This window comes from Simochromis diagramma, unplaced genomic scaffold (assembly GCF_900408965.1).
Source record: "Simochromis diagramma unplaced genomic scaffold, fSimDia1.1 OVJJ01000483.1, whole genome shotgun sequence".
NCBI lineage: Eukaryota > Metazoa > Chordata > Actinopteri > Cichliformes > Cichlidae > Simochromis > Simochromis diagramma.
In genome coordinates, this window is record NW_024386835.1 from 446797 (window position 1) to 581937 (window position 135141).

The following is a 135141-nucleotide window of genomic DNA, read 5'->3' on the forward strand; positions in this document are numbered from 1 at the left end:
CAAATAAGCCTGACATTCATAACAGCAGCATTATTAAATACACAACATAATGTAAGAAGATACCCAAAATAAAGTTTGAATTAAAACATATCTGGGGGAGATTTTCCTCAAGAGAAAAATAAATATATAAATATATGAAAAGATTAGAGATTAGATTGGATTAGATGAAACTTTATTAATCCCTCGGGTGGGTTCCTCCGGGAAATTCAGTTTCCAGTAGCAAAGCACAAAAGAAGTTGCATGTTACAGATACATTAAGGGGAATGAGAGTAAGGATATAAGCATAAATACACCATATATACACATATATAGATACAGAATATACAATATGGATAAATAGGATTATTCATTTGAGTGAGTATATTGTACAGTGATTATTGCACAGTCGAATATAAGAAAAAAAGACAAAACAAAAAACAAATATTGCACAGTGTAGAAAAGCACCTACAGCTCAGTTGTTCCCGCCCTCCCTTGTCCCCCTGTTTCTCCTCCCTCTCCCCTCCAGTGAGGAGTTAAACAGTTTGATGGCGTGTGGGACAAAGGAGTTTTTAAGTCTGTTGGTTTTTGACTTTGGGAGAAGCAGCCTGTCGCTGAATAGGCTCCTCTGATTGTTTACGACCGTGTGCAGAGGATGCCCGGCATTGTTCATAATGTCCATCAGTTTCTTTAAGGTCCTCTTCTCTGCCACTGTCACCAGAGTGTCCAGCTTCATGCCGACCACAGAGCCCGCCTTCCTGATTAGTTTCTCCAGCCTGGATGAGTCCTTCTTTGCTGTGCTGCTCCCCCAGCACACCACGCCATAGAAAAGTACTCCTGCGACCACTGACTGGTAAAACATCCTCAGGAGCTTCCTGCAGATGTTGAAAGACCTCAGCCTCCTGAGGAAGTACAGTCGGCTTTGGCCATTTTTATACAGGTGCTGCGTGTTGCATGACCAGTCCAGTTTGTTGTCCACCCACAGCCCGAGGTACTTGCATGTGTTGACCACCTCCACCTCCTCTCCCTCTATCTGAACTGGCAGTGGACCTGGTCTGGACCTCCCGAAATCCACAACCAGTTCCTTGGTCTTTGAAGTGTTGAGTTTGAGGTGGTTTGTGTGACTCCATGTGATAAAGTTCCTCACCAGGCTCCTGTACTCCTCTTCCTGGTCATCCCAGATACACCCCATGATGGCCGTGTCGTCTGCAAACTTCTGAATATGGCATAATTTGGAGTTATAGCAAAAGTGCACTTTATTGCCAAATTTTAGTTGTTTAGTTGTTTTCGCAGCTTTCCAGTTGCTGGAGGCTGTAACAGTGTTGAGTTAAGATTTGAATTCTGCTGTAAAAAATTAAATAAAAGTTTCTTTTTGCTGAATTTACATTAATGAAATGTTGCAGCTTGAATGCATACCACGTTTTCCTGAACTTGAGCTTTAATTTTATTTATTTAATTGTTTTTTGCTTTTTTTTTTCCTGCTGGTACTGGCTGGTCTGAAGGTTCAACAGACCCATTTTTCAGTCTAGCTTTCCCCTGTGCATCTTCACACAGGATGACATTTTTCCGTGGGCTCAGGAAAGAACAACTCGTCCCACACATCTGTAAAAAAGAAACCTCTCCCCCAGGGTTTATACTGTTCACTCCAATGCAAGAGTTTGGCAGTCTTCGCAATCTGGGAAGCTTACTGGTTTCCAGCACCTATTGTATCTTGTATTTATTTAAAACAGTGAAAGGATAAAATGTGTCCTGTTGTTGTGATTAGAAAAATACATTTATATCACCAAAATACGAACATTTCCTTATTAGTGATCATCACATGTAACCTGAATACTTTTATCCTTCACAATTCACAATTAAACCTTCTGTATCTAAGGTACAATTAAAGTCACTGAATGACAGTAAAACTAGGAAACTAAAGATCTGTCATAGAAAACAGTTGATACCATTCTCTGTCAGTAGAAGGTGCAGGCATAACTATGCAGCAGTACTTATGCTGTCTTAGGTCAGCATTAGTACTGCTGTCAAGGCAAAGTACTGAATCATCCAATGAATAAAGAAATTGGCCTGTTCTTGTCTCAGGGTGATTTGGGGCATATTTTAAAGATATTAGGTGTAGAAATGTCTGCCTTTTCTTGAATGTAATGGAAATAAATGTTTTATCATGTTATGTTTTCTTCAGAAGATTGAAACAGGAGATGGGTGATGTTTAATAAAAGAGAAAAGAGTTCATATGTTCAAACAAAGAAGCAAACAAAACTTTACCAAAAGCAGTCTGCACTTGGCTGATGAGACTTTGATTGATGTATTTATTGAGACTTTGGATGCCTATAAGGCTGCGAGTCACTGTTATCATAACGTTCTTTTTATTGTTATGTATGTACTTTTCTTCCCAAAATTTTCCCAGAGTACAATATTAATTAATAAAGACTGAAACTAAGACTATAACTAAAAGAAGCTAAACTAAAACTAAACACTTTCAAAAAGATAAAAAAGTAAAACAAGCAAACTAACTGAAATGAAACAGAATTAAAAGCAAAAAAAGTCCAAACGATATAAAAATAAAACTAATTATGAATAACAAAATTATAATAACAGTGGTACAGACGCCTTCATTTGTTAAACCACTCCATTTGGAGGCAGCCTGTGGTTGACGTTACCTGTAGCTTACGTTATGACGTCATTTCCCTTCTTCGATTTGACGGTTAAACTTGAGAGGTGTAGTGAAGCTAAGTATTAAAGCATTGCAGGGACAGCGGTTTATAAAAACATAACGTCCAAGGGTGTTTGTTTTCCGTGTGAGCAGCAGCGGTGACCGGGGTTCATTTACTGAGGATTTTAAACAGCAGACAGCTGGTGGGGTTTGCTCCGAGTGTAGCTTTAAGCTAGCAGGCTAACACGAGGCCGGGGTAAAGGTTTGGGAATTTGTTTATCCAGCTTTTATCTGATCATAAAAAGGGACCCAGTGGCGGAGCTCCCTGTGGTTTGTACTTGAGCGCTTGCCGTCGTCTCATGCCCACTGTGGGGTACATTTAGCCGGTGAAGCGAAGAGAGCCAACCAGCTACCCAGCAGTCCCGTTTAAACATGGAGGATGAAGAGGTTGCAGAAAGCTGGGAAGAGGCGGCGGACAGCGGGGTGAGAGACGCTAACATACTGTGCTAAACAGGGATGTAACAGCACCCCGGCTTTAGTCTGACAGCCACCCAGGCACAGTGCAAGAGCTGTCGATAGAGTAGAGGCTTCCTGCGCCCAAAAACATTAGCGTTTTTTTTTTCCCCAGCCGAACTTCCTGGTTGAGTCTTGCAGGCCGTGCTGACACGGGACTGAGCACACCATCACATCAATTAATTTATACAACTGTGGAATTAATCTGAGTAACGTCATTGTAGAAACAATATCGTAACATGTTCAGCTTTTTCCAGCAGCCCCCCCAATGTGCCCTGAAATGAACCGTGTCAGCACCTTCGCAGCCTAGTGTGTGCCACTGATTGTAGAAAATAGTTTTATAAACAGCCGCTGGTTTGTACACATACATTTTTCTGTGTGTTTCCCAAAAAAATGAACCCTGTTAGATTTGATTGTGCTAAAGTGTAATGTGTCACTTGTGATCTAATTTGAGGTTCTCTGCAATAGCACCTAAGTGTCCTCGAAACACTGAGTTTGTGACTGTAGGGGGGGTTCAATTAGTTTAGTAGCTTTTTTTTAAAGTTTTTTGTTTTTATCAGCTAAACACTACATATGGATCTCAGCTTTATTGGTAAGCCTTTTTATGTGTTGTTTAGAAGAGTTTTCTGCCCTACTTTTGCATATTTGTTACACTCACGTAGAGTGTAATTGAGAAATAAATTTTTAATATTAGACATATTCAGAGCTGGAGTTGTTTGTGTATTTTGGATCATTGTCTTGCTGCATAATCCAAGTGAGTTTGAGCTTTGGGGCATGAACTGATGGCAGGACATTCTCCTTCAGTCTTCCATGTTTGACTGTTGGTGTTATGTTGATTTTCGGAAGCGTTGTTAGTTTTATGGCAGATGTAACGGGACTCAAACCTTCCAAAAACTGAACTTTGGTCTCTACAGTCCACAGAATATTTTCCCAAAAGTCTTGGGTATCGTCAAGATATTTTTAGGCAAATGTGAGATGAGCCTCTTTGCATTCTTTTTGGTCAGCAGTCATTTTTGGGGGCAATTAGGTCACAATCAAAACTGCAAGACAACATATATATGCATATATTAAGACTATCTTTAGGTTCTCCTCTACTGTTAAATACACATCCAAATTTCAGTTATCTCCTGTGCACCAACATGTTTTGGATACTTTCACATTTGTGTACTTTGTCATCTGGTTATGTGTGTATTTAGTTAGTTTATAATAATTATCATACTGCCAACAAAAAGCTAAAACACAGTGCACATTTACTATAGCAACAAAGACTTTCCCAGCATAAGGTATTTGATCAATTGCATGTGAGGCTGTCTTTGGTGATGAAGGTTTAATAAAGTCTGAAACACACAGAAAAGTTTTACCTGCTCTGCTGCGTTTGGTTGTCACTTAAGAGTGATTGTAGTAGGGTAATTGAGCCAGGATTGGAATGATATGTGGTCCAAATACCTGATAGGTGTATCTCTACAATGTGAACATGTTTGGTATACAGGATGATGTGAGGACAAAAGTAGAAATCGAGTTAATTATTGTATATATGTATTATATTTCCTCCTTCAGGAAATTGAGAGAAGACTTGAGGCAAAGCTGAAAATAAATCAGGAAGCAAAGTAAGTAACCAGAAGACAAAGCTACTGCTTTCTGCTTCTTTTTTTCCCAACAATATCTTTGTGAATTTTTTTTTTAAAACTTTATTGGCAAGACTAAAACTAAGGAAATGAAATTAACTTAAAACATGCCCAGACCTCTTCAAACACTAATGATTTTCTCATCTTTGCAGAAAGTCCAATTTGAAATCAGCCAGTTCACCTATACGAACTGCTGTCGTAGTCCAAGATGACTCTCTCCCAGCAGCACCACCACCTCAAATCCGAATTTTAAAGCGCCCTACAAATAACGGCAACACAGGAAACCCCGCTGCCTCGTCTCGTCCCGCTCAGCAGATGAAGTCTCTGGCCCAGAGAGAGGCAGAGTATGCAGAAGCCCGAAGGAGGATTTTGGGTAGTGCTTCTTCAGAAGAGACGCCTCAGGACAATCAGTGCCAGGACAGGTGAGTTGTAATGTCTGCAAAATCAACTGTGACAACAAAATGTTTTGAAGAAGACACCTAAAAGAGAAAAACACTGTTTTGTAATGTATTCTAATTTTTCTCTTACCATTATTAGGCCAGCTTGTATGAGTGTGCAGCAACCACTGGAACCAGTTCGTTCGAACAATCACGTGATCCGTCAACCCAACGGCCCGGATGGCACCTCAGGCTTCCGACTGTGCAGATAGGCAGGAGCTGCCTGATTCAAGACACGGATGTCTTCCTGAGAGGGCACAGAGGGTGCAGTGAGGAGTGTTGTGTGTGGTATGAAGAGCAGAGCGGTGGGACGAAATAAAATTTGACAGACGTTAGACATTTGAAGATGTAGCATGGATTTAGATGAACTTCTCCACCCTCTCTCTTCTCTGCTTACTGGTGTGGTCTTTGCCTTTTGCCTTGTCTTTTCCCTCTGTGGAAGCTTACAAGGGGCTGGCAGAGATCAGCCAAAGATCCGAAATCCTTTGTGTTCCACACTGTGAGCAGGCTTTCGCCTCACATTCCTACACACTGTGTTACTTTGACGTACCATGAGGTGCCCTATGATTTTAGGTCTGATTGGCCGGCCGAGTGCCAGGACATCAGGTGTCTGTCTCTTCAGGGAGAATACGGAGAGCTTGCAGATTTGTGGGACCTCCCCAGAAAAGGCAAGCACACGAGGTGGCCTTTCCACTGATGAAGCGTGGGTCATGGCTGGGTATCCACCGGGGTACTGGCCTTAATTTGTCGGGTTCAGTTGGAATGAAATGCTTGACGGTGCCATAAATTTATTGCGTGTTCAGCAGCTTGAGTGAGCAGCAATAAAAAAAATTAAAAAAAAATTGTACTGATGGAGCCTTTTGGTGCCTAGCAGTGTGCTTTTAATACTGTAGTCGATGGCAGTGGCTCAGGCCACAAGTGTCCACAATTCTCTGTAAGGCACAAGTGGCCCTTAAAGAAATGCCCGGTGGGCACACAGCCTGTGGCCAAAAAGAATAGAGCTGAAGGACAGTATCACTAAATCTAAGCTTATCTAAGCAATAATGATGAAATTACTCCCTTTTTTTCCTTTATCTTTTAAAATGTTGCCCTTTTTCTGTGCTGTTTCTTTTTGTTCACATATGGTTTTAAACACTTCATATTGTTCATGTGTTTCATTTCTGACACATAGTACGTATAAGTCGGGTGATCTGTAGTGTGTAAGAGCCTAGAAGATGTAGTCTGCATAGTCGTGTCATATTCAGTTATATCTAATTGGCAGAAGACATGAACTGAAAGTTTAAAGTGTGTTTAAAAAAAAAAAAAAAAAAAAAATGTTCCTGTGTTGTTCCTTTGCTGTTTCGGAGCAGCTCAGCTCTGGAGTTGATGATGATTTTGGTGGGTTTTCGTACCGGCTGAAGTTTGCTGATTTATTACCTACAGTTAAGAGTTGTATTAATTATTCAGAAATAATTATTTCAAGCTCAGCCTAGATGGGGATATCATCTAAAGTTTTGTGTTGGCAAATATTCTTCCAGGGCCAGGAAACCTTAAAGAAAATGGTGTTCTTTACCTAATATCATCTTACAGTGTGGTCTGCTTGTTTGGGACCAATTTAAAATAAGAGTTTGCCTGCAATAACATGATAGTATAGGCAAATCCTGATGAATAACCAGTACTGACACTTGTAGTAAACAGTACATGAGCCTGCGGCAGGTTTTCAACCTTTCTACGCTGTTATGCCTTAAAAGATAAACAATCCTTGGTCTCCATCACACGCTCTCCAGCAGGTAGTGCTCATACATATTTGGAGCTTTCTGTGAAAGGTTATTTATGTCACAAGTAAACTGCAGCACAGCACAGGAGCACATTTATCAACATGGCTGGAAGTGTTGCATTTGTGCCACTTATTCCTGCTTCAAAAAGTAGAAGTTTTTGTTTTAGGAGATTATCTACAATGAAAAGGAGGACGTTTGGACCTACAACATCTAGATGATGTGCTACTAATACAGCGTTCCCTGGGATCCTATTCAATTATTGTAACAAAATCAGTTTCTAATCAGTTTAAACTGAAAAGGAGAAATAGTCATCCTGTACCTGTGTGACGTACCCATGATGCTTTGCTGAAGTCATTCATAGCCACCTGTCTAGTGTGAAGCTCATTTTATGTCATCATTGTTTTGAAGCTTTAGGGGAAAAAAGCTCATTAAATTTGAACACCCTTTAATAAACACACTCAGCGGTACAACTTGCTTCATGTGTTGTTATTTTAGAAAACACAGTAGTCTTGCATATGCTGCTCAGAATAATGAAGGGGGCACTGGATCAGCACAGTCTAAGATGGACTTCAGGGATATCAGTCTGCGTGTGCGGAGGCACCAACAATCCATGATCAGATCCATGATCTGTTTATAACTATCCACTGCATCCTGTGAACTTTTGGGAAAACATGCAACAAACATGTGACTTTTTCTGCTCTAGCCTTTCACCCTCAATGGAAAAACAACCCACATGAAAATAATTTGCTACTATGACTGTCCCCATGGTGACAAATTAATCTAATCTAATATTAGAGGGAATGCAGGAAAATTTGCTTAACACTTCAAAGATTGGGTCACCAGTTTGTCTTCAAGCAATCACTGAAAAAAGTTTAGTTTGCTGTAATATTTCTCATTTGTACTGGGCATGAAGAGATGAAAATGATTTTTAGGACAAACCTCACATAATGCATATTTTGTGTTATTTAGTACTGTGTAGTAATGTATTATATCAGGAAGGAAATACATGAATTCACTGGCTTCTAATACATTTCGCACAGTAAGAAGGATTGAAATACGATATGTATCATTTTTCTATAAGAGGAGAATAATTTCAGTGTTCTTATGGAAGACTTCCTGTTCTTTCTCTATTTATATACATTATACTGTTCTTTCTAGGCTATTCTAAGTTCTTATTGACAGACTGTGACGTACTCTTTAGGCGCTTATACATCCTGGCCGGAGGTGGCGCTGTTAAGGTCCGGTTAGCGTGGTTCAGCAGGACAGAGCCGAGCAGGCGAAGGGTCCATTGAAAGTCGGAAGTTGGTTTTTGGGTTAGTGAAACTTGACAAGATGGCAGAAGACAACAGCTACGAGTCAATGCTCTGTGTAAAGCCAGAGGTTCATGTTTACCGGATCCCGCCGCGGGCCTCTAACCGCGGATATCGGTACGTGCTAATGTTTTTAACTGACGAGAGCAGCCAGACTTTTGATAGCGGGCTAATTTTGCAGATATGCGCCCATTATCGGACAGCAGTTTGTCAGGATAGTTTGTTAGGTTTTTGTCATTCGATTACTGCTTTTACGGGTAGCCAATATATACTTTTAATATAAAAATATAATTTTAACTGTATCAGCTCACGGAAATGGGACTTCAACATCCTGTCGTCTTACCTGCGACTTGCACCTGTTGGCGTTTAAAAGCTTACTTCACACGTCGATGACACGCAGATGTAACGCTGTAGCTTTGGTCTGATTGGCCGGCCAAAATGTTGATTTTAAGTATCTGTCCAATGATAGATGCAGATGCTCAACTTTAACGCTAGTAGAAAATTATTCTTGTTTTTAGTGTCTTAGTTTGAAATGTGTCGTTTGTTTTAGTGGAGTCACGTCTTTGCTCCTAAACAATTTGTTGAAAACGTCTTCTTACAAAAGGGAAAATCACACATTAAGTTCTTTTCTCAGTTAATTAGTTGTATAAGTACACAGTTTTAATGCCGTAGACACAACAGTTAACAACTACATTTTAATGGCTTTAACATCTGTAAGAGTAGATAGAGCTCATGTCTCATTTTAGTCTGACTTAAAGCTTTCATTTCCCTTCCTCCTCCATCAAAAGTAGCAGCTGGCAGTGACTGGGTCAGCTGTTTTCATAGAGGATTACACCACTTTCACAAGTAGATGTGTTTCCTGTTTTTCTAGTGCTGCAGACTGGAAGCTGGATGAACCTGCGTGGAGTGGAAGGTTGAAAATAACTGCCAAAGGAAAGATGGCCTACATTAAGTTAGAGGATAAAAATACAGGTAGGCAGAAAAAGGACTGCTTTAATTAGTGAAGTAAGAAAGAAGACTAAGAAGAAGGAAAAAAATTGGTAGTAAACCCCAAACTAGACTGTAGTAACTAGTTAACAGTTAGGTTTGTGTCTTCATAGTTGTGTCTTACAATACGTTGACGGTTTAAATATATGGTTCAAAACCAGTATTTAAAGTGGGATTTGGCAAAGGGGATCTGGTAAAGTGTAACAGCATGATTCACCTAGAAAGGAGTCTCATAGTTACTATAGTTTTCTATGCTGAGGTCCTGTAGGTTTGTTTTCATTGCGAACAGGCTGTGATTAGCTGACCTGTCCTGCTTTGGCTCTGACGTCTTCTGCTCTTAGTGGATTTAGCCAACTGCATTTGACGATATACACTTGTGGTCACAAGTTCACGTAAATCATGAGTGTTAATGTCATGGTAATCTGGGGCATTTAATGATTTCTTTGAACTGTTCGTGTTCCAGGGTGGAATGATTACACAGTATACATCCTTAATTACTTTAAAAAACAACCTTAGGATGTTCAAGCTTGAATATAATTAGAATTCTTTTAAATATGTACATGCACCCCTACTAATAGGCTTGACCTCGGGGCTTTGGGAAAATCATTCCAGAAGCTTAATGTTAGCCTGCTTTACCAATTCCAAAACCAGTTTTGATGTGTGTTTGGGAACATTGTCCTTTTGGAACACCCAACTATGTTCAAGTTTCGACCCTCCGGAAAGAAGGGTGGAAACTTGATCTGATCTGAAGTGATCCGAGATAAAGTTGAAGAATTTGGAGGTAGTCCTCTGTCTTCATTGTTCCATCTACTTTGTGCAATGTACTGGTATCACTGGCGGCAGAACAGCTCCAGAGAATGATGCTACCACTACAGTGTTTGACAGCTGGTATAATGTTCTCAGTTTAAAAGTCCCAGCTTTACTCCTCTAAACATAACTCTTGTCATTGTGGCCAAACAGCTCAGTCTTTATCTCATCTGACCCCAAACCTTTTCTCCAGAAGGCATTTTACTTGTCCGTGTGAGGAGCTGCAAATTTCAGTCAAGTTTGAAAGTGCTGATTTTGGAGCAGGGGCTTCTTTCTTGGTCGGCGCCCTCTCTGTGGTGATGTAAAACTGGTTTCACTATGGACAGCAATGCTGTTCCAGCAGATGTCAGTTCATGGCACGCTTGAACATTGGGGCTTTCTGGGTTTTTCCTGAACATCCTCACCAATTTCTTCTCATCTGAGGGTGAAAGTTTGGATCTTCTTCCAGTCCTTGGCAAAGTGGTGACACATCCAAAAAACTATTCAATTGCACTTGCATACAGTTGTTTAGTAGAGACCTTCCCAATGTGTGTAAATTTAGAATCCTCACATCTTTGCTGAGTTCTTTGGACTTTCCCATTATTTTTAGTATTGGTCAATACAATGAGTCTATAAAGGTCTATGTTGTACAATCATTACCCCCTGGAAACGGAACAAGTCAAATAAACATTAAAAGCCATAATTACTGTGACGTTCATGGCCACAATGAGTGTGTGTGCAACCTTCTGACCATAGCTGTGTGAACAAATGTTATTGACTTTCATGGTTGCTTTGCAACCTGTAGCCAATGAGTGTCAAAAATGCAAAGGAGTAGGTCCTGTTATTCAGAACTAGCTTGTGTCTTTGAACAATTTTACTTAGATTACCTTTGTCTTTGTTGCGCACTGAGATATAAAGCTGCACGTATAGAACCACAAATTACATCCAGCAAAAATAGTTTAAAGGGTTTTGGGAATACATTAAAACATTTTGCAGTTTCGGTGATTGTTACCAGGTCAACCTTTTACATTACAGCATGACATATTGTTACAGGGTTATCAAAGCTCCTTTTCAGAAACCTTGCTGTCTTGTTTTGTTTTATTCAGTCATCTCAACTTGACAGCTTGTTGGTAACAGAAAATAACCCTGGGGCTTTGTTTGGTGTAAATTTACTCTTTGCAGGAGAGCTGTTTGCACAAGCTCCAGTCGAACAGTATCCAGGTTGTGTCGTGGAAGCAGTAACAGACTCCAGCAGGTATTTTGTGATCCGGATAGAGGATGGCAACGGTAAGACAAAGTATTTGGAACGGCATCTTTTGTTTCGTTAAGGGCATGCTCCACATTTTGTTGAGCTTGACTTAATCTCAGTATTTGTTTTGTACAACTTAACTTTTGTAATCTCATAGTCCCAGTTTCCTGTAAACTGTGTGCCCTGTAGTATGTGCGTTGTGATTTATAGATGTAAGGTTGAACCCGTGTGAACTAACTGTATAAATATCCTTTTTTTCCCCCCTTAAAGGACGTCATGCTTTTATTGGTCTGGGTTTTGCTGATCGTGGAGACTCATTTGACTTTAATGTCGCTTTACAAGACCATTTTAAGTAAGTCGCCATCTATTACGTTAGCTTTTTATTTTAATTTTATTGTCCAGTTTGGGCCAAGCTTTAGGTTTATTTGAGTCCCACATCATCACTCCTCTACCTCCGTGCTTCACAGTTCAACTGAGGTGTTTGATCTGTTGTGTTTGGGGCTTTTGCCACACAGCTCCACTTGTGTCTCTTATTTCCAGCAGACATTGTTCCAGAGGTATTGGGGTTTGTTTAGATGCAACTTTACAACCCCAAGCTGTGTTACTAAGTTCTTTTTAAAGGGAAGAGGCTTTCTGACATGTCTGACATTTTAACCCTTATTGACTGAAATGGTTCAAATGTAACTAGAAGTTAAGCATCTTAACTTCGAGTCTAATTTTTGTTTATGTGTATCAATAACCAGATTGATTTAGCAATAATAATTATTCTGCTTTCAATTTTTAAAGGTGGGTCAAACAAGAAGGTGAGCTCGCAAAACTGGAAGCTTCTCAGAGCGCAGCCCCTAAACTGGACCTGAGCTTCAAAGAGGGACAGACCATCAAAATCAGCATCGGGGTGAGCACACAGCGGAAGATTGCAGATTGAATGATGACGCGACAGGTTTCCCAGGGATTTAAAAAAGTTACTCGTTTACATTAATGAATGTATCATGCCTCAGCATTCAAACAGGCTTTTAAAGCACTGTAGGGGAAAAGTCACCACTCTGATTGTCAGCCCAGATTAAGATAGCTGGACAAGCGCACACTACTTTTTAGGTTTTCTCTTTTATCAGTAAGTCATGTTTGCATGAGCGGTTCTTGAGAAAGCTGGCTATTCTGCACTGTCACATTTTTGTCTCACACATTCAGTGAATGTCAGATTTCAGATTAGTTTCTGGATTATTTCCAGTCTTTAGGAATCAAAGCTGCTCAAATAAATGAAAAATTATAAACTTGATTATTTAACTCTATCTTTTAAGAAAAATAGTACTTGTTGTACCTCACAGACTCCTGTGTTTCCAAACAGATAAAACGGTTTTACGACTTTTGTTAATCAAAGTTTGAACCTTGCACAACTGAGTGCCTAAGAGGTCAAATACTTAAAAAGACGACTCTCTGTTACAGAACATCAAGAAGAAGGACGCAGGTGGTGCCAAACCACGGCCCATGGCTGGTGGCCTGCTCCCTCCTCCACCTGGAGCAAAGGCTGGAGGTATCCTGCCACCTCCGGCAGGAGCACAGACAGTCCCGCTTGCACAGGCGAACACCGGTGATCACGATGCTTCTCAACCGCAGCCGCTTTTTACACAAATACGTGCTAACCGTAACGATGCTTATACCAACACGGATTTCTTTTTGTCTCCAAATCCAGCTCCTCTTCTAGACTTCGGCTCGCCCGTCCCTGCACCCCAGCCCAGTTCCGACGTGTGGGGAGATTTCACATCCGCGGGTTCCAAGTAAGACATCACCTACACCTCTGTGTGCCTCAGCGTTACATCCATCCATCTTTGTTTGATTTCTTCATTTTATTTCTGTGTGTGTTCATCAATCTCCCATCCTTTACCCCACCCCTCTCATCCACAGCTCCAGTACAGATGCTGTCAAGTCAGGATGGGTGCAGTTTAGTTGAGCTGTAAGAAAACGTGCAGACACTCAGGTTCCAAACATTCCACGGACAGGACGATTGTGGTGAAAGATTTATAATTTTTCAAAAAAGAAAGTAAGAGGGGAACTGTTAGGAGACTCATTTGCTGCACTTACTCTCACTCCCTCTGACAGCACACTCTGGAAGAACAAACGTTAAAATGTGTATATTTTTACAATCTCCTGTTTCCCCACACTCTGCTATGCAGTAGGATCGATATTTTTAAATAGTCGGGTAACCACTGAAGTGTAAATGAAGTGTCCAAAAAGGTCGTCTCTTCACACTAACTTGATCAGCTGTTTCTCTATAGCTTTAAATCAGATGCTCCCATGTTTTCATCTTCAATCTGTCTATAATTATGAGTAGATTTGATTGTGCCTACGTGCTCTTGCGCTGTCCTTTAATGGTCTGATTTCACCAGCACCGTTTAGCTTAAGGTTTTTTGTTTTTTGGTGGACATTTGAGAAAATAGTTGGAATGTCCCTGTTTTGTTTAGCTGTTTACAAAAATGTGTTGTTTTTCTGCTTATAGCTTCTCCCATCTTTCTGATTCTTCTTTTAGTACACCTGTTGAAGCTTTATTGAACATTTATAGTTAGTTTTACATTAACTTTCCTACGCCCTCATTATTTTTTTTTTAATCATATGTCGGGGTAAAAAAAATCATTTCTGTCTGTCGTTCAAAGCGTCGACGTGTCTTGTTGGTGTGTTTGTCCTCCGTGTGTCTTTACCTCACGTTTTAAATTGTGCCTTTTACCCAGCTGAAACTTCCTTACCCCTGTTGGCAATTGCATCGACTGTTTGATTAAGTGCCTTCCTGAAAAAAGTATATTGTATAAAATATAAACCTATGTCTTCTTGTAAATAAACTATATATATTTCAGTGGTGTTGAGTTTTTGATTTTAAATAGGAAGGTTGTTGGTTCAGTCTCTGGCTGCTCCAGTCACAGAGCCTGTGAATGACACATGCTGTATAAAGTGCTTTGGGTAAACAAGTACAGTAGGAAGGTGCTTTATCGATGAAGTCGGGACCACTGTCAGGGTTAGGGATAGTTGTATAATTTTCAAGGTCTACAATCAAGAAGCGCTTTCATGTATGTAAACAGAGGATTTACATTAAGCTCCAAACCACTGTTTACACTCGAGAGCAGGAAGGACAGATAAGACTTTACCAGAAAACGCATAAAAGAGCCCGCACAGTGCTGAAAATGGTTAAATCACTAGATGGATGAAGCCAAGATTAACTTGTGTCAGAATGATGGGAAGGAAAAAAAACATGCACCAAACTTTACAGACACCAAACTGAAACAGATTCAGCTGAAAAACATTTAGACATTTAATGTTTCCTGTGAAGTAAGTGTGATCGGGATTTATTTACTAGACTACAGGTGTCTAATATCAGTTCATTAATACAGTTTGGCACAACACATGTTTTAGAAATGATTTGGCAGCCTGAGCTGCTAATTAAAGTAAACATGAGGTTGCTGTGCAAAGAAGTGGAGACTCAGGACTGATTGGTTTTTCTAACAAAGTCAGAATAATGGTTTGTATGGAAGCTTCTTTCTGCCATTGTAACAAGAATGGGGGGGTCACAATTTCATAACTCGTAATAAAATAAAGATCCTGAAGATTCACCTTGTATGCATTCTAAATTTCTCCCTGAAGGCAAAGTACCTAACAACAACCAACTTTTATTCATCACATACACAATCATACAGAGTAAAACATGCAGTGAAATCCTTGCGTCCGAAAGGACAGGCTGCAGACATGGCCGCGCCATCTCAGGGGTTGGTTTTAGCATGGGGGGCCAGCCAGGACCCTTACTGGATACCACTGGCAGGCAGGAATCGAACTTGCAACTCCTGCTCCTGGTGTGCAGTAGCTACGCTGTCCAGCTGCTTGTTATTTTATATGTATTTATTTTTGTTATTAAATAGTAGATGAATGGATGGATTGGATTTTAGATATTATTTTAATGCTTTTAAAAGATAAATGTCTCTCATTTTGTTTACTGAATTTTTTAAAAAATATTTTATTTAAAAATAATATTGTTTTTATTAAATATATGGGAAAATGGATATGATTGGATGTTAGATATTAAAAATGTGAACTTAAAAAGTAAATGTATTATTATTTTTTAATTTTTTAAATTAAGCATTGGATATGATGATATGACTGGATTTTAGATAGTTAAAAGTGTTATTTTGTTCACTTAAAATTATTATTTATAAGATATTTTGAAATAAAATAATGAAGTGCATCGATTCTTTAATTTAACCTTGGATAAATGTATATGCTCGGATTTTAGATATTATTTGAAAGATAAACATCTGCATCACTAAAACATAAAACACTAAAAAAAACACTAAAAACTAAAACATAAAACACTAAAACATACACACACTTTTTTTAAGATACTCGTTTATTTGAGTGAATAACAGCGTTCATTCAAAATGCCAGCGCGTTATGGAGCTCGGTGTGATCATATGATAGACCCGCCGCTGATCTGTATGAACTGGAAGTCCCTCCCCGGAAAAAGCATGGAGAAAATTTCGAAACAAGGCGACCCTGCGTGCAGGGAGCCGACGGTCCGTTTGTAAGTGCCGGGATGAGCTTCGTGCCTGCTTTTGCTGTGTAAAAAGCCCACGCAGAGGAGAAATGGAGAGACGGCAGGAAAACGGTGAGCAGAACGAGCAGCCGAGGAGAGATGTTTATCAGACAGGGAAGCGGATGTTTTCACTGCTAAAGCTGCAGCAAACACGACATGATGTAGGTGTAGATGGTGTTTATATTCAGCCTCTTGTTTCCACAGCAGTCACGATCTCCTCCTCTGATGGTTGGGGGGGGGGGGGGGCGAAAAAAGTCTCCGTTTAATTTTGGTTGGATGCTGCGCGGCTTAACGTGCAACCATCTCCCTCCTCCAACTCCTCCAAGTCCTCAGACTTTTGAAAACTTGGGCGTGTCTTTGTGGATGTCGGTGGTTTCTGTGCTTAAAGAGGATGTTGGCGATGAATCGTTTGGCCGTGTTCTCCTTTATATGCACATAATAAACGAGAAGCGCAGAGGCATCTGCTCAGGAAATCAGTGATTTAAGGTCGGTGCAGAAGAAGTCCCGTTTGTTTAACGTGTGGGGAAGAGCGGACAGTTTGGGGGTGTGTTCGCATTTGAAGATTCAGGATGAACAATTGGGCAGATCGACAGATTTTTAAGGTTTAATTTCACTGAAGTCAGTACCAGTTATTTCCTGTCACACCAGTAGGGGGCGCCAAAGATATGAATAAGTTTAAACTGAACTTTTCGTTCCTGGGAAATGAAAATCTTTCATTTATTTCAGATTAGAATACTATGGTTTTACGCCAGCCACTTTATTAGTACACCCTGCTTGTGCGGGACCCCCGCCTTTAGAGCTGCTTTAATTCCTGGTGATCTTAGCTGACAGCAGTGTCTCCTGTCTCCTTCTGCATGTCTTGGTTGGAACAAGTAGTTATTGGAGGTACTGTTGCCTTCCTGTCATTCACCTCCGAGCTCTGGCATCTATGAGGCATCGTCTCCCAGAGAACTGCTGCTCATTGGATATTTTCTCTTTTTAAATCCCAGAGATGGTTTTAAGGGAAAATCCCAGGAGATCAAAAGTTTCTGTCGCCACATCCAAAGTCACTTTAATCACCTTTGTTCCCCATTCTGATGCCACGTTTGAACATCAGCAGGTCGTCTTGACCGTGTCTATGTGGCTCAATAAACTGAATTACTTTCATGGGGCTGATTAGACATTTGCCTTAAAAAAGGTGTGCCTAATGAAGTGGTCGGTGAACTGGTGTCAGGCGTGACAGCATGACTGATGATGTCACAACACATCAGTTTTTTGTTGTTTATTCCTGTAAGTTTAAATTTCAGTCATTCAGAAATTTAAGTCAGCATTCACCAAAGTCATTACAGTCCAATGAAACTGTTGTTAAAAAAACAAAATAACTTTTTAATTAAAGGAAATAAAATCAAAGCTAGAGATTTTTTGAGGGGGAAAAACCGCCTGGAACAATGTTATTACCGTGTTATTACAGTCTACTGAGCATTGGGATGTCTAACACACTAAATCAACATCCTTTGGGAAGTGCTGTTTGTATTGCAACATCTATTCAGAACTTCTGAAAATCATGCCCCTATCAAATACTCTTAAAATTATAATAATGAATTTACAAAATTAAAAGTAAGAGTCAAATTACTAAAAACTAAACTAAACAAAAAGACTAACTCTGAAATCTAACTTGATGAAAATAGAAAAACTCAGAAACTTGGGGGAAAAATCCCTGTAATAATAATAAAGCTGTAATAACTTTGAGTTTTGATGTTTATTCCTGTAAGTCCTTTTGTATTGGGGCTTTTTAAGGACATTTAATCTGGTAGTACTCGCTCCCCCAGGGCCCTGTGTGGTTTCAGGGGTTATAGGGTGGAGGGATGGGAATGTGTACTGTAAGAGAAAGTTCTCACAAGCATAGAAATGCAAATGGAGTGTGAGCGGGAGAGCTGGGTTAAGGCAGAGTGGGGGGTCTGGTATTGACACAATGATCCTCTTGTCTGTAACCTTGACAATTCAAACGCCACACAGTGCAGCACACACCCCGTCATCTTCAATGCCTGTGTCACAAAGCAAACAACAAAGCAGATGCTTTGTTTAGCTTTGTGCTAAAGTTGCTAATGTATTAAAATTAAAAACGTTTAAATGCTAAAAGAAGAAGGAGGAGAAGCAGAAAACAAAGTCAAGTGTAAAGATACAAAATATTTGTGATTTTGTGAATTATTCCCATTACAGCTGCTTGAATGTAAAGATATAATAATGGAGAAGATGTCACCTCTTTGCTCCCCCAAAATTCCTGAGCAGGAACAATACCCTTCCCACAGAAAATATTTATCAGAAATGATTAAAGTGAAGAAAACTGTGGATACACCGTAATGTTGTTACAATCCACGTATTCAGTGGGAGAAATGTTTTGTCACTCATCCAAGTGACTACAATAAATAAATAAAAAATAAATAAAATAAAGTAGATCTGTGAAACGGTACTTTAGTAAAGTATTTTAGTAAATGTACTAACTGTGCATGCTCTCATCCAGTGCACGCTGTGGGTTTTACAGTATTGTAGTCTGATTGCATTGGTGGGAGGGGGGTATCAGTAAGATCCAGTCATGCTGCCCCCTCTGGCTGTACCCCTGCCCTTCAGAAATGAAGAAATACCCCAAACCCACTAGTGTAAAGCTATATCAAGATAACATTTTATACCTTCCCTTTTTTGTTTTTGCAAACACGTATTCATAGTTTCATGAAGCAGATCCAAACTGTGATGACAGTCATCACCCTAACACCAAAAATACTGAACAGCACTAAAAGGAAAACTGAAACTGACTGAGGCAGCATATTTGGTTTTGTCTGGACTTGTCCAAACACTTTTTTAAAACTACTGACCTTAAATGTTTTTTATGTCGTGTTTAGACTACTTCACTGCATTTCAGAGGAAAATATGAAACCCTTATTCTCCCATTTAAGTGACAGTCACAACTTTTCAAAGACATAAAAAAAGTCACACACACACATCCATGTGCAGAGCACTTAACATGTAAAAGTATAATACAAGTGTAAATGGATAGATTTGATCCTTTTTGTGTCATTAAAACTAAGAAGTGGCACAAATTATCTGGAATAATAATAATAATAATAATAATATGATTGCAGTGACAAGATGTTGTTTGTTATAACTGCTTCTTTGGCTGGCAATAATTTTGTACTTTTAATTAACCCCTTAAGCTGGAGGATATTTTTAGTTATTTTTTTTTAGTTATTAATTTAAAAAGATCCTTAAAAACACTCAGTAACAGCTGCACTGCAGCACTGCCACTACTTATGCTTAATCGAAACAGGAAATTAGAGAGTAAACTCCAGCGCTTTGGTAGAAGCTTATGCTCTGTTGTTTTTTGTTTGTTTGTTTGCTTTTATTTTTAAACCCTCATATTCAAAAAGTGATTGCTGCTGTTTCTGTGGTTGTTTTTTTATTTTTTATTTTTTTGTAAAGTCCATTCTTTGCTTGTGTTGGTAAATAGACTGTAGTCAACATGATTTATGAAAGGCTCATATCTTGGACAGGTCACTCTGAAATAACCTTTTAGTCTTAATGAGACCTTTGACCTGGATAAATAAAGGCTACATAAAAGTTACCTAAATGAGAGATGTTTCAGAGATTTGGGGTCAACAAGTCAGTTGTAACAGACGGTCTGTGTTTTTGGCAGATGATCACTTTTTGGCACGACGCCGTAAAGGAGTTTAAAGATATCTGCTGCTTCTCTCGGTGGGCTCAGGAGTGCCGTAACTATCTGAATCAATATTAACATACTGACGTCACAAAAATCAGGTTAATTGTTCGGTATCTTCTCTCAACTGCGAGGCTCGAGAGTAGCTGGATATCAGTGACGTGTGGAGGGCTCTGAATGTGAGAAGTGGGAGTGTGGTGGAGGTGGAGGAGGTGGGGGTGTGCATTTTAAAACCTGCTAATCCTGCTGTCCTCAATCTCTGCCTCCCGGAGGAAGAGGAGGAGGAGGCGACGGGACGGACGCGCACTGCTCCTCTGCGACTAAACTTTGTCGGCTCATACCAAATAAGCAGCTAAGGCTCACAACTGTTTCTTTTTCCCGCTCCTGCTGCAAAGCAACAGACCATCGCTGACACCGTGAAGACGTAGCATTTATTCGGAGTTAATCCTGTTACCCGGAGGATTTTAAATACCTGCCGGTGCGATGAGCGCTGCGGAAAACTCCGCAGAAAGCGACTCCAGCAGTAAACTGGAGTCTGTGATCCAGGTGAGGCTCGCCGGGCCCGCTCCAGCTCACTTGATCATTTCATTAAATGACGCAGGTGTGGGGCAAATAATCATCTGGGGCGTGCATGCGCTTGTTTCTGTTTGGGAGCAGTTTTGTGTATCCATTGCGCAGCAGTCGTGGTCCTGTGCCTGTCGTGGCACCGTTGGGTTTGTGGCACTTTTCAGACACATTATTGTGATCACTCGGTTTCTGTCATGTGTTGGGATTTTCTGTGTTTACAGCCTTATTTCATAGTTTCTCAGCTCTGTGTTGCTGATCTTTCTCTAAACGTCACAAACTAAATAAAAACGGCTGCGCCTGTCCTCCTCCACCAGAGGCTGGAGGAGAGCGTTCTGTCTGAGGAGAAGAGGCTGACAGTCCGGGGTCCTTCACCTGATGCCCCCCCTACATGTCTGCCAGCACGAGTGCGAGAGATTGTGACAAAGAACCTCAGCGACAACGGTGAGTTGCCACAGTCCTCTCTCCTTCACATCAAATCAGTGCCGTCTTTGCCTGACTTTGGCTTTTCTTTGAGCAGCAGGGGCCATGTCCTCGGTCATGTCCCTCCAGGAGGAGAACCGAGTACTGCAGGGGGAACTGGCGAGGTTGGAGGACCTGCTGGCACACAGCAGAGCCGACCGAGACGAGCTCGCCATCAAGTACGGTGCAATCAGTGAGAGGGTAAGGCAAGTCTCCAGGATGCCTGCAAACAGCACTTAGTGGTCATTTTGGTAGAATAGGTTGAGAGGTGGATGGAATCATTATAGCCTGTTAATCTCTTGCGACAAGTTCAAACACTCTTCAGGTGCTCTGGCTTTACACACATTTAAAGCTGAGGACCGTGCCACATTCCCTTTTCCTCATTTATGTGTTTTTTTGGGTCCTTCCTTTGTCTGAGATTTGCTCGTCTCCCAGGTGATGGGGGCTGGAATCAACTGAAGTGGAATGTTGCCATGGCGTCTGTCACCCTGGGTGACTGTAAACAGGGGCTTCAGTGGCGAGGGGAGATGCAGTGTTGGGTGGGTGGGTGAGTTGGGTGCTACAGCTCATTTGGGGTGGGTTGAACATTACAAAAGGAATAACTGCAGCCTGCTTCCTAAAGCACGAAGAAACTGTGCCGGAGATTGTCCAAAGGAATCTTTTCTCTTTAAAGAATAAATAAATTTATATATGTATATTTTACTCTTGTAGGCTGTTGAGATGCCTGCTGCTTTAATGTCACACATAAAACAACCAGTTTAAAGGAGAGTGTCCACCTTTTATAACTTAATGGACTCATTTCAAAAGTGTATTTAAAGTAATAACTGGTCTCTGCTTTGGGATACAGACACTCTGTAGTACTGAGCAGCTGGAATATATGTTAGTATGTGAGTCAGCTTTCTCTTAAATATAATGGAACTAAATGGCGCTCACCCTGTGCTGTTCAAAGTGCCAAAAAAAAAGATTTATAAACTCAGCAGATGTGCCTCTGTCCAGATGTCACGATCAGGTTACACAAAATAATCCACAAACCTTCTTGTGAAGAGTTTCATTTAAGAGTGAACATCTATGCAGCATAGAAAGAAAGATGTGGCTGAAAACAAAGTTAGTATTTCTTAAGTACTATGACCTCCATTTATGTAGTTTAAATGTAGTATTTTCCTTCATTTTATGCATTCATGAGAGGTTTCACAGGAAATAATCAGGATGTGTTTTGTACCAGTGCCATCAGTGTACGCACAAGCTGTCCAGAACAGCTGTTAAATGGTGAGATGGTTTGGGGAAATTCTGTTTTAAAGTCTGGAAAATAGTTCCCATCTCAAGTACTTAGCTCATTGAGAACATGTATATAGGTATTTTTGGATGCAGTCCAAACTTGGCAGTGCCATGCAGATCTGTCGTGAAGAAGTGTGAAATTAAACCCGACCCCTTGCCTCTTACCTTTCATTAAAACCACAGCTGGAGCAGGCGCTGCGTTTTGAAACAGGGGATGAAGACCACGATTCACCAGAGTCACGCAGCTTGGCTCAGCAGAATGTGGATTTGCGCAGGCGGCTGGACGAGGAACAGGCGGCCTACAAGCGCAAACTCACCGCATACCAGGAGGGGCAGCAGAGGCAGGCGCAGCTCGTGCAGAAGTTGCAGGCCAAGGTGCGTCGGTTTTATTTCCCTCTTCTGCTAAGTTGTTATTGATGAGGTTTGACTACTGGTGTTATTTCCTGCTCCTTCAGGTGCTTCAGTATAAAAAGAGGTGTGGTGATCTGGATCAGGCGCTGCAGGAGAAGTCATCTGAGTTGGAGAAAAACAGTGTAGGCGACCTCGAGTTTACTGTAAACATAAGGAAGCCGATTTTTATGCACAGGTTAAAAATAATATGTCCATGGTCATCTTTTGATTTTAGGGTCACAGCGAAACATCGAATGGTCGCCATCAAGATGAAGCAAGCAGCAACCTGGAGGATGCTTTAATCCGTCTGGAGGAGGAACAACAAAGGTGATGCATCATGAGAGAAGAGACATAAAATGATTTAACTGTAAACCTGTAACGTCCTCAGACTGTTGAAAAGTATCAGTGCAGACAAACCAGAGATAACTCAGAGAAAATTCAATATTATTTATATAGTGCCAAATCAGAAAAAGGTAAAGATCCTGCAATATTAGAGAGAAAAACCCAACAATCAACCAGAGTAAACATCTGGTTAGACACTATGCTTTTAAAATTATTAGGGTTGAGTACAATAACCTCAGTTTTATCTGAAATTACAAGCAGAAGAGGTCATCCAGATCTTTGCTCCTTTAAGACATTCACACAGTTTAACTAATTGGTGTGTGTTATCTGGCTTCATTGATAGATAAAATTGTGTGTCATCTGCATATCAGTGAAAATGTATGCTATACCTTGCCTAAGGGAAGCATGTATAATGTAAACAGAATTGGTCCTAGCACTGAACCCTGTGGAACTCCATAATTAACCTCAGGGTGTGAAGAGGACCATTTACATGAACAAATTGGAGTCTATGAGATAGATATGATTCAAACCACCTCAGCACAGTACCTGTAATACCTACAGCGTGCTCTAATCTCTGTAGTAAAATGATGTACAATATTAAGCTGTCAAATCAGAATCATTCGTAACCTCCACTAAAGCTGACGAGCTCTGAAACCTGTCAGGAACTCTTCAAATAAGCCATTCCTCTGCAGATGATCAGTTAGCTGTTTTACAACTACTATTTCAAGAGTTTTAAAGATAAAAGTTAGGTTGGAAATTGGCCTTTAATTTGTTAAAACAGCTAGCAGTGGTTTAATAAGTGTCATTGTAAAGAATTGTGGCACGTAGCCCATAAATAGAAACAGAAACATTAAAACCTGCACTAACACCATTTTTTTATGTCAAACTTTTTTAAAAATTTTTTTTTTTTTTTAGCAAAGTCTAAGAGGAAATTATTTAACTGGTATTTAAATAACACTTTTACACTGTGACCCACATTTATGAAAGCTGTGGTTGTGGGGATAGAGTGAGATGTCTGCTAATCAGAGGGTCAGGGTTCAGTCCCAGTGTTGAAATGTGTCTAAATTAGTGTGCTAGCTAGGTAAAGCTACTTTTGTCTGCTCCTTTATTCACAAGGAAGCAGCTTAGCAGGTTTCTACGCATGTCTCATTAGGCAGATTTGTTACACCAGACGCCTGTCCTTAACCCAAAATGACTTGTGACTCCTGCTGGGATCAAACCAGAGACTGTTGCACTATAGAGGCACTGTGTGTGTCTGTGTGATTGTTAAAAAGTGTTTAAGAGAGCGTGACAAAAAGCTTTATTAATGTAAGTGTGGCCTATGATGTAGCAGCACTTTGAATAGTATGAGCAGAAGACGACTGTATAAGTCTGTTTACCACAAGTATTCATACAGTGCTTTATTTTGTGCACTTCAAGCGTGTTGTCTCTATCACACTCACACTTCAGTGGCTGTATCCAGGACAGTTTTCGGTTCATTTCATCATCTTGCCCACATCTTGCCTTCCAATTATTAGTTGAACCTCCTGAGCCACAGCTAGGGTTGCACTGACTCTACAATGCTCTCAGTGCAACTTGAGCACCGGCAGTTTATTTAAAAAACTTAAATTCAGCAAGGTCGTCCTCTGAGATCAAATTCTGCTTTTGGGAACATCACACTATGATAGCTCCCTTTGAAGCTGCAAATAAATGTATATGGATTTATTACTTTAATTTTACATATGCAACAGTCTTTAAAAATGAATTTAATCAACTTATTCTTGTTTTGTTTTGTTATTGTAAGGATCGATGGACAGAATTGATATAGATGGTATTGCACTCATGCAGGAACAGCGTATTTTCATGGCCTATGTATAACAGATATAAATAGTTATCTAACTGCCAACATAAGCTGTTGGCCAGTTAGTCCACTGAGTTATTATTTTTAACTCTTTTTATTTAGGGACTGAAGATTTTTGTGAGACATTTTTGCACTTGCAGCCAAAACTATTTTTACAGGAATGAGTCATGAGCTCATCTGTGATTGTGCTCCGTTGTAATTTCACTTTAACTTTTACACCAAAAACATAGGAAATATGAGAGTGAGCAGCCTTTTTTTAAAACCACGCAGACTCTAGTTAAGGAGGATTTCATGAATTCAGTCATGTATTATACCAAACATCTGCAGGCCTGATCAATCTTCTCCTTTGCGTTTTATTTAACCACTTTCTTTTTTAAACAGCTCCAGCCTGAACTGCGTGTGTTATATTTGAGTGTTTCCATGTTGTGACTTCAGGAGCAGCAGTCTGTCTGCAGTGAATGCAATGCTGAGAGAGCAGTTGGAGCAGGCTGGTTTGGCCAACGAGGCTCTCAGCCAGGACATCCGCAGGCTCACTGCTGATTGGACAAAAGCCAGAGAGGAGCTAGAGCAAAAGGAGTCTGACTGGAGGAGAGAAGAAGAGGTGGGAGAGGGATGCTTCCCAAATATTAAAAGGAAATTCAGGAAAGCATGAATTCAGAATAATTATTACTCGTTTTAATTTCCTCTGGCCTCCTGTTCAGTCTTTCCACAGCTACTTCAGCAGCGAGCACAGCCGACTGCTGACACTGTGGCGACAAGTGGTCGGGTTCAGGAGGCATGTCTGCGAAATGAAGAGCGCCACTGAAAGGTAAACTTTGTTCTCCTCAGTCTTATTTTATCTTTTGACTCGTGTTTTGTCTCTCACTCCTTCTCTCCAATCTCCCGCAGGGACCTGTCAGATATGCGTAATGAGCTGGCTCGGACGTCCCACTCTGCTCAGGTGTCCTGGGCCGGTCTGTGTGCCACGCTGCAAAGTCGGGAGGGAGGAGCAGTTCTGGCTCTGGAGCAGGAGAAAGCTCTGAGGGTTCAGCTGGAGCAGCAGCTGAGAGGTCGAGTGGCAGAGATGATGAGCTTTCAGAGCAGGATGGACGCAGAGAGAAGCGAGCTCAACGTCAGGTCAGGGTGCCGAGCCGTCCTGCAGGCTTACAGTCGTATAAGTTGTTTTTAATCGAGCTGTCCAACAGGAGGAGCTAGTTTAGTAAAAGGCTCCATCGTGTAACAGCAGGAAGACTTCCAGCACTTTTCATTTAAAACAACAGGAACTGACTCAAAGTGAAAACTAAAGGTCCTTTTTACCGTCCGCGAGAGTTTAATTTCATATTGTCTGTTTTCGTTCTCATTTTTAGGTTGTCCGATTTGGTGCGAGAAGGGGAGAGACTAAAGGGACAAATTGAAGAGCGTGACAGAGAAATTGTGACACTAACGAGGAAGCTCGAGGTGAGACACCAGTCACGGAGGCCATAATGGTTTCATACTGGTCCGCTTCATGTGCTTCATGTGAATCATTTCCCTTCAGGAGCAGAGCGGCAGTGATGAGACTGACATGCAGCTGATGAGGACTCACACTGAGACGCTGTTAGACACACTGCGGGACATCGCTCAGGTAAACAACACACACATTTTTACATCAGCTGATTTCTCAGTGGGAACCCAGATGGAAGGGCTTCATTTTAACCTGCGTTTACAGACGGTTTCAGCAGACGGAGAGTCGTCATCGTCAGAAGCAGATCAGGACAATTCTGGGGCTCTGATTCGTGACTCTTTCCCTCGAAGGCCGTCCTCTCCCACTCGACCCTCCTCGCTGTCTCCTCTCCCAGAGGCGGCGCTGTCTGCTCTCCGCTCTGCAGTCACAAACAAGACACTCCAGCTGCAGGTGACATGTTAATCTACAAACACAAAGGACCGCACACAAACATGGAACTCTCTGATAGAGGTCACCGATTTTATTTGCCCCCCTTTTCTGGATGTTTAAGACAAGCTAAACGACTTAAAAATCAATGAAGCTCAGACATTAAGTGCTAAAATCTGTGGTGAGACTTTAAAATCTTTCATGTTGTAGGTGCTGTATCCTTGTAACACCATCATCATCATTCCCTCCACTTGTCCGGTTCTGTTTGCAGGATGTTCGAAGCCGTCTGCTCTCTGCTCAGTCGTCTGTGCAGCAGTTACGAAAACAGCTTTCTGAGTCCGAGTCGGCTAAAAGAGACGCAGAACAGAGAAGCCAAACTCTGCAGCGGGAGAGGGACGCCGCTCAGAGAGAGAGAGAGGCCGCGCTGCGAGAACGGGACCGTGTGAAGCAGGAGAGAGACACGCTGGCCAGGTTTGCCAAACTTCACCTACAAAACCCGCCTCGAGACCCAACAGTGTATTTATCCTCAACTCTGCATTATATTCTCACATGCACACACACACATGTGGTGAATGTTGCAGCGAGAAGGTGAACCTGGAGAAGACGGTGCAGGCAGCGCAGAGCAGCAGCCAGCTCCTGCAGATGGACTGCGAGAAGCTTCAGCTGACCGTGGCGTCCGTGCAGCGAGAGCGAGACCACGAGAGGGAGGAGAAGGAGGCTGCCGTGCAGGAGAGAGACCGGGCGAAGGCAGAGACGCTGAGGGTGTAAGCTGGCTAATTCGTAGAGATTAAGTGAATGTGATGTGGGCACTAATCCACACGCTGCACATGCTCACAGTGTGCCATTCAAAAGATCTGCATCAGCTTCCTCTACATAAGCATCTCAGTCATTAACAAACTCCTCCCTGTACAGCCCCAACATCTCATTTACAGCTTTTGTGTAAAAGTTTGACTCTGTTCACAACTATTGTGCTGTCCAGTCGTCCCTTCCTGCAATAGAACAACAAGCTTCACACACTAACAGATACACACCAAGAGTCCTGCCTGATTTTCAGTGAACAACACGTGTTGCCTCAAACAGACAGAAGCAGTTGGATCAGAGCGAGAGTCGAGCCTCTGCTCAGCGTGGCGAGTTGTCTGCAGTGAGGGAGACTCACCAGCAGGGGGAGGTTCAGAGGCAGCTGCTGGAGCAAGAAAAAACACAGCTGTCTGAGGCGCTGGCTCGGGTAAGAAAATAGTAATAGTCTGTGTATTTGTCAGAGGTGAAGCGCTACTAGAGTACTGCCAGAGTGCAAGGGAGCGACACTCTGCCACTTTTTTGTTTTGGATGTATTTGTTGAGAGGAAATTAAAGTTAGTCCATTAAAATTCAGTTGTCAGTTTCAAGGTTTTTCATGCGAGAAAGTTAATGAAGGCAAAACGAGTGGTGGAAGTGTTCATGATATTAAGGTGCAGATTTAGTAGCAGTGTCCCAAAAACAATAGAGCATGCTTCTTTCAGCGCTAAATGTAATGTTAGACTGTGTGTTGCAAATATCAGTAAATCAAGTATTTTAAATATTTTCCCTCTGATGTTTTGTGAAAAGGAAAATCCTACAAATACATTTGCAATAAGGCCACTAAACAACCTGCAGTGTCTACGGCTTTCAGCTCCAAAGCTGATGCTGCACGTCATCAGACAGCAGCTTTGTAACGAGTTATACGATTATTTTTGCAGCTGACCTCATAAATATATTTTTAGGAGTTTCCCTTTCGAAGCGCTGACTGTACGACTGTACATGTCGTCTGTGACACAGATTTCAGGTTTTTGAATAGTTTGTCTTGAAGCAGCACTCCTCTGGAGCTCCTGCCTCCACCTGAGCTGTCTGATGTAACTAAAACTCAGAAGACTTTATGTTTTTAAGTTTAGTCAGACATTTTATTCAGTTATTCTTGAAAACTTTCAGATAAACTTGTGGTGCAATAGCCCGACTGATGCGCTCGACTGTTTAAACAAATAGCACCTGTTTGACCGTGATTCTTCCCTCCAGGCTGAGAGCAAAAACACGGAGCTCTGTCTGCTGCTTAACAAGCTCCAGTCTGAGGATGCAGCTCTCAGAGACTCTCTGGCAAAGATGGGCAGCATGAACGAGGGTCTGGCACAGGACAAAGCAGCCCTGAACACCTACATCCTCAAGGTAAGGGAGCTGCAGTGCTATTTAAAACCTCCACATATGTAGTTTCAAGCCCATTTGATATGAAATACTCTTGTGTCTCTGTGGACGAGAGTTAATGCCAGTGTAAACAGAGTAATGTAGTTAGATTCAAATTCAGGTGTTGCCAAACTGTGATTGGTGTGCGTCATCACCCATTTTCATCCCAGCCGAGTAAAATAAACAAACCTGTTCTAGATTTTAAGAGGTTTTCAGGCCTTTAATGTGACTTGCTCTCACCTCTGTGTCTAAGCTCGAGGAGGAGAAAGCCGTCCTGCAGGCTCAGAAACGCGACGCTGAGCAGGAAAAGCTGACCATCAGAGATGAGCTGGTCCGGCTGGAGCAGGACAGGCTCGAGCTGGAGTCCGCCCGCATCACACTGCAGCAGTCGCTGCAGGACGCCGAGCTAAGCCGCGTGGGGATCGAGGTTGAGCTCCAGAGTCTCAGGGCTGAGAGACTTAAGCTGCAGGAGAAAGTCACCCAGGTACAACTACACATTACATCATTTCCACTCTGAGAGCACTTTAAACATGCCTTGAATGATGGATGTTGCATTCCTGTGCACATTGTCTTGTAAATAAGAGAACACAGGAAGATATTTCCTGTTTGTAAAACACCGGTCTATTACCAAAGCTTGGTTAAAAAAGTTGTTTGCAACATGGGCCTAAAGCGTTATTTTGAATGACCCAAAAATAAAGGCAGATAATACGACCACATGACTGATTTCTCGCCTCAGTTATTTTAAAAACACATTTAAAAATGGAAAGGAAAGTTTTTAAATCAGACAAACTGTTGGTTAAACTTTGAAACCCAGAAGAACGCAGCAGAGGAGAGACGTGTGTCCGGTGTGTGCAGGTTGGTTTTTGCAAGGTTGATGAGAGACCGCTCACATACGACACTGTGACATGCAGTACCTTTTCTGTTTTTGAATCATCATGTACTTCACACTAATTATAAATAAAAGTGGGCCTTGATATAAACCATGAAGCTGTCTGATATAACAGTATGAAGGTGTTTCAGCTCCTCTCTTTTTAAGGCTTTTGAAAGCCGTTCTCTGATTGGCTGAACTTTGCAAAGAGAGCTGTGGGCCTTAAATGACAGTGACAAGTACATCTCGTATAACTGACATAACAGAAACTGGGTGTTTATAGGACTCTGAAGTCTGAGCTTTTGGCTCACAGAGGTCACTTAACTGACCTCATCATTTTGTACTCGACAGCTTTGTGGCGAGGTGACCTCTTTGGGTTCTGAGTTAAGTCTCGCTAGAGGAGAAGGCCAGAGGAACGAGGTGGCCTTGGAGGAGGTCGGCCGCAGTCAGGCAGAGCTGGCCCGGGACAAAGCGGCCCTCGTGGTTCAGCTGACAGCATCTGAGAGGGAGAACGCCATGCTGTCTGAGGAACTGGCTGCTTTCAGGCATGTTTGGTTTCAGACTTGGTTAATTACTCAAAAGTGCTCAGCGCACGTGTGTGTAAGTTGTGGTTGTAACCTGCAGGTCGGAGCGTGAGTCCCTGGAGACCAGCCTGTTCGAAGTGCAGCAGCAGCTCGTTCAGGTGGAAACTCGCAGAGAGCAGCTGGAGACAGAGAACCAAACCCTCAGAGTCCGCTGTGAGACGGCTGCAGGTGAGAGGAGACGTTGTTTTTTATAATTAAAGATAATAAAAGTCGGTCAATAACAGGAAAGTGTTGTATTTGTTTTCCTGATTGTGATTTCCAGCTGAACTGAGGCGCGTTCGCTCAGACGGGGAGATTGCGTTGGCCCAGGCTGAGCGGGAGAAGCAGATTCTGAGTCAGACTTTAAATGCGGCACAGCTGGAGGCGCAGCAGGCCTTGCGCAAGGCCTCCTCTGAGCATCAGGAGGAGGTGGAGAGACTGGTCTCAGAAAAGGTGAGTGGGTTCAGTGGATCACTGTTAGTTTAAATGCTATTTGTATGAATGTTTTTACACTTGGATGAATGTCATCATGGTGTTTTGCAGGAAGTTGTGCGGCACAGCTTGCTGATGGAGCATGAGGTCACGCTGAGAAAGCTCAGGCAGGAGATGGAGGATCAGCTCAGCAGAGCAAAGAGAGAAAAAGAGGAGCTGCAGGATGAAATGCGGACTCTGCAGCACGATAGAGATCAGTGTCTCCTCCAGGCTGAGACGGAGAAACAACAGGTCTGATCCCAGCCTGTGAAACTATTCAGCGTCTAGAGCTGTATTTATACATCAGATAGCATGTGTCATTTAAATCTTTGGTTTAAAACAGATTTCTTAAAATAATGTCTTTGTTAGAAATGCCAGCATGGCTCAGGCTGTTCCTTCCCCCCTTTTTAAACTTTGTTTTAGTGTTAACCAGACATTTTCTGTCCTCCCAGGCTCTTTCTTTGAAGGAAGCAGAGAAGACGGTTTTGTCTGAGCGGGTTTCCAGTCTGCAGGCTGAACTGTCAGCTGCAGCCCTCGAGACCGAGCGAGTGGCCAGAGAAGCAGCTCATTACAAAGAGCAGGAACAGGTGACGGGAGGAAACGTGGAGGGTTTCACTTCCTCTCCTGATTTGTATTTTGTTGCTGTTGTCGAGGCATGAATGAAAGATTAACTACAGCATCACCCTGTTTGTTTTCCTCAGATCAGAGTCGGCGCTCTGACCAGCGAGGTGCTGGAGCTTCGCTCTCAGCTGGAGGATGCAGCCTCCGCTCGTGAGAGGGAGCTCCACAGTCTACAAGAGACATGTACTGATCTCCGCTCGCGTGCTGACATCGCTCTCAAAGAGGTAGATCATCCTCTACAAGAGCCAAAATGCATAATATCAGATACCAACATCCTAACATATACCTGGTTTCCACTGATGTGCCGAACCATGACTTGATGGCCCACATTTGAACAGATTTGAGAAACAAGAAGTTAGAAAATAAATTGCTATAAGAAGAAGATCAAAGCGAGGAGAATCTGCCACTGACCATCAGTGTTTACAACTTTTTTGCATCTGTGGAAGGTTGTAGATATGGGCAGAGGTCAAATATGAAAACATAAAACAGTTTAATTAATTTGTTTTCATGCTGCAAACAAACAAATGTTCTGTCCAGTGACCTCATTTCATCTGATTTTCACCCACCAGCTGGAGCAGTGCAGAGCCGCCCTCGCAGCCACAGAGGAGAGCCGAGACCAGCTGAGGCGGGACTTGTTGGAGACTGAACGCCGCCTGAACCAAACTCAGGACTCAGCAGAGAGCTACAGGAGAGAGGGCACAGAGCTGCGCCGTGGCTTCAGTGATGTCACCAAGGAGAGAGAGGCTCTCAGCCAATCAAATACTTACCTGAGAGAAACTCTGCGAAGTGCAGAAACTGAAAGGATCAGGTATGCATGAGATTGGCAAAGTAACCAGGGACAGAGACACAGAGTAGATGAGATGTGTAAGCAGTGTGTGTGTGTTTTGTTAGTGTGAAGCGACAATGTGAGGAGAAGGAGCAAAAGCTGTCTGTGCTGGAGGAGAATTTGTCTTCCACTCAGAAGGAGGTGACAGAGCTGCGGAGCTGCCTGAGAGAAGTTGAGAGATCACGACTGGAGGCTCGGCGAGAGCTGCAGGAGCTCCGCAGACAGGTCAGGCATGCAGTCATCTCTCTCACATCTGAGCAGAACCTGGGAAATATGTTGCACACAGTTTTGCCTCTAAATGTAAATTTTCCTTTTGTCTGGCTCCAGCTGAAGGTCCTGGATGGAGAGAAGGAGCAGAAAGAGAGGGAGGTGGCAGAGCTGCAGACTCTCCTGTCGCTGGAGGAGCAAAGAGACGAGGAGAGAGGAAAAGAGGTTTTCACCCTCAAACAGAAGCTGGCTGAAGCCGAAACAGCCAGAGAGTCCCTCAAGAAAGAAGTGAGAATGGAGCAAAGTGAAGAAATTTCCAGCTCTTTGTTAATCTTGCTGTCTTCAGTGTGTCACTGTTGTCTCTTCTGTCTTTTTTATGTTAATGCAGCTTTCCATGACTCAGAAGCGTCTGCTTGAGTCTGAGTCGGGCTGGCGCAGCTGCGAGAGAGAGCTGACCGCTCAGCTGCAGGAGGCTCGAAGCTGCGAGAAGAAGCTTCAGGACGAAGCTAAGAACTTGTCCCTGCGTGCTCAGACGGCCCAGGACTCCGCCGCTCACTGCAGCCTGCAGCTGAGCGAGGCGCAGGGCCGGCTCGCCGCCACTGAGTCGGAGCTGACCCGAGCCGAAGCCACGAGGAGGGACCTGGAGTTTCGTCTGAGCAGCCTGCAGTCGGCGCTGACGCGGACGCTGGGCATTGGAGCGAGTGGCAGAGGACCCAGGGGGAGGAGCCCAGGAGGGAGCTCCACATCACCTGGAAGCATGTCACGCCACCACAGCGTCTCACCTCTGCGCTCCTCGCTGTCGCCTCCTAAAGGTGAGAAGCAAACACGAGGCCTTTGTTTCATTATTGTTGCAAAGTGTATTTAGCTCTGAGACAGGATGTTTCATCACTCTGATAAAAAATGACTCCAAGACTCTTCAAATTTTAGCATAATTAAAGAAAAAAATTACTGCTTACTGACACTCATAACAAATAACATGAGGAATTACTTTTTGCTGGTCTTGTCTCTGTAGCATTATAAGAACCCTCCTTCACTCCTTCAGCTATCTCAGCGTAACATCTTTCCGTTTCTCCTGTACAGAAATTCGAGGAAGCACCCCTGACAATACTTTGGGCTCAGGCGCTGTATCTCCTGAGAGAGGGGATACACCGGTGCCTCTTCTTCAGTCAGAGCTGGACTCCGAGACTGTGCGAAGCGGTCTCAGAGACTTCCTCCAGGAGCTGCGTGATGCACAGAAAGAGAGGGTAACGGGGCTGCGCGGCACGAAAATGACAGTACATAATAACTCGAGGATAATCTCTTTGTTTGTGTAGCTCAAGTCTTTGTTTATTGCTAATTTTGAAGGATGATGTCCATTGTCAGCTGGGGTCCGTGCAGCGGGAGCTGGAGGAGCTGAAGGTGGAGCGGGACTCTGCTATGAGTCGACTCACTCAGCTGCAGTACTCCATGCAGGAGTACCAAGAAGGTTAGAGAGTTTACCCAAGTTGTTTAGAAAGAAGGAGATTTTAGATGAGCTCAGGGAAACTTTTCGCTTTCAACAGTCCGCTTTCAAAACTCTGAAATAACCTTCATCTGCACAATGAAGGCAAGCTGCCCAAAACCCATTTCTGAGTAGAATTAAAATTAAGTCCGATAATCTACTGCAGGCTGTGTTGTTTGGATGTCTCATTATAGGGAAGCGTGGACTGGATGAGCGCCTCACCACCACCCAGATTTTGCTCCAGCAGCAAGAGGAGGCGGTGAGGAGAGGAGACAGAGAGCGGCGAGCTCTCAGCGACCGGGTGAAGGATTTAGAGCGAGCGCTGCAGGCCTCTGAGACGGATAAGAAGCACATACAGGTACTCCATGTTTTGTGTTGTCACTCACACAGCAGTGATCCCAGCTCGGCTACAGTCAACATATGGTAGCGCAACAGAAGGACAATAACTGGAAGCGTGCACTGTCAACAAATGTAATAACAACAGATGCTGGCGCACACTCAGTGTTGCACCACCTGTGGTGTCCCCTGCCAGCTCTCCATATGTTTGTTTTTAATACCAGCACCTTTCAAAATGATTCACCTTCTGGGCTGTGTGTGCTACTGAGTGAATCTTTTATCTGTTGTATTTTTTAGAACAAACGTATTGAGAAGACAAGGAGATTGTTGAGCTGTGGCTCCTCTCTGTTTCTAATTGTCTGTTCAAACATAAGTGAACGTAGACTTAATATGACCCTTCTCCTCCATCCATCTCTGCAGGATCAGTTAAATAAGCAGCGTGCTGCCGAGATCCGCCTGGAGGTGGAGAGGAAGCGCCTGCGGGAGGCGCTAGAGGCAGCTGAAGCTCGCGCCACCAGGGTGGAGCTGGGGAGGCGCAGTCTGGAGGGGGAGCTGCAGAGACTCAAGCTGAGCCTGGGAGACCGAGAGGCTGAGAGTCAGGCCTCCCAGGAGCGCCGCGACTCTCTCGTCAAACAGGTACAGACACAGAGCTGTTTATTTATGACTCATGATCAGCTTAATGCGATTAGTTGGGCCTGAGAATTTCCTTCTAATACAGGAGATTTAATGTCACTGATCAGCTGGTGAACATTTAATTATGATTTAAGGCTATTATTTATTCTTATAGTCTGCCATTTAGCCAGACTGATGTACACTATAGTGTTTACATATACAAATAAAGCAACGACTTAAATACAAAAACATCAGAATTAAAAACTTAAAATCTAAAGAAACAAAGCAATCAGTGTCAGTAAAAGTTACCTTGAATTCATAAAAGTCCCGTTAACTAAATAAAAGAGATATAAGATGGATTTAGATTAACAGATTTTGCAGAAAGCGCACCAAGAAATCTTAGAAACAGTGCTGCTCTGTCTCCTCAACCATAGTCGACATCAGGTGAGATCTGCCGGGGCTGATGTCCTTGAGATAAAAAGCTTTGCTGTGGGGGGCAGCCTCTGCTCTGTCGCACCGTGGATATGTGAAAAATAGTTTCAGTTAATCCACCACTCACTCCTGGTTTCTGTTTCCAAGGAAACATTATTAGTTGTAGTGATTATTCACTAAAATAAAAGCATTATGCAGCAGCTGCACTTTATAGTTGCGGTCCTGGTCGCTGCACTACATTTGACAAAAAGCAGCACTGAAATCTCAATTTGATTAAAAAAACAGTTTTTTTTTTTTGTTTTGGCCTGAAATAAACTGGTTTTGTACTTGGTTTGGTTTCAGGTTACTGAAGGAGAAGCCCGCGTAGCTCTGCTGCAGAGAGAGGTGGAGATGCTGAGCCAGGCTCTGCTCAAATCTCAAGAAGGTGAAACTTTACTCAGAGAAAAAATCACTTCTCTCAACCAGACGATTCAGGAGGCGGCGGCCCTTCAGAGCAGCACGCAGGGTCGTATGGCTGCCCTGCAGAAGACGCTCAGCATGGCTGAACAGGACAGAAGGCTCCTGCAGGTGAGAGAGAGAGAAAACAAAGGGCTTCAAACAGCGTGGCTCAGATGTGAATGTTGACGTGAGAATTATTCTATGCCGTTAAGGAACAAATGGATGCATCCCGAGCGTCATTAGCTGAGGCGAGGAGAAACACGGCCACCCTCACTGAGCGCGTGCAGAGCCTGCAGACCGAGCTGACCGAGAGTGAGCTGCGGCGAGAAGAAGTAGAGTCTGAGCTGAAGAGCGCTCAGGAGGTTAGAGACAAACAGATCGCCAGAGACGCTCGTCCACCTGCAGGGCTGCCGATCTGAAGCTGTAAAAGAGTCGATTCTGCACAATGCTGAACTCAGGCCGGTGTTCTTGATAGATTTCTGTCTTCCTCCGTCAGGCTCTGCGACAGCGCTCAGCCAGTCTTGCGGAGGCTCAGCGCAGCGCCCAGTCGGCTCAGACAGAGCGGGCCGCTGTGGAGGAGCGGCTACGTGCGCTGCAAAGAGCAGTCGCCATGCTGGAGACGGAGAAAAAAGATGCAGAGAGGCAGGCTGTGAGGCTGGAGAAAGACAAGAACGCACTGAGAAACACACTGGACAAGGTCAGCGCTGTGTCAACACGTGTTTGTTTCTTTGTTTGTTTTCTTTGTGACCATCTGACATTAAAGATATTAGATTTATATACCAGTTAAGATTCAAAATGGCCTGCAGAGCCTTATAGCTACACCACACACGCTGATGCATTAAAACTACTTTTAAATAAAATATCAAAACAGCCTGAGAGAAATAAAATGTTAAAAACGTCAGATAAGTACGAGCTCCTCTACAAAATTGCCTCCAAGCAAATTCTAATTGTATGATATCATTTATATAAATCATTATAAAAACATGAGAAGTTGATTCTTTTAGTATTCTAATAAATATTTAATATTTACTTCCCTTCATTTAAATAAATGTTTCCAGAAATTCTGAATAAGATATGACATTTATACACATATAAAGTGTTTCCTTTGTCTCTTAAACTATAGAACTGCACAAAAACACCGCTCACATACTGTGTTCACCATCTTGGATGAGTGTTTTAGTCACCACACCACCACACCAGCTCGCGTCCCTGTTTTGAACGGCTTGCTTCGCTGTTGTTACATGTCCATGGTTACATTTTTCATCAGGTTGAACGTCAGAAGCTGAAGTCTGAGGAGGGCACGATGCGGCTGTCTGCAGAGAAGAGTCGCCTGGATCGCTCTCTAAACACAGCCGAGCAGGAGCTGCAGGAAGCACAGCAGCAGATACTGATGCTGCAGGTAGGGAGGAGGCAAAAGACGACCAAACTGCTGCCGAATCCTGCTGAAAGATTTTGTTTACTTAGCTGTGGCTGGATACGTCTACTGGAAGTGAGGGTTTGTGCAGAAAGAGCAGGCGAGAAGAAAGCCAAGCAGATGTTTCACAGTGACAAAATAAACCTGAGTTCTCGACTTGAGCAAGGAGCTTAAAAAGACTTTAAAATGATTTTTTTAACATGCAAGGTGACATAAATGTGTAATAATCTACATTTTTCCCGTGGATGTAAAAAACAAGATTAGTTTTAATGTTATATTGTAAAGTTTAAGTTCATAAAGTGACATCTGAGTAATTTTCACAGATAACCAAACGATTGGACCAAAGACATGAGATAGTTTTGGGAAAGCTTCATTTTAATGATGCTAAAGTCTTAACTATGTTTTTCTATTTACCACAGACATGCCAAAAACAAGCAAATAAATTAAGCTTTAGTGGGTTTTGGAGGAATTTTGAAACGCTCATTAAAGTTGTTTATTTCAGGTCGGTTTAACATTTCAGACTTCTCCTCTTTTCTCCTCATTCAAGCCAAACTTTTCCCAAGCTGCAGAAATGTGCTTTAACCGTCGCAGTAAATCCCAAAGCTTTAACGTTCGCTGCAGAGTTTTAAAGACTGTGAGGCTAACGGCCGTGTTTGGAGTCTTTTTTTTTTTTGTTGCGTATTCTTCGATTGCTGAAGTCTTAAAAAGAGGAAAACACTTTGTGTTGTGTGACCTGATTCCTGCTGGAGGTTTGTTTGCGTGAACCATCACTGATTTGGTGGAGGACTTTAAAAGTCCCAGGTGTCACTAGATACCAGATAATTTCATTTCTCAGAATTTACTTTTTCTAGTTCACAGATCTGGAATCAGATTTGGACATGACTTTATTAGACTATGTGACGTCTTCTTTCATTAGGATGATTCACTTTTCCCGCATTTTGTCTTGCAGATGACACACAGCTTGTAGTTGACCTTGTTGGACAGCTGTTTTACATGTTCTTAGACAGGCTCACTGCAGCGCTCCAAACGATATGCTTTATTATCTTTTTTTTTTTTTTACTCTGTTGTAACTCCGTCCATAAAACTCCAGTCGTGTTGGCTTTCCTCCAGATGTTCTGTTCCTCTCCTTTTACATTTGGTTGTCTTCCCGCGTGTGTGTGTGTGTGTGTGTGTGTGTGTGTGTGTGTGTGTGTGTGTGTGTGTGTGTGTGTGTGATGAGTAGACTCAGCTGGCTGAGATGGAGCAGTCTCACAGTTTGTGCGAGAGTTTGGTGAGGCAGCGCGAGGAGGCCCAGCGGGAGGCGGAGAGGCTGAGGACGAGCTTTCGGGATATCGAACGGACGCTGGGCACTAGAGAGCGCGCTCACCGGCACAGAGTCAAAGGGCTGGAGGAGCAGGTGCTCACATTGTGCTGTGTTAAAAGCTTTTTTTCTCTTTTTTACCAAGTTCACCTGTAGACACACCTGATGCTTGTGTTTCTGTTGCTTTTAACAAAGTTGTTCAGAATATATATATAATCCATCCATCCGCTTTCGCTTATCAGGGTCGTGGGGGGCGCTGGAGCCTATCCCAGCCGTCATAGGGCGAGAGGCGGGGTACACCCTGGACAGGTCGCCAATCTGTCACAGGGCTAATACACAGAGACAGACAACCATTCACACTCACACCTATGGGCAGTTTAGATTAGTCAATTAACTTATCCCCACAAACTGCATGTCTTTGGACGGTGGGAAGAAGCCGAAGTACCCGGAGGGAACCCACGCAAACATGGGGAGAACATGCAAACTCCAAATGTTACTTAGCTGGATCCAAGTTTCATTGAGTATAATAGATATGATGGATCATATCTGTGGGCACAGACACATCTGTGTTTCTTTCATCATCAATAATGTTGCTTCAGCACAACTGCTTAATCAGTCTCATTGTTTTTTACAGGAAAAAAAACTAATAAAATGATAGTGCTTGGATTTTTTTTCAACAAAACTTCATCTTAAAATGTTGTGCAAACACAGATGGAACAATGCGATCATTAGTATGTTGAGGTGGGAAGTAACAAAAGTACAAATATCTGTAATTTCTGCTTCTTAGTTTTTAAAAACAGGCACGCTATTTTATGTTTAAAGCATCGGAGGGACGTTTTTGTTTCCCAGCACCACACGACTTCAAAACAAGGAGGCAAAAACATATAGTTTATGTGTCATTTTTTGCACTATACTCAGTAAGTTAAGTTAAATTAAATTAAATTAAAAAGTAAGTAAGTAAATACAGAACCCGTATTGGTGATACAGGTGCATCACTTCCTGAGCAGCCTTTCTGGTGTGGAAGTGTTCCTGAGCCCATGGAGTGATTTCAGTGACTGAATCAGTTTTGAAGTTTTGATCAGTTTTGATTCCTCCAGATTCTTCAAATGTTTTGATGATATTATGTGCCACAGATGATATTTGAAGGTTTATGTTGAGGAACATCACATTTGCATTCCATGCATTTGCAGACTGGTGAACCTCTGCCCATCTTCACTTCTGAAACGCTCTTTTTATATCCAGTCACATTAATAATCTGTTACTAATTAACCTAATCAGCTGCAAACAAGTTCCTCCAGCTGTTTGTTTTTAGCATCACTTAATTTTCCAGCCTTTTGTTACTGCCTTCAAAATCCCACTCTTCTGTCCACGTCTGTAACCTGCAGACTGGATTTAAGATTGAATCATGTCATCAGATTTAAAAATTACATGTTTAACTTCTGTTTGTTGTCACCTTTATCATTACTGCAGGTGTCTACTCTAAAGGAGCAGCTTCAGCAGGAGATGAAGAGGCGGCAGCCGTCTCTCCCGTCCTCCGTGGTGTCAGCAGGGAACCGAGACGCAGCTTGAAACCAGAAACACCAGCAGGAAACTCCATCTTGAATGTCTCATAGCAACAACGCTACTCCACGGTTACTGTACTGTTTCAAAGATGTTTTATTTTGTGACACTGAATGAACACTATTGTAATTTTGAAGCCTTGTATTTGTTTGTTGTTTTTTTTTCATTTTGACTCGAGAGAGGAGGTGGAGCATTATGATTCAGCCAGCTGTGCTGAAAACACCAGCGGCCGGCCTGATTACTGGCAGCCATCTGCACTCGATCTTTGTCCAGCATATTCCCAAATTTCTTGTTCTTATTCAAGAATCACCGCAGGACTCTCCTCCAGACAGGCTGGAATGAAAATCTGCAGATTCCCCCACGTTCATGTGAACAGATGAGGACAGAAAGGGAGGACTTGGGTTTGTTAGGAAACAAACAAACTGAGCATAATGAAGGAATTGTACTGTATGTTCTCTCTGAAACAGATTTTACTGATTATCTGATATATATATATTTAGACACTATTTTACCACTGAAGACTGAGTGCTGCAGTGATGGTGCAGTTTTTTTATTAGGTTAGTTTTACTGCTTTTTACTTTATGTATAAATACTGACACTGGTGATTTATAAGGACAGAGTCACTCGTTTGGACGAAGGGAAGCCATGTTTCCTGGAAAATAAACTTGGCTGTGTGTCCTAACTCATGTCTGCTCATTAATACGCTTCAATACGCTGAGCTGCAGCCAGGAATCACACCTGAGTCAATGACACGCTGATCAGCTGTAGTAAAAAAACAAAACAAAGTTTATTTTTTTTCTCAGTCTCTATAGTGACAGTTTTACAAAGCAGTAGTACAGAGGTCATTTGTGAGGTCACTCCTCACTACCTGTTTCATCACATATCTCATGATCTTGGATAGCGAGACAGCTGGCGGCTGGATATCGATTAGTTTTGTCTGATGTCAGTGCACTGCGGCCACCATTGATGAGCTAATCATGACAATGACTGCTTTTCAACACAAATACAGTAACGTACCAGTAAACACGAGAAGATTAATGTGATACGATATGCAAAAAATTAAAAAATTAAAATCGAGGATGTTCTGTGGCTTTATGTGCACCTCTAAAAGTTTTATAGCACCAGTGATTTATACAGTCATCAACGTCCTTTGGATTATACGTATCCTTACACACAGGATCTAGTGAGCAAACACACATGTGGAACATTTTAGACGAAGAGAAACATGCTGAAATGCAGAAGTGCTTTTCGCACAGGGGTAGCGGGGGTGTACAGAGGGAGAGGAGGGAGGGAGGAGGGCAAAGTAAGACAACGTGATGAGGGAGGTGAAAAAGCGGCAGTATCTGGGCGGGTGGTGTCCCTGATCATCAGCAGCTTCCGCAGCTCTTCCCACAGCTTCCTCCTAATGATGCACACTGGCCACTCAGCGCCGCCACTCCACAGCGAGAAAACTGATCGCGACACAGGTCCGCTAAACACACACGGAAAAGCCCGTTAAAATCAATCTCATGATTCTTTCTCATATGAGCTATTGTCCAACACAGACAATTAAAATCATTAGAAAGTTATTTTCTATAAGCAGGCTTGTAGAAATTTTTGGATAACAAGCCAAATTTATACCATCACTTTAGAATTTGTGTATATTTTACATGCGTTTCTCTTTCATTTATATTTATATTTATTTATATGCCTTTGAAGATTTGGTTTTATTCATTAATTTATTAACCTGCAAGATGAAAATTAGCCTGGCAAACCTGGCATATTTACAGGATGGGTTTAAGTGCTTGTGTTAATTAATATGCACTGCCCCTTTTAAATTAGTACATAAAATATCAAGGAGTAAATGCATGAACACAGGTTACGCGAATCCCACCTCTGAGCAGCTCCTCGTGTGCGCACACAGTCCTCACGCAGACCTCCTTGTTGACGACGTACACCCGCCGCAAACTGAACAAAAACACATGCAGAGGTCACACGTGCGGAGCCAGGAGCAGCTCACAGTCATCATGTCGGTCTTATCAGTCACAACTGCATCTACAGGCAACAGTCTATAGCCGATCTATACCGAATCAAATCCACTGTTGCCTATTTAGTGAGACACTGCACTTCATGGTGTTTCCTCATTACTGCTGAAGTTTATTTTGAGTCAGCACCACATACGAACTCATAAGAACTAAATGAGGGTTGATCCACAGCTGGATATTGTTCCCAACAAATACACTATTTAGTCCTGTTTGAATAATGGAGTCTTTGAAATGATTGCTGAGAACAGGCTGTACAATCTTTATCCGGTAAGTTCTTGGAGAGCAGTTTGGCTTCTGGTTGCCTTTTTGTTAGACACCTTGAGACATCTGCATCGTATAAAACCTCATTCCTTTTGTTTTGGATCTGCATAAATGCACTGTAGTTCCAGCACATTGTTAACATCAGAATTAACTGTGCTTCAGTGATATTTACATTAGAATAACAGACCAAAACTAGCACAGCGCACATGAGGTAAATATCCATTCATCAAGACGAAATGAAGCCATGCAGTATTACTCGTAATCACTGCTTTCTGTTGCTATTGTGCTCCTTTAAAAGCACTTACCTGTAGAAACAGAGGCTGTTGAGACACTGCTTGCATGGCTTGTGAACTGAGTAGAGTCGGGTGCAGAGGTACTGCTCCTCTCTGCAATCTGGGAATCAAACAACAGAATCATTTCTCCACTCTACGTAAAACAACAGGCTTTCTGTTCTCGTCTCTCCGAATCACTTACCGAGAGGTCCAGGCTCCGTGGGCTCTGTCAGGAATTCGGGATCTGTTTTTTTCAAATAGTATGAGACATGCGGCAATTTGCATTCATTCATTCAATCGTGACAGCACTGGGAGTAAATCTGTGACCGATGGGAGGAGAGCTAAGCAGACGTACCTGATTTTCCAGGACGGATCACGGGGTTGAGCTGAACCTGCTGCTGATAGCCTCCACGAGGAGGGTCTAAATAAGAGGAGAGAAACATTTTCCCACTTATACACTTGGCATAACATTTAGAAAATGAGGAAACTGAAAAAAAGAAAAGTAAATGTCTCACCTGTAGTGTACTCATACTCTTGGAATTCTTAAAACAAGCAAGAGAGAAAAATGTTTCATGAGATCAACTGTTAGTTTAAAAAAAAAAAACCACAGAAAGCGCTGCACCATATAACGTGAACCACCTGCACGAGTTCACAAGCTTGTGAGTCAGTAATCATGACTTCATATGCAAGATGTTTAAAAATAATAAGATGCAGACTGGTCAAAGTGCTATTTACACTACAGTGCAGTTGCTATGCGAATGACAAACATATGAATCAGGAGAAAGACAGAGAGAGAGGGGGAGGGCGAACTCCTCGAGGGTGGGTGATACAGCAGAGGATAACGAGGAATTGAGAACAGATGTGGAGAGCTCTGATGTAAACCGATGCTGAGCAGGAACAATGTAGGCCAATATTCCCTTAATTAACTTACCGTTAAAGATATATGGATCCTGGTACTGGGGCTGGCTGAACAGCACAACTGTTGACATCGTAGACAAATAGAGGAATCACAAAGACGGAATGATGAGAGAAGTGCAGTCGGTGAAACACAAACAGCTCTATCACTGGTGTTTCCTAAGTCTTTTAAGATCACACTCAACTCCTTTAATAAGGCAGCTATGAAGTATGAAACGTTCGCACCTGATAATTATGTGGTTTTTACATCTTCAAGCTCTAGCTAGCACTACTGCAGGACCATTATTGCAAATGACAAGTCACAATCCCATCAAGCTCGGGAACGTGGGGAGAAAGACCGCACATGGCGTGAGGGGTTTGGGCAGGAAGCCTTTCTGCTTAAGCCTAACCATTAGTGTGTGAACACTGAGAAGAATAACACCATTACATCACTACCAGCAGCCTGAACAAGGATCCATGGATTCTTTGCGTTCATGTTGGTTATGCCAAATTCTGACCCTAACCTGAATAACACAGTAGAAATCGAGACTCATCACACCAGGCAGCGTTTTCCGATCTTCTCTTGGCTAATTTTGGTGAGTCTGTGAGAACTCTAGTCTCAGCTTCAGCCATGGCACGTTCACCTATCTTTCTCATTCTGATGCTCGGTTACAACTTCAGCAGGTCGTCTTGGTCATGACTACACGCCTAGATCCATTTGATTGGATGATTAAGTATTTGGGTTCAAGCAATGGAACAGGTGTACTTAAAAAATGCCAAGTGAGACTTTGTGCTGCTGTATCTCACTATTATTCAGAGCAGCATACATGTGTTATCTTTGCAGCTTTTTCTCAGTTTGACTAAATTTTGTTGCTATTCGAGGAATAGTGAACATAGTGAATAGTGAATAGGAATAGTGATCTTTGTTTTTTACAGTGGGCAGCAATTTTCTGTTAAAATTTGAAAAGTTTCGGGAGGTTTTCGGCATTTTTGGTCGAGAGCAAGGAGTGTGTGGGACTAAACTGGACAACGGTGATAACAGGTGCTGTTGGGGCTGTTTTGTTGTTGAGGTCTGAACATGAAATGAATAAAGGAATAAATAAACGAGTAGTTTGACATTTTTTTTAAATGTTGGCAGGGCTTTGTTGTTACCTTTAGACTGAACTATTTATCTGTCATTTAATCTTATTTAAGTTGTTGATCGAGGAGCTTTTCATGCATGATACAGACATGAGAATGGTATCAGTTTCCTTACCTAACTTGAAGCAAGAAAGCAAATAAATCTATTATACCAAAATGTCCAAACATTTAGTATTGAGCCTTTGGTGTTACAGAGAACTGATTTGTTTTTTGAAGCTGTTTCAGCTGGTAGAGGCCTGTGGTGCAGTTACCTGGCATGCAGAGTAGCAGGAGGACTCTCATGGTCGCTCTGGGAGGTAGACTGACTTTAACACTGGAGGGAAAATGAGAGTATTAATCAAGACAAAACAACATCAGGGGGATAAAGTGCTCAGTGCTGGACACTGCTTTGGTCTCCTGAAAACTCGTCTCTTCTCTTTCCCCTGTCCTCCATCACCTTTCCACCCCCCCATACTTCTGCCCCCCTTAAGCCATCATCCCCACTGTGACCAACACCACCACCTCCTCCACCGGGGAACTGTGGCAGCAAGAATGTGGCACGTCTTCCTCAGAACAAACTTTCTGTTTTACAGCTTTTCCTCGCAGCAGCACACAGTCCGCATTCCAGGAAAAGAAACAGAGGACCCCTCGACCCCACCCCACTCTCTTTCTCTCTGGGTTTTCTTCATCCCTCCCTCTTTATGCCTCCTCATCCTTCATTTCCCTTCTGTCGCTCTCACTGGTCATTTCCTACCAGCCCCCCCCCCCCCCCTTTCCCCCCCCCCCTTTCCCCCCTTTTCTTTCTTCTTTACCCGACCAAGCAACAGAGCTTTTTTAAAAAATAAAAAACCACTCTGAATCCGTCAGTGACATTCATGAAGTCACACTGTTACATACAGTAAAACTCATTACCTTACACTGACTAAAGTACTTTTCCACTTTGTGGAAAGTATGAACGCTCCTCCTCCACAGCTGCTGCTGCACTGTGGGCCACTTCATGCACTAAACCTGATTGTGTAGTACATACACAAAACCCACTCTTTTCTTTTCTCCCTCCCCTTTGTTTGTGTGTGTTTGTGTGTGTGTGTGTGTGTAACTAAATGCAGATTTTCTAGGTCACATTTGGACACAAAATCTGTGAGTAAAACACTTTTTGCATAAGTTGTGCACGCATGCCAAAAAATTTGTGCATCTTTGTGTGACACTAAAACACACACACAGTTCTTGGTGTGCATCACAGTGGCTTTCGGAAACCATATGTTTTCACAGCACACATCTGGGAGCCATTACCCCCCCCCCCCCCCCACACACACACACATACACAAAAAACCCACAATCAGGAGATGCTCTGCTGTCATCCATTTTTGCACCATTTGGTTTTTTATAGTTAAAAAAGGGAACACTAATGAATTTCTGCATATGCCCTCATCGACCCCTATTCTCTGGAAGCAGCTCAATTTCCCCCCACTCATTGACAGAGAGGCTGGAGAGAGGGTTTAGTTTTCACCCTCTCACCAGGGCCATCGCTGCAGTCCCTCCTCCTCCTCCCTCTTCTTCTCTCCAGTGAAAACACAGGACCACATGTCAATTCTCAACAGCCATTAATATACACCCAGAATATCCTCGGCTATTTTTGGTTTGCATTAAGCAGACTGATAAGCGCCAGGAATGCTTTGAAGTCCTTTTAAGACTCACCGCACTGCATGAAGTCTGTGCACAAAAAATGTCTCCTGATTTTTTTTCCCTCCTCCACAACCTTCAGCATAAATGCAGTTTAGATCAGGTAAAGTCTATAACTCATTTCATACGTGCATTTAGTAATAGTAATAATAAAAAAGAAACAAGAAAGTCAAACTAAACCAGTCATGCGACTTTTTTCAGAGATCTTACCCAACTTTGACTCAATTCGCTCCGACTTTCTGCTGCTCTCATGTGTCCTGTGAGTGCAGGAGGACTTCCAGCGCCACATTGTACCACCCCGCATCTGCAGTCTCCTCCCCGTCCAGTCCAGCCCCGGCCTCCAGCAACGACCAGCAACAACCCTGTCAGTGAAGAGCTATGCAGAAGTGGAAGCGATGCTATAAACTCTATAATAATAATAATGGATTGGATTTATATAGCGCTTTAGCCAAGCTTACAATGCCACTATTCATTCACTCTCACATTCACTCACTGGTGGAGGCAGCTACAGTTGTAGCCACAGCTGCCCTGGGGCAGACTGACAGAAGCGAGGCTGCCATATTGCGCCATCGGCCCCTCTGGCCAACACCAGTAGGGTAAAGTGTCTTGCCCAAGGACACAACGACCAGGACAGAGAGCCCGGGGATCGAACCGGCGACCTTCCGGTTACAGATACGCTTCCCAACCCCCTGAGCCACGGTCTATGAAAGTATGAAATAGAAGGGTAAGTTCACATGATCCGTAGTGCTAATTTCCAGCTCCGTGTTTTATTCTTGTGCTTCCAGGATAGTTTAGCATGATTTACATTTCTAAAAATAATCCTCATTTTTCTTAATATGGGCACTGATGCAGCCCTTTCATGTAGTTCATCTACTGCTTGAAACAAGACTTTTAGCTATCTTCCCATATTATTTTTTGATGGCTTTCTTCTGATTGGCTGGCCTGTGCAAACAGAAGGTCTGGACAGTGGGTGGGTGGGGCTTCTGTGCTCACAGTCTGTGATGTCCCCCTTTGTACAAGGGGGACATCACAGACTGTACAAAAATTTTTTTTCACCCAGAGCAACTAATTGTTTATTACCTTGAAACTTTGGCAATCTTTAACGCACATGTGAGCGCACACAAATGTACAGTATAACGCTCCTAACATATCAGGGTTGAGTCACACCAGTTTTTTGGTCCTTTTTTCCTGGCATTGATGTCTTGTATATAATGTCAGCACATATAAATACCAGCCATGTTTTCCTTTATACAATACAACTGCATGTGGGTCCTTGTTAAATTCTGTACACATAGAAAGTTTTTAAATAATCAGGCCTCCTCACATCTTAAAGACCTCGCCGATCGCTCCCAGACTGCAGGCTTAATTGTGGCAGAGCCTTCAGCTTTAAGGTCATTCTTCTGTGAAATCAGCTCCCAGCTTGGTTTTGGGAGACAGACCCCCTCTAAATTTTTAGATTTTAAGCTTTTTGGTAAAGTTTACAGTCAGGGCTCGATCAGGGGACCCTGCTGCTGCGATAGGCTCAGGCTGCTGGCAGACTTCCCATGATGCACTCTACTCCACTTTTTTTCTTCTTCTCTCTCCCACAGTTTGTATCTTCTCTGTCCCATCATCCCACAGCTGGTCTCTTGCAGATGGCTGCCAGAGGCTTGTTGGGGTTTCACTCTAATATCACATTGTATGAATTTGCACTTTATAAAGCTGAACTCCTTTCTTGTGTAAATAAACTCCAGTTTATGCCAAAATTAATTTTAAAATGAGGTTTGTGGGCAGCGATAGCTTTTTCTGTCTCTGTACATACCCACAGCACTGAAAGCAAAGCTCTGCATTGAGTCCTCCAGAGATTAGTCTGCTGTACAGATTACAAACTCCATTTTACAACATAAAGCAGGATTTTAGTGCCCCTTTAATTACAGTCAACATACAATAAGAGTTTTATTGCTGGTTGAAAAAGCTTTAAAATGCTTCAGATGGTTCAACTCATTTGGCTCTGCTCAACAGTGACACCCAGAGGACACCGAGTCAACACAGTAGTAGTAGTAGTAGTAGTAGTAGTAGTAGGATGACAGGAGAAATAATCACAAGTGAAAGACCGCAACCAGAATTTAAACTTATTTATTTCCATCAAAACAAAGACTGATGTCAGTTTGCTGGAAGATCTGAGGGAACGTGACTGTGAACCAGCTGCTAACATGAAAAGCAACGAGCTAAAAGACACACAAAGAAACGCCTGGATTTTACTCTGCAGCATCAAGTACACAAACACACAGTAGAGTTGGAGGTAAACACCTATTTTATGGTACATGTAAGACTCAGACGCGCTCTCTCTCTCTCCTTCATTCATACTGTACATGTGCGTTTATGTCACACCAAGTTCTCCAACCACACACACACGCTTCTGCTACAGCTGACTGCAGGATGTCGTGGTGGTGGTGGTGGTGGTGATACATGGTGCACTGGCCCAACAGACCTGAAGAAGCATTTTTTTGATCATTATATAACTTAGTCATGGAGGGATAAGAAGATCCAGAGGATAAATGAGGTTTCAGACAGCAGCTGCTGTCTTCTCCTTGTATGTGGCCATCATCTTCTTGATCTCAGCGATAGCTTTTCCTGGGTTCAGGCCCTGACAGGAAGAGCACAGAAAACACAAAAGCTTATTCACACATCTCTGTACGAAGCTGCTCAGATGTACCTGAAGTGTCAGCAGTGATGCGTTTGTGTGCAGAGAGCTTACCTTGGGACAGGTCTTGGTGCAGTTCATGATGGTGTGGCAACGGTAGAGCGAGAAAGGATCCTGCAGCTTGGACAACCGTTCTTCTGTGTACTCGTCTCGTGAGTCAATCATCCAGCGGTACGCCTGAGACACGACAAAGGTTTACTACACAGCCTTGCTGATTCGGACTACAACAGACCATCCCGCATATTAAAGTGCTCAAACACACACCTGCATGAGCACAGCAGGCCCGAGGTATTTGTCTCCGTTCCACCAGTAACTTGGGCAGCTGGTGCTGCAACAGGCGCACAGAATACACTCATACAGCCCGTCCTACATGGGAGAGAAGCAAGTAAAGATATGTTTCCTTAATGTGCTGGAAGACTGAATGTTATGGGACAGTGAAAAAACAAACAAAGACAAATGTACCAGCTTCTGCCGGTCCTCCACAGACTGCAGGTACTGCTCCTTCCCTTCCTTGGACTCATCCTTCTTCTTCAGGTAGGGTTCGATGGACTTGTACTGGGCGTAGAAGTTACTCATGTCCTGCAAACACATTGATACACTAATGAATCCACCAAACTGAACCGTCTACTAGGTGCTGCGCTAGGTGGTCGACTACCAATCAAATGGATCAGCTGATCGATCTCAGGCTCCTCCAATCCACGTGTCGAAGTATGTGTGCGAATCACTCACATTTTATTGCAATTATAATTTTGGCTTCCAGTGACTATTATAGCAAGATAAGACCAATAAAACAATTATTATCAACCTAATTTTTATTTTCCTATTTATTTAAACTTTTTCTAAATCTATCATCTTTAATAATCATTGAAGATCTTAAACAATACGAATGTGCAATTATGATTTATTGTTGTAATCAAGCAGCCTTACATTCAAATGCTAAAAATCCCCTAAACTGATCTGCTGTTATTAAACAAAATCTGCCTCAATTTACATTTTGCTGGATTTTAGCTTCCACAGAGAAGCAGTGAGCAGTAGCTTCTTCACACCAAGACCCAATCAGTTCAAAGCAACATTTAACCGTCGGGTCTACTGATCATTAAAAAGGGATGCCCAGAATTAGTCGACCACACAATTAAGCATTGCCGTCCTTGCTAGCTGGCGGCAGAAACACTAGTTGGTTAAACAAATTATTCAGATTTTATTTGTGCATGCTGCTGGTGAACAGCAGGGTTTTACATTCATCCAGCCACCCGACAAACAAGAACCACCCCTCTCCATCCCTCCTCCTCTCTGTGTTGGGAAGGTGTTAACAAGAAAGACGGAAAGTCAGACAATGCAAATTCAGCCCCTTTATTAATCTCTTGAGTGTTTCTGATTTTTAGAACAGTCTGATTGATTTCTCCTTCTCCTGTTTAATCATCTAGAAAATTAAGAATCAGGAACATCCGCATCACATAATCTACAGCACCAACACTCCTAAAAAGACATCCACGCATCTGATTCATTAGATCTGGCTTAAAAAAGGTTGGAAATAAAATGAATAAAGAAAAATGTAACGGTTTTCATGAATGCTAATGTGTTTTTTCACTGTTAAAAACAAAACAGTGTAACATTTGTTATTGCAACACTAGATTTTGCACATGCAAAATAAAAAAAGCAACCAGCTGTTAATGACTTTAAACTCTTAGCACTTGTGTGTGATAATGTGATGGCTGTGCTAGCTTATAAAACAGGACTGTGAAGTAAATGCTTCGTTCCAGATGTTCACAGATGTTCGGTGAAGCTGACTTACAGGTACCAGGTCCTTGACGACGTACATGTGTGGCAGAGGGTAAATCTTAGTCGGCTTGCTGAGGCTGGAGTCGATCTTGTTGAGGCAGGCGAGTGTGTTTCCTCCATTGATGTTCATCGCACAGGACCCACAAATACCTGGTTAAAGCAGAATAAAAATTATAATAACAACATTTATTAAAGACATTTAACTTTTGAGGACAACAACAGATGTGGTACAACCGGTCTGTGTGCAACTCTTGCTTGTGGTGTTGTTGCTCGTCAACCAAACAGTGAAACTGAGTAATAAAAACAATGACAATGCTGTCTGTGCTTTTCATACTGCATTTCTTTTTTACCGTTAGTGTTTTTTGGGGGTTTTTGCACTTCTTACTTTGAGCTGAAAAGATGGGCTTCTTAAAGATGGGCTTTGTCAGTCTTCAAGAGTATAAAAGCTTTGACTCAGGTGCTCTAGACTCTGTAAACCCCTTTTAAAGGTGAAACTCCAGCCCCTGTGTTACTGACCTTCTCTGCAGGAGCGACGAAATGTCAGAGTGGGGTCAATCTCATTCTTGATCTTAATGAGCGCATCGAGAACCATTGGGCCACAGCTGGATGAAAAAAACCAAAACACAGTAAGTAAAAAAAAATTTAAAAAAATCTGTAACATGAAATCGTCAAAGCAGCTTGTCTGATGTGTTTACTCGATCAGCTGAAACCCAGACAGATCATACGGCTGAGCAGCATTACTCAGCATTGAGCAGTGTCACGCTGACAAACATGAGCTGAGAGTTTAATAAAGCTGATTAGAGAACAGGTGAAGGAAGAGGACTGAAAATATGCCCGGCTGTCAGGGCCACCTGTAACTGTTACTGAAGCCACCAGAGAGCATTAGTTAGGCCATTAACAATGTCCTTTGTTTAGACCCGGATATATTCTCAGCAACATCCTAACCAACAAACATCCTAACCTGTGAAAAATGAAGACTCTGCTGGGATAGCTGGGCTAAAATGGAAAGCTGCTGGACTGTTGAGTTTTAATAAAACTTTCTCTAATCAATGACAGGAAATTGCTCTGCCTGGATGCCAGATGTCCAAATCTATGACACTCACGTGTTGAGGTCAATCTCATAGGTCTGCATTCGGGGTTTGTCCCCTGGAGTGTCTGGATCCCATCTGTACACCTGGAACTTCTTTACTCTGGGCTGCCCTGCTGGAGCTGCTGCTGTCTGTGCATACCGTACCGCCTGATCACAGGGAAGACAGGCGAGAAATCAAATATAATAATAATTTAAAACAAACAAACACACACACCAACCCGCTTTGGGACACAAGTATGCAGTACTGATGTCCAGAGTCCATGATACATAAATGGTAAGAGTCCATGATACTTGGAATGGTAAATGGCCTGTATTTGTAGAGCGCTTTACACATCCAGTCATCCACCCATTCACATACTGGTGATGGCAAGCTACGTTGTAGCCAGAGGCGAGGCTGCCGGACACTGGCGCCACCGGTAACCACCGGTAGGCAACGAAGTGTCTTGCCCGGACACAACGACCGAGACTGTCCAAGCCGGGGCTCGAACCGGCAAACTTCCGATTACAAGGCGAACTCCCAAATCTTGAGCCACGATCGCCCGAAGTCCTCTTCAATCATGACCAGGATGAAGTACCTGCTCCAATCACTAAATTTAGCTTTGTCTAAATAACCTTTAATCAATACCAATAAATATCCTGTATTAATAGCTGTCAGACATGGTTTCATAAAACACAAACTTCATTGCAATAGAATAATGCCATCATTTTTTCGGATTATCTTTTTTAATATATTTTTCTGCACAAAACTCTATTATTATTTACTTTTAGTGTTAGACATACATTCCAACACATTTAGCGTTAACCAGCCGAACCATAATTAACTTAAGTTTAGCTAACAACTACACTATGTAACCCGGACTTCAGAACATAGACGGAACCCTCACGTAGAGAGCTGTAACCGGTCTAAACGCTGACACCGGGCCGGCTGATGACAGCAGCGGTTCGCGATGAAACTATTTAATTTTCCCTAATAACCGTCAACATACCAAGAGTCCTGCGGGAGAGCGGAATGCCAAAACACCGCACCGAGTCAAGGACGTAAAACTGGCGACCGACATTTTGGAAGGTCTCTCCTTTGACCTCCGCAGCTCGCTATCCCAGCATTCAACTCAGTGGGTGCGTTTGCTTTGTACACCGACGTGTTGCGCACTGAAGCAAACACGTCCTTTAGAAAGTGTTTATTTTTACGGATCTGTAATCTAATGTTTGACATTTTATTTTCAGGCTTTTGTTTTGTTTTTTGTTTTGTGAACCGTAGCCGTCTGGTGCAATTGATGAAGTTGTCTGTGTTAAATTAGCCCGCGCGCCGCCTCTGACAGAATTTTAAATTGAACGTACCCAGAATACGCCTCGGTTTGTCGACGTACGGCGTGCGGAGTTATTGAGCTCTCATAACACCGAGAGTGCTTGGTTGGAGGTCACTTATTACGTGTTTATTCGTTTGAAAGTGGACACTGCGGTGAGGTGACGGGGGGACTGAAATGGTGTTTTTGACGCTGTCTTGTTGGATCAGAAGCCGAGGACCCGACAGATACTGGAAGGTCCAGGAGGTCCTCAAGCATGCACGGGTACGTCTATTGGCTATTTCCTGGAGTGATAGCTGCTAGAGCTCATTCATTATGTTTGTAGAAGCTGTGGTGTTTTGTTTATTGCATCCTCGTCGTGTTAAAGACTTGTAACAAGTGTTGTTGTCACTTCTCTGTCATTTCTTCCAACAGCACTTCAGAGGCAGGAAGAACCGCTGCTACAGCCTGGCCGTGCTGGCTGTCAGGAGGGCGTTCGTGTACGCCACCAAAGCTCGGAAACTTAAGAAGCGCAACATGAGGACGGTAAGAAGACCCAAATATTACTGCATGGCATTTGGATTTTTTCCTGATAGTAGCAATCGTAGTCTAAGTAATAGACTTTTCAGCAGATTCTGGGTGCAAATATATTTAAAACAAACACTAATGATAGCTTTTTGCTTATCAAATGATTCCTGACTGGCGTCATGACCACCTAAAGGATCCCCAACATAAATCAGGTGCACCACAAGATGTCTAAATTAAAGCATGTTTTTTTAGATAACTGGTTATATTTTCTTTATTTTTTGGTCGGTTTAATCAAATACTTGATATTTTCACTCCATTAGTCCGCTATATAATATTTAAATAGAAAATAAAGCTTTGGGCTAGTTCCGCAGCAGTGTCTACATTACTAACAGGCCACTTCATTAGGGACACCTGTTCAACTGCTTGTTAACGCAAAATATTAGTAAGCCGATCACTTGACAGCAACCCAGTACATTCAGGCGTCTTGACATGGTGAAGATGACCAGCTCAGGTTCACACTGAACATCAGAATGAATGAAGGAGGGTGATTTCAGTGACTTTAAACATGTTGTGGCGTTTTGTGCCAGACGGGCTGGTCTGAATATTTCAGTTGAGCTGCTGGGATTTTCCAACACAACCATCTCTAGGGTTTACAGAAAATGGTCCAAAAAAACCAAGAGGAAACAATGCAGTGAGTGGCAGTTCTCTGTGTGAAAGTCCTTCGCCTGAGGCGATGGGAAGGCGAGATTAACTAAAATAACCTTGCATTACAATCAAGGGTTAGAGGATATCTAAATGAAGACAACCACAGGTCCTGTCCACTAAGAGCAAGAAACTGAGACTATAATTTGCACAGGTTCAGCAAAATTTCACTGCAGAAGATCAAAAACACCTGGTCTGATGCATCTTGAATTCTGCCATGACATTTGGATGGTAGGGTCAGAATTTGGTGTGAACAACTTGGAAGCACTCCTTCCATGTCCACACATGCACTGATAAACACAGTTCCACCCCCCATTTCAAGGATAAACCACCACTGTGCAATAACCCAAACTATATATACATAACACTATTTATTATTATTATTTTTTACCAGATTGTGGTTTTGTACACTTTATATTTTTTTCCTGTAAATACTGCTCATATGTATATAGTGCTGCAGAAACTGTGCAACCCCCCCCCCCCCCCCCCCCCCAACGTATCTCATTGTACATCTGTATAATGACAATAAAGGCATTCTATTCTATTCTATTCTAAAACCTCAGTTCTGCTCCATGCTGCTGACTTATTTTGATTAAATTGGGAGAATTTGAAGTCAGTTCAGCACTTTGGGCTCTTTGTCCTGATCATCGAGCTGTTCCTGAGCAATTTTTGTAGTGTGTTGGGGGGTGTTCTCTGGCTGGGTGAGGCCACTGCTGTGCACTTCCCAGCAGAACTTTGCAGTATAACAGGATGTTGTTCACTTCCTCTCTTTGGATTTAATATTGCAGCTGATTGGTGTGTGTAAGATTAGAAATCAGTTTGCTTCAGTATAATTGATCCTGTGTGTTGTCCCCTTGATTCATCAGCTCTGGATCTCACGGATTGCTGCAGCAACACGAGAGCACGGCATGAAATATCCCGCCCTCATGCACAATCTGACTAAGGTTGGTTTTACTAGATAGTTTTGCAGCTCATGTATTTTTAAAAATTCTGTTGGCTCACTCTTCCTTTTTCTCACCATATAGAGCAGCGTCCAGCTCAACCGTCGCGTCATCAGTGATCTGGCCGTCACAGAGCCTCGGTCGTTCCTCTCACTTGCAAAACTGGCAAGGGCTCGGCAACAAGAAGGCTTCAGGGCAGCACTGGGTGACGGCAAAGAGCCTTCTGGTGTGCTCTCCCGTGTAGTTATGCTGCAGTAAAGGATTTGCCACAGTTATGGATAAATGATTGTTTTTTTTGGGGGGGGGGTTAAAGAACAGCATTTATTTAAAAAAAAAAAAAAAAAAAAAAAAAAAAAATCGAACTGACACAGACACCTCATTTTAGGATTTCATCAAAATGTGTTTCTTGTATGATTCGTTTAAAGAATTGTATTTGTGTGTGGTGATTCATGATCGCTTGATCAGAGATCCGGCTTGAATTCGAGCTGTAACACATGTTGTCTGTTTGGGAAAAACTGAGGAATTTTACAGGCTGATCAAAAAGTAATCGGTTTTGTGACACTTCTGCTGGTCCTGTGCTTCTTGTTGGCTTTATATTTGAACAAGTCATTATAAGGAGTCTCATGTTAACGAGACTGGTCTCTCGTAGAAATTATTTTTGGAGAGATTTTTAAAATGGTACCAACAAAGTGCATCATTCCTGAAGTAAATGTGCCTACAGCAGCACAGATCATTATGTGTGCAGTATTTTGATTCCTGAACTTCCAGATCAGTGTCTCTGATTGTGTTCTTCATACGACGTACATGTTTAAAACCCATAAATCCAACTTTCACTGGTATTTATCAATGGCTGCACAGAATCCCTGGCAGGAGGTAAACTTAAACTTCCTAAAACAGGAATGTGTTTCCAAATCCAGACCTGCTTCAATCCAACATGTGGTGTCACCTCCTGATTACCTCCAGTGTCTTCACACATGGTCTTGTTATCATTTCCATAAACCTGTTTATCATATGCAACCTTGAGTTATGAATGAAAGTTTTTCTTTTTGTTTGGTTTTTAAGGTTGGCCTTTTTTTCTTTTTCTTTTTTTTGTCTCTGTGTAAATATGTGTTTTACCACCTTTTGTGGGTCGGTTGTCCTCTAAATGTTTAGCTCATTAAACATTTTTGATATATATTCTGGTTTGCTGTCTTTCATCAGATTTTTTTATTTTAAGGATTTTATTTACTTTTGTCCTGATCAACAATAAGCTGAACTCAGTTCTGCTCAATGTTTATTTTATCTTCTTACAACTTATTGGTGTGGGCCTGCACAGCAGCTTCTCGTGTAGCCCCTTTGGGACATAAATGGCCCACTCTTGCTCTGGAGCATGAAGTTGTTGGAAAACAGAAGGTTAAAACTGAAGTGAGGAGATTGTTTTCAGTGCAGAGTGTTTGCTTTAAATTTTTAGATTTGAAGTTTAAGTAAATCAAAAATAGATTTGATATAGAAAACCTGGAAACAATCCTCTGACACTTCAATGACTTTCAAAAACGGAAACAGCCTGATGAAACCGGGGGTAAACGTCCTTTCGAGTGAATTGTGTGCTATATGATCCTTCGCGACTACCGTATCGAGTGTGGGCGGGGCTACGTCAATGACCTCTACTGAGGTTTACTACGTTGAGCGCCAATCAGAAGAAGAAGTACTTGTTCTGAGCCAATCCTGGCTGCGGTTATTCAGCTAAACCTTGCGCTGTTTGGTGCACATGCGCAGAAGCTTTCGGCGTGACACGCGTGTGGAGGAAGCGTAGTGACAGACCTGCGGCTGCTATCCTCTGTCCAACAGAACCGGTTTAACGGTGCTTTATTTGTTCTCGGCGAAATGTCGTGGCTGTTCGGCCTGAACAAGGGACAGCCGGAGGTGCCTCCCGGTTTACCGGCACAGCCTCCACCGCCGCCACCTCCGCCGGCCGGGGGCTCCAGCGGCGGTGGAGATAAACCCAAGGACAAATGGAGCAACTTCGATCCCACCGGGCTGGAGCGGGCTGCTCAGGCGGCCAAGGAGCTCGACATGTCCCGTAAGTATTCAAGGGCTTCGGGTGGGTCTCCTTAGAGGAGGTGTGTAGAGATTATACCAACACGGCTGCTGTTGGAGAGCAGAGCTGCACCAGCATCTGCTGCTCTCTGGCTCACGGTGACGGTGGTGGGCTCCTCAGTGTAACTGAAGAGGCCAGCACCGGTATAAATACTAAAGGTTTAACTCACGTGAAGTTAGGCTTACAGAGCTGAGCTGCATCTAGAGAGAGAACAAAGTTCAAAGGTCACGGATGTTGCAGTCCGGCTCAGAACATCCAGACCTCACCCTCTAACACACACACACACACGTGCAACGATGCAACACATACTATTATTTGGTTATTGATAATGATTTCATTCATTCATTCATTCATTCATTCATTCAGGGCTGTTGTGCTGTTGTTTGGTAGTTAAGACTCAAAGGTGGATACAGTCAGTCACAGGGATCAGCAAAGACAGCAGGCCTCACAAACACAACGCTTTGAAGCAACTACATGCATCTTCGTCTGTGTGTGTGTGTGTGTGTGTGTGTGTGTGTAGGACATGCCAAAGAAGCTCTGGAGCTGGCTCGAATGCAGGAGAATACCACTCAGCTGGAACACCAGAGTAAGATGAAGGTACAGTGAATACCTTTACTCACTACGTACTTCAAAAAAATGTGTTCATCACACAAATGTTAAACCAAGAAGCAACACAAACCAGAAGATAAGTCACACAAGTGAAAAATGAAAAAGAAAATCTGTTAATAAAAATAAAAGCAGAGCAGTGGATCACTCTGCATCTGCAGCAGGACACCGGGTACATCACTCCGTTTCTATCAGCTTGATAATTCCTAGGTATTATAGACCTGCATTAGATGAAGCCGCAGTAGCCGTATTTTTCAGAAGTGGTCTTTATCAAAAGTTCTCCGGGCTTTCCAAAGCTCTGTCAGAGGCTGCTTTTTCACTCATTTTAAAATCAGTCCTTGTACTTGGGCACTGTTAGTGGTGTTGACAGGGATGACCTCAAGATGAACCCGTGTTGTTTCTACATATAACAGACGACTTGCCAAATAACTAATTTGAAGTTACTCACAGCTTACATGCATTAAATGGTATTTATTGTTTGCATCGTTGAGTTGATTCCTAAAGAGCTATTAGCTGAAAGCTTGGCATATTACAGCATGAGTCAATAGGTATGGAGAAGGTCAGGAACGATTAACAACGGTGAATATATAACATGATGGAGGCTGTGCCATAGCATGCACACACTCTGTATTTCCATGTATGTTTGCACGTTACAGTGAATTACTGCACTTTTCCTAGCAAAATACAAAGAACTGTGTGGTGTTGGCTTAAGACTTTTACACAGTACTGTATAAGAACTTGACTTAGATATTTACAAAGCTGAGTAAGCACCACTGTAATGACCTTCCTGAGTATGTATAGGTGGAATAAGGCAGGGAGACCAGCACAGAGCAGGCATCAGAGATAGCAGGTGAGACACTGATTAACTGTGGAAAAAAGAGCTGGGGTGGAGATTTGTTGCTAGGGCGGTTGCACCATAAAGATGAGATGTTTCAATGTGATGACTAGAAGAGTAGTCTCGAACTGGAACTGAAGTCATCTGATTGGGCGTTATAACAGCCGTGCTCTGTTTAAGTAGGTATTCTTGTTCCTCTGATACTCGAGGACTTTGGTGGCATCTGTGTTCTGTGCTGCGATGAATTGTCGCTGTTCTCCAATGACCCAGTTGTGCTCTCGCCTCACGCTTTAGGAATATGAAGCAGCAGTCGAACAGCTCAAAGGCGACCAGATACGCATCCAAGCTGAAGAGAGGAGGAAAACTCTCAATGAGGAGAGCAAGCAGCATCAAGCTGTAAGAGGGGAAAACATGAGCTCCTTTTCTTTTTCTTTAGAGGGAAGAGCACTGTGAGTATTACAGCAGTGAATTGTACCAAATTGTGTTTTTGTGGTTGTGTCCCATCAGCGAGCTCAATACCAAGACAAGCTGGCCAGGCAGCGATACGAGGACCAACTGAGGCAACAGGTGAGTTGTTAACCTCCAACTCCAGCTGTAACGTGCTGTGAAGTGGGATACAGTACTAAATGTCTTGTGCTTGTTTAATTAACAGCAAGCCATGAATGAAGAGAGCCTTCGCAAACAGGAGGAGTCTGTACAGAAGCAGGAGGCCATGAGGAAAGGTAAAGAAACGAGTGCGGTTATTGATGGGATGCTTTTAAATGTTTGACACGATGAGCTGAGGTTTATGTTTTTGTTTTTTCCTCTTTGTTGTTTAGCGACCATAGAGCACGAGATGGAGCTGAGACACAAGAATGAGCTGCTTCGTATTGAGGCAGAGTCCAAAGCTCGAGCCAAAGTTGAGAGGGAAAACGCCGATATAATCCGAGAGCAGATCCGCCTGAAGGCTGCAGAACACAGACAGACCGTCCTGGAGTCCATAAAGTAAATCGTTTTGCTCTGAGCTGTTTATAATGGTGTATCGCTGGTTTTTAAGGTCATGAATGATAATAATTGTTTTTTAATGCAGTTTCTTGTAAATCCATTTTCGCACCTGAGCTGCAGCCCTGAGCTTTTATAGAATTTACTCGACTGAGCTGTACGCGAGCACACAACTGTCTGACACGGCTGGATTGGGCATTAAATTGTCTTTAATATGTCAGCTTGTGTGTGTGTAAAGTCCAATTGTACTGATGTGAAAGGAGTTTAAATGAATTCACTGCTAGCGTGCGGCCGCCTGTATCACATCTGCAGACTGTATAAAAGATCGACTTATCTGTTTGACTCAGAAGACCCGGTCGCCATCTTTGTTTTTTGTTTTTAAAACAAGGACATTGTGCGTAACCTTGATAACCTGAGTTCTTGACTTAAAATAAATAAATGTATTTATTTTTATATCGATCGATCGCAAAACTTCAGTACAGCTGGAAATCCCTTTGCAACCTGCTGGCTGTTAAAAGAATGCAGTTTTAATGTCTTTTTCAAAGTTGGAAGCTGCGTCTGTCTTTTATACAGTCTATGTTCCTGCTTCCTGCACGCTCTACTCGAGTAGCACCCTCATCCAAACCAAACAGAGTATTTACAGTAGCGCAAATTTCACTGATGCTGACTTTGTCCTGCTGTGTGCTGAATGTGAGAGAAGCAAATTTTCCTCCATTTTCTGGAGTTCATGCATGAAAACAGCTTAAGTTCAGTAAATGTTTAACACTGTCAACATGGGCACTGTGACAGACTCTTAAAGGCGTGCTCACAGTTAACACGTGTTTGCTTTCAGGACTGCAGGTGCTGTGTTTGGAGAAGGATTCAGGGCCTTTGTGTCAGACTGGGACAAAGTGACTGCCACGGTGAGACACTCTGCTCCCATTCAAGGGAGAATTTGTCACTGAAATTCCAATGAAAACAAACATGAATATGCCTAAGGAGTACACTAAAGCACAGTTAGTTATGCTGTGTTCAAGTAACATAAATCAAACATTAATGTTTCTGTCGAAGTCAGACAAACAGGATTTGTTTTGCTGCTTAGCAAGATGGCAAAACAGAGCAATACCTTTTTGTGTGTGTGTGTGTGTTTTGAAATGCTGCTGCAGCACGTGCATGGATAGAGCCTGGTCTGTGAATTATATGCCATGCCCCGAATACATAACAGTGGCAGTACACGTTACACCTTTTACAGTTTTACTACCGTTTATGTTCACTGCCAACATCTCTGGTGGTAAACTCATTCATGGGGCTGCTCCAACTTTCTGAGTTGGAAATCCAAGTTTGGGGGTTATTCCAGATGAAGATTTTGACTGTAAACTCGTAAATACAGATTTCTAATTTAATCTGGAACGCAGCATTAAAAGGCCCAACATGTATGTATTCACAGATGTGCTAAACATTTCAATTGACTGTGTCCTTTTACTCCGTTGTATATACATCAAAGCAAATACTGCTTTTATGACACCTGTGGGTTTTCAAACACTTCCATTCTCAGGAACTCTATCTTAAAGGTATTTTTTCAAATTGTTTTTGGCTATAACTATGAAGATCTTATATCCCAGATGTTACCTCAACTATAAATATTATCTTCTGGGAAAAAAAAATGCTCTGCCTATCATTGCTCATAATGGAGTGTGAATTTAGTCTCCTGATCTATAATGGTTTCCTCTCTTCCCCAGGTGGCAGGGTTGACCCTCTTGGCTGTGGGAGTGTATTCAGCTCGAAATGCAACAGCAGTGGCCGGACGTTACATCGAGGCCAGGCTCGGAAAGCCATCACTAGTCCGGGAAACTTCCCGATTCACTGTCGCAGAGGCAGTCAAGCATCCAGTCAAGGTAGCTAATGATGAATTCATAATTTTGCTATTTTTAAGCTGCAGAGTTTGTTGTACTTATAACTGCTTTGAAATTATTTAGACGGCCAAGCGGCTGAAGAGTAAACCTCAGGATGCTCTGGAGGGAGTTGTGCTCAGTGTAAGTGGACATGTGGTATAAAAGTGCAAATCATTGCCGTTTTGTCTCAACTTGAAATAACAGCACTTTCCCATCTCTTAGCCTTCCCTGGAGGAGCGTGTGCGTGACATTGCCATAGCAACAAGAAACACAAGGCAGAACAACGGCCTGTACAGGAACATCCTCATGTACGGTCCTCCGGGGACGGGCAAAACGCTGTTCGCTAAGGTACGCCAGAGAGCTAAAGCATGCTCAGGTGTCCAAAAATATAAACCAGTGCTTTGTCTGACTGGAGGATTTCTGTGTATGTGGAGTAGAAGCTGGCAGTGCATTCTGGGATGGATTACGCCATTATGACCGGTGGTGATGTAGCACCAATGGGCCGTGATGGTGTCACCGCCATGCACAAAGTGTTTGATTGGGCGAACACGAGTCGACGCGGGTATGATGCTCAAAATATGTCACCTAACATCTTTATTATTATATTTGCACCAATATCACAAAGTGCACCAGATGTAGCAAAACATGTCCTTTCTGCCATGTTTCCAATCACAGGCTGCTGCTGTTTGTTGATGAAGCCGACGCATTCCTCCGCAAGAGGGCCACCGTAAGTCTGCGTTTATTTCATTACTCAAAAAACCTGCCGGTTACATAAGAAAGAAGCAACTGTTCATTGCCTTATTTTGTTTTTACAATAGGAGAAAATCAGTGAAGACCTCAGAGCCACTCTCAATGCCTTTTTATATCGCACTGGAGAACAGAGCAACAAGTAAGAGTCTATTTCACATGTTTACAAACGAACTTTCTTAACCACTGTGATTTACTTCCTACCTTTATTAAGCTGCTTGACTCTTGTGTTTTTGTGTGTGTGTTTTTATGCAGGTTTATGTTGGTGCTGGCCAGTAACCAGCCGGAGCAGTTTGACTGGGCCATAAATGACCGTATAGATGAAATAGTGAATTTTGCGCTGCCGGGTCTTGAGGAGCGGGAGAGGCTGGTGCGGTTATACTTTGACAAATATGTGCTGGAGCCGGCCACTGGAGGGAGACAGTGAGTACACAAGAATAGAGCTGTTAAAGTGGCAATAGACAAGTCTCCTAGTAGCATGTCGGTGATGAGAGAGAACAGAGCGTGAAAACGAAGCTGTCAGGTTACCTCACCTATTACAAACAGCAGAAATTAGCTTCCTTCAAAGGGTGGCGTGGCTGTCTTTTATAGTTGGGGTTAGGAGCTTGATCATTCCGGAGAGGATCCGAGTAGAGCGGCTTCTCCTCCACATTAAAAAGAGCCAGTTGAGCCATCTGATTCAGAGTAAGATGCCTTATACTGGAGGTGTTTCTAGCATGTCCACCTGGGAGGAGGTCCTGGGGTAGAGCCCAGACAGTGGAGAGATTACACGTCTCAGCCAGTGTAGGAACACTATACTGTGTAACAGTGGAAATTTCCTTCATGGCCTTTTCATGGTCTTATTCTGCTTTGTGTTTACAGGAGACTGAAGCTGGCGCAGTTTGACTACGGGAAAAAGTGCTCTGAGATAGCGAAGCGGACAGAGGGCATGTCTGGACGAGAGATCTCCAAGCTGGGTGTGGCCTGGCAGGTACGAATCATCATATTATCTTTGCCTCCATAGCTGAAACCTTGTCATACCACTGGAGAGTGTATCTTAATTTCAAAATGAAAATGTTGTTGTTTTCCTTCAGGCGGCAGCATATTCCTCTGAAGACGGCGTCCTGACAGAGGCCATGATCGACGCTCGGGTCGACGATGCCGTCAAGCAGCACCTTCAGAAGATGGACTGGCTGCGAGGAGAGGAGGCGGCGAAGAGCCTTACACCCCCACCAGCTGGGGTGACGAGCAGCGGAGGAAAAATGGGTTTTAATCTGCCCCTCAGCGAGACGCCTCAGGCCCAGGAGGTGATCGCTCCTGTCCTTGAGATTAATGAAAAGCAAGCACCTATGAACCTCTCGGCAGAGGGCCAAAGTGCCGACCGAGCTGGACACAACAGCACAGCAGAGAGTTCAGGTCAACCTCCTGCCTCCACTGACGGCAAGATGAGAGAAGACTCTCCTCCTAAAGATGGAACTCCAGTTTGAGTTCATTTTTCCCAGTGGTGCTACCTGGATAGGAAAATTTTAGCTTTCTGCCTCTTTGACTAGAAAGTTTCAATCTAAAAGCCTGTTGGGATTGTCTTTACGACAGAAGATGAGTTTCTAGCGTTAACCAATTAACTACAAAATACAAATGATGCCTGAGACTCTTTCGGTCTTATGCATCATGTACACAATGTAAACGTTTACTTTACATGGAAACCAGTCGCTGTGTCTGTAATTACACTATATAAATGTACTAATTAAAGTGTCTCTGTTGAAACAATGAAACTGATCCATGTTTTCATAAAAAGTAAAGATTGTTACTACAATTGATGATTTGTGGTGTTTCTCTCAGAAGTCTGAAAAGCTAAGAAAGAGTCGTACTGTGACACCTCCAACCTTTAAGGCAGAGACTTTAGAACCACACAATGCATAACGAATAGAAGGGCAATGATAAGACGAGTGGGTAGTTGTGTTCTATAGGAATCCATCTGGGATTTCAGTATTTCACTATAATAACAGAGTTCCCGTAGAAGCTTCATATTCAAAGGAAAGTCGAGGCCAGGAAGCTGTCCATGGTTTGGAAAAGGCTGCATGATTAAATGCCCTGTCACATTTTATGGGACCCTCTTATGTAGCGTGATGTGCAGGTTTGCATGAGTAAGACATCAATCCGGCATTCCTGACAGGGAAAGTGAAGGTTGTTTTAGACAGATGGGGATATGTTTGACTGATTTAAAAAAAAAAAAAAAAAAAAAAAACCCCAACAACATCTGGTTAAATCTTTTGTAGTATCATGCTGGGAGAGCTGTTTGAGCTACTTGCATAAGACCTGGTTGACCAGAAAAGTGGCCCTGAGCTCCTAAGAATGGGCTTAGCTCACACAAGCTGACTCCTTACCTCTGCATATGCTTTATATATATGTAGCATTTTTATTAGTAAGTAGCAAGCACAGAAAAACACTGACAGTTGCAGAGGCAGTGTATGGCAACCAGTGTACAGTACATGTGTGTATAACTAAGGTTTCTTAACCCCTTAAATGTTTCCATATCACAGAAACAGAGAAAACAGGCTGAGAAATGGCAGATCTGCTTCTACAAGATTTCCCTGAGGAAGTGTGTGTGGGTTTTTTTTTTTTTTTTTTTTTTACACGCTGGTGGTTCCACTGGCTGCTAAAATATCATTATTACAACTGTTATTACATTCTGCTTCCATTAACTTGTGGCTCTATCTGCACCATGTTCCCGCTGGATTCCTTCGAGGGTTCAGGATGTGGACGCCTGAACATGTTCCTTATATTTCTGAATTTTGGCATCTATGAATGGAAACGATCACCTGGAGATAAAAAAATAAATAAATAAATAAATAAATTAGGAGTTAACACACACACAGTAAAAATGTAACAGTTTTTTTCAAACTGATAACTTAAAATAAGAAGCCTGTTTATAAAATACATTAACTACATTCTTACACGGTTTTGCACATAGACGCAAATAGAAATTGGCGCCCTCACTGCTTTTGAAGCTCGCATTACCGGACAGGGAGAAAATTACAGAGGGGTAAAAACGAGTTCGCCGTGGCAGCAGGATTACAGCCACAGAGAGCCAACAGTAATAGAAGAAGAGCTGAGGTTCAGTGGGCTGCGTGGATGTTACCTCCCGCAGAAGCACTGGCGGGAACCGGTCATCATGGTTACGGTCAGCATGCAGCTGAATATCAGCTGGACCTTATTTTCTTTCAACTCTGTGGACTGTGGGCAGTCCTAACATTTTTGTAATATTTATATTTTCTTCCAAAACTCACAGAATAGTTGAAATACGACTATCACTATCCGCAGTGGCGGTCCTAGCCTGTTTGGCGCCCTGGGCGAACACTCCCTCTGCCCCCCCCCAAACACACGTAAAACATATTAAGGATTGTACATTAACATAAAACTGTTGTCGGAACCATACTGAATTTCACCAGAGAAACACACACACACATATGAAGAGAGAGAGTATGCATAGTATGCAAACGGCTACCAAACAGCCATCATAATTCGTCATACAATGAAAACAGGACAAATCAACAATTGGCAATGACTAATTAATATTAAAATCTGCAACATATTGTTTGGAGTTTAGTCTGTTACTGTTACTATTTTTACCATTTCTTCTTGGAGCAACTGTAACCCACATAATTTCCTTAGGGATTAATAAAGTATTCTGACCTGCCATTATCCAATGACACATCTGCTTACCTGCATCTTTTGCTCGTTTCTCCTCCTCTTCTTTTCTCTTTTTTCTAAATTGAGCACCTGATGACTTTGAACTTTTCTTGCCCATCTTCCATCGGTTTTAATTTTGCACTCCAGTATGAACATAAGTCCCCCAACTCGAAGATCACACCACAACGTAACCTAACAGACCTACACCTTCCCTCTTTTATATTTTCACTGATGAGCAGGGGCGTGTCTAAAATGTATTTGGCCCCCCAATCTAACTGTTTTTCTCACAGTTTAATTATTTTTTTAAAATCTTCATCCACGATGTATTCATCCATGTATCCATGTCATTATTTTTTATATCTACTGAAATCCTTTATCCTCCTTTTTTTCTAACTGAGCTCTTACCTACCTGAGCCATTTAATTCTGTGATAGTGCATTTCAGTGGACTCGTAACCCTACCCTTAGGGCGAGGGATTAGGGTTAGGCCTCCAGTGTGGGCCGGGGCCCCCTGGAGGGCCACAAAGGTACTGCAGGTGGGTCGCATTAATAACAGAAATCCAGTTTGAAATTACTCACATGTATGTACAGTCACATTTATATATATGCATTTATTTATATGAAAAGTGAATTAAAACAGGTGATTAATCATTACATTGAGCGATTTTTTAAATGCAATTTTCAAGTAAATTTATGAGGCTCTCTGTTTGACTAGAGCGAAAATTTAAGATTAGGTGGGCCCTGTGAGATTTTCTGGTTTCAGTGGGTTGCAGTACTCTTAATTTTGGGAATGTGTGTATTATTTTATTTTATTTACCTACTTTTTTAAAGGTGGAGTTTTGGCTTCTTTAACATGAATTTTCCCAAATATCTCAACTTCTGTATTATCTCATGTTACCACTGGATTAAAGAATAGTAGTTGGATGTACCCAAGTATGTTAACTTCAGTACTTTACTCAGGTACACCTTCATTGTACTTTATATGTTATGCTGCTCTCTACTTCACTATATTTTGGATGCAATGTTTGTACTCCATACCATTCATGTTTGAACTTTATTAGCTTTTGCAGATTTCTAATTATAAATATACCAGTATTTCTACAGATCCACCACTGGGAGTATCCTCACTGCCATGCTGAAGGACCTACACCTTCAGCATGTGGTGAAGACATGCCCACCCTTGCAAATAGTTTACAACCCACTCTACCACCAGAGCCTCTCCATGTTCTGTTCTGATATTTTAATATATTTGCTTTAGTTTTAGTCAAACTGAATCAATAATTCAAATTTAAATAAAGATCAGCCCATATTTTATATCCAATTCTGGTAATTTGTCCTCATCACTCATAAAACAGTCCTAACAGCGCTGTTAGTCTTCTAATACCCATTTTGTAATTAAATAACTCAGTAGGAACTAAATACTGATAAAGTCAAAAAAAGGGTCATGAACTGTTTCTTAGAGAGGCTTTGTTCTTTAGTAGATTCATATGTACATACAGGAAAAAAGAAATATCAGGCACTCTGAGCCGAGCTCGCAGTTTGAAAATAAGTACAATGCTTCAGTTCAAGAAAAAAAAACAAACCTCAAAACAAAATACTGTGGCCAGAAATACAGCATCGAGTTTAAATATCAATCAACACATATCTGAAACACACCCGATGAAAGCCTCAGAGGTCTAGGTTTGGTTATTCATTATTAATTAGCCCACCCACTTAAAACTTAATCCTAACTAAATCTACAAACACATGGTCGCACAGAAACAAGCATACACTTCAAATAATTCTCCTCCAGCATGTAAACACATGTACACCCTCCCAAATATTAAATAAATCTGGCATATTTGCTTGAATTAATCATAGATCTAAGAAAAAAAAACAAACAAAAACATTCTGTGCCAAACAAAAATGAAAGTAACTGGAGGAGCTGTTGAATCTGGCCTGTGGGTGTTGTGGCTCTCCCTGAGGAGACATAGTTGAGTGATTTGACTGGACCTGTGATATTTGGAGGGATTAACCTTGGCCTGACCTTGATCTGGAGGAATGAAAGGCAGAGCAAGAGCAGCGAGTCCATCCTCTGCTTAGAGGAAAAACCCATTATCAACAATATGTCCAACAGCAGCCATTTGTTAGGTCCTGACCCAAAGCTATTTATGTGTGTCTGTGGTTGTGTAGGCACACAACCTGTATGCACTGAGTCATGGATGACTGAGGAGTATGATGCATGTGTGTCCATATACTTCTGTGTGATTGCTTGTGATCTCGGTCTGTGTTTATTGCAAATTGTTGCAGAGTCTTAGTAGAAGCAGACAGTGTGAAGGAAAGGCCTGTTGCTTTTGTCCTCAAACTCTTGTAGGAGCTCGTCGATTTCATTCTCCATGTCGTCGGTGTGCTGGATCTGCAGGGGTGCACAAGGGAAAGCTATCAAAACACCACCTGTGCACGCACACGCCTCATTTCCACCACTCACAAAGATCGATTAACCTTTCTTTAGATGCCAACTGAAACAGTGTTGCACATTATTTACGTGTATATTTATTAGTAATTTGTTTTAAAAAAAAAAAAATTGTAAGAAAACGCCTCGTCAAGAAGTTCTCAGATGCTGTCACTCACACATTGGCACAGCTCACAGATGAGGAAGGCGCCCAGTGTGGCTTCCTCGTGGTTATCCTGAATGTCTACATTGATTACATGCACGGGCTGCAGCGTCTCCTGCTCTCTGGAATTCAAATCTAGGAAACACATTAAAGACCAGGTAAAGTAACAGTTGGAGAAGCAGCAAAGCGGTGGGTTTGTGAATGACTCCAAGTAATGTTACAAAACCTCACCCTCCACCACTTGGTCATAGACTCTCTCTTCACAGGTGATGACCAGGTCAAACTTGTCCTTGCAGTTCTGGAAGCGCTCTGGCTTTGATTTGATCCGCTTGTTGCGGTCCAGCATGTGCAGGATGCCGTTTTGTGTGTATCTGAAGAGCGAGGAGGGTCAAGGAATACACAGCACGAGGCAAGAAGGGGAAACCCCCCAAAACAAAACACTCAAAACAAAATAAAACTGATCAGAGCAACTGAGAGAGGATTTCAGTGTGCACCCAATTAGACTGAACTCACTGGTACAAGCAGCATCTATACAAAGTGCATCTCGATCAAACTACACAAGGGGGCACGATGCACTTTTCAGTGACGTCTAGTTATATGAACTACATCGCCCTCTAGTGGTGCAGACTATTCACCAATGAGGGGTCAGTTAGAAAACAAGCTGAAAGGATGGATTTTCAGGAACATTGTTTACTTTTTTTTTTTTTTTTTTAAACAGCATTAAATCCAGAGTTTTAATATTAACAAGCCACACTGGTACTGCCAGGCTGATGCAGACAATGTCACCATTGTTTGTTTTTTATTCTTTCAAAAAATTTGATTATAAACTATACAACCCACTCACTACAAATGGGAAGAGATTGTCTAAATAAATAAATAAAAGTAGTTGTTGTGCACTACATCAGTGAGATATCCATGCAAAACAGCAGAAAATACAGAAAAAAAATACAAGCACAGTGACTTAAGTTAATCATACAGCACGGCTGTGTCACAGGGTAATTTTCTTATTTAGGATAACAGATTTGTTACTTTACCTTAATGCAGGCTGGGAAAAAACACCTACAATACAGGACCATCAGCAGCAGCACAACAGTAAATGACACCTCAGAGAAAACTTGCCTGACCTTTGAACATGCAGGCCTCTACAACCGGATGAATTAAAGGCAGATTTCTGTTTTTAGCACATTTAAAAAAAAAAAAAAAAAAACAAGAAAAAAGTTGAACTAAAACAAAGGAAGGTTTAAATAGAAGGACCATGATTACTGGTTACTGATAGAAAATATGTGAACTTTATCATTAAAGTAAAAATAAATAAATAAAAGAAAGTCCTATGCATGCACAGTTAAAGTGCAGCCACTGAAGACTAACACACTTGTACTCTTTGTTGAACACCACTAATTATCTAATGTGTCTGAGTGCCTTGCATTAGCATAAACATACCACATGCTAATGAGGAGAAACTGATAATCTTTAACTTACCTTGGGGCACTCAAGCCTACAGCTTAAAACAACCTCTTAGATTCATGGCCCTTATGCACCCCCCCCCCCCCTCTGGGGTTAGTGGGTGTCATCCACTTGGGCAAACTCAGCTTCTTTGCTAATAGTTCATATTCTGTCCTTATCAAGTTTTACAATTTTGATAACTGAGACAATACTTATTCTCTACGACTAACTACAAAAGGCGAGTTTGTGTTACTTCAACAGTACAAATACTCTAAAGTATTGTTAAAATGCAATAATTGCATTAATCATTACACAGCAACGCTAAGCAGCCTCATCAAATTCACAAAAAAAAAAACTGGTGTTTGTGGGGTAAAAACCCCCCAAAAAACAAAACACCCCCAAACTTTTTAGTTAACAGAATTTAAAATAAAACTGAACCAGTTTTATTAACTTAAAAGCTAAAGTAAACTTAAAAAAGAAAAAACAAACAAACAAAAAAAAAAACGTATACACAGGCAGACTGAGTTTTGTCTTTGTCAGTTTGGTAAAAACCTGCCTGACGAGGCTTCGCTGCACATTTATTGAGACTCTGGATGTGAGTTAACCCTCCTCAAAGTGTTGGGTTTGCATTTTCACACCAACTCTAAACTTATTTAAATGTTGCCTAAAACAAATATTACAATAACTAAAAGACTGAAACTACTTGAACTAAACATGTTAAAAAATAAACAGAAACAAGCAAAAACAGGAAACTTCAGTGAGCCAAATTACACCAATTTCAAATAAAAATAAATAAAATCCTAGCTCTTACCAAAGCAAACTTACTGTTGCACCGCTGCTGTATTGCAAGGCGTTTCTCCACACCCTACATGTTAAAGATTTAAAAACAAACCTTTTTACCATCATGTTTTTTTTTTCTTTTTAAATCCCTGCACGTGGTTTCATCTCCTTTCACTGCCCAGTGTCCAAAACAACTATCTAATCAAGACAGATACACGGCCCACGTTTACTTATCTGGCTCCTAGTATATGTGAGTTTAAGGATGTGTGTGATGTTGTGTGTGGGAAGGGGATACAGTTCCTTGTCCTTGCGGACCAAGTCGTTGTACATCTGTTCATATGTCGTTTTGAAGTCATACACATTTGGCTTATCCGGAGCAGGACCGGGTAGCTTCACATGAGACCCTGTCCCAAATGAACGCACATCAAATCCACGTTTGCTGCAGAGAGGAAAGGACAAGAGAGTGAATTATGCAACAACTTTGAGAAAACATTATGAAAGCACAAGGAAATAAGTCTTTCCACAGCAGTCACGTAATCTGTAAACCCAGCCCTGTAAACTGCCTCCTCACATATTTAGAATAAGACTTTATGAAACCCAAGACACCTCAAAATACCAATTTCCACCTCAGCTGACCATTTTAATTTTGAAAAAGGAAATTAAATATAAAAAAAATAAAATAGGTGACAGTTTGTCACCCTGGTCTGCAGATCTTTTTACCCCAGCCTGTTTTTCTAATCCAGTGCAGTTAGTAAGAATATATCTAAAGAGGGCTGAAAGGCTCTTTTTTGTAGTGACATCTTCTGTGTAAGATCTGATCGACACAACACAAAACTCCATAAAATGTGGTGGATGAGGCAGCTGACGGAGCCTGCCGTCGCTGTGAAACCTCCAGACGCTCCCTCTCGGAGGATTCCCTACAGGGGGCGCTCTTGTTAAAATGTGGGGGGAGAATACAACCCAACAACTTGGGCCTTGGTGTGACTTCTCTAAAAATCAGTTTGACAGCAGAATCTTAGTTAAGACCATTCTAGGCAACCCTAAACCTGTGAAACACGGTCAGAAAGCTGAGTTTTAGTCGAGCTGCAGCCTCGGTGTGGCGCTCTGAGCTCGAAGTCCATTGTTAAAAAGCGTCGAGGCCTGACGGGCTGTCACCGCATCGACACGGCTCAGAAAGCCGCACAGATTTCGATCACTTTTTGGCCGCCCTCCTTCTCTCTTCTTCCAGTCGTCTCATCTTTACCTGAGGATATTGTGCGCTTCCATACTGCGGTTCTGGTTGCTCGAGCACACAACCGCTACACGCAGCGGGTGGCTCGGCATCGCGACTCTCCGGCTGAAACTAACCGATATGAACTCAAAACCTAACGGAGGCTGTTACTTTTATCTCTATGAGAGAAATAAAGAATAAAAAACCAGTTGTTTGGATCAACGAAAACGCTTTTCGAGTGTAGATACAGCGCGACAAGCTCGTCTTCTTTAGAAGCAGGAAGTTAAAATGGCGGAGCGGCACCTTGCCCTGGATACGGCTTTAAGTGATGTCATGTTGAGGGCGGAGCTTCGCAGCTCTCTGCGCAGTGAGGCCACGTAACGTCAGTAAGGAAAACATGCCGGAAGAGCTCGGCCTTCTCTTTTCGCCACAGTAGAAGTGGCTAAAATCTCTCGTACCATTAAAATCTTCAGTAAGCAGACACAGTCAACGGGCTTTTAGCAGCAGGGCATACAAACATAGGGACCATTAATTCCACATTTCATGTCTTACAACTTTTACTTTGTATTTAATATGTTCGTACAGTGCTGTGTTTTGGCTGCTGTCTACGACATTGCAAGGCTATTTCCAAACTGTTTTAAGGCCATCACTCTACAGCAGGATAAATCATTCACAAGTGGAAAACATTGGAGACTGCCGCAAGTGTTCAGGGTGGACTTCCCAGCAAAATCAAAGTCCTACATTTCAAACTCAGATATGTCCAGTTAGAAAAAGACTGAACAAGTATGGGCTGCTTGGGAGCATTACCGGGAAAAAATGGTCATGACTTAGGTTTGTAAAATTGTATCTGAACAAGCCACAATAATCCCAAACATAGCAGCAAATCTAAAATAGAATAGCTGAAAAAGAAATCTGTCTGCCTGTCTACACATGAAAGAATGAAACTTAATAGCTAATCTTTTTGTAATATTTAAGTCACCATCTTGTGTTTTTCTGTAGTTTTCATGCATTGTAATGTTTTGTGGGTTAATTTTATTTTTACTTTTTTTAGTTCTTATTTTGTATGTGCACGCACACACACACACACACACACACACACACACACACACACACACACACACACACAAAGAAGAAGAAGAAAAAGGACAGCTTCTCAATATTAAAAATGACCTCATAGTACTTTATTCACTGACAGCAGGACAGAAAGGTGGTTTAACTGAAGATGTTTGGCACAGTATTTGGAGATTGTACACCAGATTGTATTGCCCTTCAGAAAATGACAAACAAAGCAAAAACAGTGCTGTTGTGACTGACTCGAGTGGAGAAATGTGTTAACTGGTAAAGTTTCATTTTTCGGTGTCCCATTAAGGACACTTTTACCGGCTGTCCATTTAGCAAAACTCTTGTTTCTCATTCACTCAGAGCCATTTCATTATTGGTATTGCTGTAGACATGCTGCCCGGTTCAATCCCCAGACAGCCTTGAACGGAAACGTGACACAGTAAACTGCCGTATTTACAAACTGCAGATAACCAGTAGGCTAATTTTGGTTCAGTGCATCCTCGCGAGGTTCAGAAGGCATGTTATTAGCAGAGCCACAGTAGATTGTGCTTCAGTTAGGTCATAACAGGATGAGTGTGTCATACTGGAAAAACGGAAAACAGGACTACTATAGATATTAACTATGACTGCGAGATTTATGGAAACTTGTTTCAGCAGCTGAGAAAACTCTTTTTGCCACTGAAAAAACAAAATTTTGGGTTATTATCGCAAAATTGAGAAAATAACTTGAAATATTGATACATGGATTACAAAAAAACCCTCCGTTCATTTTCCCCCCAGGGGCAGAAACAAGTCTCCACAGAGATAACACATGACCGCGGTGCGCGTTCATGTGGGTCATTTTAGTGCATCAGTGATGTGAGTGAGCGCGGTAGGAGTACGTATGCTGTGCCGCGGGGCTCATGATGTTTTCCGTGATGTACGCCACCAGCAGGCAGATGATGACCAACATCACGCAGATAGCTCCGCCCACCGTTGTCATGGCGATCACAATGTCTTGCATCCCGGACGGCGGCAGCGTGAACTCCACGCAGTCCCGCTGCTCCGGCCTCTCGGCTGGCTCGGAGCGGCCCAGGTTGCGCAGACAGATGCGGTACGGGATGTTCTCGTGCAGCTCGGTGAGCAGAAAGTCCCTGCAGCCCGACCCAAGATGGACACCGGCGCACTCAAACTGAGTGTAGCTGCCATTCCACCAGCAGCTTACCTCGTAGCCCCCGCGTCTGTGGCGTCGACCCCTGAAAACAGAGTCTGATCGCGGAGTTTCCTCCTCTGTCGCATTCGTCCCAGGACTGCTGGCCTCTTTAGTTTTTGTGGATTCGGACTCGTGGGTCCACTGTAACAGTACGCTGCCGTTGGTGAGAATATTTGCCACCAGCCTCCCGAAAGACACCGCACTCCTGCACTCTCCCTTAGAGCACTTGTACCCAAACAGAGTTTGCCGAAAGCACAGCTGCCCCCCAATGCCTCCCTCGATCACTCTGTAGGCGCACACCGGTGATGGCACGTCCTCTGGGCTCCATCTCGGTGCCCTACCAGGGCTGTCAGATATCACAGTATTATTATTATTATTATCATTATTACTATTGCCTCGACTTGTGTTGAACGAGGAGCTCTTCACGTGGCCTGTTACCTCTTCATGCTTTGATGGTGGCCTGCTCTGATCGCTGGGAGTCACGTTAGTCTGTTTCAGCCAATTTTGGGTCACATTATTTCTGTCTCTCACCTCTGATGAGGACGTCGATAATGATGATGATGATGATAATGATGAGCTGTTGAGCTGATGAGAGCCAGCTGTCTGGGGTAGCGTGCAGAGCAGCAGTGCCGATAAGGCGAGCAGGGATGGTCGGTGTGGGTTTGTCATCTCACCGAGCTCTCGTCGAGTTATTTCCTCTCACAGTGGATCAGATGGGCGATGGCCGAAATGTCTGCCATAAGATGCGATCCAATTCAGTGCACGCGAAGAAAATCCGCGTGAAACAGGATCCATGGGCGACAGAAATAACATTGAGTCATGCGCCCCGTGCAGTTGGTGAAAGATCCTAGGGTGACCTTGCAGGATGAAGTTAATGCAGCAGAAACGGCGATAAAAGTGGCCTCAGTGCAGCTCGCCGCTCCCGGACAGTTGGAGTGGACCGGAGGAGCAGGCTCGTGCCATCAGATTGGATTTCTTCTTCCTGTCTGGCTTGACGTAAATGGCTTTGATGCCTGCTGTGTTAGAGTGCACGTGCAGGAGCGCGCCCCGCGGAGTGCTGGGCAGCGTGGGTGCGTGCACAAAATATTTCTTGTCATCAGTGCTCGGTTTGTGAGTCATCAGCCCACACAGCGCTTCAGGTAGCTGTCAAGTCACCTGTGCGGACTCCCGAAAACAGCACTGATGGAGGGATTGAAGTCTGCCCACCTGCGCTGAGTGTATCCTTTATGACTTATGGTCGGGTCGCTGGAAGCAAATGAGCCCAGTTACAACGTTACAACATCGATGCTCTTTTCATGGCTTCAGCCTGGAAAATGGTCAGATTGTCTGAGAGTGTTGTGACCCTGTGTAAAATTAAATAAAAACGGAAAGATTTGCAAACCTCACAAACCCATATTTTTTCCACAACAGAATAAAGAAAGCATATATTTGAAATGAAAGTATGTACACCTTTAAGAAAAAAATATCAGCTCATCTTTTTATTTGATGGTAGTAACACATATCAAAAAAGCAGAACAAAGCCACGTTTATCACTGTTTACATCCGCTCTTCTGTTAACAACAGCCTGGGAACATCTGGGAACTGAGGGGACCAGCTGTTCGAGTTTTGGGAGAGGAATGTTGTCCCATTCTTGTCTGATGCAGAAGTCAAGCTGCTCAGCAGTCCTGGCTGTTCTTTCTCATATATACACACATATATATATACATATATATATATATGTATATATCAGAGTGCCCATCAGCACTCTGACACTTTTACTATGAAGCCATGCTGTTGTAATAGAGGGATGATACAGTTTAGCATTGTCTTGCTGAAATATTTGAGGTCTTCCTTGAAAAAGATGCTGTCTGGATGGGAGCATATGTTGCTCCAAACCTGTATGTACCTTTCAGCACTGATGGTGCTTTTCCTGATGTGCATTAATGCCATTTCCTCTGGCACTAATCCACATCCAGACTATCACTGCAGGATTTTGAACTGACTCTTGATAACAGGCCCAAAGCTCTCACTCCTTTTTTTTTTTTAGGCTAGATGATACAATGATAGAGTTTTAACCCAGATTTGTGGATTTCTCAACATGCTCCTGAGCCCATGCAGTGATTCATGACAGAATCATCACAATGCAGTGCTGCCTGAGGGCCTGAAAATCACGGGCATCCAATATTGATTTTCAGCCTTGTTCCTTGCACACAGAGATTTCTCCCGATTTTCTGAATCCGTCGATGATATTATGCTCTGCACATGACGAGATATTCAAAGTCTTCACAGTTTTACATTAAGGAACATTATTTCTAAATTCTTCCACAAACATTTGGCTTAAACCTCTGCCCATCTTTACTACAAAACTCTGCCTCTCAAAGACTTTTTATGCCGAATGACATTAATGACCTGTTGCTAAGTAACCTAATTAGTTGCAGTGTGGCTCCATAGTGCTTTACGTAGTTGTTAGGCAAGCAAAAGGTTGCTGACCTGGTTCCAGTCAGAGATATAATTCCCTTTTGGCTTGAGTCAGGAAGGACATCCAGTGTAAAACACTTTGTGATAAGGGAGCGGCTCAAGACTAGTTAGATGCAGACTGATCCTCCAGCTGTTTCTTTTTAGTAACACATTTTTTTCCAGTCTTTGTGTTGCCCCGTCCCAATTAGGGCATCAAATTCAAGTAAGCTGAAAATTGTCACACACTAGTAAAATGTCAAAATTTACATATTTATATGTTTTCTGTGTTCGATTATAGATAAAGTGTAGGTTAATGAGATGTGCAAATCATTACATTCTGTTTCTATTTACGTTTTACACAGCGTGCCAACTTAAGCTAACATAAGAGTGCTTTTGATTGCATCCACGTTGGTATTTAAATAGCCTACAGCTAAAATTTGTTTGGTCCTTGGTGTACTCGGGTTATAAAGCCACAGTCCAGCAATCTTATCGTTCAGTATTTGTACTGTAATTATATACTTTGTAGTATATAATTTACTGTTGCTGGTCGCAGTTTTTGTCATATGAAAGAGCAGGAAGGCATACACTTTGCTCAGCATTAGCTGACATAAAGCAGTTAATATTTAAGCACTTTGCATGTCTGTAAACTGACGAGTTTACACCGAGACTGATGACATGACACTCATGACACATGTAGTACTGATGATGTTCGTAACATGAGTATTAATAGGTTCTTCAAAGCAAAGTCACTGCTGCTGATTAAATCTGGTTCAAAATCACATTAATGCACTTTGCATGCGCTCGTAACATGTTGTTATATCCGCTTGTAAGTTTGGACTCTGTTGATGCACGGCTATACTCTGATGCAGTCATTCTTCTGTGAGAGTCTTAATGTTTGCTGTTGTTGAGACTGGTTCTGGGAGTTTGATGAACAACCTTTTGGTTACTGAACATCTGACCTCCACATAATACAAGCCCCCCCCCCCCCCCCCCCAAAAAAAAGAACTTTGTGCAGTCTACAGCAATATGCAGTGTAAATACAAAACAAAACAAATACATTAGTATTTTGGAGTTTCATGGGTTCTCTTATGGAAACTCTCCTGATGATAAAAAACAGAAAACAAAGCGGAAAAAAATTCCACTGCTGATTCATAATGATGATGTTCGGTTCTCAGTGTACATTTAACTAAGCTGTGCTTAGCTAAGAGTAATTGAGTTTTCTCAAGAGATTAACCGGTAAATAATTAACACCAAGGGAGTGAGTGTGAATGGCTGACTAAAAGATTTTAAGTGCTGAATCACTTGAACGTTTTCTTTCTGGTGCATTTGGTCACCTGTTACTTTATTGCCCTTTAGCTAAGCTTATCATGAGACAATAAAAACAAACAAATAATACCCAGGTCAGATTGCTAATCCATTGCAGAGTTATGTGCTGTGGTTAGTATGAGCAGTGACTTGCAGGTGTTCGTGTGTTGATGGGCAGCATGTTGAACTGCTCTGTGACGCACGGATAGCTGGAAAATGCGTACCTTCGTGCTCTCGCAGCTTCTAATGGTCAGATTAAATTGACCTTGAGACTGATCAGCAACATTTGTTTATGTGTGATGAATGTGTTTGTTTATCAGTGTGCGCATATATAAAACACAATGAGAACTGTGAGGAGTAGAGCTCTTCAAGCTCACAAACCAGCCTTTTGTTATAAAGAGAAGGAGAAGTACGTCGCCATGCAGAGGATGATACCATGTCAAAGGTCCTCACTGTAGAAGCGATTTTGTTTGGGGTCTTGGTGTTTTCTGGTATTTTGGGAAACATCCTGGTCATCTATGTGGTGAGAAAGCACACAGTATTTGGAGTGTGAAGTGGACTGAATGTTTTGGTTTGAGTTGTTCTCAGTCTGTCTCGTTTTTGCTATCAGGTGTTTCAGTCAGTCACTAAGACTCCACCTCGGAGACTCCCTCCTTCGGACCTTATTCTGGTGCACCTGTCCCTAGCAAACCTGCTGAGCTCACTTTTCCGCACAGTGCCTATTTTTGTGTCAGACCTGGGCTTGGATCTGTATCTGTCCTCCGGATGGTGCAGAGTCTTCATGCTGCTGTGGGTGTGGTGGCGAGCCGTGGGATGTTGGGTGACCCTGACGCTGAGTGCTTTTCAGTGCACCACACTGAGACGCCAAAATGTGGCCTTTGGACCTCTTACTGTCCAGAGGGAGAGGCGGCGGCTCTGGGTTGTCCTGGGGGTGGTGTGGGGGGCGAACCTGGCTTTCTCTGTCCCTGCACTGGTATACAGCACTCATGTTAAAGGCAATGCCACAGTGGAGCTGATGGTGATCAGTTCCACCACCAGGCCTCTGCTAGGCTGCGTCTGGGAGTTTCCATCAGAAGAACAAGGCACGGTCTTCGCCTCTACTTCGCTGGCAGTGAACGAGGTGTTGCCGCTGGTGCTGATGGTTTGCACCAATGTTGCCACACTGCACGCTTTGGCCAAGCACATCCGAGCTGTTGCCTCAGGAGGGACCCACACCGAACTCGACAAACATCTGTCTAGCGAACGTAAGGCAGCTCAAGTAATCATGTCTCTGGTGTTGCTGTTTGTTGTCTGCTGGGTGCTACAGGTTGCTGCAGTAACGTACTACAACCACAACAGGGGGCACCATGCTGAAGGGCTGCTGACTGTTTCCCATTTTTCTTCTTCACTGTTTGTGGGATTCAGCCCCTTGGTGGTGGCCCTGGGACATGGAAAACTGAGGAGAAAAATCCTGAGTATGATGCTAGGGTGAGCTACAATTCTTAAATGTCACAGTAAAGGTGCCGAAAAGCAGACTAAATCCCCAAAGGCTACAGGAAAGAAAAAAAAGAGTTTTTGTTGTTCAAAGAGAGATGAAGGTCATAAAAGTGCAAGAGAAGATTAAATAAAAATAAATTCTGAACAAGAGCACTCAGAGAAGAGCAAGGACTATACTAAAACTCTCATGTTTTATTATGTTTTTATTACAACACATTGAGGTGTGACCTTTGACTCATGACCTTAAAGCATTACATACTAAAATGGTGTCTTTATTTTATTGTCTTTACTCATATGTTTGGAGCAGAGTCGAATGAAATCTTTGGCTCCTATAAACGGTTAAATTTGTGATTTTCACATATATTCATGCGGTGTGGGATTTTGCAAAACTTTCTGGCGTCTTTGTGACATTAAATAAATAAAAAGAATGTTGTACAGCTCTCTTCAAGACCTTTCTATTTAAACTATTACTCAATATGGTTTTTTAATCATTTTTTAAGGTCATCTTTTATCTCAGGTGCTAACAATGAAGGTTGAGGTCGACTGCCAACCTAGATACTCATCAAGGTCTAGGATATTGTTTTGGGGCAATATTAATTTTCAATTTCACATTTGGTGTCACCTTGACATTGACCAAATTTTCATGAACTGAAGCGCAACATATCACAACATAGAAACATCCTCAATCAAAAATACACCAAAACTGTTCTTTGGAAACCTCTTCTTGGCTACAAACATACGTTTCTGAAGGTTAGCCTTGTGTTTTCCCACTCATTTAAAATTAGGGAGACAAAAAACATCACCAGAAGCCAGAATGGTAATTAATGATGTTATACTGAACCAAAAACAAAATGCTTCAGCCACTGCCGTGGTACTTTTTTTCTTTCCTTTGGACCCTTTTGTCTATAATGAATACAAAAAAATAAATAAAATAAAAAAAACAATAGATCATGATTAGTGATGGTATATTAGGTGCATCTCCAGAGCTTTTGCAGAGTACCATCAGTGCACGAGTGTGGACCTGATACAAGAACGAAGCTGCCGGTGGCCGACCGCCAGAATGACAGGTGACAAGGCAATGAAGATGATGTTGGCAAAACGAGCAATGACCATCAGATAATCGGCTGAGGAGCCACGGTTGTAGTTGAAGTAGTTGACAGAGATAACACTGGTCCCCCATGAGAGGATGAAGAGTAGTATGAGGGTGAGAATCACCTGGGGAAAAAAAGCACACAAATAAAAAGAAAGCACTTTCAGAGTTCAAGACTTTGCTGAATTTGCTGTAGTGATTTACTCTTAAACACATCCAGTCACATAGCTCATATCTGAAAAGACTAATTTACAGCTGAGCTCATCACTCTATGCAAATACAGCAAACTGAAACGAAGAGTGATGTCTCAGAAGAGACTGCAAGTGGTTGCTGGAGCGATTGAAACAGGAGGCAGGGCTGCAGTGGCACTCATATGTCACAGGGAGATATGAGAGAATTTGCACCTGAAACAAACCAGCACATTGGGAGGATGCGTTTGATGACAGTGTGAATGTGCAGCTGTCCCTTCTCAAGCTGATGTCATTTTCTTTGAGGCAATGCATTTACATTTTTTAAAAGCAACTTATTACATTTTACATTCATTTACACAGCTCGCTGACTCCTTCATCTACCTCCAGTGCCCCCTTCTTCCTCACCTTGGCTGCTCGTTTCTCGGCTGGCACCCGCTTTAATACCGGTGCGTCTTTCTGTGGATTCCGACCATGGGTGTAGAGGGTGTAAAGCGAGGTTAGGTTTGTCATGGCCATCAAGATTATAGGAATCATTTCATGTATCACCAAAGATGTGGTGGCGTAGGCCAGGCCAATGGTGGAGGGAAAGTTCCACACACAGCCCAGCAGAGGGCGTGTTGTGCTGCTCACCAGCATCAATGTCTGAGGAAAGAGCAGGGAGAGCAGAGGGTGGGTCATGTGCTCAGCCAGCAAGTCAGAGAGATTATTATTTTTCTAGATCATTGATAGATTTTGGCACTCAAAGCCGATAAGCCAAGAATCTGTGATCTCGTAATACATTCTTAATTTTTTTAAATAGAGTTGAAAGAAACAAAATAGAGAAAAAGTAAATCAAGCAAATGCTTATGGCAAAACCAATGGGACAAAACATATGCAGTACTGCAATACACAGTAATACTAGAATTACTGTAGTAGTTAAAATAATACCAAATGGTCAAGTCTGAGTTTAATGATGATTATGGTTGCTGATAATGTTTTAGATGACCTCATTTTGGTTCTTGTCTCTTTTAAAATATGTAATTATTATTATGGCCCTGATGAAATCAGAGGGGTTGGAAGAACAACACATACACTATACTAGGTACATCTTATTAGAAGTCACTCAGAGACTGTGGTCCACATTGAGATGGTAACATCACACAGTTGCTGCAGATTTGTCAGCTGCACATGTGGCATTTAAAGATGCTCAGCTGATGCTACAATGCCAAGGATGTGCCAAGAAATTATCCCTCACTCAGTTACACCATCATCAGCCTGACCCATGGATACAAAACAGGGTGGATCCATTTTTACATGTTATTTACACTAACTTCTGACCCTGTCATCTGAATTCTGCAGCAGAAGTCAAAATTCATCAGACCAGTCAACATTTTTCCAATCACGTATTGTCCAATTTTGATGAGCCAGTGTTAACTGTACCCTCAGTTTCCAGTTGCTGTTGTCGGTGTTCTGCTGCTGTAGCTCATTGGCTTCAAGGTTTGATGTGTTGCCCAAAATTCTCTTCTGCATATCTCAGGTTTAACAAGTGGTTATCAAAAAAAGTCATTTTTACAGAGAGAACTGCCGCTCACTGGGTATTTTCCTCTGTTAATTCTAGACTTGGTTTTGAAGGAAAGGCCCAGCAGATAAGCAGTTTCTGAAATACTCAGAGGAGCCCACACAACAATCATCCCCATGCTGATACTTAGTTTAAACTTCAGAGGTCATCTGGACCTCATGTCAATGCCAAAATGATTGAAGTTGCCTGTTAGATATTTGCTAATGACAAGTTAAACAGATGTACCTACTAAAATGGCAGATCTGTGTCTATGTAAAGATCTATATGACTGTTAAAATGTGAAATGCATTTATTCATTCTTTTTTTTGTAATTAAATGATAAATACAGTGTCAAAGATTTGATAACCATATGAGTATAATCAGTACATACAAAACTATTGCATTAGTTTTGAATACAAGCGAAGTATTTTTTACTAATTGTGTAATGTAATGTTTCAGACAGTCATTGTTATACGTGTCACTTTATGTGATAGAATAACGACAGGGAAAACATTGATTGATAAAATAATTTGAAAAATTACTATTTATGATGACAAATAAAAAGAAATAGACTACTTGGAAGGTCCTTGGCAGTGCCCCTCTCACCTCTGTAGTGTTCTTGTTCCCATTAGAGGAAAATATATGAGCTGGAATCGAGTAAATAAGGTTACCAATCCAGATGAGGCCCAGGCACATCAGGAGGGTCTTAGGAGCACCCCGGGGCCCATTTGTAGCACCAGGAGCCACACGCTTCAACGTCTGGAGGTGGAACGCACTGAGGAAAAGTGTTGACCACGCATTGACTGACCGCAGCCACACCGACATTCCCATTAGCAACTGACAAAACCCTTTGGCTGTATATATCTGTAACAACATAAGAGGGGCTTAAAGGTGTAAGCGCAAGGGGCTCACAAGTTAAATCTAGATTTAATTTGGTTAATTTGAACTTTCATGCATGTTTTCTGTGTAAAACACATCATTGGGTGAAACACAACCAACATAGAGTATTGAAAAAAAAGACTATGAAATGAGTGAAGAGTGAATTATGGATAATGACAATACCTGCAGTCCAAACTCTGAGATGATAAGGAGTGTGTTCCTCAGTAGTGATACCAGCAAGTTAGACATTGCCATGTTAACGATGATGATGTCCGAGTTACGTCCCCAGTTATGCTCCAAGATTATGCTCTTACCAATGACCAGAATCACAGTGGTATTGCCCAGAATTCCCATTATCACCAGGATAATGTAAAAGGCAGTTTGTGCAGGGGAAACAAAGATATGCATTCTCATCCCTGCAAGATCTTTTCTTTGGTCCGAGAGGCTGCTCATTGTTCCACAAATAAATAGACCAAGCTGTAAAGGAGTTTTAACAGCTCACGAAAAGTTCTGAAAAAATTTTCATCGTTGATTTGAATGAATATCAAGTGAAGATATATTAGTTATTATCCTCGAACAAGCTAGTAAGACGCTGGACTGTAGTTAACTGGCCTTTTGGTTGATTTTTTCAGTTTGAAGATGGAATCACCTGCGTTACTCCTCCATGGACTTACTGGAATAAATTGATCTTGCCTGTATCATTGGAGCTGTGCTCTTGTAACACAACCACTGTTCAGGCCACAGAACATTACAAAGCATCCACGATACTCGAGTCCTCGGAGAGCATGAGGTGTATATTAATGAAACACAGGAGATTAATCTACTTCTTTGCATAAACGTGCTTCCCTTGCAAGTTTGCTACCATCATCCTAAGGGAAGTGAAGGCTGTTTAGTGTGTGGTCATGAAACCTACTAACAGATACTCCTAAAGAAAATCAATACATTGCACCTTTGTTATAATAAGTAAATTAGTGGGAATTCTTCTCTCCTTATTCAGGACAAGTTGCAGTGTTCACCAGTAGAAATTTTACAGTTTCTTGGCGCTCTAGGCAAAAATGCACAGAGGGTTTCTCCATTTATGTTATAAGGTTACGTTATAATGTATTTGATTCAAATCCAGGCCAAAGACTTTCTGCATGGTCTCTCTCCGCATGCACCAGCTTTCTATTAAGGTCCAAGACAAGGCAGACATATTAGGTTAATTGGTGGTTCTAAATTGGGCCTACTTGTGAATATGAGTCGGCCTCTGTGTTAATCATGTAATGAATTGGCGACCTGTCAAGGATGTACCCCGCCTCTCACCCTGTGACAGCTGAGATAGACTCCAGCCCCATAACACTGAATTGGATTAGCAATTAAGGAAAGATAGATGGAGTATTTTTATCACCAACCGAGCGAGGCTTCCTTCTTATTTGTGTCATTAATGCTAGCAGCACCCGGCAGGGGGTATACTCATCTTTTTAAATTAGATGACAGGTTGCACTGAGTTAGAGTAACTGTAAGACAAGAAAAAAGAAAAAGTTTCTGAAATGTGAGATGTGCAACGACAAAATGCATTCTGCATTGCATCGAGGGATCAAATCAGTGCTCCAGTTAACATCTTTATCCCCTTTGTGAACGCATGAGTCACTTATTTATGAAGCAGAACATCACTTCTACTCATCCTAAATGAGTGCATTATGACAAGAGAACAGGAAGTTTCCCCATTTACTTAGTTTTCAGTATCTCAGTATCTGTAGGGCTGCGTCAGGAAGGTCATCTGGCATAAAGACTGAGCAGGTGAAAGTAGCCTCTTGATTACAGCTAATGACCACTAGATGGCGCCTTAAACAAACCAAATACAACACACAGGACAAAACAGCATAGTTTCTATTTATTCAATTCATTTTTTAAACAAATGTTTATTTACTCTGTACAGCATTAGTTAGTAGACAAAACTGTAAGTAAATTTAGTAGCGTTACATACAAAGTCAGCACATTCAAAAAAAAAAAATATTCACAGTACATATGTCTGATCAGCACCTTTGGAGGCTAAAAATACAACTATCATCTTCATAATTTACAAGTATCGAATTTAATCCCATCAGCTTTAAAAACATTTTTATATACAGATCACTTATGATAACGTGGAGACACATTCAACTGTGAGATGAGTGTGTCCATCAGAGAAAGGAAAATATAAAATATTGACTGTATATTGTCTGTTCGGGTAGGTAACACTTTCTGACTCATTCATGATCAGAACATGTTGAACTGGTTTGATATAATAAACCATGTAACTAAAGAAAGATGATGAAAAATGCTCTGACACATCTCCTAATGTGTGTGTGTGTGTGTGTTTTTTAAATGAAATCCTAAAATGAACGGGTGATTTTGCCAAACAAAGCTACAGCCCTGTTAAAGTAACGAAACTAAACAGTTTGATCATCTGCCAGAGAAAGTTTTCACGGATTACAAAATTTCAGCTGAGATCACAATCCTCTACCTTTTATTCAAAATTTCTCAAACTTTATTAGAATGATTTAATATTTGTTTAAAAAAAAAAAAATCCAAGCACATTTGTAAATGTAGCCATAATTAAATGGTAAAATAATGCAGTAAAGTGGTTTCAAGTTTTAGCTGAGCTGTGTAAAGACTTTCACAGAAGCTCCAGTCTTGTTACCGACCTGAATTGATGCCTGCATCTTGAGTAAGGAAGAGAAAACAAAATGCATCTCAGCCTGATTATCAGGGTACTGTAGTTCAGCTGCTCAGGTCACAGATGAATGGGGCACTTAAGTTCTTCATTTCACTGCAAGCATGCTTTCACTGGAGACTTCTCCAGCTGATTGTAAAACAGATCTTGCTCCAGGCACTGTAACCAAATCTCCATTCAGATTCTACTTAAAAATAATCCAAAAAGTAACTAATTTACAAACAGAAGACTAAAATTGTTGAATATACTTTTAAGAAAAACAAGAGCTTATTTCAAATGAACAAAAAAGTGCACTCACTTCACTAACTATCATACTAGCTCTCAATGCTGTCGACAGTTGTGGTCAGAAGTTTACATTCACTCACTGTGGGCATGAATGCCGTGGTGGTTTTGAGCTTTGAATGATTTCTTTTAACTGCTCTTTCTCCAGGGTGGAATGATTGTACAGCATTCATCTTTAATGACTTGACAGAACAAGAACTAGATGCTCAAGTTTGAATTTATTTAGGTTTTTCTCTAATCTGCACAGGGTCAGAAATATACATACAGATGAGTTTCTCTTCATCAGTATAAAAAGGATTGTTTGACAGCAGTCATTGGATTGACCAATACTCAGAACAATGGCAAAGACCAAGGAACTCTAAGGAGAACTGTAGATTTACAAAAGTTAGGAGGGCCTCTTGGAGCCATTTCCAAACAAATGCAGATTCCAAGATCACGAGCTCAAAAAGTTGTGCATAAGTACAAGTTATTCAGATGTGTCTCCACTTTGGGTCATCTTTCAGACGTTGGCAACCTGTCACTCTCAGAAGAAAGTAAACATGTAATGACACTGAATCTGCTGAAACATCAGCATCACTGTCCACAGGGAAACTCGTTTTACATCACCATGGACTGAGCAGTGCCAACGAAGGAAAAAAAATGGAAAATTTGTAGCTTCTGATGGTTAAACGAGACAAAGTTTGAGCTATTTGGCCACAATGACAAGAGGTAAGTTTGAAGAAGTAAAGGTGAAGCTTTCAAGTATGGTGGTGGTAACATCATGCTCTGGGATGTTTTGATAGCAGTGGTACTGCAACATTACACAATGTGGATGGAATAATCAAGAAAGACAACTACCCTAAATTCACCTCCAATCAGTAGTTGGAGAGATGAAACTTGCTGTTTCAAGAGAACAATGATCCCAAACACACATTGAAAGTGGTTGTCGTTGTTTATTTTCAAGTTTCAACTTGGGTAGAAAAACAACAGAATATGGGTGAGGGTGTATGTATACTTTTGACCCTGTGTGGATTAAAGAAAATCCAAAATAATTTCAAGCTTGTGCACTCAGTTCTTGACTTTTTAAAGCCATTAAAAGGTGTATTGTGTTTAATCATTCCACCCTGGAAAAAGAACAGTTCATAGAAATGATTAAAAGTCCTAAATGAACATGACATGTATGTAAACATCTGAGCACAACTGTATGTGAGTGTGTGTACGTGAATGTATCTGTAACTGATACCTCTGACTGATATGGATAAACTCATGTGGCATGTCTGTGTAGGTCAGCATGGTCATAGTAATCTAAGGAGCTTGGAAAGGAAAGCAACTACAACTTAAAGGAGTCCATTTGCTTTCTTTTCAAGCTCCTTGGATTACTCATGTGGAGTGATGGGAATAACGGCGTTACAAGTAACGGCGTTACTTTTTTCAGTAACGAGTAATCTAACTAATTACTATTCCTATCGTTACAACGCCGTTACAGTTACTAACAAGAAAATGCGGTCCGTTACTATTTTTCAACAAACAGACGGTTGAAGCTGTGTTCAGCTTACTGCATCTTATATCAGTTGCACGGAAGTAGCTGTAAGTAATCTGGACGCTACAGCTTTAAGCAGCTGTGCGCGCTCCCACGGACGATAATCACGATCACTGTCTACAACACCTGGAGCTAAGGGGGCAAAACACTCGCATGAGTGCTGCTGTTTGACTGAGGAAGAATAAAGTAGTCGTGGTAAGCCAATCACATGACCACTTAAAGACAAAGCAACAAGGTGATATATACCAGTTTTTAAATTGTGTTGATAGGCCACGTAAAACCAGAGTCATGATAAACAATATATACGCAGCATTTTTCCTCAATAGTTTCGCCACGTTTACTGTCTAAGGACAGCGCTAGCAAGCAAAAAAAACAAAAAACGGGAAGTTTTAGGAGTGATGGCGAGAGAGAGCGAGAGAGAGAGAGAGAGAGAGAGAGAGAGTTTTGAGACGTGAGAGATTTGTGAAGTTTAGCGTGTTTGGAGTGTGTAGTTAATGTGTTGTCTTGTGTAGTTAGTGTGTAGTGTTGTGGATAGTTTTGTGTTGTGTGTCAGAACAATGAGGCGACTGCTGTCTCCAGGTAGAAAAAGGAGTGATACACCTGCTGCTGTCAGGCCTGCAGGTATCAGGCTGTGATGTTCTCCTTTATAGTGGACAGAAATTATTGTTTTGGAGTGGCACAAATAATTTGTGTGGCATCTTATTGAATGCAGAACAGCTGATTGTTCTGTAAATAGTTTGAAATGGTTATTTAAAAAAAAATCAAGGTAAAAGGTAAATGGATGCAAATAACTTTGTTTGCAAAACTTGTGCATAGAATTTTAAAATTGACAATTTATATTTGCATTTAAAGTTATGAAATATGATTCATTAAACATGTTTGTGGTTGTTACAGTAAAAAATATAACTTTTTCTACTCTGATTTTATGTTTTTTGTCTGATTTTAGATCAATTGTGTTAATAGAGTATGTCAAAATGAAAACATGACTGTAAATTTAGACAAGTGAGGTTGTGCTGAAAAGAATGAGACCAAACAAGGCAAAGTAAATAGTTTTTAAAGGTAAAATGTGGAGGGAAAATCAAAAGTAGTTAAAATGGCCAATTATACCCTGGACCCCAGAGGGTTAAACATTTTTTTTTAAAGTAACGCAATAGTTACTTTTCAAGTAATTAATTACTTTTAGAATATTGTAACTCAGTTACTAACTCAGTTACTTTTTTTGAAGTAGTAACTAGTAACTATAATTAATTACTTTTTCAAAGTAACTTGCCCAACACTGCTGATGTGGCATATTGTCTTCCCGCATTGCCAGGAAAAAAGATTTAAGTACGTGGCATGTGCATCTGTTCATCTTTGTTGGTGGTGGAGTTGTTGAAAAAGCCTTTTCCTGACACTAGAATTAATTTCAAGATGAAATATTTGCATCCAACTTATTTAGTGCTTGAGTGGTTTGCTTTGGCTGCCTGATTGGTTTAGACTGGTTGTTAACCCCACTGTCTGGAATCTATCAGAGAAAAGAGGCAGAAAAACATAAATTTGCACTTCCTTTAACCTTCTGCATGACCACAATTGCAGAGGGAAACATGCAAGTGGTGATAATTAGCCCAGCTAACCTCTGTGAGTCGTGGCAGTGCAGCACAGCCCGTCTCCTCGGCCCGAGCTGTAGATGGGGGACACACACACTCGACTGTTTGGTGCAAGATGGGTGAGCTGCGTTGAACGGGAGCTAGGAGGTAGGTACATTGAAGAGGTGGTGCTGTGGGGGTTTTCTGTCTCCCATTTGATCCAGTAGCCTCTTAATCCTCCCTGACTGGCTTGCCACTTTACTTGCATCTCCTCCACCCCCAAGTCCTGTCGTTTTACTGGTTCCAGCTGAAGGTCAATCAGAGCAGGCAGAGCTTCTTCAAGAGGGAACAGAGGCAAAGATTTAAGCAGCCTGGTAATAAGTAAGGCTGATACAGAATCTACAAATAGCAATTATTTAAAAACAACAAAAGAGCCTTTAAGTATCAACTTCTAAATGTCAGCTTCCAGTGCAGAGATGGGACTGAACTGGAAGAAGAAGGAATATCAGTACCTGCCAGTGTGCAGGCTCTCACAGACATAGCTCTTTCTTTTCCATCCACCTGCAGAGCAGTGACTGTAACCAGGTACTGAGTGCCCGGCTCCAGGCCGGTCAGTAAGGTTGAATTTTTCTGCTTGGGTAAGGTCACAGTGCGGACATGTGAACTGGGAATAGCTCCGTACTCCACTGTGTATTGCTGTACCCGAGCCAGCTGCAGAGGACCCCAGCTTACACGGATCTGATGAGGACCATGATCTGACAGGTGGACCACTGCTGGGCTTAAAACATCTGAGGAGTGCACAAGAAGAAGGGACACACACAGCAGCAGGTGAGAAGATGGCTTTCAGGATTAAATTTTAACTTTTGGTGCCAAAACCCTGGTAGTATCAGTTTTAACTTCCTGTAGAAACCCTAGCATGCTTCAAACTGCAACTGAATGAGTAAAATGGGGTATTGTAATATGCTGGGCTTAAATGCTGTTTATAAGGTTGGGGAAACCTGCAGTCAGCTGAGACTGAAGAAGTCACTTGGATGAGTGACGAAACATTTCTCCAGCTGAAAACGCTACGTCCAGATGAACAGAATCAACTTTTGGAGAGTTCAAATGCCACCTATTGACCATGTCCTTTGGCTTTTGACGATGGGTTTCTTGTAAGGCACTATATAAATCTTATTTATTATTTATTATTATAAAAATTCATCTTCAGAGCTGCAAACTTCAAAAATACAGCAGTAAATAGCTTCAGACTTGCATGGAAACCTAAATAAAAGGAACATAATAACATCTGAAATCTGAATAAAAACCATTTAACAATTACTCTGTGAACATTGTCTAAGTAAGATTATGAGAAAAGAGCCAAAGCTCCTTAACTGGTGCTTTTGGTGAAATATATGTCAGTGATTTCTACCAAGCTCTTCAATTATTTTTCATTTTAGGGAAGCATCACTGTATTATAGAATCACATGCATTAAAAGAGAATTTTCCCATTAAATGTTTTTTACCAGGAAAAGTAGTGAAGGTTACGGTGAGTGTATTAAACACTGCCTGGTTGGACTCTGGGCGGAGGGACGCTGTGTAGGTCGTGTCAGGCTGCAGATTTTTCAGCTCTGCCCTGCTGGAGTCTCCTGTTAAAGTAAGTCTAATCTCACGACCTGGTTTGCTCACAGACTTATACCAGAGTTCATAATAACTACTGTCTTCACTCAGAACAGGGCGCCACTGCAACACAGCGCTGTGGGAGGTCAAATCAACCACACGCAGCCGTTCAGCACGAATGATTTCTACAGATGAGATAAGAGAGGGGAGGCAGACATTAAACACGAAACTGGAGAAAATAATTCTGGAATTGAACATCATTAACCATCTGCTGAGTCTACAATAGACCGCATACTGCACTTCAAACACACAAATACACACCTATCATGGCCTTCCTCAGGTCCTCTGTGATGATGTCAATGTTGTCTATGTCCACAAAGTATAAGTGAGAGTCCAGCGGAGGTGTCACCACACGTTTTAGCACCTGGTAGTTCCCATGTACAGTTGACACTATTAACACGGAGACTCCCCGCGTCTTCAGCTCTGACATTGGTCTGTCCACGTCGCCAGGCTGCACTCCGTCAGTCAGCCACAGGAGAATCTTTGGCACTTTCACATCCGTCTCCGTCAGCAGCTCGCGGGCAACGCCGAGCGCCGCCTCAGTGTTGGTGTCTCCTTTCAGCTGCCTGATGCCCTGCATGGCCGACTGCAGACTCTCCTGATTGCTGTGGACGTCGAGGCCGAACTCCAGGTGAGGGTCGGTGCCCACCTGCAGCAACCCCACCCTCACGTGCCCACGGCCCAGTGAAAAGGGACGCAGCAAGTCGGCGGCGAAGAACAACAGACGAGAGAATTCATAGTTTGCTATGCTTCCCGAGGAGTCCAGCAAAAGGAGAATGTCCCCCTCACAGCAGTTCAGCACTACACAGAAGAGGAGGAAAACTGGAAGGTTATTTTCAACATGTGGCAATGATCCTCCATCATAGAGAATTCAAACAAGTAGTAGCTGTATCATATTTAGTTATTTGGTTCATTAACTAAACCTGATGCACTTCCTTCACCATTTATTTATGTTCTTACCTGTTTAAATTTGTTATGCTGCTTTCCTGGGTATTCATTTTGTGTGCTCTACTCCTTCTTTCTTAGATAATCAGTGCCTTTATCCCTCGAGTCATCCTCTGCTTCCCTGCTTTGTGTCTTTTGTTGATTTTTACTTTTGCTTGTAGAATCATCACAGTTAACTGAAGTGTTTTTTAAGTTTTGGACTACATTTCCCATGTGTACATTTGGATCTTCTTGTGAATGCACTCAACAGAGCCATGAGAGCAAGCTTGTTAAGGAAAATATATTATAGGCATTATATTATCAATAAGACTGTTTAATTAAACATCGCACAGAAGTGCATAACACTATGTTTGTGTTACCTGAATCAAAACTGAATCCAAATACTTCCCAAAATTTATAGAAATATTTATAGCTCTAGTTTTCATCTTTACTAATCAAGTGTTTCGGTTTTTAGCTCCAGTATGTTCATTAGCTGGTTGTTTTTGTGTGTCTCTGCTGCATCGATGAATGCCACAGAGAGCAGTGATGGCAAATCTAATTAGTTAAGGCCTGTAAACAACAAAGTTAAAGACAACATAATCAAAGAGTCACGGATGATAAATGTGTGCGGGTTCTTTATTACATCTAACACCTCACATTTCATTAAACGCAACATGCCGACTTCAACTCATTGAGATATCAAGGAATCAATTGACTGTCAGCTCAAAATATTAAACACAGCTGAGGCTGATGGCACAGACTCAGCTTTGAGTCCGAGGCAAGAAGAAGAAAGCACTACCTCAGGGTTTCAAAAAATTTGACAAATTTTATGCCAATGATTCCAGTAGTTGTTAAGCTACTTTAAATCAAAGTGATCTAGTTTTTCTTAGGAACTGCCACTCATTCTTTTGTGCCACACATGTCCAGTTTTAATATTTTTTTTTTAGTACATCTACTTTTCAGCTTTCTTTGGGGATCATCTAATTGAAAATACAATTTTATACCTGTGAAACTGGGTCATTTTTAAAAATTTTTCATAAATGCATCTAAAGTAACACAAATAAATTCTGTTTATGTGACAGGCTGCTAGTATCAAAGAGCCTAAAGATATTGTTTAAAATGGGTTCTTTACTAAGTTGTCTGTTATGTGTAGACAACACTGGTTGACCTCAAGTTAGGCGCCTTTTTAATGCTTTAATGATTCATAGGTCACACTGTTTATTAGGTTAACATGCAAACAAAAACATTCCTCTGAAAATAGTCAGAATCACAAAAGGAAGAAAATGAACCTTCATTCCTTGAAATATTTATTCAGAAAACAGTGACAGAAGGGACGTAAAACTGTTTCCCTGCTTCTCCTGGAATCTTTTCAGACAAATCTGAGATGGTCAAATGGGAAGCATTTGATGAAATGACATGAAATTACACTATATTTAAAAAAAATATTAGCAATAAAAGCAATATTAGCATAATTTGTGCAGGTTGAATGACAGCTCAGGCAGATAATTTTTTAGTTTTAATATAAAATGTTCCAAAAAATTGTGTCTTAAAAGGTTGGCTCTTCCTCCTGAGAGAAAGTTTAAAATATTGGCAGTGACAAATGACGCCATCATGACTCTATTAGTGTCAAATAAAAAAGCGACACTGCTTTCATGTAACCCATACAAAGCAGATCTTATCATTGTCACAGGTGCAGTTACTGTCCGCGGGGAGGCATTGATATAAAGTATGACATGGAGTTGGCGTATATGAGGTGTCTTATTTCATGCATAACTGAGAACAATCCTCTCTGCTGCTCCCAACACACGTCAGAAAAAACATTTCACCTAGAACACTTCAGGTGCAGCGATCGCAGAGGATTTATAATAGCAAGGAACCAACAGGATTGGTCACAGAAGGAGATTTATTATATGAAAGTCGAGATGGGTTTACACTGCAGATAAATCAGGGAAAAAAAGAGGAGAAGAAGAAGAACCAATGCGGTGAGAAAAAGGGAATATACATCCAGTTTCTATAGGATCTCTCGACTTGGACAAACACATATTGGTTGCTTTGCTTCTGAGAAGTAATTGTGGCCAATTTTGTCATCAAACAGGTGTCTTACTGGGATAATTTTAAACAAGAAAAAAAAAATCAATCTAACTACAATCCTGCCTGCATCCAGTTAATGATTGAGCCACTTATCTGCTCTGACAAACTATTGTGCTCTCTCTGCATGTGATTTCTCCTAAATTCATGCCTGTGGTTCACAAAATGCTCTATATTTGTAATATATCACATCTGTTGCAAATAGACTGACATTGGTTCTTAGCATAGTTTTGACAGAAGGTGATTCTACCCAAATAGAGTTAAGTCTATTTATCCCTCATATATCTGAGGTTTGTTAATCAAACAGTAATAACTTTTAGAGGGAAGGGCAGAAACTTTGATAAAGTGAAAGCACTGTGACAAATGTACACGGTGTCAGAAGGGAGAAGTCATAAGGATGGAAAAAAAAGACCAAAAGTGAGACAGAAAGATGAGGGGAGATTGGACTTGCTTGTTGAGATGTACAGAAGTTGTACATCTCGGTGCATTCCTCAGAGGAGAAATGCATGCAAATGTGTGTGAGAGATTTGAGCGAATCATCTGTCATATAATTGGCTTCGAGCTGTGCCGGTGCCATATGCCATACCGCGGTGCTGCACGGATCAGTGACAGATATGCTCCCTGTGAGTCCAACAGACAGATGGCACAGTACCCGGTTCATGTCAGAGAAGAATCAACAAAGGCTACTTTCTAAACTCATCATAATCTAAAATATTTTACACACTATTCGTGCAATGCTCTTCAGCTTTTCAGGCAGTAAACGAAAAACCTCATTTTGATTAAAACTTGCTCTCATTCCATGTTTGCTTTCCAGATCTCAAACACAGCTAATCAGGTCAAATATTTACTTTTAATTAGATGTAGCCATCTGTAAGGACCACAGCTTTGACTATGTCCTTGTCAACATTGAGCACACTTGCAATCTGCCTGTATGCCATGACTTTTTGCAGCCCTCTTCATGTGTACCATGTGCGTCCGCTTCCTGTCATTCCACACGGTCATGCGAAGGTACGTCACACCGTGTGAGTCGCTTGATACAGTGGGAAACTTTTGTTGCATGGCCCAAGCAAGAAAAACCCCCAAAACAAACAAACAAACAAAACAAACAAACAAACAAAAAAAAAAACAGATAGTGCAGCACAACGCATGCCAGTAGACCCTGTGCACGAGAAAATGCTAGCTTCCTGGTTTGAGACCGGATGTAGGGTTGTACATTTCCGGTAGCTTTACTTTGCGGTCAATCGCTACTGCGAAGATATACTCCAAAATCATGTCCAAAACTCGAAAACGGAAAGATCGCGTTAAGTTACAAAGAGCAGAAGGTGGGAACACTCACCACTGTTGTGTCATAAAAAATCTAATGAATAATTTTGACGTTTAAAGAGTTTAGATCAACAGTTGTTTACATCACTCAACACAAGCAGAACTGCATTACTGCAGCAGAAGACACATCGTCCACATTCAGAAGCACATCTCTGTATAGTGACTGCTCTTATGATTTAAACAGGCAAATGTTCAGCATTCAAACTACAGGTGAACAATAGTCAAACCAGATGTTTCCCCCGTTATGTCGATATCAGCTAGTCAAGTACACACCTACACAGCATGTTAACAAACCGTGAAAAAAAGCCACAAAAAAAATGAATGATTGCTGGTAAGGGTTTCTATACATTAGTATTTACGAAGGGTATGTTGTGACTTACCTTCAAAATTACAGTGGTCCCTCGCTAATAACGTGGTTCACCTTTCACCTGCTGTTTCGCAGATTTTTTAGTGCACGTTTGCATGCTTTTTTTTTTTTTACATCACATTGTGTCCTGCGTCCTGATCGCTGCAGACGATCTCCTCCGTGACGTCTCTCCTGTACAGTACAGAATCGCTGCATCGATCGCTAGCAGTGTGACTCTGAAGTGCAGTACTGTATGTCCGCGAAACGTTTTGCCCCGTCAAAAAATAAAATTGGCTACTTGATTTCACCTATCACTGGTTATTTTTAGAACATAACACCCGTGATAAACGAGGGACAGCTGTTTACAGATACTGAGAAATATAAAATTTGAATACCTTTTCTCTTTTGCTCTGAGGCGCGGGGGAAAAATATCGACAAGTCGATGAACATCATTTACAGATATATTGGGTAAATGCCCAAGACATCTATAGAAATGTAAATCGCCGCTTGATTCATTCATTTGCTTATCTTGTTTTGGACCGTAAACAAGGCACGAATAGGACACCGGAAATAAAGCTCCCCACAGGAGTTTCTTAAGGCTCCAGCCTACATGCCTACGCAACCATCTGGCAACCACTGGTCAGGAGGGGAAAAAAATTGTAACACTTGAGTGGTTGCTTCAAGTTGATGGTAGTCAACAGAAAAGTGATTGCTGAAGTCCCAATCGCACAGACCTGTTAACCAGTCAGTGACCCCCTGGCAACTGCCTGTTGCTAGGGAACAATATGTATTCTCTAACCAGTTGGAAAAAAGCTTGCTTGTAATTGCTTTGATTGCTAGCATAGTGCTGCGGTCACAGTCTGAATGGAAACCGTTGACAGCTCTCTAAGCTGAAGGGAGACTGGAGGCGCTTTGCCTTCAAAATAAAAGTTCCACATTTTGAAAAATGCTGGGTGTAGCACTGAAGCACAGCTTTTGCTTTGAAGGTGAAGTGTCTCCATTTTCCTTTACCATGATGTATTACCTCTGGGGTAGTAGTTAGCAAATAATTGCAGGAAAACATGGAAAAACTACTGGCAACATGGTAATCTGCTGGCAACCAAAGCAATATCTTGGTGGGTTTTTGGTGTAGCACTTTTTTCTTTTTTACAATCAATTTCAATGAGAACCTCCAGGAACCACTTCCATGTAGTTGGGGAAAACACTGTAATATGGCGAACAGCTTGTGAGCAACGTGGACATGACATCTCACACACACACACACACACACACACACACACACACACACACACACACACACACACACACACACACACACACACACACACACACACACACACACACACACACACGAGATGATTCTTACCACTCCCATATTTGTGGTTCAAATGCAGTAAGAGCCTCCAGTTTGTTTGATTTGGATTTTGTAGGAAAACATCAGATGGGCAAGAACGGAGTTTAAGCAAAGTAAATTTCTCAGTATCTCCATCATAAAAGGAAAACTGACAGCCGAGCAATTCTATCAGTGGAGAACCAATTCCAACAGTCTTAGAGAAGCCCATAAAGAGCTTTGGACGGTGATATAATGCAGACATCAATGATACGTGAACAACTAAGGCAGAACATGGCTAATGACCTCAGACAACAACACTGCACTCCCAGGGAAACTGAAGCTCTGGTGCTTCCAGTTTGGGTTGTTACCCAGATTACTGTGGCCTTTGACAATTTACGAGGTCTCACTCAATCATGTCAATCGACTAGAGAAGCTAGTGAGCTCCTACCTTAAGAAGTGGCTCGGATTTCCCAAATGCCTCAGCAGTGTTGGCCTCTACAGCGATGGGATACTGTCATTGCCTATCCCTAACCTGGTAGAGTTGTTTAAATGTGCAAAAGTGAGGCTTGAGATGTCACTCATGGACTCCCAGGGCCCCATAGTGAGAGGCACTGCTCCCACTCTAGCAACGGGGAGGAAGTGGACTGTGGCAACAGACATCTGTAATGGAACGTCAAAAAATGGTGGTGGAGGAGGTGCGTCGACAGGAGGAAACAGTAAGACATGCCAGAGCTGTAGCGCTGGCCGAGCAGGGTCGCTGGATGGATTGGGAGCATGTGGAAAAGAGGAAACTCACATGGAGTGAAATCTGGGGAATGGAGTCTAATAGACTTTTTTTTGGAAAGGACCCTATGTGCAGTCCCAGCAACACTCAAGCACATCTTGGTTGGTGTTAGGACTAGCCTTACTCAATGCAGATACACATGGAGACACAATCAGGTCCTCGGGTGTCTAGTCGAGAAAGTTGAGTGCAAGAGAAAATCCATCAACGCTCAACCTTTCACGAACCAAGAGGAGCATCAGTATTCATCAGCATTTGTCCCAGAGGAGGACAAACCGAGGACTAGCCCTTTAATCCCAGATCTGGGCACGCTGAAGGTCGCCAGGGATTGGCAGATGCAAGTGGACTTGGATTAGAGGCAAAGGTTTCCCACAGAGATCGTAACATCTACTCGGCGACCAAACCTCGTCCTTTGGTCTAACCCCCAAAAACCTGTGTACGTCATTGAGCTGATGGTACTATCGGAGGATGCAATTGAGGAAGCATTTGAGCTTAAGCAGCTATGCCAATTTGGCAGCTGAGGCAGAGGACAGAGGGATGATCTGATATCCTCATGTTGGTGTTGTTCCCAGACCATCATGAAAATGTTGTTCCAGGTTCAACATTGCAAGTGACCAATCACATTGTTGTGAAGTTATTCCTTTGCGCACCAAGCCATTCGTGCATTTATGAAATTCCAATGTTGCAAGGACAATATCAATTCTGCTTACTGTTTATTAAAGGGTTACGGTTAGGGTTAGGGTCAGGGTACGTTGATCGGCGGACAGAGGCGGTTTCACGCAGCTTAAGTACAGTTTTTTGTTTTACGCCGGTTTTTCCCGAAGTCGCAAAAGTATGACGTCACAACATTCTGATTGGTCACTTGCAATGTTGATCCTGGAACAACATTTAGTATGATGATCTGGGAACAACACCAACACGAGGATATCAGATCAACCGAGGACAGAGGCTGCAAGATCAAGGTGCGCCCATTGGAAGTGGGGTGCAGGGGCTTTGTTGACAATGCAACAGCAAAACTGCTTAGAGAGATTGGAATCAGAGGACAGGCGCAACAGCAGGCTATAAGAGAACTAGCTAACACTGCTGAGAGGACCAGTCACCGGCTATGGCTAAAGAGGGCTGACATCACTTGGGCAGCTAAGGCAGCCAGCTAACCGTGAGACACACGCCCAGGATTGATCAACCTGTGGTGGGCCTGGCTCAGTAGAGGGTGACAAAAGGGTAGAAAACCTAACACTAAAAATTTTGCTGGTTGACCCAGGTCCTCCTGGGAGCCGTGCAGTTAACCTCATGGTAGTGAAACCTAAAGGAGGAATGAAAGAGAAAAAAGAAATGGAAAAATGTTCCGCTCTTCTCCCTTCTGCTTCTTCCCTTTTCTGGGAGGCAGTGGGGAGGTCGAGCGTACAGCCCGATCTGGCGGGGAAGCGTGGGACGCCAGATCAGGCCCCCCCCCCCCCCCTCTTCCGGCTCTCCTCTCTGCTCTCTCCTATCTTGTCTCTTTTGTCCTCTCTCTATCATCTTTTCTATACCTTTGAATAAGTGAGGTTCCATAAATATTAAAGAGGTAAGTATTACTTCTCAGTTGTAGTGAATTGATAGAAGAAAATAAATTGTAGAAAACTAAACAGAATAAAGTAGTAAAGAAATAAAAATTTAACACACTCTGGGGCCTGATCAACCCTGGCAGGGCCTCCTTGGATGAGGGTGTCTAGTCATAATGGCCGAAACACCCGATGAATCCAAGGTCCACTACTGATGATGTCTCCTAAATTGTAATATGATAATCTAGATCAGATCTCTAATCCCTAAACCTAACCAAGGAAGGTAAACGGTAAAAATGGCAGATTAGCTTGGGTAAAGAACCGAAACACCCTGTGAAGTTGAGGCACACAACGATGCGTCCCCCTGGTAAAGTTTCTGGGCTGCCTTTCCTCATAACAGCCATCCCTCAAGACTTTCTCGATTCGAAGCAATGCCGTATCAGGGATTGTAACATCTAGTCCTTTTACTGAATGAATTAAGAAGCTCACCACCTTGAGCACAGAAGCCCTGCCCAACTGTTTGCAATAGGCAGACAATCAGAAGAAAGCTGCCTTGAGGGGAGGGGCTTGTTTCAGTGGTGTTTGTCAGCAACCTTATCTTCAACAGTAATTGGAGCAGCCAAATTTGGCAGAAAGGTATATTTAGGAAGGTTTTTGTAAATATCAGATGTTGTGATGTCCTCACACTGCTTAGCAACCACTTAGCAACATGCAACAATGACGCATTCTTAGCATTTACGAACCTGTAACATCTCACTAAAGCATTGTATCGCTTTTATTTCCCAACAATAACATAAAGCAGAGTTATGCACAATATATTATGATACTAATATGTTGCCTGGCAACCATTTAATAACAGGCTAAAATGATCTGTTTTTAGCCTCCATGCACCTACAACGCCTTAAGAAAGCCTCATCTTAATTTCACAGCTATTAAAAAAAACAACTTTTTTATCCACAAAAGTTTAATTATAAATGCCTAGCAACCACCTAGCAACGGGTTAAAATGGCCCATTTTAGTACCTCAACAACCTATACATCTACTTTTCTCAGTGTGATGGCCAACAGCACAATCAGGCTAAATATTCCTAAAGCACAGACATGTACTAATATTATACTGATTATGTTGAACTATAAGAACATGGAGTTTACCCGTTTGTTTGACTTTGTTTTTTCTTTACAGTTTTATGAATGTGTTTGTTTGATTTACCATTTTTTGTTTGATTTACCATTTTTCCAACTGTTATTTTTCTTTAACTTTGTCTAAAGTTTGGATTTGTTGGCTGCAGCTCAGGAGTCAGACAGACTCTTTCCAGCAGCATCAGAAGTGCAGCAGAAAGGAAAAGCTCCAAAACCCATCAATTTTTAAAAACGCCCACACTTCTCCTGGCTCTATAGAGCAGGCAGTCAAGACACTTAAAGCTTGCATTAGTTTCTTCAACATGGCTGACATCCACGTTGGCTGGTGTCATACATTTCCATTGCTTGGTGAATTTAAATATCACTAAAAATAATAATTTGTTCCACAGCAAGGCTCAAAAACAACTTTAGTCCAGTTAAAGCCACCTGGACTTCATACAAGGGGAAAAGCCCCTTATCAGAATCACATTATTGGTTACATCAGTGCATCTTATTTCATTTGAAAGCCTTTAACTTATCTATAGGTGTACAAATACAATATTTATGTCTCAACTATGATGGAGAGCAAGCACTTAGTACTATTACACTGAATGTTTTGAGTACTAGTATTTAAAAGTTTTTTAGTTGATTAAAGGTTTCCTAAAAAAAAATAAAACTCTGTTCTTTATAGTGACATTGTAGACAGCCTTTAGAAACCGTTATGATTATTATAGATAATTATACTGATTATATCGTTTTTCTTTACGGGCTCCTAAATTAAAAAGTAATAAAACATTGTTATGCAATAAACCACTGAATTCCCTGGGACACGCCATCCGTGTGACAGCTTGTTCAAACCAGACTGCATGTGGAAATGATTCCTGGTCTGCTACTCATGAAATGCCTGCGAAACAACTCAACACACATTAAAACAAAACAAAACATTGAACGCATTGTAAGAAATTTTTAAAACGCGCTTTCCGCCCACCATTCGATTTTTTAAAAAGTTATGTTTTCCTACTCTGGATCTAAAATGCCACTGCCAGCTTTCAGCTTGTGGATTATACCTGCGTGCTACTGTTTATCTTTCACTCGGCGTCATACCTTCCCATCGTCTCTATCGTATCGGTGTGGTATCCCGAAGTCAGCGACTCACCTGTGGCAGGTACAGCAATCAGTTGTAACGTCACCCAGAAAAAAACGTAGCGAAGAAAAACGCTCTTCATCCTTCCCGATCGACCTCAAAAGACATGAATGTGTTTAGAAACAGCACGGGCAGGTGAAATAACAGACTCGGGATCTGGTTACAGCGCCTTCCGTGCTCCTTCGGTCTGCGGAGGTGTGTGCAGCTCTCACGGCTGAAAACTTCAGCGATCACCTGCGTCATGCGCACTCCTGTCTCAGGACAAGGTGCCGGACTTAGCAGAGAAAAGCTTACTTTAGACTATTCTTCCACCAGCTGCAGAGCAGTGAAATTAAGCCATAGGTTTTTTTTTCTGGACTTTGGTCTTTTATAGCTTTCATAACCAGGTCCAAAGGTCATCACGTATTCTGGCATAGTCCAAATCAGCAGCCATGTCCTGAAATGCTCATCATAAGCATTTTCTTGTGTCCGCGCTGGTTGCAAGAAAATGCGCTCACCTGTTTTCTCTGCAAATTAACAAACGCTGGATGATGTGATCTACAGTTTATTTGTCTTTTTTTTTGTTAGCCCCCTTAGCTGACCACAAAATTGAACTCCACTTTCAGAGACAGAAAGACCGTGACGGGATGATAAGAAAAATTAAAGCGAAGGCCAGTTCACATGTTTCTCTCAGATAAGTTTCCTGCCCCCCGTGTGTGAATGTGTACCCTTGTAACCAGATAAGGATCAATAAATGGAAAGCACCGACTGAATGTGGCCTGTTGAGACACTGCCCTGTGTGAGCACGCTGCCAGGATGAAGCTGCTGTAGAGAAATAGCTCAAACATGACAATATTAATTCCTATGTGGTGGGTGGAATCCAAAAACGGAAAGATAATGTTTTAAAGAGGAAACATTTTTATTCTGTCTTGATACATACTGTATGGATGTGTGTGTGTGTGTGTGTGTGTGTGAGAGAGAGAGAGAGAGAGAGAGAGAGAGGGAAATTGCTATTTATATATAACCATGACGTGAACCATGTCCGTAAAAAGTGCAGTTTCGTGGTGTCTGTCAGTCTCTGGGATGGAAATGTGTGCCTGAGTAGGCTACTTTCGGTTTAAGCGTCACAGCATCCCAAGTTAAGCTTGATTTAGACTTCTGCAGGAGATCTACGTCCCAACTTACGTAGTAACCGGAAATTCTTTTTATCCCTACATCCCTCTCACACCATTCATGTTGTTATGGCATGCATCAACCTGATGTGTAGTTATATTTCTTGGGAGGTGCAAGTCAGGTTATATAGAAGGTTGCGGTGTAGGGTTAAAGGTTATGGCGTAGATCTAATTCAGTAGTATAATTCACATATTACAGATGCCTGGGAACTTGGCTGTCGGAACTCATAAGTGATGTCACTCTCAGGTTATCTGGTTTCAGAAAAAGCTCAGCAATGTAGACCCATTCAGGTATCACTAGCAGTATAGCATGATACTTAGTTTGTTTTGCTTCTGCTTGATCAAACTACTTTCATTAGGTTATGTATTGGCTATGTATTGTTAATTTGAAAGGCTATAATCATGAGGGTGATTCAGATGTCTAGATCAGACTACAGTACTTTGCGCAATCACTCATGACAATCCATTTTCAACAAAATAACAAATTTTTGCCACTCTGCAATTTTTACACTTTGCAAAGTCACCCAGTGGGACCTTTGGTGTGGTACATGTTTGACATCACTGGATTAAACAATAATTCAGTTATAGTTAATAAGTCTAAGAGGCGCTGGCAGGCAGACTTTAATATTGTTGGACAGACACATGTTGAATAAAACATCTTTTATTTTTTGTCATATGCTTATGTCCCAGGTGTAAGTTTTTTGTTTTTGTATGTTGGGTTTTTTTTTTTCTTAAAGGTGAAGCAGTTGCGACCCATTGTGCTGTAACCTTTTGTTATATCCTTTCTCCTACTCCCCCCCCCCCCCTTTGACAGCTTTGACATTGTCTATAGAGAATCTATAGAGCTCATCTTTGAAAAGCAAATATGTTTGGCATAACAGTGCATTCAGATAATAATTTTGAGCAAATGCTTCCTCACAGGCAAATTGAGGGGGAAAAAGTTGATATCACAACAATAGAACATAGCTAGCTAAACTTCCAAAAGATTACACAGATACACCTGCTGTCAGATTTCAATTATACAATAAGAAATCTTAATGGCTGATTAGCATCTTGCATGTGTATAATGCCATTAATCAGACATCACATCTAACTTTTTACTCCTCTAAAAAAATGAAAATTAAAAAAAATTCCACAGGTCAGAACAACATAAGCACACATGTAAATATCCTTCAAGAATTTATACAGTTTTCCCCAAACAATCAATTGTATAAACCGCTAGTGCAAATAACATGGCAATTTTTAAAAATGACTTTCAAGAAGGGTTACTGCTCACTTGCGTAGAAAACAAGTGAAAACAAATAATTTCCTTTAAAGAAGCACTCGGTAACTTCTCTAAACCCCAAATGTTTGAAGTCTGACTCTAAAATGTGAATTTCTTTTGCAGCTTTGTAATGTTACTCTTGTCTAAATTTTCTCTGGCTCTCCTCCCCACTCATTTCATGTTAAATATTTGAGGCCACAATGTATGAAGCTGGAAATCCAGTGTGACTCCACACTCTTGAACTCACCAGACCCTTCCTAATTGAATTCAAACATTACACAAACACGTGCGCACACACACACACACACACACACACACACACACACACACACACAGACATATGCACGGTGTGTGTGTGTTGTTTATTTAGATACAGTCTACTATGTAAATGGGAAGAGATGTGACATTTTGTTGTCCTTGAACACTTTTTCACATTTAAACTTTTCTTTTCAGTTTGTTGTCATGGATATTTCACATGTATACTTGGGTTTAATTCAGGAAATATTGCTAGAAAAGTTTATAACCTGTGTGTCAGAAATCTAATCAGTTTTCACTGGCTTTTGAATGTTTCTGGTAATTACAATTCAAATGTTGGATTTTCAGGTTAAGGGACAAAATGTGCAACTCCAGAAAGCAGGCAGAAAGTAACAAAAAAAACCCCAAACAAACAAAACAACAAAGCCTATTAAACTCATCCAAAAATACACAAAGAAATAACAAATCCAGGAAACAATCAGGAAGATAAACAGACACTAAGACAAACACTAAAGGGAAGCACTGGACTATATATATATATATACATATGAGGTAATCACGGAAGTGGAAACAGGAGGGGAACAAGATGCGGCTGCAGCTAATTAAGACATTTACAAAGTGTGAATAAAAATGAAAGCAAGAGCGAGACTATCTCATGGACTATCAAAATAAAACAGGAAACAACCAGAACAGGAACCACAAAACACAGAGGCAGGGGAAAGTCACACTTACAAAGAAAAAAAAAAAACGTTAGAAGAAAAACTAGAATACAAGAGTGGGGAAAAGTAAAGTGAATAAAAAGAATAAATAAATTAAAACAACCCCATCATCAAAACCTATAGATCACACAGATCACGACAGATGGCTTACCCTGCTTCACATTTTAGGCATGCTAATATCAGTGAGACGGCTCGCTGTGATGGTCCCGGTGAAAACATCTCAACAGCTGTTGGCCCTGATGTTGTTGCACTTTGTGCTTTACTTCAGTTACAGACATTCCTTTATCTGCTCTGCATTTAGCAATGCAGGACAATAACCACAGCTTAGATTTACTGTAATGCTTTTAAGATGTAAATGATGCACTTTTACTCCACTGCATTATTTAGCATAACTTTTGATTCTTCAATAGTACCTCACAGTGCTGCCAGTGCTCAGGGAGCATGGTTTGGGATTCCAGTTATAATCCTTACAGTTTTATACTAAATCACTGCCGCAGCCTTACTTTCATTTTAATAATTATGTGCATGATAATGAGGACATTAGCTCCTCATGTTACATGTGTGTCTCCAAGATTTATACTCTACCTAACCCAGTGCTATAAGCTGTGCATGCTGTATTATAAATTCTGTTGGCGCCTGTGGCATGAAGATATTTTATCTGGATTTGATCAAAAACTACCAGCACTTTGTTCTCGGTGTTGTACTAAACAAAGCAGGACGGTGCGTGATCAAACAGACGTTTTATTAAATGTGTTTATGTGCTCTGCTGATTAATATTGATTAATTTGAGTCAGACCTCTGCCTCTTCAGCACAATTAATAGGGCTAGTTATCACAGCAGTTATCTATCTATCTATCTATCTATCTATCTATCTATCTATCTATCTATCTATCTATCTATCTATCTATCTATCTATCTATCTATCTATCTATCTATCTGTATGTATATATGAAAAACAAAAGTGAAGTGCACATCTACATCTGAGCTGCCTCAGTGTTTTAAGGCTGGCAGAGAAAGCTGTCAAGGACGGCTTTGAACCGAAGGACTCTCTTGTAAAAAGAGGAAAAATGCAATGTGTGCAGCACTTACAGACATTGATTAGAAGGCACTGACTCAAAGGACAAGTTACAAGGATGGAGATTTCCTTCCTTTGGTCTCGGTGTTCATCCACTGACTGGTGCATGTCTGGGCCTGCAGCATCACCAGCACGTCCTTTAAAAGACAAACCTGGAATTTCCCACAAAGTGAGTTTGCAAATGGTAGCTTTCACTACAACTGAACACAAATATATATGTGACGATGGATGGAAGGAGTATAATACGCACGTGTGAAAGTGGATGGGGGATTTTGTGTGCATTTACCTGACAAAGAGCAGCAGGGTGCAAAGACGCCTCATGCCTCAGAGCTTCACTGTTTTGCATCATGAAATACACCTAATACACTCGAGCTTCTAAGTGGTGTATCACAATCCACTTGCACTAATTATTACAGTGTGCCATTTTAATATTTAGTTTGCAAAATATCTAATTGATTATATATATATTTTTACCACTGCCATCCCAAATCCCCAAAGACTCCCCAAAAGAAAAAACGGTCTAGTGATTTAAACTCTATATTTAATTCAAAATCAGACATATACAACACATCAAATATCACAAAAAATTGTTCATATTGAATTGGATGCTAAATTCAACTTAAAGACAACATTTTGGGTAGCAGGAGGTACTGTAATAACATGAAATTATGTTTTGTCATATTTCATATAAACTAGTCAAAAAATAGAAGCACAAGTTTGTGAATGAAATATATTTGTAGATGATCACTACACTGAAAAAAAGGCCATGTTGGATTTATTTGATTCAATAGTGGACATTGGTTGCACATAAATGTTTTGCTTTGGCAGAAACTTAAACAACTGAGTTAAATCAACACAACTTTTTCATATTCAATAAACATTTGTGTTCATAAAACGCGATTGAAACATGTTTAGATGAAGTAAGTTGAGCTCTGGGAATATTTTAATTCTTCAAAATTTTGTCATTTTATTTCAACACTATTCAATAACTAATGTTCAACAAAGTCTAGATTCATAAAAATTGAATGGATCTACAACAACTACCATCCTCCTATCTTTATCCTGGTTGCAGGGGGGATGGGAAATAACCCTGAAGTGATAGGTTACAAGGTAGGGTACACCCTGGACAGCTCACAAGTCTATCACAAACAACCATTTGCACTTACATTGACAGGTAATTTAGAATCACCAATTAACCTAACTCTAATAACTGCATGAGTTTTGACTGTGGGAAGAAACCAGAACACCCAGAGAGAACACAGTGCAAACTAGCCAGATTGTGGATTTGAACCCAGGACCTTCACACTATGAAGCAACAGCACTAACCATCATGCCACCAATCCAGACTTAACTTGATTTTCCTGCAGTTTGACATCTAGTGTGATCTTGTGAATTTCATGAGTTCAGGCAACTAACCACTCTTACTAGATTGTATCATGTCATCTCAACAAGAACAAATTAAGTTGCTGAATTTCATGCAGATGCTACATGATTTAATTACGTTCACCATAGAAACATGAAATTATTTAGTTCAAATTACAAGCTTGAATCTTGTAACAACCACCCAATTTCATTTTTTTGAGTGCACTTTACATCATGTGTCCTACGCTACTATTTTCAAGTTTACAACGTTTCTTTAAATAAAGAATCTTTGAATCTTAATGTGTATTTAGACTTGACTGTTTTTCATTCATGACTGGACATATATCCCCAGTCATTTGATTTTTGCCATTTCATCTCCTGAACTTACTAAAAGCAAACGAGCGCCAAGGAACAACTGAAGGTCAAAAACAGCTGTTTCTGTTTCCTCAAACATATCAGCACAGATGTTCCTGAAGATGTTGCAGTCAAACACAGAATCTATGAAACTGACATGCAGCACTAATAGGACTCGAAGATGAAAGCGTATTGAAGGCATTGGAGGGTTAGAAAAGTTAGACTAGCTGGCAAAAGGATCTGCCACCGCCTGCACATAGCTACATTCACGTTAGGCTAACATAAACACAGCAGCATTGGTAATGTGTGAGAAGGGGTGTGGGTTGAACTGATGTTAAGGCTCATTAAGGCTCACTCACTCATCTAAGTGACTTCTTCAGTCTCGCTTCACTCACTTGGATGAGTAATGAAACGTTTCTCCCACTGAAAACGCTACGTCCAGATGAACAGAATCAACTTTTGGAGATTTACTTACCTGGATGATTGAGCATGCATCGAGACGATGACAATGAAATGCTTAATGACTTAAAAAATTAAATGACTATAAGAATCAATCGTTGTGGTGAAAAGCTGAAAAAGAAAAGGGTCAGTTTCAGTTTCTCACTTCAGTCATTATTAAGTGTTTATCCATTTATGAGTGATCTCTGCACATGGTGTTATATTTCACGAAGAAAAAGACAAATCTCAACATAACAGTGAACTCTTGTGTGCCTGTGTGCGTCCATTTGGCATAAATTAAAATCTAATCACTGGTCGGAAATTAGTCTGCTGCAATAAATAAAACCCTTCAGAATCAGAGCTTAGAACACTAACGTTCACCTGCCTCATAAAGCACAGAGAAGTGCTCATGAATCCGTTTCAGGCTACAAGTGAAGGCCAAGGCCATTTAGCCATTTAGAGTATTCGGTCAGCGTATTCTGAAAGCACACTCCCATTCAGCCATTCATCTGGAGGCTGCCCCTGCTGACCGCTATAAAAGATATGATGGCAAGTTACTGATTCTAACAGCATTTAGCTAATAGAGCAGCTGAAGTCGAGAAGTTGAGTTTTAATGTTTGAAATTCAACTTTCTAATCAAATAAAAATATTACAACAGTCATTATGAAGAATGCTGCAGAAGCTTTAATAAAGGCTACAAGAAAGAGTGAGGGAGGGAAATCCTGCTGTAAAAAGAATACTGGGAGAGAAAGCCGAGACTGAAACTGACGTGAAGCCAATACTAAGCAGCTTTCATTTTACACCGAACCTGGAAAAGGAGCCTGGAAACAAACCGGAGAGAGAAATGTGTCTGAGAACCACTAAAACAGCATGAACACTTTGTTAGCTGTGATGATTATATGCATGTGGTCATAAATGCATTAATGTATTCATACATTTTCATGTTGAGTTTAAGGTCATGTAAGGCAAGACTTTAGGAGGAGTACTGAACCTCAGCTTTGAGTATGGGAGCTACATAAAGCCTGCAGTGTCTTTTAGTCCAAAGGAGTCATGTAACTATTACGAAACACTGAAACACACATTCTTCAGTAATGGAACAGCACAGCAATCGGAGCCCATTTTCCAGCAAAACTAAGGTTAGAGTGTTTATTTTGCCTTTTGCGGATCAATGGGCAGGACTTACATTTACATTTTATTTCATCATTTTTTTTATTTTAGACTTCAAACCTGGACAAGATGCCAAATTTATAATATTAAAAAAATAATATGTCTCTTAGATAGGAGGGGTTATATATACGAGTTCCAACATTTTACTTTTGATTTATTAGAGGTGAAAACATAAGCCAGTAAAACAGTGAGACCTACTGTGATGTATTGTTTGGAGGTGGGATGTAAAGACTTGTAGTTAAGCTGGAAATGTTAAGATTTTTCAATGAGGTTACACTCATGGATCTAATGAAGGAACTGCAGGGGGGTTGATGTGACAGAGGATGATGCTAGGGAGAGGGTCTAATGGAGGCAGATGATCTACTGTGGTGACCCCTAAAGAAGAAGAAGGAGAAGGAAAAGAATTAGGCAAAGAAGAAGAAGAAGGCAAATGTGATATACCTAATGCTGTCAAGTAATCACTGCAATATTCTATACCTCAGTCACAGAGATCTATGGGACTGGTCAGTAACCTGGTGACTACTGGTTGTTAGGGAAACACTTTGTAATGTTTTCTTTAAGTCCCTTAAAAGCTAATGAAAGCACATAAAGCTCAGAGAAACAAAAAAACAGGAATGTTTTCATTTCATGAAGCGCTTAACTGATGGATTGATTCTTCACAGCATTTTACAATCAACGCCACCTCGCCATTATCCCCAGCAGACTTACCACAGGGCAGAAAATGACAAGCTTCTCTGTGATGTAGCAGATTTTCATTGCAGTAAGTGTTTTAAAAAGCTGCGGCTCATTTCACACCGTTAGACTACATTTGTGCCCTCCACAGATAAATCACATTTCCTCCCTGATTTCTGGCAGCTTGCAGGTAATAACCACTATTACATCCATAAAAAACAGTAGCCAGGTCGATATCAGGGTCTCACGCAATATTCCATCATCTGTGCTGAAGCTGCAGGCGCACCAATGAATGCACTGATTCACCTTTGTTTAAAACATTGAGATGGAATTGACAGGAAAGAAAAATGAGCAGGAACATGTGAGACCTGCTGTGACCAGCTGATCAAGCCTCCAGAAACAAGATTGAAGGATCAGTTTGGTGTCTTTATCAAGGGCCATGCGTCAGAAATTGCAGTAACTCCAGGCAGACTCCAAAAGGGAGCCAATCCCCACAGAGTCCCAAATGATAAAACTTTACAGCATTAAAAGCTCGTTTACACCCTGGTAGAAAAACTCTTTCGGTGTTTTTTGTTTTGTTTTTTAAACAACTAATCCAGCTATTCGCTAGAGTTAGGGGTGTGGCCCCTTTGACTGACATCTGTAGGTGACATGAATGAATGTCTGCTAAGCCTCATCTTCGCTGTTTCAAGTTACTAAACTGGACCTCTTCACTGCATGTGTGCTCCTGGAGCATTTTGCAGGTAAATTATTTTTTCTCGTGCATTTCTCTTAATGGAAATGAACCACTGAAAATTCAAAGCATGTTTTTAGGTGTTTTGTGAAGAATAAAGGCTAAAATTCAGATGAAGGGGGTCCTCTTTGTTCTTTGTCGCTGTGCTGTGTGCAGCAGTAGGTGGTGGTGGGTCTGAGTATTTTGGGGTTTTTTTTTGTTCTTTTGGGTTTTTTTTGGAGTTTTGCCTACAGAAGAAATTGAGCTCTTCTTCATGCCTGCGTGTATTTCAGGACTTCACTGAGGAAATCTTGTAAAGATTACATCTCTTGGCTGACTTGCTAATGTTTTGTTATCCCCCGTGAAGCCCTGGGTGGGGAAAAGGAGGTTGGGACTACCTGAATATGAGGCAGAAAAGGGATGGATGGAAGGGATCTAGTTATTGCTTCATGTTTCCACACATTTATTAACTGAGGTTATCCTTTTTCACATCTATGAACTCAAGAGCTGAAAATTGCCTTCAGTGTTTTCAGCCAGCACTTGGTGACACTGTCAAATTATCTAACAGTTAATGACCACAGTTCAGTGAGGACGAGTGATGAAGGTCATCAAGATTATGTCTGTCTCTAAGACATTAAGATACAGTTTCTCTGTATCACAGAGCTCATTCATGTTTGAAGAGCTGCTGCTGTATTTTAGTCTCAAGCATCTGCTCAGATTAAATGAAGCCTTCAGGGTCCTTATTGCATTTCTCTTATTCACCGTCCCTGTCCTCGTAGTGCAGCCAGTATGCTGAAGTGCTTAGCACAGGAATCAATTACTTTCATCCTGTTTAAGATGATGTCAGTAAGGTGAGAAGAAAATTACTTTGATACTTCCAGTGGTGTAATTACATTGATTTTTTTTCCCCAGTTTGTTTTGATTGACTTTTTATTTTGATTGAACATCATCAACAGCAAAAAAATATCCTTTGTTCCCCACCAGCTACATAATATAACAAATTATAGTCAAAGATGGATGACAAGGGAGTCAAAACTGTTTGCCACTACATGCGTGATTGTTGGAGGAATGGAGGAATGATTTGAGGGAAATTGTTTTGCTCTTTTATCAAAAGCCAGATGAGAAGAGGGCGTCAATATTAATGGGAAGACAAGGATTGGTTTGTGCATCTTAGCATAAAAGATCCTGTAGCTAGGTTGTCTCTACTGGACCATCTATAATACATACTCTTATTGTTTTGTTTGGTCGTGTTTTATTCATTACTTTAAAATGCAGCAGTTTGAGTATTTCAGCATCTGTTGTTTTTTCAATAAATTCATAATATCCACCTGAAGCAGCCATTGCTTTAATAACATAATCCTTGAACACAAATGCGGGAATCTACCATTCATCTAATCCATGTAGCTCCAGTTTTCTCACAGATAGTATTAAGTTTATCTAACTATGGCACTGTAATGAAAGGTATAACTAAATATTTGTTTCAGGTGATTGTTGTTGTGAAATGGCACTATATAAATAAAACTGAACTAAATTATCACTTTAAACAAAGGAGAAAAACGGGGCTCTGATGCTGGCAGAACCAAAGGGAAACAGAGCATCCGAGGCCTCACAATTCAGAGTTTAATGGAATAGAGGAATAAACACAATCCAAGTTTTAATCTCTCAGTCCAGGTATCAAATCTAGTACAGGGTCATTTTTAGAGAATAAAAATTATAACTCACACTAGACTTTTGGATAGATGTCAGGGTCAGTTTTGATTTCTATATATTCTTTATGGGTTTTGAGAAGGTTTTTTCATTGTTTTGACAATAATATTGTTTTTTCCTCACACTTGTGAGTTTTCTTATCCATGTTGTAGTTCTTATTGATGATTTTAGTGTTTGTGTTTTTGTTGACTTTCTGTTCGTTAGTCTTTTCTCTGTGTTTCATTGTGAAGTCAGACATGTTTCCATGTTTGTGTGCTGCCTTGTCTGTGTCAAGTTCCTTTGTCTTAGTATCTAAGCCTTAGTTATGTTTCCAGTTTTATTGTGATAGCCTCTTGTCCTGTGTGCTTTGTATTGTATAACCTCTGTGTCGTTACTCCAGATTTGCTCCCACTGTGTTTCCCACCTGTTTTCTCTCCCCTCATTATCTGCTGTGTATTTATTGTCTGAGTCTCCCCTGTCCTTTGTCAGGTCATCCCTCATGGCTGTGTTTGTCCTTAAGAATCTCTCTCTGTGGCTTATTTGCTTACAGGCCTGTGCTTCTTGTATCTTTGTAAGAGTAATAAAGCTGGCTTTTTTTTGTATTGCAGTCCTGTGTTTGGGTCCCCCTTCTGCCTATGACACAGTAGTACTAAGGAGCACACTGGGTTCCATCATGGTGCTGCAATAAGATGTCAGTGTTGCAAACAAGTCATTTAATGACTTTTCTCTCCTCATATATATTCCACATCTGTAAGTGACATTATTGCAAAGTGGAAGTGTTTAGGAAATACAATTTAACCCAAAGTTACAGAGCAGAGTTGCAGAATGCTGAGGTGCATAACACATAGAAATCCAAACGTCCTTTGGCATCAACATCAGCATCAAACAGTGCGCTGGGAGCTTCACGGCACAGGTTTCCATGTGTAGCTCCTGCAGGTGTAATGTGGACGTGGCCTAATACATTTGTCCATATGCTGTGTTTGCAGCTACTTACATTTTACAAGTTTTGATTAGCAACATTTAACATGTTGAAGTTGAGCAGTAGAGAGAATCTAATTTCTAGAAATAATTAACTGTAAAATCTTAATAGGTGTTAAGGTATTTCTAAATGAGGAGTTTAGCAGGTTAAAAGTGCAAATTAATGTACAAGAATAAAAAAAAATGCATTATTGATATTGCTACCTAGGGAGATGAAGGCCACATTATTTGGCTGAAAGCACCAGAAAAACCCAATATGTGTTTTTCCTCACTTGTAGTCTCCCTAATAATCCATTAAAATATGTGCACAATATTTTTTTTTAGCTCTCTTTATGATTGTTGCTGCTGTGCATAGTCACACAGTGAGTGATTTTAAGGTTTCTAATCATCTTCCTTCTTATACCGTAATATCTTATAGCTTCTACTGTTTTTCCAGGTGGTCACATATGCCCAAGGAAAAAGAAGCCTCTCGGCTTATTCTAACACACTTTTGCAAATGTGTAATAGTGAGCTAAATGTGACTGATTTATTGACAAAATGTTCCAAAGATCAGCTTTAAGAAGCCCTAAAACTGCTGTGGATGAAAACATAACAGCTACTTTACACATAATTCAGATCAGTGGTTTCCATGAAAAATTGAAAAAAAAAATAAAATAAATCAATCCACCCATTAGATCAACCATGAAAGTTATTCAATTGATCAGCGACCGTTTTGTTAACCTTGTAAAGCATAAACGATAAAATAATTACCAGGAAATTCAAACTCTGTGAAATTAGTGTTTATTGAACCTTCTATGTCGATTTGTGTCAAATGGCCTCGCCTCCCTGAGACTGGTTCTGCCAGGGGTTTCTTCCTGTTAAAAGGGAGTTTTTCCTTCCCACTGTCACCAAAGTGCTTGCTCACAGGGGTCATCTGACTGTTAGGGTTTGTTTTTTTCCCTGTTTTGTTGTAGGGTCTTTACCTTACAATGTAAGGTGCCTTGAGGCAACTGCTGTTATATAAATAAAATTGAATTAAAATTAAACAATTATTGTACCACTTACTGCTCACAACTTGTTTATCTTAAAACAAATACCAATAAAGGAGTTAGGGAGTAAAAACAAACAAACAAACAAAAAAACACAGTGAGGCCTCAAAAAAAATTTTTTTTTTAATCAAATATGACAAACTTGGCATTAAAGGCTAATCGATTAGTTGTTTGACATTCATGTTCTGATTAAATGCTTTCCTCCCCATATAGTTTACATTAAATATACTTGGTTTTGAGTTGCTAGTTGAACAGCAACAACAACAAAAACAAATGTACAAACATCACAGTGAGTTTGGGGAATCTGCATTCTGTGCTTTTATAAGCTAGTGATACATTAACACATTGCTAATGAAAAGAGCTGGTAAGTCGACCACAATCCTGCAGATCGAGTTGTCTGTCGTTCCTATAGCGCACAACACAAACTCTGCAATGATGATGACAAAAACAATGCTTCTGTCACAGCTTACTGTGCATGCTCGATTATCATGCATTCATTTATCTCTTTCAGGATTGTAAACGTGTAAATCTGGGGCCGCTTTTCCCTCTTTTCTGCAAATTTTATACATTTAGGGCCAATACACAATAACTTCCAGAAACATCCAGAAACCTCATCATGTATGAGGACTGCAGAGCCTCATAACCAAAACAAAAAGGAAGAATCTGAAACATGCCAGGCCCAGGATTGTTGTATTTAACACCATTTGCTTTGTCTTTCATCTTAATCCAAAAAGTTCTGCATCACCACCATCAGCTAATGTGCGCTTAGATCCATGAAGTAGATATGCAGTTTCGCCAGATGTTTCCATGCTCTGTATGCTGAACAGATCACAGGAAGATAACAGCCTCCTGCTGCATTTGGTCATCTGGATTTCACTTCTTCCCCCTCACGTGGCCTTTCCTCTCATCTGACCTTTCCACTCCTCTCAACCTCATTCTTAATTTCCACTCTCACCTCACTGTCTCTGATGTCTTTCACTTGCATCCAGCTCATCAGGATTTCTCTTTCATCTGCCCCTGGGGGCAAACTCAAAAGTGTAGCTCCACATTCAGGGTTGCACATCAGGAGGGAAGCAGCAAGTTTATTTTTGGGTGCTGTCTGGAGAACAGGAGAGTTCTCTCAGGCATTTATTGTGTGTGGTGATGATGGCTGTTTTCTACTGTAGCAGGAAAATGTGTGAAAACACCATTACTGCTGAGAGGGTATGCACAGCAGCAGAAGGACCCTCAGCTGTATACTTGACTCAGGTGAAAATAGACAAGTGAGACAAAACAGGAATAGATTCAAGGTGTGACTCGGGAGTGAGCAGATGTTAGATGCATCGTCTATGAATCATCTATGAAAAGGTTTCACCCAGATCTGAAGATCAGAGCTAAACACAAAATCCCGTACAGCTTCAACTGCAGCGTGGCTTGAATCATCTGTGTGCTGTGCTGTGTATGCACACATTCATTCTACATTTGACACTAAAGATGCCTTTTAAGGACAACACTGTGCAAGGGGATTTCAGGTGGAGCTAGAAAGTTTCACAGGGGGGGGGGGCAAGAAGGGGCAAAAGGACTAGGCAGGGCGGCACATACCTCTTCAGCGAAGTATGTGAAAATCCCCTTTATATAAATTGAGTCAACAATATATCCACAAAAGCACTTTAAAACTATTTATTGTATCATTAGCTCTTCTAAGAAAACTTTTTTTTTATAAAAAGTGTAAATGGCCCCTCTCGTCCCTGTGTGGATCCCTGACTGACAAAGTAGTACTTTCAAAGTGAGTTTAATGGAATACGGTTTAACAAAAGTCACACATGAGCTGTTTGAGAATTACATAAATTTCTATACATGGTCCTTCACTTTCAGAAGGACAAAAGTAACTGTCCAAGTGAGTGAAAAGCAGTTTCATGGGCTGGTGGGGTCTGTTCCTGTCTTATTGTTTCACAAATTAAAGTGATCAAAGATCTGGAGTTGATTAACTCTGGCAGTTGCTCACAGAAACATGAATTATGAGGTCCGATGAGATGTCGATGAAAGTGAACTCAGCCAACAGTAGGCTGGAAAAAACCAAAACAAATGAACAAAACACACACACACACAAAAAAAAAACCTTATTAGAAATCAGAAGCGACCATATTAACAGTCTGGTGCATTTTTAAAAATAATAAGTGTTTTGACCAGCTCAATCACATCAAAAGACCACAGAGGACAACTAAAGAGGACGATTGCAGAATTATTTCCTTGACTGACAAAAACAACTTCATAGCTAATCAACTGTATAATCATCAAAGTTTATTATCAAGAGATTCATTTAGAAATAGAAATGCAGAGGGTGCATTCGGTGATTCGGTCGGTGATGATAAAGTATTGAGGCAGCTAGAGAAAGTGGTTACAAAGTACTTTTAATATAAAAACACTTTACATCAGAGACTGTTGGATATTTATATAAAAGTACTATAATAGTAATACAAAAGTACTTACAAGTACTAGTGACATGTACCTAATGAAAGTGTCTTGATTGTACATCCTGGTTGACTTTTACAACTCAATCCTGAGTGCATCTATTTTTTTTAATTTTCCACCTTTTTCTCTCACACACTGTCTATTTATGGATGCGTGTATGTCTGCTGATAACAAAACACAAAAAGAACACGATAATATTTTACACATATTATTTTAAAGATATTTGGATTGAGAGGATGGAGCTTTGGGGAGAGAGTAAGGATGAGTCTTCACGTTTTGGTTTTTGCAGAACCTTTTAGGAACTGCTCGCCCGTGGGCGTAAACATCAGATATATTTTTGGATCAGCGCACGTTCCTGCGAGTTAATGTGCAGAGTCAGTGATATAACCTGCACTGCCACACAGATTTATCACACAGTGTCATGGTTTCAGATTCAGTTTACTTTCTCAGGTCTCTTTACCTGTTACCAGATATAAAATATGTGCATCTCCACAGGTCTGCTTTTCTTTGGCTGGGTCTTAAAGCAAGATGATCGGGATGAAGCATGAGGTTTCAACAGGTCAGAGATATACTGGGGAGCTTCACCGTGCAGAGCTCTAAAAGTTACAACTAAAATTTTAAAATGAACTCTAAAATTTACTGGCAACCAATGAAGTGAAGCCAAAACTGGAGTAATGTGTGACCCTTTGTTTGTGCCAGTTAAAAGTCTTGCCGCGGCATTCTGTGCAGTCTGAAGGCGATCCAGAGCTGATTTGTTGAGACAAGTAAAAAGACCATTACAATAATCCAAACGAGAAGAGATAAAAGCATGAATAATCATCTCAAGTTCTGCCTTTACCTCAGTAGTCTGAGTTTAGAAATGTTTCTTAGATGATAAAAAACAGTTCTGGACAGGCCGTCTAAGAAGTCAGTACATTTTTTGCCAGGCTATGTTATTCAGTGTGTATATTAGACAAGTTAGATGCTAAAAAATTTGTTCATATATTGCTGTTAGATATTACTTTCGATGGCCACACTTCCCTAAGCCTGGTCTGCCAGAGGTTTCTTCCTGTTAAAAGGGGTTTTTTCCATCCCACTGTCGCCATAGTACTTGGGTCATGTGATTGTTATTCTTTTCTCTCTATTATTGTAGGATGTTTAACTTACAAAGTAAAGCATCTTGAGGCAACTATTTGCTTTTTCCGCTCCAGTTTTTGCCTTCTGTATGATCAGAACCTCATAGACTGAGCCTTAATGTGTACTTAACATCAGTTTAACCCACGCCCCTTCTCACACATTACCAATGCTGCTGTGTTTATGTTAGCCTAACGTGAATGTAGCTATGTGCAGGCGGTGGCAGATTCTTTTGCCAGCTAGTCTAACTTTTCTAACCCTCCAATGCCTTCAATACGCTTTCATCTTCGAGTCCTATTAGTAGGGATGGGTACCTGTATCCGGTGCACCGACATAAACGGTAGTAACCAGACCGAAAAGCAGCGCACATTTCGGTGCTTTATTTCGGTGCTTTTTTTTCCTGAAATGTCATACACTTTGGATTCTAGCCAATCGTTTTACCTTAGCGTAGTAGGCGGGCCCAGGTACGTACGTTCTTTTAGAGCAGAGCTACAGATTAAAAATGCCCAAGGCGAAGCGTTCAAAGTCTGGCTGTACTTCACAGCAAAAGATGCAAACTCAGCACCCTGCAACAAGTGCTTTAAGGTGATACTGTGCAAAGGAGGTAACTCCTCGAATCTGATGAAACACCTGGCGACATATAGCATTTTGTTAAAAGCCGAGAAATGCGCCGTATTTGATAGCTTGCTGCAGACCTCACACCGTGCACATCTACTGTGGGTGTGGTGCCTGTTATCGGACCCGGAGTTAGCAACATCCCCCAAAAACCCAAAGAGGAGAGTCCTGGCCCCTAGCCCTGCCAGTGTAGCAGAAATGATGACGGATGATGATGGCAGCAGCAGCCGTTCTTCTCTGCATGTTCCCCGTGTGTAATTTACGCTGAGTACGCTAACCACGTTATTACATTAATGCACGTAAGGTGAACTAGCAAACACCGTCGTAGTTACATGGCTGTCTTCTTGTTTGATGGCAGATACTCCCTTCACCCTGGCCAAAAAGGCTAAAATGACCAAAGAAAAAGTGGAAAACAGCTAAACATGAGAGTTTTTGGACAAAGTTTGTGTTTTTTTTTTTCCTTGTTTAAGCACTGCTTCACAGACAAGAGGGATACCATATATGGGCCCCTATAGCTGGCAGCTGCGAAAAAAAGGCTACAGGGTTATCCTTTTAACAAAAAAACAGCTGAACATGAGAGGTTTTTTTGGACCAGTTTTGATGTGTCTCAACCATTCTTTAAGCACCGGTTCGAGAGCCGTTTAAGCACCGACACCAGATTTTCATCAAAAAGTACCGGTATAATATAAATATATTTGATTAATAGATAATACATATATATATGTATATGATTCTCATATAGATATATATAGATATCTATATTAGGGGTGCCACGATACACAAAATTCACGGTTCGGTTCGGTTCGATACTTTGGTGTTACGGTTCGATATTTTTTCGATACAAAAAAAATGTTCATGCATTTTTAATTTGTCATTTATTAAAATTATAAATATATATTTTAACTCAAAAGTACAGTTTTTAAATTTAACCCTAACCCTTGTGCGTGTTTTTTATTTTGACAGCAAATGCGCACCTGCGGACCACTTATGTGCAGCCCTGGTTATTTAGCTCATCATATTGCAGCCACAGAAATTCTTTTGTCCATGAAACCATAAAGCTGCACTTTCTTTTTGCCTTATAGTCTGATTTGTCATAACTTCTCCGTTTTGTGGTAAGCTTTTCTTTGGCTGTCACTTCTTCACCCTGACCTGTCTTATTTGGCTCAGCAGAACTGAAATGCTTTTACACGCTCACTCACATAAGCTCAGCGATTCTCTGCGCGATCAACCTCTCACATGTTTAAGCTGCAGGAGATTTCACTTGTCATGTTTGCATAGTAAGCTAACAATTAATAAGACGATGTCAGAGGAATTGGTGCACAAATTATCATCACTCACAGATCAGTGCTGTCGCTCTCTATACACAGTTCGCACGATTGCAAAGTGAAAGCAAAAAAACAAGCGCAAATTCAAACGCGACTTCAATATGTCACATATTGACAGTGGCTCACCGATGCCAATGACATAATTACCCAGCTACATTTCTGAAAGAATGCAAAAGCATTGACATATATTTTTCCTACAATAGCCCGACGGGCAGGGAAGAGATAGATTTTGGTAGCCGACTGAAAAAATCGCTAGCTCCGGGACGTCGGGCTAGCGATATTGCAAGCCCTGTATCTGATTGAGGAATCACTCATCTTTGGAAAAGAGAGTTTATTACAGAGAAATGGCTCTTTCCAAAATAAAAGCTATACTATCCGCTTCTTCTGGGCTATATTCTCAGCAGCATAAGGAGAATCATGTGCTAACAGCTGTCTAAATGACTCGGCTAAAGTTAGTAGCATGCTTGCTTTTTTTTGTCTGCTTCCACTTGTCTTTGCACTAGGATGATGTCGGCGTAAATGTGCAGTCATATTCGTTGTGTTCCCACTAGTGCTTTCAGGTTAATCTCGTTGAAATGACCTTAACGCCATAACACGGCAAATCTCCGTTAACGAGCTACCGCCGATCGCTCCGTGCATGGGGCTAGACGGCAAACACGTTAACGAGCTAACTGCGCTAACACACTAGTTCACACCATTGTAATTGAGCATTGCATGGCACATCCAACATACTGTTTTACTTTAGTCCATGACTCGCTTACCTTCAGGGTCATACGTCACATGAAAACCAAAATAATCCCAAACGCCAGATCTGAATGAGGTTCAATTTGCCTGTTGCAAGTAGAGCTTAACTTCTGTCTCGCTAGCTTGCCCTGCTCTCTTCCTTCTGACTATGCTGTCTGTGTTGAGCGCTCAGTGGATCTGCGCTCGATAGTGCAGCCTAGGCGGAGTAGTCGAACACAGATTCACTGAGCGCTCAACACAGACAGCATCGTCAGAAGGAAAATTGATAAAATAAATTACAAATTATGTATTGTTCGATACATATGCGTACCGAACCGAAAGCACTGTATCGAACGGTTCAATATCGATACGAATATCGTTGCACCCCTAATATATATATATATATATATATATATATATATATATATATATATATATATAGTCTTCCTGGTGTTCCTGGTTGTCTAAGCACCACTGGGTCAGGTCTGCACCTCCTGTCTGTAGAGTCTCATCATTGTCTGATATCAGACCCACTATGATGGCTCTTTAAACTACTTTGAAACAGCAATAATGAAGTAGCACACCTGCTAACCCCTCAGACTGCAGTCCATCTATTAGTTTCTCCTGCAAAGTCACCGATTGCTCGTTTTATCGATTACAACATTACTGCATCCCATTAAACAGAACACAGAAATTGAACACCCACACATGCACATTTACGAATAATTCATGACTGAGTTATTGGATAATATTAGTGTTTTTTGTTAATGTTGTTTTAATAAGCTTTTAATGACATTCGGTGAATCAGGCTGAGATGATAATGACACTCAGCCACCAGTGACGATCTCCAGCTAAAAGCCATAGACTGCACATTTAACAGTGACATCACACATTGGTCTGTGAAGTCAGCTTTCAAAGCCTTTTGGCTGTCGAGTGTTTGTTTTTTAAAATTGGATGTAATAAGCCAGAGATGGATCTGAGTGAGAAACTGCATGTCATATGGGAGCGACTTGTCTTTAACAAGGGCCCGGCCTAAAATATGCCGCCGCTTTATCTTTTCTGACTCTAAACTAGCTGCTGACCCTTTTAACTTACCAGGAAAACACCGCTTTCATGTTCAGCGATGAAAGCCTTCTCACTGCTCTGTTTGGAAAATTCAGTAAAACTTCTTTTTTCTACAGTAATCTATTATTTTGTATCATCTAAACCAAGCAGATCACCCCATTCATTAAAGTTTGTGGTTTGTAAGGACTTTGTTTAAACATTGACGTGAATCCCATAGCTGGACATCAACCTGAGGTTAAGACCTGACCAAAGTCTGAAAGAATAATCTTCTCAGGAGTCTGAAGGCCTGTACAAAATGTCATCTTAATCCTTTCAATTTCAGCTGAGGCACTTCATGAACTGACTGAGAGAGACTGCAGAAACACAGATATGAAGCTAAAAGACTATGCTCTTATGTATGAATATCCAACAGTCTCTGATGTAAAGTGTTTTTATATTAACAGAGCCCTTTTACATGAGTATGGAGAAAACACTGACAGCTCCACCATTTGATTTTTTTGAAATGGAGTAGATGCAAAAGGAAATTTATTCACAAAGCGCTCTTTTTGCTTGTTTTGTTCAACTTCATTCATGGTTCTTGAGCTGGAAGAATTACCCGGTGCTTCTGCTGTTAACCATATTAATATTTATGGAGTAAACACTTGCCGTCACAGTGTGTTTGTCCCAGACTTCACTCCACAGCTGACCACACATCTGCAGCCTTTTTGTTTTCCTCCAATTTTTTCCTCCAATTTTAAAACATCTCCCTTTCCATCCTCTCCTCTTTGTTGCTACCTGGAACCTTTAAATTGTCCTCAGGATACCCGGGGACTCTTTTGGCCTAACACCTTTTGGGGAGAAAAGACAAAAAATGTTTTTCTTATTAAGGTGTAAATTTGGTTTCCATCACATTCAATTCAATTCAATTCAATTTTATTTATATAGCGCCAAATCACAACATAAGTCGCCTCAAGGCGCTTCATAGATACAGAGAAAAACCCAACAATCATATGACCCCCTATGAGCAAGCACTTTGGCAACAGTGGGAAGGAAAAACTCCCTTTTAACAGGAAGAAACCTCCGGCAGAACCAGGCTCAGGGAGGGGCGGCCATCTGCTGCGACCGGTTGGGGTGAGAGAAGGAAGACAGGATAAAAGACATGCTGTGGAAGAGAGACAGAGGTTAATAACAGATATGATTCAATGCAGAGAGGTCTATTAACACATAGTGAGTGAGAAAGGTGACTGGAAAGGAAAAACTCAATGCATCATGGGAATCCCCCGGCAGCCTATGTCTATTGCAGCATAACTAAGGGAGGATTCAGGGTCACCTGGTCCAGTCCTAACTATATGCTTTAGCAAAAAGGAAAGTTTTAAGCCTGATCTTAAAAGTAGAGATAGTGTCTGTCTCCCGAATCCAAACTGGAAGCTGGTTCAGCAGAAGAGGGGCCTGAAAACTGAAGGCTCTCCCTCCCATTCTACTTTTAAATACTCTAGGAACAACAAGTAGGCCTGCAGAGCGAGAGCGAAGTGCTCTAATAGGGTGATATGGTACTACAAGGTCATTAAGATAAGATGGGGCCTGATTATTTAAGACCTTGTATGTGAGGAGCAGGATTTTGAATTCAATTCTGGATTTAACAGGAAGCCAATGAAGGGAAGCCAAAACAGGAGAAATATGCTCTCTCTTTCTAGTCCCTGTCAGGACTCTTGCTGCAGCATTTTGGATTAGCTGAAGGCTTTTCAGTGAGTTTTTTGGACATCCTGATAATAATGAATTACAGTAGTCCAGCCTGGAAGTAATAAATGCATGAACTAGTTTTTCAGCGTCACTCTGAGACAGGATATTTCTAATTTTAGAGATGTTGCGCAAATGGAAGAACGCAGTCTTACATATTTGTTTAATATGTGCATTGAAGGACATGTCCTGGTCAAAAATGACTCCAAGGTTCCTCACAGCGTTACTGGAGGCCAAGGTAATGCCATCCAGAGTAAGAATCTGGTTAGATATCATATTTCTAAGATTTTCAGGGCCGAGTACAATAACCTCAGTTTTATCTGAATTAAGAAGCAGAAAGTTAGCGGCCATCCAGGTCTTTATGTCTTTAAGACATTCCTGCAGTTTAACTAATTGGTGTGTGTTATCTGGCTTCATGGACAGATAGAGCTGGGTGTCATCTGCATAGCAGTGAAAATGTATGCTATGTCTTCTAATGATACTGCCTAAGGGAAGCATGTATAATGTAAACAGAATTGGTCCTAGCACTGAACCCTGTGGAACTCCATAATTAACCTCAGTGTGTGAAGAGGACTCACCATTTACATGCACAAATTGGAGTCTATTAGATAGATATGATACAAACCACTGCAGTGCAGTACCTGTAATACCTACAGCATGTTCTAATCGCTCTAATAGGATATTATGGTCGACAGTATCGAATGCTGCACTAAGGTCTAGCAGGACAAGCACAGAGATGAGTCCACTGTCAGAGGCCATAAGAAGATCATTTGTAACCTTCACTAAAGCTGTTTCTGTGCTGTGATGAGCTCTGAAACCTGACTGAAACTCTTCAAATAAACCATTCCTCTGCAGATGATCTGTTAGCTGTTTGACAGCTACTCTTTCAAGGATTTTTGATATGAAAGGAAGGTTGGAGATTGGCCTATAATTAGCTAAGACTGCTGGGTCTAGAGATGGCTTTTTGAGTAAAGGTTTAACTACAGCTAGCTTGAAGGCCTGTGGTACATAGCCGATCATTAGAGATAGGTTGATCATATTTAAGATCGAAGAATTAATTAATTAATGGCAGGACTTCTTTGAGCAGTTTTGTAGGAATGGGGTCTAAAAGACACGTTGATGGCTTGGAGGAAGTAATTATTGAAGTTAACTCAGAAAGATCAATTAGAGAAAAAGAGTCTAACTTAACATCAATGGTACTAAGAGTAGCTGCAGATAATATTACATCTGTGGGATGATTACTGGTAATTTTTTCTCTAATGATAAAAATTTTATTTGTGAAGAAGTTCATGAAGTCATTACTAGTTAACGTTAAAGGGATTGTTGGCTCAAAAGAGCTCTGACTTTTTGTCAGCCTGGCTACAGTGCTGAAGAGAAACCTGGGGTTGTTCTTATTTTCTTCAATCAGTGATGAATAGTAAGATGTTCTGGCTTTGCGGAGGGCTTTCTTATAAAGCAGCAAACTATTTCTCCAGGCTAAATGATGATCCTCTAAATTTGTGACACGCCATTTCCTCTCCAGATTACGAGTCATCTGCTTTAGGGTATGTGTTTGAGAATTATACCACGGAGTCAGGTACTTCTGATTAGAGACCTTAGTTTTCACAGGAGCTACAGTATCCAGAGTCGTACGTAGTGAGGAGGTGAAATTATTAACAAGATAATCGACCTCTGTTGGGGTAGTGTTCAGATAGCTGCTCTGCTCTATGTTGGTACAGGGCATTGAAGATGATAACAGTGGGTGGATTATATTCTTAAACTTAGTTACAGCGCTTTCAGAAAGACATCTACTTTGATAAAGTCTACTCTCCACCGCTGTGTAATCAATTATTGTAAATGTAAATGTTATCAGGAAATGATCAGACAGGAGAGGGTTTTCAGGAAACACTGTTAAATGTTCAGTTTCTATGCCATATGTTAAAACAAGATCTAGAGTGTGATTAAAGTGGTGGGTGGGTTCTTTTACATTTTGAGAGAAACCAATTGAGTCTAATAACAGATTAAATGCCATGTTGAGGCTGTCATTTTTAGCATCTACATGGATGTTAAAATCACCCACAATAATTATTTTATCTGAGCTCAGAACTAAATTAGATATAAAGTCTGAGAAATCAGACAGAAACTCTGTGTAAGGCCCAGGTGGACGATAGATGATAACAAGTAAGACTGGTTTCTGAGTTTCACAGCTGGGGTGGACAAAGCTAAGCATCAGGCTTTCAAATGAATTAAAAGTCTGTCTTGGTCTTTCATTAATTAATAGGCTGGTGTGAAAAATCGCTGCCACACCGCCCCCTCGGCCTGTGCTTCGAGATTTCTGGTAGTTAGAATGACTCGGGGGTGTTGATTCATTTAAACTAACATAATCATCCTGCTGCAACCAGGTTTCTGTAAGGCAGAGTAAATCAATTTGTTGATCAATTATTAAGTCATGTACTAACAGAGACTTGGAGGAGAGAGACCTAATATTTAATAATCCACATTTCACTGTTTTACTCTTTGGTTCAGATGTGGATACTTTATTGTTCTTTCTTTGTAATTGTTTATGTTTAAGTTGTTTGTTGCTGGTTTTTAGTTTGTTTTTTGTCTTTTTGGAAGCTGACACAGTCTCTATGGAGATGGGTTTTTGGGGGGGTAGCAGGAGGAGAGAAGCTGCAGAGAGGCGTGTAAGACTGCAACTCTGCTTCCTGGTCCCAACTCTGGATAGTCATATTTTGGGGGGTTTAATAAATTTGTCCATATTTCTAGAAATGAGAGCTGCTCCATCCAAAGTGGGATGGATGCCGTCTCTCCTAACAAGACCAGGTTTCCTCCAGAAGGTTTGCCAATTATCTATGAAGCCCACATCGTTTCTGGGACACCACTCAGACAGCCAGCAATTTAAGGAGAACATGCGGCTAAACATGTCACTCCTGGTCTGATTGGGGAGGGGACCAGAGAAAACTACAGAGTCCGACATTGTTTTGGCAAAGTTGCACACCGATTCAATATTGATTTTAGTGACCTCCGATTGGCGTAACCGGGTGTCATTACTGCCGACGTGAATTATGATCTTACTGAATTTACGTTTACCCTTAGCCAGCAGTTTTAAATTTCCTTCAATGTTGCCTGTTCTGGCCCCTGGAAGACAATTGACTATGGTTGCCGGTGTCTCTAGCTTCACATGTCTGAGAACAGAATCACCAATTACCAGAGTTTGACCCCCGGCGGGTGTGTCGCCGAGTGGGGAAAGACACATGAACGGGTTGGTGGTGTACCTGGGGCTTCTGTTTAGGACTATGCTTCCTCCTCACCGTCACCCAGCCGCCCTCTTTCCCCAGCTGCTTGGGGTCTGCCGGGGAACAGCTAGCGGGGCCTACGCTATCTTCGGCTGCACCAGCTACAGGGGCCTGGCTAGCTGTGGGTGAATGAAGGGTGCGAAGCCGAGTCTCCAATTCAGTAATCCTGGCCTCCAGAGCTGCAAATATGCTACATTTGTTACAGATATCATTACTGCTAAAGGAGGCCGAGGAGTAACTAAACATCTGACACAATGAGCAAGAAAGTGCAGGAGGGACAGGTGAAGTAGCCATGGTGCTAACGAGTCGGCTACGAGCTAAGCTAAGCTAGCGAAACAGTACAGAGACAGTGAGTGAATACTTTGGCTATAAATTAGGTAGTGAGTACACAGAAAGTGTGCTTCGGATGAAGCACGTGAAGATTATACTATGAAAGAAGAATGTATTTAAAAGTTGTTAATTAAATTGCTAAGCAAATAAGCTACTCAGAAACACCACTGTGTTTGAGCAGGAACAGGAAGTGATACTCTACCGCAGAGCGAGCGAACACCAAGTGACAGCACCTCAGGTAAAACTTTATATACATTTCTTTTCTGTTGAACAAACCATGTTTACCATACAGATCTATGTTTTAATTCCTGCTGTTTATACAAGTAATGGAAAACACAGAGTCAAGCATGTGGTCTTACATTCCTCATTCCCACATTTGGTGTGAAAAAGCTAACCAATAAAAATTAGTTCTCAGTTGCTTTTAATCAAAACACTGATTCAGCTGAACTGATGAAATGAGGAACGACCTTAGAAGTGTGGTTGTACAGAGCAGGCTTCATCAGATGATCTGAGACACCGGCTGCTGAAATAAGGTCTCAGCAGGGCTGCTACATACACAGGAGTTCAGCTATGTAGGGATTTATATGTAATAAGAGTCTTGAATTTAATTTGTAAACACTTTTTATTACACAGTCAGTGGTCGGCCACATTATCAAGTGTTACAGAGATTTCTAAATTTCACTGGAAGCACGAAGTAATGAATAGATATCAATATAATTTATACTGAAAAACGTAATGACATTTTCAAATGTTTTTCTTGTGTCAAAGGTATTCTTGCTACTGACAGACACGACAGTGATCCCAGAGATCTCCAGCCATACAGCAGCCGCTCAGTTCATCTGTCAGTGCAGGAATGTTCAGGCATACCTCGATGTGAAAGTACACAAAGAAAGCCAGGGCCCCTGAGACCTGAGATCATCATCCTCTATCAGTCACATCTGAGGATAATGGACTAGCTTTCCTCGCTTAACAAGGATGTCACTGTTAAAGCAGTGATGTTGCAGCAGCACAGATTCTCACTGTCTTATGATGGTTAGCTTAGCTCAGCTCAAAGACTGGAAGCATATGGAAATATTTAGCAAACACTTTAAACACCTGAACTGTATTATATAAATATTATAAACACATTTATTAAATATGACCATGTTGTTTCTTTGAAGTGAATAAACATTGTGTCACTGTACACGATTGTGTCATTAACCATGTAAAGTATCCTCAGTGCCATATTGTATGCATTTGTATTGAAGTTTAAGTATTTCCATGGCGTGCACACAGTCAGTTGTGTCGTGTGTTGGCGGCCACTGCTCTGGGATAAAAACTCTTCCTGAGTTTTTGCTCTTAGTGTTCAGAACCGTTTGCCAGATGACTTCAAACAGAGAATGTCCGGGGTGTGTACTGTCCTCACTGATACTGTCTGCCTTCCTCATCCTGACAGCATATAGATGGAGTCCAGATGTGGGAGCGCCATCCCAACAATTGGCTGTGCTGCCCTCACCTCTTGATGTAGATCTTTCCTCTGTAAAGCTGTTGCCCCATTTGTCAGCATGTATTCCACTGTACTCCTGAAGTTTGGCATCAGTTTAATATCTCTAAAATTAGAAACATCTTGTATCAGAGTGATGCTGCAAAACTAATTTGTGCATTTTTTTTTTTTTTACTTCTATTATAATTTATTATTATCAGGTTGTTCTAAAAGCTCTCTGAAAAACCTTCAGTTTACTCAGAGAGAGTATATTTCTCCCACATTGGCTTCTCTCCACCTGGTAAATCCAGAATTGAATTTAAAATCCTTCTCTTCACATATAACGTCTTGAATAATCAGGAGCCATCTAAACTTAGTGACCTTATAGTACCTTATCACCTCATCAGAGCACTTCACTCTCAGACTGTGAGCTTAATTGTTGTTTCTAGAAAATTTAAAAGTAGAATGGGAGGCAGAGCCTTCAGCTTTCAGGCCTTTCAGGCTTTCAGCTTTCTTCTGTGGAACCAGCTTCCAGTTTGGATTCGGGAGTCACACCCCCTCTCTACTTTTAAGATTAGGGCTTAGAACTTTCCTTTTTGATGAAGCATATAGTTAGGGCTGGATCACGTGACCTGGGCCACCCTTAGTCCTGCTATATTAGACCAATGCTGTTGAGGGCCTCCCATGATGCACTGAGCGTTTGAATTGAATTGAACAACAGCACTATCATTCTGAGCAGCATGGTTAATGACAATATGCCTGTATCAGCAGACACTGCAGTATATTAGTATTTCTATATATAAATCCTCTTATGTAGCATCTACATTTTTGATGGTCATTTAAGCAGGTCATTACTCTATATGCACCTCTGCATAATGCTCAGTTGTTGCCAACTCATTATGCAATACTTTGGGTCCATTACATAACTGTCACACATGTGGACAACAGATAAATGCACTATATAAATGTGAGTAATTTCACACACAGTGCCCACATTCACCTTTAGTTTCAGCACTTAATCTATGTTACCTAATTAAAATGGAGATTAATCTGATCTGCTGTGGCCTAATTGATATGGACACTCAGGTTGTGTTATATTACTGGCTGATCGGACAACACCTGCTTTTTGTGGTCATCAATATTAAGAATCATTAGGCAGATTTGAAGACATCACTTATCTAAATGAGCATCATGGATCCTAATGCAGGAAATCCCATTTATCATTTTGGCTTGTTGAAGGAATTAAAAAATGTTTTATTCTGAATAATTAAAGGGTTCAAAATTACTTCACATATCTAATTAATGCATAACTGAGTGAAATAATCATCCACAGGTGCAGTCCACCACTATCATTCAGTGAATACACACAAATCTCCCTGTTTTTTATTACACCGCACAGAGATGATTACCCACCTCTGTGATTTCTGTGATATGGCCTGAGTGGCCCCATGAGGTGCAGTGTAATCCCCTCTTGCCTGCTCCATGTCTCCTGCAGAGGATGAAATTAGTGTTCATGAAAAGCCTGTGTTGATTCCAGCCACAGGGGATGAGGAATAAGCTATAATGAGGCAAGAGCGGAACAAAGGAAAATGGATTTTAATTTTCTGAAAATAGGAAGAGGCCGAGGGAGAACAGCAGCACTCAGTAAAGACCCAAAGTACCAAGCTATGAACTGAGGAGAGTAATGAGAAGGTGGAGGAGAGGGGAAAGATAATATGTGCTGCTCTCTCCTGTGGGGGGTAATGAGAGAAGAAGCATAGGTGACGCCAGGGCAGACACTGTTGTGTTCATTTGGGGGGGGGGGGGGAACAAAGCAGAATGGCAGCTGTCTGGAAAGATGAGCATACTTCATAATCCAGGAAAAGGCAGTAAATTAAAAGCCTGCAGACATTTATATGGGTTGTAGGACACCCTGTTTGATCATCCAAGAGGGGAAAATGTTTACAGCTGTTCTGAACTGGGATAACATGAGGATAACATGTTTTAAGAAATCCTCCGCTGGAAGGCAGTCATAAAGCCGTACTTGGCTGCATACACAAAAGCTGACTGCAGTAATTGTCACTCCAAATCTACCTCTTTGTTGAACTGTCAATTTCAGAAAGATGCAGACATTTTTGGACCCAACCTGTACAATTCCCACCTCAGAAGGGGAGCTTTGGGTAGACATACCAGTGCCTTAAGAGCATAAACCTATTTAAACTCTGATGCTGTACATGAACAGAACAAAGCACCCCTTTGAGCTATATCCAAACACATGCCAACCCTCTTAGATCTCACTCATGGATATAATCATAGATATTTACATACCTCAGAGGCCACCATGTCTTCCTTCTACTTACATGTGAAAAACCTACATTTTCTGACTTTTCATTTGTTTGATTTCATACAGACGTTGCAAAGAATAGCAGGTATGTCTCTATATTTAACTTGCAACTAACATATGTAATTAATTTATAGGACATGGATATGCTCATACTACAGTACTGTTCTGCCTTTTTGTGCTGTTGGCTGTGAAATCAAAGTGACCCAATGCTGTCCATAGTAAGCTCTTACAGATTGATAATCGCTTATAATGCCTGATTTTAGCCTGTTGCTAGATGGGTGCTAGTCAAAATGATGTTATAATATAAACATAGGACAAAAAGTAACAAAATTGGGAAAGAAGAGTGCAAGCTCTCAGGTGCTGCAAATCAAGCGCCAATCAGCTGTTAGCACCTGTGTTACCAGAAGTTAAAAAGAACCATCAAAAGCAGAATAAGCTTTTTGGTATTGGCAGTGAAGATTTGACAAGTTTTTCATGTGCAATCCACATTCTCAGCTCTGCTGGTTGACCCACAAATGCCTTTTGCTTATAAATATGGCACCATTTAAGAAAAAAAAAGAACAGGCTTTCCACTATAAGACTTATTGTAAAGATGCATTGTTACAACAAAGAAATTAGTACTCAGCAAATTTCCTCACTTTATGTGCTAAGTTTAAGATGTAAAGGCCTAATTTAACTTTTGTGCAAATAAATGAAATGTTACTGTTGTTACTGGAAAAAAACCAACAACCTTGGTATCCTTTCATAGGGTGTACTCCATGAAGCCTAAAAATAGGTCAACACAGGTTGCCAGGCAATGTGATGGTGTCATAGTGTATTGTGCACAATTCAACTTTTGTTGATATAATTTAGATGGTACTGTCATGAAAGCTTTTATGAGCCGTTATAACTGCATAATTGATAAAAATGTTTCATTGTAGCCCATTGCTAGGTGGTTGCTCGGCAACATAGTGGCATAATGAGCAACATATATGATGTATAATTCAGCTTTTGTGGACATGAGACATTATTATCAGGGAACAAACAGGGTGCTTTCCAAATTGCTCCAAGTGCATAAATGCTGCTGCTGTTGTAGCCTATTGCTCAGTGGTTGCTAGGCAACATAATAATGCCAGAATATCTGATATAGATAAGAATCTACGGGGACCCAAGATGCACCTGTGTGCCAAGCTTGGTTGCTCAACTTACTTATCATCTAGGAGTAATTCACAGACAGTCTGAGATTTCATGTATTATAGTAAGTTGCAGTTCTTTTACTGTTTGGTAAATCAGCTTCTGTTTTATACTTTTGATAAAAAAGTGAAAGATTACATACACTTTGGTAGGCTTCACATTTCACGCTTCATATTTCTCTTTCTGAACGACATTTTAAATTAAATAGAAAACATATTATTCATTACAGTCTGGCTCATAAGCCGCAACATAAAATGCAGACTGACAGCAGTGTTTTTAAAAACATACATTCTAACCAATCAATCTGACGGCTTTATATAAGTGGAAAAAGTAAAGTGTGTGTTTAAGTGTGTTTAAATATGTAATCACACATTTTCTCTCCATTTAGCAGTTACACAAGTGTACTCACTCACTTGTGTTAACTTGAAAAAAAAATGGCTAAAATGGCTATTGGTTGCAGGTTAATGATTTTGACTTTTTTTCCACTAGATTTCCAAAATCCAGAACAAAGAGGATATTATTTTCTGAATTTCACTATAATAAAACATCAGCAAAGAAGCCAGAGTTTTATAGCTATTTGGCCATTCTCTAAAGTACTTCACAAATAAAAACGATATAGCTATACCTGATGGTAAGTATTAAAAAGATGAGGTTAAAACATACTTTTTACTGTTTTTGTATAATTATGTGTGTGCAATTTCCTAAAGATTTACTCACTAACCTAAAACTGAGATGGTGAGTAAAAATGGCAATTTTTTGCACGAGACGATGGTAAATGGAGAAGAAAAATAATATTTTTTTCCAAGTAGTTATCAGAAATAAATAAAAGTGCCTGCTCAGGACAGAGAGGAATGCAAAGAGTGATTTTACAGATGGTAGATGGGATGGTAAATACTGAGAGAAGTGTAATTTCTGTTGCATGAGTGTGAGGCTGAGTGCGCGAGATAGTAAAAAAGTGAAAAATGGATTGAGAGCCTGATGTAAATGGCTCACAGGACAGGTTCATTTTCACAAGAGTGCTTCAAACAGCAGCAGAGAAAGAGAACGAGAGTGAAAACCAATGAGGCAAAAATCATGAGGATGGCAGAAAACCACATCTGTTTCTGTGAGCTTTTTTTTTTTTTTTACCGCCAGATGTAATGTTTCTGACGACAACATATTTAAAACATTATTTCTTCTTTTTTTAAATCACGGTTCTGTTGCTGACATTTTGAACCTCACAAAGCTAGACAAAGCTTCTATGGAAAAGATGAGGAATGTCACACCAGGCATCCCTGTGAATGTTCTGGTGATTGCCTGTGATTTGTGAATAAGCAGTGAGCTTGATTAGCCCTGATTAACAGAGTAAACCTAAAAATGGAAGACACGACTCCATCATCATAAAGCGCTGGAAGAAAACCTTTTGCATTTTACAAGCGCTCTGCTAAAGATCACACAGGAAGAGAAATCAGACCACCAGCCATGATTGGGAACCCTGGAGGAGATATAACTGACTTTGACAGCATAATCTTTCAGGTGTTAGATTCCTGCATCTGTAAGGATCAGTTTATATACACAGAGGGCTAGAATAAAATGTAGACTGTTCTTTTCATTTTGCCTATGCACTCCAACATGGTGTGTTTTAAAACCCAACCATAAAAAGTGGTTTGAGAAGTAACGAACAAGCAGCTTCATGGCAGGTGAGGCCTGTTACTTCATTATTTCATGACAACAGATGAAAAATCTGGAGTTGATAACAAGTAATGAACAAATCACAATTAAAGTGTTTCATTGGAACTCTCGATATGAGGTCCAGATAAATGGTAAAAATGAAAGCAGAAAAGAACATATGATCCTGTTAGAGAGACAGCAGAAACTTTACAAGTGGCCAAGTCAACAATTGGATACCAAAGGAATGAACTGGCCAGCTCAGCACCATCAAAAGGCCTTAAAGACCACAGATGACATCTGAAGTGGATGATGACAGAACTATTCCCATAGTTAAGAAAAATTCTCAATAACATCTAGAAAAAGCAAGGAGGTAGGTGTCTTGATGCATGCCCAGTCATCCAGGTAAGGATATCCCCAAAAAGTTAATTCTGTTCATTTGGAAAATGCTACGTCCAGATGAACAGAATCAACTTTAGGGAAAGAGGTTGGTGTATCTCTGTCAAAGTCTGCAATCGGCTCTGGCAATCAAGAGACGCCTTGGTTTGCAACAAAGTGCAAACAACTGGTTACGTTCAAGGACTTAGCTTGCTCATAGGTGGTCATAGGACACTGGGAACACAAAAACATTCCTTTGAACAGCAGGTTCAGTGAGAGGCAGCCGTGTCCGGCCATGGGTGATGGGAAAGAGAAGAGAGCAGGTTCAGACATAACTGGAGATAAACTACAGGCTAGAGAAAGCCAGAGTTTATTACTAATGATTAAATGCAGAGTATGTGACACAAGAATGAAAAGATGTGAGTGAAAAAGAGATTTTCACTGCATCATGGGAAGCCCCCAGAAGCTTATGCCTATTGGATTGTAGCCAAAGGAGGGTTCAGCCCAAACTACAAGCTTCATCAAACAGGCAAGTTTTAAGCCTAATCTTAAAAGTAGAGAGTGTGTCTATCTCGAAATTCCAACTGGGAGCTGATTCTGCCTCCCATTCTACTTTTGAAAAATGTAGGAACCACAAATAAACCAGCAGTCTGGGAGCAAAGTGCTCCATTAGGATAATTTGGCACTAGAACCCCTGATAACACTTGAAAGTAGCCCAACCCATAAACCCCAAGTTGTCATGACATTTGCCTCTAAACCACAAATGTCAGCCTCAAGGTGGAAGGAGATGAAGGGGCTGGGGATCAACAAAGCCAAAGGGTTTCATTGTCTGGCCAAAGCCTGTAGTATATTTAATATGACAAAACATTTTGTGTTGTGATAATAAAAGAATGCTGCTCAGGGTTGATTAAAACAACTTCGGGGCAAAACCAGAATCTCTGGGTTGCTCTTGAGTGACTTGTGTTCCTGAGATTATTATGGCATAAGCTGATTCATTGTCATCTTAATTAAGGATATGCTCCATGGATTCATAACAACAGAAAGATAGGGTTAGATGTACCAGAATATTGTTTTAATACAAAACCCATAATTTAGGCACAACTGCACCTTTAAGGCCCTTGAAAAACCAAAATCAGACCAACTGCTTTCCACTTTACTCCATCTATCTGTACCTCTAGATGTTGGTAACACATCTCTGTAGTTTTACACATATTTGGACACACTGCACACCATGCTGAGATATAGCTCTTTGGGAATGCAAAATACTATTTTATCCCTCTCAAACCAATCTTTGGTTATCTTAGATTTTGTTAAAGAAAAGGAATGAATGTGCTTTTGCGACAGGCTGCTAGTAATACTGTTACCCCGGCTGAAGACCAGAGAAGACCGTGCCTTTGCCATTGCCGCACCCAAATTATGGAATAATCTTCCTCTTGACATTCGCGCATCAGATTCTATTCAATCTTTTAACTAAAACCATTTTATTACCAGAAAAACACAAAAAGGTGCACAGTAGTTAGGAGTGCTGTGCCGCTGCACACGTC

At 41.4% G+C, this 135141-nt stretch overlaps 12 protein-coding genes across 19 annotated transcripts; 6 read left to right on the forward strand and 6 right to left on the reverse strand.

Moving 5' to 3' along the window:
- Positions 1 to 2644: 2644 nt before the first annotated feature.
- LOC120731557 (SUZ domain-containing protein 1-like) lies at positions 2645 to 7428 on the forward strand. Its single transcript, XM_040028629.1, has 4 exons — positions 2645 to 3112; positions 4700 to 4749; positions 4920 to 5189; positions 5305 to 7428. The coding sequence occupies exons 1-4, from the start codon at positions 3062 to 3064 to the stop codon at positions 5414 to 5416; spliced, it is 483 nt and encodes a 160-aa protein (XP_039884563.1). The 5' UTR covers positions 2645 to 3061; the 3' UTR covers positions 5417 to 7428.
- A 783-nt stretch (positions 7429 to 8211) lies between these two features.
- Positions 8212 to 14074, forward strand: necap2 (NECAP endocytosis associated 2). The gene is made up of 8 exons (XM_040028628.1): positions 8212 to 8388; positions 9143 to 9243; positions 11227 to 11331; positions 11564 to 11645; positions 12080 to 12188; positions 12737 to 12881; positions 12984 to 13068; positions 13196 to 14074. The coding sequence occupies exons 1-8, from the start codon at positions 8294 to 8296 to the stop codon at positions 13239 to 13241; spliced, it is 768 nt and encodes a 255-aa protein (XP_039884562.1). The 5' UTR covers positions 8212 to 8293; the 3' UTR covers positions 13242 to 14074.
- Positions 14075 to 15785: 1711 nt separating this feature from the next.
- LOC120731555 (rootletin-like) lies at positions 15786 to 39726 on the forward strand. 4 transcript variants are annotated; one of them, XM_040028625.1, is made up of 38 exons: positions 15803 to 15935; positions 19953 to 20097; positions 20433 to 20559; positions 20636 to 20778; positions 22036 to 22227; positions 22308 to 22385; positions 22478 to 22569; positions 24860 to 25025; positions 25126 to 25232; positions 25313 to 25540; positions 25771 to 25861; positions 25941 to 26027; positions 26112 to 26297; positions 26545 to 26744; positions 26855 to 27037; positions 27354 to 27498; positions 28301 to 28447; positions 28716 to 28946; positions 29682 to 29875; positions 29955 to 30082; positions 30177 to 30346; positions 30437 to 30616; positions 30817 to 30951; positions 31066 to 31209; positions 31555 to 31793; positions 31877 to 32036; positions 32139 to 32306; positions 32407 to 32830; positions 33099 to 33262; positions 33363 to 33483; positions 33693 to 33856; positions 34255 to 34470; positions 35221 to 35445; positions 35529 to 35678; positions 35813 to 36013; positions 36584 to 36715; positions 37953 to 38126; positions 39501 to 39726. In XM_040028625.1, exons 2-38 carry the CDS (start codon positions 20035 to 20037, stop codon positions 39597 to 39599), a joined length of 6054 nt encoding a protein of 2017 aa, XP_039884559.1. In that variant the 5' UTR covers positions 15803 to 15935; positions 19953 to 20034; the 3' UTR covers positions 39600 to 39726. The 4 variants fall into 4 exon arrangements, with proteins under 4 accessions (XP_039884557.1, XP_039884561.1, XP_039884559.1 ...); XM_040028623.1 differs by lacking the exon at positions 19953 to 20097 and having other exon boundaries at positions 15786 to 16024; XM_040028627.1 differs by lacking the exon at positions 19953 to 20097 and having other exon boundaries at positions 15802 to 15935.
- Positions 39727 to 40355: 629 nt separating this feature from the next.
- On the reverse strand, positions 40356 to 46178 carry mfap2 (microfibril associated protein 2). Of its 2 annotated transcripts, none has more exons than XM_040028630.1 (9): positions 46051 to 46178; positions 44433 to 44494; positions 43079 to 43126; positions 42663 to 42689; positions 42503 to 42568; positions 42350 to 42391; positions 42181 to 42268; positions 41464 to 41537; positions 40356 to 41061 (listed from the first exon to the last, which is right to left on the reverse strand). In XM_040028630.1, the coding sequence occupies exons 2-9, from the start codon at positions 44461 to 44463 to the stop codon at positions 40958 to 40960; spliced, it is 480 nt and encodes a 159-aa protein (XP_039884564.1). In that variant the 5' UTR covers positions 44464 to 44494; positions 46051 to 46178; the 3' UTR covers positions 40356 to 40957. The 2 variants fall into 2 exon arrangements, with proteins under 2 accessions (XP_039884564.1, XP_039884565.1); XM_040028631.1 differs by lacking the exon at positions 46051 to 46178 and adding an exon at positions 45856 to 46023.
- A 1761-nt stretch (positions 46179 to 47939) lies between these two features.
- sdhb (succinate dehydrogenase complex, subunit B, iron sulfur (Ip)) lies at positions 47940 to 52509 on the reverse strand. Its single transcript, XM_040028633.1, has 8 exons — positions 52379 to 52509; positions 51406 to 51539; positions 50819 to 50904; positions 50316 to 50452; positions 48986 to 49102; positions 48788 to 48889; positions 48578 to 48700; positions 47940 to 48466 (listed from the first exon to the last, which is right to left on the reverse strand). Exons 1-8 carry the CDS (start codon positions 52448 to 52450, stop codon positions 48386 to 48388), a joined length of 852 nt encoding a protein of 283 aa, XP_039884567.1. The 5' UTR covers positions 52451 to 52509; the 3' UTR covers positions 47940 to 48385.
- A 159-nt stretch (positions 52510 to 52668) lies between these two features.
- mrpl20 (mitochondrial ribosomal protein L20) lies at positions 52669 to 62766 on the forward strand. 4 transcript variants are annotated; one of them, XM_040028635.1, is made up of 5 exons: positions 52669 to 52960; positions 53111 to 53221; positions 54772 to 54849; positions 54931 to 55084; positions 61632 to 61760. In XM_040028635.1, the coding sequence occupies exons 1-5, from the start codon at positions 52874 to 52876 to the stop codon at positions 61691 to 61693; spliced, it is 492 nt and encodes a 163-aa protein (XP_039884569.1). In that variant the 5' UTR covers positions 52669 to 52873; the 3' UTR covers positions 61694 to 61760. The 4 variants fall into 4 exon arrangements, with proteins under 4 accessions (XP_039884569.1, XP_039884572.1, XP_039884571.1 ...); XM_040028638.1 differs by lacking the exon at positions 61632 to 61760 and adding an exon at positions 62586 to 62766 and having other exon boundaries at positions 52682 to 52960; XM_040028637.1 differs by lacking the exon at positions 61632 to 61760 and adding an exon at positions 61451 to 61564 and having other exon boundaries at positions 52697 to 52960.
- atad3 (ATPase family AAA domain containing 3) lies at positions 56584 to 63759 on the forward strand. The gene is made up of 16 exons (XM_040028632.1): positions 56584 to 56905; positions 57444 to 57520; positions 58659 to 58760; positions 58872 to 58931; positions 59017 to 59086; positions 59183 to 59348; positions 60178 to 60247; positions 61064 to 61219; positions 61301 to 61357; positions 61439 to 61564; positions 61654 to 61778; positions 61892 to 61943; positions 62035 to 62105; positions 62219 to 62386; positions 62825 to 62933; positions 63037 to 63759. The coding sequence occupies exons 1-16, from the start codon at positions 56710 to 56712 to the stop codon at positions 63427 to 63429; spliced, it is 1998 nt and encodes a 665-aa protein (XP_039884566.1). The 5' UTR covers positions 56584 to 56709; the 3' UTR covers positions 63430 to 63759.
- A 2911-nt stretch (positions 63760 to 66670) lies between these two features.
- Positions 66671 to 71966, reverse strand: ssu72 (SSU72 homolog, RNA polymerase II CTD phosphatase). Its single transcript, XM_040028639.1, has 5 exons — positions 71691 to 71966; positions 70743 to 70886; positions 68456 to 68595; positions 68241 to 68359; positions 66671 to 68025 (listed from the first exon to the last, which is right to left on the reverse strand). The coding sequence occupies exons 1-5, from the start codon at positions 71768 to 71770 to the stop codon at positions 67924 to 67926; spliced, it is 585 nt and encodes a 194-aa protein (XP_039884573.1). The 5' UTR covers positions 71771 to 71966; the 3' UTR covers positions 66671 to 67923.
- An 813-nt stretch (positions 71967 to 72779) lies between these two features.
- fndc10 (fibronectin type III domain containing 10) lies at positions 72780 to 74446 on the reverse strand. Its single transcript, XM_040028640.1, has 2 exons — positions 74350 to 74446; positions 72780 to 74257 (listed from the first exon to the last, which is right to left on the reverse strand). Exons 1-2 carry the CDS (start codon positions 74355 to 74357, stop codon positions 73570 to 73572), a joined length of 696 nt encoding a protein of 231 aa, XP_039884574.1. The 5' UTR covers positions 74358 to 74446; the 3' UTR covers positions 72780 to 73569.
- A 1255-nt stretch (positions 74447 to 75701) lies between these two features.
- LOC120731564 (olfactory receptor class A-like protein 4) lies at positions 75702 to 80105 on the forward strand. Its single transcript, XM_040028641.1, has 2 exons — positions 75702 to 78175; positions 78263 to 80105. The coding sequence occupies exons 1-2, from the start codon at positions 78089 to 78091 to the stop codon at positions 79121 to 79123; spliced, it is 948 nt and encodes a 315-aa protein (XP_039884575.1). The 5' UTR covers positions 75702 to 78088; the 3' UTR covers positions 79124 to 80105.
- Positions 80106 to 80108: 3 nt separating this feature from the next.
- On the reverse strand, positions 80109 to 83983 carry LOC120731565 (olfactory receptor class A-like protein 4). The gene is made up of 4 exons (XM_040028642.1): positions 83009 to 83983; positions 82553 to 82810; positions 80815 to 81051; positions 80109 to 80343 (listed from the first exon to the last, which is right to left on the reverse strand). The coding sequence occupies exons 1-4, from the start codon at positions 83276 to 83278 to the stop codon at positions 80131 to 80133; spliced, it is 978 nt and encodes a 325-aa protein (XP_039884576.1). The 5' UTR covers positions 83279 to 83983; the 3' UTR covers positions 80109 to 80130.
- A 4520-nt stretch (positions 83984 to 88503) lies between these two features.
- LOC120731567 (von Willebrand factor A domain-containing protein 1-like) lies at positions 88504 to 101766 on the reverse strand. Its single transcript, XM_040028643.1, has 6 exons — positions 101153 to 101766; positions 90804 to 91343; positions 90389 to 90667; positions 89399 to 89674; positions 88935 to 89222; positions 88504 to 88825 (listed from the first exon to the last, which is right to left on the reverse strand). The coding sequence occupies exons 1-6, from the start codon at positions 101220 to 101222 to the stop codon at positions 88806 to 88808; spliced, it is 1473 nt and encodes a 490-aa protein (XP_039884577.1). The 5' UTR covers positions 101223 to 101766; the 3' UTR covers positions 88504 to 88805.
- Between the last annotated feature and the right edge of the window lie 33375 nt (positions 101767 to 135141).

Excerpts from the sequence above, each read along its gene's own strand:
- LOC120731557 (XM_040028629.1), top strand. The coding sequence starts at position 3,062 with ATGGAGGATGAAGAGGTTGCAGAAAGCTGGGAAGAGGCGGCGGACAGC. Across the intron at positions 3,113-4,699 it reads AAGAGGCGGCGGACAGCGGG|GAAATTGAGAGAAGACTTGA; the intron begins GTGAGAGACGCT and ends TTCCTCCTTCAG. Across the intron at positions 5,190-5,304 it reads GACAATCAGTGCCAGGACAG|GCCAGCTTGTATGAGTGTGC; the intron begins GTGAGTTGTAAT and ends TACCATTATTAG.
- necap2 (XM_040028628.1), top strand. The coding sequence starts at position 8,294 with ATGGCAGAAGACAACAGCTACGAGTCAATGCTCTGTGTAAAGCCAGAG. Across the intron at positions 11,332-11,563 it reads CCGGATAGAGGATGGCAACG|GACGTCATGCTTTTATTGGT; the intron begins GTAAGACAAAGT and ends CCCCCCTTAAAG. Across the intron at positions 12,189-12,736 it reads CCATCAAAATCAGCATCGGG|AACATCAAGAAGAAGGACGC; the intron begins GTGAGCACACAG and ends TCTCTGTTACAG.
- LOC120731555 (XM_040028623.1), top strand. The coding sequence starts at position 15,914 with ATGGAGAGACGGCAGGAAAACGGTGAGCAGAACGAGCAGCCGAGGAGA. Across the intron at positions 32,307-32,406 it reads GAGAGTCCCTCAAGAAAGAA|CTTTCCATGACTCAGAAGCG; the intron begins GTGAGAATGGAG and ends ATGTTAATGCAG. Across the intron at positions 36,014-36,583 it reads TGAGAAACACACTGGACAAG|GTTGAACGTCAGAAGCTGAA; the intron begins GTCAGCGCTGTG and ends ATTTTTCATCAG.
- mfap2 (XM_040028630.1), bottom strand. The coding sequence starts at position 44,463 with ATGAGAGTCCTCCTGCTACTCTGCATGCCAG. Across the intron at positions 42,392-42,502 it reads GATCCGTCCTGGAAAATCAG|ATCCCGAATTCCTGACAGAG; the intron begins GTACGTCTGCTT and ends TGAAAAAAACAG. Across the intron at positions 42,269-42,349 it reads CACGGAGCCTGGACCTCTCG|ATTGCAGAGAGGAGCAGTAC; the intron begins GTAAGTGATTCG and ends TTTGATTCCCAG.
- sdhb (XM_040028633.1), bottom strand. The coding sequence starts at position 52,450 with ATGTCGGTCGCCAGTTTTACGTCCTTGACTCGGTGCGGTGTTTTGGCA. Across the intron at positions 51,540-52,378 it reads GCTCTCCCGCAGGACTCTTG|GCGGTACGGTATGCACAGAC; the intron begins GTATGTTGACGG and ends CCCTGTGATCAG. Across the intron at positions 48,701-48,787 it reads GGCCTGCTGTGCTCATGCAG|GCGTACCGCTGGATGATTGA; the intron begins GTGTGTGTTTGA and ends GTCGTGTCTCAG.
- mrpl20 (XM_040028635.1), top strand. The coding sequence starts at position 52,874 with ATGGTGTTTTTGACGCTGTCTTGTTGGATCAGAAGCCGAGGACCCGAC. Across the intron at positions 53,222-54,771 it reads AGAAGCGCAACATGAGGACG|CTCTGGATCTCACGGATTGC; the intron begins GTAAGAAGACCC and ends TTGATTCATCAG. Across the intron at positions 55,085-61,631 it reads GCCTTCTGGTGTGCTCTCCC|GATTTCTGTGTATGTGGAGT; the intron begins GTGTAGTTATGC and ends GTCTGACTGGAG.
- atad3 (XM_040028632.1), top strand. The coding sequence starts at position 56,710 with ATGTCGTGGCTGTTCGGCCTGAACAAGGGACAGCCGGAGGTGCCTCCC. Across the intron at positions 59,087-59,182 it reads GCAGGAGGCCATGAGGAAAG|CGACCATAGAGCACGAGATG; the intron begins GTAAAGAAACGA and ends TTTGTTGTTTAG. Across the intron at positions 62,934-63,036 it reads AGCTGGGTGTGGCCTGGCAG|GCGGCAGCATATTCCTCTGA; the intron begins GTACGAATCATC and ends GTTTTCCTTCAG.
- ssu72 (XM_040028639.1), bottom strand. The coding sequence starts at position 71,770 with ATGCCGAGCCACCCGCTGCGTGTAGCGGTTGTGTGCTCGAGCAACCAG. Across the intron at positions 70,887-71,690 it reads GAAGCGCACAATATCCTCAG|CAAACGTGGATTTGATGTGC; the intron begins GTAAAGATGAGA and ends TCCTCTCTGCAG. Across the intron at positions 68,026-68,240 it reads TCTGTGAGCTGTGCCAATGT|ATCCAGCACACCGACGACAT; the intron begins GTGAGTGACAGC and ends GCACCCCTGCAG.
- LOC120731564 (XM_040028641.1), top strand. The coding sequence starts at position 78,089 with ATGTCAAAGGTCCTCACTGTAGAAGCGATTTTGTTTGGGGTCTTGGTG. Across the intron at positions 78,176-78,262 it reads ACATCCTGGTCATCTATGTG|GTGTTTCAGTCAGTCACTAA; the intron begins GTGAGAAAGCAC and ends TTTTGCTATCAG.
- LOC120731565 (XM_040028642.1), bottom strand. The coding sequence starts at position 83,278 with ATGAGCAGCCTCTCGGACCAAAGAAAAGATCTTGCAGGGATGAGAATG. Across the intron at positions 81,052-82,552 it reads GGAACAAGAACACTACAGAG|ACATTGATGCTGGTGAGCAG; the intron begins GTGAGAGGGGCA and ends CTCTTTCCTCAG. Across the intron at positions 80,344-80,814 it reads CCGAGAAACGAGCAGCCAAG|GTGATTCTCACCCTCATACT; the intron begins GTGAGGAAGAAG and ends TTTTTTCCCCAG.
- LOC120731567 (XM_040028643.1), bottom strand. The coding sequence starts at position 101,222 with ATGAAGAGCGTTTTTCTTCGCTACGTTTTTTTCTGGGTGACGTTACAA. Across the intron at positions 90,668-90,803 it reads CCTGAGGAAGGCCATGATAG|AAATCATTCGTGCTGAACGG; the intron begins GTGTGTATTTGT and ends TCTCATCTGTAG. Across the intron at positions 89,223-89,398 it reads GAGAGCCTGCACACTGGCAG|AAGCTCTGCCTGCTCTGATT; the intron begins GTACTGATATTC and ends TCCCTCTTGAAG.